Source organism: Peromyscus maniculatus, chromosome 10 (assembly GCF_049852395.1).
Source record: "Peromyscus maniculatus bairdii isolate BWxNUB_F1_BW_parent chromosome 10, HU_Pman_BW_mat_3.1, whole genome shotgun sequence".
Classification (NCBI taxonomy): Eukaryota; Metazoa; Chordata; class Mammalia; order Rodentia; family Cricetidae; genus Peromyscus; species Peromyscus maniculatus.
Genome location: NC_134861.1, coordinates 46,361,630 through 46,505,808, shown reverse-complemented (window position 1 = coordinate 46,505,808; position 144,179 = coordinate 46,361,630). Strand labels below are relative to the sequence as shown.

The 144,179-nt window shown below is 42.7% G+C and overlaps 1 protein-coding gene and 1 long non-coding RNA gene across 3 annotated transcripts; one reads left to right on the top strand and one right to left on the bottom strand.

Annotated features, from left to right (window-relative positions):
- The first annotated feature begins 25,886 nt into the window (after window positions 1-25,886).
- Adgra3 (adhesion G protein-coupled receptor A3) lies at window positions 25,887-131,959 on the top strand. 2 transcript variants are annotated; one of them, XM_006976096.4, is made up of 19 exons: window positions 25,887-26,337; window positions 60,452-60,523; window positions 68,836-68,907; window positions 72,478-72,549; window positions 74,388-74,459; window positions 76,664-76,824; window positions 79,300-79,513; window positions 83,705-83,869; window positions 87,067-87,268; window positions 88,034-88,189; window positions 96,413-96,574; window positions 99,605-99,808; window positions 106,575-106,788; window positions 106,998-107,206; window positions 116,854-116,978; window positions 118,059-118,182; window positions 126,442-126,587; window positions 130,145-130,240; window positions 130,376-131,959. In XM_006976096.4, exons 1-19 carry the CDS (start codon window positions 26,114-26,116, stop codon window positions 131,619-131,621), a joined length of 3,936 nt encoding a protein of 1,311 aa, XP_006976158.4. In that variant the 5' UTR covers window positions 25,887-26,113; the 3' UTR covers window positions 131,622-131,959. The 2 variants fall into 2 exon arrangements, with proteins under 2 accessions (XP_006976158.4, XP_076402392.1); XM_076546277.1 differs by lacking the exons at window positions 25,887-26,337; window positions 60,452-60,523; window positions 68,836-68,907; window positions 72,478-72,549; window positions 74,388-74,459 and having other exon boundaries at window positions 76,664-76,756.
- On the bottom strand, window positions 123,855-130,382 carry LOC143267602 (uncharacterized). The gene is made up of 4 exons (XR_013042896.1): window positions 130,152-130,382; window positions 128,345-128,431; window positions 127,446-127,715; window positions 123,855-125,636 (listed from the first exon to the last, which is right to left on the bottom strand). It is a non-coding gene; the product is annotated as an uncharacterized LOC143267602 (long non-coding RNA).
- Window positions 131,960-144,179: the final 12,220 nt, after the last annotated feature.

Here is a 144,179-nt window from a genome sequence, read left to right as displayed (position 1 = left end):
ATAAATAAGTTTGTGACAGTGAGGTACAGATTAGCCTCTTTGCAGATTTGAAAACAAAACAAACAAAGTAGCAAGTTATCAGGAACCAAAATAAAAGATCCCAAAACCGGACTGCAGGGGACAAGAACAGAACATCCCAAAATATGACTGTAGGGAGCAGAATCTGAACTCCATATCTGCCTTTTGCGTAAGTATTATTTTGAGCTGATTATTTTAAGAAACAACATACTAAGGAGAAACTTTGAGAAGAGAATGTATCCATCCTTCAGAAGGGAAATAATTTGCAGTTGTAAAGGAAATCATCAGTTGTAAAAGCATCTTTCTGAGTACCAAGACAAGAGGTTGACCAAGTTTAAGCTGCAAACATTTCCACCCACCAAGCTGTATTAGTGGTCCTAGAGATGCTTCTTGGTACAGAAAGCACTGCGTTGAATTTGCAGAACAAAACTTACTCTTGTGCACATACTTCTTGTTACTTTTACAAACTAAGTATTCCCTACTTCTTTTTTTCTATTACTTAAAGTGGTATTTTTAAATTAAACTTTATTATTGAAAAGTTCAAATAAAAAATTACATATGGAAATTAGTGAGACACAAAGACTCTACAACTCAATGAATTTCTATACAGTTAGAGCAGTACATTACATTTTGTATGTTCTGATAATATTGCTCATCTTACTACCGAGTGTAACTACACATACCTTGTTGGGGTTATTATGGTGATTAGATATAATATATCTAAACCTTTGAAGAGTATGTTACTATTATTACTCAGAAAATACTAAAGAAAAAACTAAGAAGTATCCTATGTTTTTGACATCAAAAATTGAGTTGGCTTTCTGCCTGTAGATACAATGTAACCAGCTTGTTTATGTTCCTATTGCCAGGACTTCCCTACCATAATAGACTGTACCTCCAAACTATGAGCCGAATTAAACTTTTCTTTTCTTAAATTACTTTTGGCGGGCGTTTTACTGCACCAATGGGAAAATGACAAATGTAGTCACTGTTTGTATTTTCCTCACTATAAAAGCCTTTTACCTAAGTCCCCAATATGGAGTTTGTGTTCAATACGTTTCTGTCTTCCCAGTCTTTTAATAAACACAATTCCTACCAATTCTAGTTCCTGACATATTGGCCATCAATCAGTGAGGGTTCCTGGCCTTCACCTGGGAACATGATAAGGTCATGAATGAAATTAAGTAAGTAAGTTCTTGCACATGAGCAGGAGTTCATTCCCATCTTTACAGGACTTAAAGTCAAGACTCTTTAAGAACAGGTAAAACATGCTCAGGAACCTTAGGGAGAGTATGTGTAATTTATAATATAAAGTTGGCCAGATTTAGTCATGCATGACTGTATTTCCCACACTCAAGTGGCTCAGGCAGTTTGGTTGCAGACTTGAGGCCATACTGGACCATGCAGCATATATACATATATACACATAGAAATATAGATATATCACATCACATATATATGCCACATACATACACACACACATATATATATATATATATATCATATCAAAATCACCTTTGATGATGAAATTAGTGAGTGAAATTGGTTAGAAGAAGAGGAGGAGAAAAAAGAAAAAGAAGTTGCTGTTGCTAAGACAAGCATTCTAGGAAAATATACTAAACCACAATGAGCCTTGTTCGAAACAAAACTAGGCAAGCACATAAGAAAAGAAGGAAAAAAAAGGGATTCATCTTATCTTTGAAGAAAGAATTGTCTTGGAAATAGTTTAAAGAGTGCTCTGTAATTTCAAGTTATCCATCATGAATTAACACAGGCTTGCTTTTGTCTTTGGGTAATGAAGATTCCAGGGCAATACTGACTAGAAAAAGCCAGAAGACACTGCAAAACTTCCTAGTTCTGAATGGAAATTATATGCAAACTAGGCTGCCACAGTATATGTCCATTGAGACAGACAGACAACACATCAGGCAAAGCATATTTAACTCACAGACATGCAGCAACAAGAATAATCAGATGCTTAAGATCCCCAGCCAACCCAATTAGTAGCCCAAGGCCAAGGCAAGATGTACAGGATAGGTGGATACTTTTCTGTGCATACTTTGTTTCACACCACAGCTGAAACCACTCTGTCCAGGGTTTTATAGTCTAGACATCACTGGGATCACTGAATAGCCTTCACCGAAAAAAATTTGAACACATCATATACTGTTGCAGATATTCCCTCCTTTTTCCAGGATATTGCATTCCTGATTTATTTGCCCAAGAATTGCAAGCAAACAGAAGTCCTAGATCAGCCAAGGTAACCTGGGAGCTTTCTTCTTGCAAACTCCTGCTCCGAAGTCCCACTCTGCACTCTGCATGCTTAAGCCTACGAGGCATTGAACATATCTGCTTAAGGTTATCTTTGGTGGGGACAAAATCACAACTGTTGCTTTGTTCCTTTCTGTCTGCTATAAACATCATATATGAGGTGGTGTATAAATGATGAATACTGGTTTTAGAGGCTAGCAACTTGAGGATCAAACAGCCAGGTGTTTTTAGATTCGGTGCCTTGTGGGGCTCATTTTCTCATAGATGGCGTCATCTTGCTATCTCTTTATGTGGTAGAAGGTGTAAATAAGCTCCTGTACACATTTTTGTTGGGTTTTTGTTTTGTTTAGAGATAGTGTTGCCCCAGGCCAAACTGAGATTACATGCTGCTGAGTACCTAACCAATACCTTGATACCACTTTGTTTGTTTGTTATTTTGATACCAGTGATCAAACCCAGCATCCCACACACTAGTTAAGCAATCTACCACTGAGCTACGGCCACAGTTCCTTAATGTGGCTTTTTAAAGAGTGTGAAGCAAAGGACCCAGACAAGATATGCCCAATTCCTGATGCAGAGAAACTATGTGATAAGAATGTTATTTTAAGTGATTTATTTTGAGGCTACTGGTTATACACGATTAGATGCCTAATACATTAGAGTCTAACCTTAGATATCAGCCACATTTACTGCTCTTAAAGACAGACAGCCCCCACTCCGCCATCAACAATCTTGCAATACTTTTCAATTTTACTGGCAGTAAAAGCCAAGTTACTTAAATTAAATGCCAATGCGGTCCTACACAATCACCATTCCTGTTTGTTCTCTGACTTGATCTTTTGTGAGTCTCCATTATCTTTGCTTCAAAATAGCCTCTAGGTCTTTCTGGAACATGAGCATGTACCCCCTCATTCAGAGTTTCTGCATTACACTTTCACCTGAGGCTTTCTCCAGACTCTTATGTTGTGGTGGTTTCAATGAGATGCCTCCAAAAGTCTTGGGCATTTGAATATGTGGCCCCAACTCAAGTTGGTGGCAGCACTGTCTGGATAGACTTAGAAAGTGTAGACACATGTGATTTGCTCTTCCCTGTTTAGTCTCTGCTCGGAGGTCTCCTTGTTAGCCAGGCCTTTACTGGCCATCTTATAGAAAGCAGCAATTATTTGTCCATTGTAATATCTGTCTTCCTTTCCTACTATGTTTCCTCTCCACTTACCAATGCCTTCACTTGTACATTTCTGTCTGCCCTTCCATTCTCTATCAAAATGAAAACTCCAGGAAGGAAAGGACTGATGGATATGCAGCTGGTACTCCCAGCATCAGAACAGAGCTCAACATACAATAAACATGGAGTAAATGCATGCCAAATATATGAATGGAGTGGTGGTCCTTTAGCAGTAGAACTGGTACCCGTGACAGCTGTAAACATTTCATGGGGGAAATGAGGGTGTTACAGGATTTTACTCAGAAGCTGTGCAGCACATAACACGCAAACAACCACAGGAACATGAATTACCATTAACATCCCACCATTGGTTAGGAGACAGAGCAAAATTATAATTCAGTGCTATTATAAACTAGTAATTTTTCACATAAAGAAAAAAATCTCTTCCATAATCACAGACTGTACCCCTAACCTTGGCTAATCATCTTGCAAATGCATGTGATTAGTCACAGTGGGTAATGGGAAAAGGAGTGCCAGGAGCTGGGGCGGCACAATCCATCACCCACACAGGGGAAATAACTCAGATTTGGTGCCCTACTAATGGTGGGTCAGTAGCATCAATTCTGTTCTTGAAGGGCAATTCAAACCAAATTCCCTAAAGTGCACCAAAATTTGGATAACGCCTCTCTGCTAAAAGTAGTGTTATCTAGCAAAACAACAGATTTAGCATTAAGACAATTTGTAGCAGTTGGGAAAGCAACAGAATTAAAAGCATAAAAATAAATGGTGCAAGACAATCTTGGTGCTTTAAAAAAAAAAGTCCTAACTATATAGCTATATCTATGTAAGGGGATAGTGTTTTATCAAAATGTTATGAAACCTTACTCATTGGTTTATGGAACCTAATAATTTGTTTGAAATTGTCCTACAGCATGGGTACCATAAATTGAAACCAGGTAGAAAGGTGAGTTATATTGCCCCACATGGAATCATTATTGCATCAATTCTTGCTGCAATGTTTTTAGGCTAGAAATCTGAGAGAGGCACCTTCTCAGAAATTGAATGCATAAATGTATCAATAACCGAGATTTATCAGGAATGCAAAACTAAATATGTAAAGATATCTAAACTTGTGAAAGAGGACAGAGTGGCTTTTTTCAAGGGAGAGATTGCTGTTTGTACACATGCATATCCAAGTCTCTCTCTCTCTCTCTCTCTCTCTCTCTCTCTCTCTCTCTCTCTCTCTCTCTCTCTCTCTCTCTCTGTGTGTGTGTGTGTGTGTTATAATGCTAAAAGGTGACAGCACACTAAAATATTTCTATTTGGTCTTCTTCAAGCTAAAAAGGGCCCAATTTTTAAAAAGGGATTCTGGCTCAAGATAGTGGAAAAGATAATAAAAAAGGCACAGAACCACTTTAAGTGAATTTAAGTCTCCAAGACCAAGCAAATTACATCCTCGGAAGCTGAGGGAATTTGTAGATGGAATCTCAGCACTGTTATTTGGGATGAAGAATGGTATAGAAGCCAGAAACTTGAAGTAGCCTTATGCCGCTGCTTTTTACATGGTATGAAATATATAATGTTTGCGAGGGATAGACATAGGCAGCATTCAAGACTAAATTTTGAAAACACACTTTAAACACCTGGGAAGTGAAACAGTGGATCTGCCCTGTGAGGGTTTATGCTGATTGTCAACATGACAGGTTCTGCAGTCACAATGGAGACAAATCTCTGGGCAAGTCTGTGAGGGATTATCTTAAATTGATTAACTGTGGTTGGTCAACCTACCCTAAGTAGCACCTATCCTTCAGCTAAGGTTCTAGACTCCATGAAAAATCGAAAGTGAACCAAACATTAGGATTCATCGATCTGCTTTCTGATATGGCCACGATGTGACAGGCTGCCTCATGTTTCTGCAGGTAGGACTTCCCCTCCATGGGAGACATCTGTTCATCCTGAGCCAGAACACCTCGTCCTTTCATAGGCTGCTGCTGTCAGGTATGTTGTCACAGCAGTGTGTGACATCATTAATACATGCATCAGTAAAGTGCTTCTAACTCAAGGTCAGGACAGAACTAGTGTGCACTGCTGTTGCTTTGAAATTGTTCTTTTTGCTTTTTATATAAAGAAGGAGCACATCTGGAGGAAGAGGCTCTCTGAAGCTGAGCATAGCTTGGAATTCAGGCTAGATTCAGTCTCTACCACCTTCTTCCTGGTTGACATTGTGGAAAACATTCTCTCTCTCTCTCTCTCTCTCTCTCTCTCTCTCTCTCTCTCTCTCTCTCTCTCTCTCTCTCTCCTTCCTTTCTATCCTGTTTGTTCCTTCTCTCTTTACTATTTACTCATGACTGTCTCAAAAATGATTTTGAAGATTTTTTTTATTTTTTATGTATGAGTGCAAGTGTGTGTGCATGTGTGTGTGTGAACTAACACATACATTAGGGTGTCTGTGGAGGCCAGAAGAGAGCATCAGATTCCCTAGAACTAGAGGCACACTGTCCTTTGCAGGGGAAGAAACTGGTGTTCTTTGCTTAGCTCTCTACCTCTGTGTGCATTCCTCAAAGGCTTTTGTAAAGATCTCATGGACAAATCAAAGTGAAAAGCAAAGCAAAGCCCCCTTGCACCATTTCCAACACATACCTGGCTTAGTGATGTGAGTCAGTGGAAACACTCCATGTCTAGAACTCTGTAATCCCTCAGAGGAAGCCTTCAATCTTGGCCTGTATTCTGATTCCTCCTGTTAACCTTATTGGTGGGAATAGCAGAAGGAAGGAAGTCTGTCCAGCCCAGATCCTCTTCTTGACTCTTTCAGAGCCAGCTTATTGCAAGGATACAATAATTCTTATGACTGCTTAAGCAAAGTAGACAACTTTTCAGGACAAGTTTGATACATGCTAGGAGGGCGTACTTGGTTGTCCAATATTGCCTGTCTTAGTTAGGGCTAGTATTTCTGTGCTAAAACACCATGACAAAAGCAACTTGGGGATGAAAGGGTTTATTTGTGTTACATCTCAACATCACAGTACATCATTCTGGTAAACTGAATGAAAATGGCCCACATAGGCTCATAGGGAATGGCATTATTTGAAAGGATTAGAACATGTGACCTTGTTGGAGTAGGCGTGGCCTTATTCGAGGAAGTGTGCCACTGGAGGTGAGCTTTGAGGTTTCAGAAGCTCAAACCAGGCTGAGTTGCTCACTTCAGCTACCTCTCCAGGACCATGTGTGCCTGAGTGCCCCCATGATGATAATGGACTAAACCTCTGAAATTGTAAGTCAGCCCCCATTAAATGTGTCCCTTTATAAGAGTTGCCATTGTCATGGTGTCTCTTCAGAGCCATAGAAACCCTAGCTAAGACAATTATCAAAGGCAGTCAGGACAGGAACTCAAACAGGGCAGGAACCTGGAGGCAGGAGCTGATGCAGAGGCCATGGAGGGGTGCTGCTTACTGGTTTTCTCCATATGGTTTTCTCAGCCTGCTTTCTTATAGAATCCATGACCACCAATCCAGGATGGTACCACCCACAATGGACTCAGCCCTTCCCCATCAATCACTAATTAGGAAAATGCCCTACAGCCTTGCCTACTGCCTGATCTTGTGAAGGTATTTTCTTGAGGTTCTCTCCTCTCAGACGACTTTACTTTATGTGAAGTTGACATAAAGCTATCCAGCACATTGCCTGTGACTGCATAGACAAAACTACTGTAGAAAGGTATCTGTAAGGACTCTAGAGGTAGATTAAAACCAACTTAGTTTTTATCAACACAGAACTTGATATTCTAATTCTATCACAAACTGATACCTATGTTTTTCTTACCTTGTGGCCAGTTTAGGGTTGAATCTCAGTTCCTTAAATGTTAGAATCCCCTACTGTGTTTTGATAAAGAAAACGGTGAAGTGTATGTTATTGGTTAAGTAATAAATGTTATAGTAATCATTGATACTTCAGCCATAGGGGTCTAACTTTCTCATAGGTACTAGCCTACGTATCCTTTTCAACAGCCACATGAAGAAGCAGTCATCTTGTGGCTAAGTGACTTAGTTTTTCCTTTGGAATTTGGTCACAAGGACACAAAAGTCTAAATATTATACCTCAATATATGTATATATACATACATATATATGTATACACACACATATACTTATTTTTATTCCTAGAGCTTCGAAATTGCTTTCAAATTATTAAAAATTCTTTAAATTGTATTGCTTGAGTATACCAGATTTGACCTTTTGAATGAACCAATGAGACAACTAATGAATTTAAATGTTAGGAATAGCGTCTAAACTAAATGTACAGAGATATATTTTAACTTTATATTACAAAAGTTTTCAAACTTATATGAAATTAGACAGTATAGTTTATGCTAAAATGGCATGCATCCATCTCCCCAATTCAAAATGATCTACACTGAGGCTAAACTTATGGTACTTATAAGCCAGCCCTATCTCACAACCACTGTGAGACAATTTAGTACTAGCAGTAGATAGCATAACCTTTCACACATAAAAACTAAATTTGACCTTAAAACAGAGGAGAGTGCTGTCCTAAAAAGGTTCAAGCACATAAGAGCTATCTGTATTCTAGAACTAGCAGACCTGCAAGCATAGACAGATTCGACATCATATTTATAATTGTACCAGTTACTTCTCTGTTTATATTTCTGAGATAAAACACCATGATCAAATACAACTTAAGGAAGAAAGAGTTTCTTTTGGTTTATAGTTCCATAGGGATATGAGTCCATGCTGGTAGAGTGGAGACATGAAGGCTGGAACAGGAAGCTTAAGAGCGTTTACACCCTCAAACTGCAAGCACAGAGCAGAGAGAGCCAACTGGAAACGGCATGAGTCTTTAAACTCTCAAAGGATGCTGGGATTATCTTCCTGGGAGAATATAAATTGAGAGTATTGTCTCCATAGGAAGGCTTGAGGTATCTTCCCCAACAGTTATGGGGAAGATCTTTTTTGCTATTGTATATAATACAGACTGTACAGATGCCATGAACTGAGTTCTTGGCAAAGGAAGAGGAGAGGACACACAGCCATCTGCATACCTCCAAAGCCCATTTGAGCGAATAAAACTCAGTCTGTTTCCAATTAGCTTCACAGCCTCAGGTGCCGGGCAGTTGCTTTGCCTCAGATGTCTTCAGCAGAATTTCTCATGCAGGGAGAGCAAGGGGAGGTGTGTCAGTTGAGCAAGAGATTACAGTGTGTTTGTCACCTAAGGAAGTTTTGTGACTTTCAGGGGTCCGTCTATTAGTTTGAGGTTCTTTTTCTTTAACTTGACATTAGATTTACTTTTAATTTTATTTTTGAGATTATAATAAAGTCACATTATTTCTCCTTTTTCCGTTTTTCCCCCTCCAAACCCTACCATATACCCCTCCCTGCTTTCTGTTAAATTCATAGCCTCGTTTTCATTAACTGTTACTACATGCATATGCATACATATGTATATACACTCCTAAATGTTACCTGCTTAGCCTGTATAATGGTGCATGCATGCAAATATTCAGGTTTATTCATTTTGGAGGTGGCACAGCATGCCCAGGTACCTGTGTGGAGGTCAGGGGACAGCTTGCATGCATTGGTTCTCTCTCTGTTATGTGGGTTCCAGAGTGTTGAACTCATGTTGTCAAGCTCGATGGCAAATGTCTTTTCTTACGAAGCCATTGCACCAGCCTTTAAGGTCATCTTTCAAAATCACTAATATAAGTGGTGGTGCACACCTTTAATCCCGCACTTAGGAGGCAGAGGCAGAGGCAGGTGGATCTCTTTGAGTCCGAGATCAATCTGGTCTACAGAGTGAGTTACAGGATAGCAAATGCTACACAGAGACACTCTGTCTCAAAAAAAAAAAAAAAAAAAAAAAAAAAAAACCTAAAAAAAACCTAAAAAAATAATTAACAAATACCTTGGGCAGCAATGGGCCTCTAATGTCTACCCCTCCCTACCACTCCACCTAAGCCAATGTCTTGCTATGTTGCCCTGGCTGGCCTGGGACTCACTATGGGGCTATGGCTGACCTCAGATTTGTGAGACTCCTCCTGCTTCAGCACTCAGTGTGTCAGGGTCACAGTCATGAGCTACCATGCCTGGTACTGCTATTGATAACTGTTCCCTCAAATCCAAGAAGCACTCACTCTCTGTTTCACCTTAAAGCCATGCACACAGCTCCCAAGCTTATCTGCTCTCAGTGTGAACAGCAGCTCCCTTTGCTTCTGCTATCCCCAGAAGGGCTGTGATTTGCTCCACTGTAGCTGATCTCACCTGAACCAGTATAATGGGGGACATACGGGTTGCTAGGAGACACCGGGATTTAATGTATATGTTTCTTAAACTTAATTACATCACAAACATATTGGTGAAATTATTAAGGCCACTCCATGTAGTTAAAAGGGAGGTTTATTTAGTGGGTAACTTACAAAGGAAGGGATAGGTAGGTCACGGGGTCTGGGGAAGGTGTATCGAAGTCCATCGATGTTCTCTGGAGCTCTGCTCGGTCAACCTCCACCGTCAAGGGTCCAGGAACAGAGAGAGTTGGCCCATCCCAATCTCGGGTCTCCAGGGTCCTCCCTTGGCCCCGCCTTGTAGGCGTGACAGTTGCAGAAGCCTCAATGGGGTTGGAACTTCCAGATTAAAACTGAAATGGCTACCCACTACACATACATTCCACATCGAAGTCATTAAAAGAGGCTAAACAAGGCAAAGTACGGGGTGGGTGAGAATGAGTTCTCTCAGGATGTGGCTGTCACCTTGTCAGTCAGGGAGTTCTCTTGAGCTTCAGGAATCTACTAATCTGAGGTCTGAATCTGCAGGTTATGAAACAAAGTAAGTTTTCCTAGAGTTCATAGGTGACATCTTTACTCCTAATTGTGAATGTATACGGAGACATGACCTTAGAGATGGTAACTAAGGTTAAATTGAGTTCTAAGAGTAGCACTCTGAACCAATAGGCTCAATGTGCATATAAGAAGATCTCTCTCTCTCTCTCTCTCTCTCTCTCTCTCTCTCTCTCTCTCTCTCTCTCTCTCTCCATCCTTCTCTCCCTTTCTTCCTCCCTCCTTCCATCCATTCTTCCCTCTTTACATTTCTCCTACCTTCCTCTTCTCCTTCTTCCATGTGAGGACCTACTAAGAAACTAGCAGCCAACTGTTTGAAAGACAGGAAGATGCCAATGCACTGGTATTTGATCTTGGACCTGTCGTCAGCTTCCAGAACTGTGAACAAATAGATTTTTATTGTTTAAGCCATTGAGTCTATGTATTTTGTTATGCTATCCTGAGCTGATTAGGAGAGTACACTATTATTAAAGTCTTGGAGACTTTAAATATTTATCTTCTGGTTGGTGATATGGTAAAATTACCTCTGTAGAAGATCCCATATTTAACCCATATTTCAAAGGAAGAAAATAGCGAAAATATGAAACAGGGAAAGAATTGATCCCAGGTACTCAGAACAAATTGGTTTTATATAAAAAATGCATTCTGTGGAGAAATAATGTTGGTTTTCTGAAAGGCAGGCATCAGAACATCTTGAGTGTAAACCAGTCAAAAGGAATTTGCAAGAACTCTTTACTTAAATATATGGCAGATAGCCTGGGACAAATCCAAAGAATGAAACAACTGTAAAAATAAAAAGTTGTACAGGAATCTGGCTGACTAGATAATATTGGTTCAAGGTCATTTCAGGCTAAGGGCTCCTGAGCATTCAATGTGCAATTCAAAAATTCATATTGATTTTGCAAGCTGATACCAAAAGAAGAACTTCATGTGTTAAATTCCCTCTCAAAATGGTTCTAAGTGCTTATAATTACATTTCAAACATCTGCTGCAACAATCACAGCTCCGTGCTGGTTTTTGCAACACAGATTGACTGACAGCATCTCTACTGACAACAGTTCTGATTCAGCTTCAGCTCGAGTTGGGAGAATTTGCAGTTGGGAGCCTTATCTGAACTGTCACCATTATGTCTTATCGCCTTCAAGCAAATAGCCATTCCTGGATGGTACTCACCGCTAGGATTGCCTTAAATTAGAATGTTGGTGGGGCGAGACGCCAGGATTTGCCAGTATGGTTGCCCCATATAAAGTTTAAAACTTTGATTTTGAACAATTGGAATTTAATTTTCCCAACTAGTTGTTGGGGTAGGTAGTCTAACAGGTGGTGATAGCGCAAGTGAAACCCTGCTCTAATGGTCGGTCATCCTACTATCCATTTATACCAAATCCACTATCTCTGCTGTCATTTTCCTGTCGAACATGGATAGAGGGGGTCACAATAAAGACTATCACTGTGGAGACAAGATGGCTCATTGGAATAAAACCATTTCTCTTCCAAACCCGAAGACTTGGTTTGCATCCCTGCATCTCATAATGGAGGAGAAAACTGACTCCTGAGAATTGTTCCCTGAGTTCTTCGAGCATGCTGTAGTATGTGTGCCCCTCGCCCCCCAATACTGCTGTTACTGCTACTGCTGTTGCTGCTGCTACCACTACAACTAAAAGTATTAATAATAATAAACAGAGTTTTAAAATAAAAATAACATACAATTTCATGTCAGAATTATATGGAAGTATAATTTCTGTGTCTGTAAACCGAGTCTGACATGACTTGAGAGGCACTGATTTGTTCATGCACCGTTTCCCCGTGGTTTTATCATAGTAGTTGCAACTGAAACCATACCGCCTCAAAGACCCTTGGACTTACCATCTGTTCTTTGCATACAATGTTTGCTGATTCCTGCTGGATAATCCATGAGACAAAGCAACTCCCTGGGAAAGGCAGCCCTAATTCTTTACTTTTTGCCCCATCCCCACCCAAAGAATAAAGTTTTGCTCCAGGGAATGTTTACAACAAGACTAGCCTAGAAGTTTAAGGGACACAAATGGGCAAAAGTCGGTCCCAGTTCAGTGACTGATGAATGAGGTATTCCTCCCTTGTGGCTTGACGACTCTAGAATCTGGTGAGGTATATCAAATGAATTTTTAGCTTCTTCTCTCAAGGACTCAATAAAATGTGCCAAGAGCTGAAGGGGACACAGCTGAAAGTCTTGTGTTTTTAGGTAACTCAGAGGCAAGCTCATAAAAGGTTGTGTCACCAATCGAGGAAGTGTATGTTAACCCCTGAGTGGGGACATGCAGAAAAGTTTGGAAAGGAGGGAGAATTTCTGAGTGTGGCGTGGATGAGGATAGTTATGTGCTTTTGATCTTAGCTTTATTTGTTCCTCTCCTGAGCACACTATGCCGGAAACATAGAGGAACTCATTTATGTCTTTCTACAATGTCAGAATTTGTTGACTAACAAGAAATTCATGAGTATTGGCCATTTCGATAGCAGTGATGTGTCTTAAAATCCACCTGCCTTGGTAGCCTGGCTGAGGCGACTGCAAGTTCCATCTTAATTACTAAGATTAACTCATATCACACACCACATAGCACAGGGTGAATATACATATTCGTGTATATTAAATATGGGTTGCAGAATGGATACAATTTAAAGAGGAGGCTGCAGTGGCATTTCAGAGATTTCAGAAGTGGGTGGAGAAAGAGTCTGGATTGATGAGATAATGAACCAACCAGGGCAGCGAGGGAGTTGCTGCTGGAGCAGCTGGAGATGGTTTGAGAATGAAGTTGCAGAGTTCATGGGGGAGGTGAAAGACTGGAGCAGGAAACAGGGGTCAGGTCAGGTCCAGGTCCAGAATGGCAGGTGGTTGAGGAGGCTGCTTTAACGGCAGAGGACCAAAATGAGTTGGGGAGTTCTCGGTCCTTGAGGCCCACAGCGGACACCAGATGACAAGTTGGCATGATGTCATGCTATTGACGGTTTAGGTGTTCATCACTTTATGGCATCTAGATGAAGGAGTCACACCCTGTCCTCTCCCTGGTGTGTCTGATAAGTTCTTGGACTGTTGTTCCCGATGTGATTGTAATATGCCCATGTGTGCCCAAAGTCTTAACTCACGCCAATAAACTTATCGGGTGGCTCCTGTTCTCCTCCCAGGAATAAGTCATTTATCAGCCTGTGCTGGAGAGGTGGTGCCTGGCAGATGGTGAAGTCTCTGGGCCCACCTAGGGCCTATAGTCATTCTTTTCTCTGAAATGGAGCGGTAAGCTGCTTGTAACCTGTGGTCTCCTAGGGCAGTGCACAGCTGGAAACCCCACTTCGTTTTATACACTACTGGAGTAACCCAGAGTAGAACACAGCCTGATCTCAACAGTTTCTGTGCAGTTTAAACTGGTGTTTGGCTCCTCCTAAAGGCAATTTAGGAGTGGTTAATTTAAAACGTGTTTTTGTTCCTGATAAACAAAGGGTTTTGTTTTTTTTTTTTTTTTTTTAAATCTTATTTGTCACTAAGGGATCTCATTAACTGCAAAAATCAGATGATCACAGGGATTAATTCTCAACCCCTGTCACATCATCAACTGTGAAATGCCACATGTGGGCTTTATTCTTCATTTTTTTCCTCCTTTCTTTGCCGCCAAATCCTTATCCATTTCCTCCTTCTCCTCTTCCAATAGTTTAAAGTGCAGGGTAGAAAGTAGCTACTCGATTTTGCTTTCTCTTGTAATTTTTCTGCCTAGGAACCTCATCTACACCTGTGACTCCAAATCAAAGTTTTGCAGTCCATTTTAAAAGAACAAATAATTCACCTGCTTATTCTGAAAACCTCGGGCTCTTCCTACTGCTGCTTTGACGTATAACCATTGGCGTGAAAGTGAACTGAGGTTCAGCATGTCCCGACATAATCCTCCTATGAGAACGGTCTTCCTCCAGGGGTCTTTCCTAAGAGAATGTTGTCATCAATCACTCAGGCAAATCAAGACACTAAATGTGTTCTTGTCCTTCATTCCCTCCACGCAGCCACAAAAATGAGCCCGAGGTTCTCCGAAACACTACAGGATTCAGCTATATCCACTTTTTTTTTCTCATCTTCATCCCCACTGTCCTACTTTAGATTGTCTAAATTTCTGATCTGTAGCTACAAGTTCCTAATCACTCCTAAAATCCACCCTTGTACAGTTCCATTTCCCCCTAGAATCTCACTCCTGAGTCCAAAGAAGCAGATGACATGTAACTTCTATTGCTTTACAGCCTTCAATGGCTTCCAAGTGTTATTAAGATATGTGTATCTGTATGTGTACATATGTAATATATGTGTGTACATGGTACTTGTGTGTATGTAGTGTATGTGTGTGTATTCATATTTGTGCACATGTGTGTAGTGTATGTGTATATGTACATGGTGCTTATGTGTATGTAGTATATGTGTCTGCATACGTGTATTCATATGTGTGCATGTGTATGTGTAGTGTATGTGTGACCATGGTACATCTGTGCATGTGTGTGCATGTGTGTATTTACATGTGTGCATGTACATGTGTGTATAGAGTATATATGTGTACATGGTGCCTGTGTATATACCATATGTATATTCATATGTGCATATGTGCACACATGTGTGTACTGTATGTGTGCATGTGTGTATATGGTACTTGTGCATATATAAGGTATGTATGTGCATGTGTGTGTTCATGTGTGTGTGGTGCATTTTCTGGAATAAAGTATGTGTGTTCATGTGTGTGTGCTGCATTTTCTGGAAAAAGACCAGGCCCTTGTGCATGACATTCTTTTGTTTTTCAAAACATTCTTCTTCTTTTTCCTTTTTTTTCCTTCTTCTTCTTTTGGTTTGTTGAGACAGGGTTTCTCTGTGTAGCCCTGGATGTCCTAGAATTCACAGAGATTTGCCTGCCTCTGCTTCTCAAGTGCTGGGATTAAAGGCATGTGCCACCACGTCCACTCAAACAATTTTTTACGAAAAAACTTGTTTTGTTTTTTTTCTTAAAGTATATAGGTGTTTTGCTTGCATGTATATCTGTGCACCATCGGTATACAGGCTAGAAGAGGGCATCAGATCTCTTGGTACTGGAGTTAGAGACAGTTGTGAGCTTCAATGTGGGTACTGGGGAATGAGTCTAGGTCTTTAGGGAGAGCAGCCAGTGCTCTTAATCCCCAGGTCATCTTTTAGCTCAAAGTATATTTTCTTACATATTGAAAATATATATTGCATTTTTTAAAAGTCAATTTGTCTTTTGATTTCCTGTGTCTGATTTTAATTTTTCAACAGATTAAATGTATCAAGTTGTAGTTTACTGCGGTATAACGTACATATACACAAAACTTGTATGATTACATATGCATATGTAGAAATGCTTTTTAAAATGTTAAACTCATATTTTTGTATTTAGTTTTTGTCTCTGCTTTGGAGGAGAGGAACTAGGAGGAAAGATGTGAGCAATTATAGCTGGTGACTTTTAAATGATCGTTATCCACAGCTGAAGGAATTTAAAACTCTCACGGTAGCAACGAAGTCAATGCTTCTTTATTCTCCCTGATGACATCACTTCACAAAGCAGCATCCAAGTTTTCTCTTCATTTAATTTGTTCTCAACACTCAACCGAGGATTGAACTGAGGGCTTTGCACATGCCAGGCAAATCCTCTACCCCTGAGCTATATTCCAGCCCTCTTAGCACTCTTTGAAAGAATAATTTGCTCATGGTAGACTTTGGACAAAAATGATCATTAGTCCAATAAAAGAAATGAATTAAACACAATCCTTAAAATAATATTCATAGTTTATGTGCATTTTAAAAAGCAAGTACATTTTTTAAAAACATGAATTAAAGCTCACCTATGTCTTTGTCATCCAGATATAACCATTTTGGTTTTTTTTTTTTTCTGTTATTTTGTCTATGTCATTTGCAAGCTAATAGGAATGAGAGCAAGATGGTAGACAGTCTTTTTTGTTTTGTTTTCTGTTACTATCAGTGATCTATTTGGAGAAACTTTTCTCCCTCCAGGCTGCCCCTGTTCCAGCAAGGGTACATTTAACCCATCTCCACCTTCCCTCTTCAGGCATGTATGCCCCAAGACAGATCAATCATAACCCTTATCAGTGTGCTGGAATGTGCATTTCTGCTCTGTTTTTATTTTACCTTGTCAGGGGATTTTAGAATTCGAGGACACTGTGTGGGGAAATGGTTGCCCCTTTAGAGGTGAGTTCATTCTTACTTAAGAACAAAGGTAACACTGAACTAAGAAATAAAAGAAAGCATTGTTCAAGCTACTCTGGATTCAGCTATGCCTGAAGCAACATCCTATTGATATGGACCAATATCTTTCTTTTTAAGTTTGAACTAGTTGGAAGTTAAGTTTTTGTTGCTTTTATTGAAATTGCTTCAATTGATATTGGAAGAATTTTGATAGTATTTGGAGTTGTTACAGTAAGGACTCTGAACTTACTTCTCTTCCTTTCCGGATTCTGTTACAGTGGAAAATGGAGGGCTCGGATTTGCAAAGAAAACAATGATAAAAGGCACAAGTTCTTCCTAGCTGACTAAAGAACCAGGTTAAGGAAGGTATAATAGAGAGATGAGTCAGAGTGCTGGACAGAGCCCTAGGCAGAATCTGCTCAAGACTTAACACATTACCGGATGAGTTGCCAGCGAGGTTGTTTTTATTACATATTTCCATCAAAGTGGACTGAGCTTTATTTAATGAAGATTAGAGGAGTTAATTAAGTGGATTTAGAATTTAATATACAGGGCTTTTACTGCCAAACAGCTTTCAAATACATGAGTAATTTTCCTGATTGGGGCTGGCTATGGAGTCAGACGACTGCGATTTTATCATTTTATCCAGCAGCAGCAGCAGCAGCAGCAGCAGCAGCAGCAGCAGCAGCAGCAGCAGCAGCAACAGCAGCAGCAGATAGTCAAAGCATTTTAAAAAGTGTGACAAGTTCTAAGGCACAGTCAGCTGAGCTGAGAGTCCAGTTCATTACACAAAAGTTTTGCATAAGTTATCAGGGACATATTTAATTGTGGATATTTGGTAGGTATGAAATGACATGTTAATGAGTAGAGAAATATTATTCATTCTCTTTTTTATTCATTAATCTATTCATCATTCAGTAATTTCTTATGGATCACTGTTGTGGTTTGAATGACAAATGTTCCCCAGAGGCTCATGTGTTTGAACACTTTGTCTCCAGTAGGTGGAGCTGTATGGTGAGGTTATGGGACCTCGGAGGTGGGCTTTGCAAGTTTAGAGCCTTCCCTCACTCTCTGTTCTCTCTTTTCGCTTTCTCTATGTGGATGAAGATGTGACCAGGCAGCTCCTGCTATTGTCAACATGCTTTCCCTTACCTTTGCATGCCTTTTCTACCATGAGGGACTCTATCCCTCTGGAATTGTAGATCAGAATAAATTCTTTTTTTTTTCTTACGTTGTTCTTGTCAGGGTATTTTATTTAGCATGGCAACAGAAAACTAACTAATAAAACCACTTTTGGAATGCCTACTACCATCCGGACCCAATAATAAATCAATAGATGACATAGACTTTTCCCCATCATGCACCATACATTCAAAACATCTCAGTTACATGGAACTAAACTTAGGGTACATGTGTGTTAATCCATGTAGTGATGGGTATTTTCTTCCCAAGTGATGCAGGCAATCAAGGTAATTAACTGCACAAATAGAACTGTAAATGTGGAGAACATGGGCTTGCTTTCTGTGAAATCTTCCTTTTGATTGCCTCAATTCTCTATTTTGCTTTGTTAGTGGAAGGATAGTCTAATACTGTGAGGGGTAATTATTTCATAGGAGTTAAGAGATGGAATGATGAAAGAAGATGGTATGTGTAATTATAGTGTTGCTAAAGATAAAATATTTTCATAATCTGTAATAATGACATGCTATCACTACATAGAAGTTTTTCCCAGTGATTTCATCTGCGCATTACTTTACCTTTCTACTGTGACCAGAAGGCAGAGGTTATCAGTATCCTTCAGTGGTGCAGACACGGAGTAAGTGATATTTGTAAGTCAGTGTTTGACCAGGTGTAAAAGAAAGTCTGATTATAACTTTAAAGGGAGAAAAATCACAGCCCCAGTTTCCCAGATAGCTGCTTCAGGCTTTTTAAGAACCAGAACTTTGGACACATTCATTAATTTCTATAGGCTTCAGCTTTCATCATCTGGAATATGAAGAAAAGGCCAGACTCCAGTTCTACTTGTGTTTTGAGACATCCACTCTGGGCAAGTCCTGTGCTGTGTGCTTCCAATGTTAGATTACCTTAAATTTAAACCAACTCTCACAACCTAAGAAGAAAACTTGTTACCAAAGTACACAATTTGCTTATGGTGACTCAGCTCAGGATGCAGTCAATATAGTAATCTGATTCCCACTTTGAAGATCAGTGTTCTGTGTACTTCTGGGTTTCCTGTATATTTTAACAGTTCTGGATTTACATAAAACCCAACATTTAAACTAAAATTCATTTAAATTTATTAATATATAGGCTAGTGAAATATTAACATTTAGGCTTATTAAAGATATTTTGTGTCATGTTTAAAATAATGCACCTCAATTTTAATGTTTTGAAGAGTCTATAATTTACAAAATCTTTTTGTGATATAGTAATGCTTGTTTGAGGTCTCTAAGTGATAAAAGAACATGTGAAAAAATAGGACATGAGTATAGTTCATTAATGAAGCAGTTGTGTAGCATGCACAAAGAAAACCCTGGGTTTGATCTCAAGCTCAATAGCCAAACCAAAAATCAAATTTAACAACAAATTGTGGTGTGTGTTCCAAAAAACAAGATGCTTAGTGGTTAATATTCTGGATTAGAGGCCAAATCAAATTAGTAATTACTTTGTTGACAAAGGAATACTTTCAAACATACTGTCTCATTCTGCTTGGCTCAACAAGTCAATTTTGATCATATCAACTGACCCTGAGGAAGCTATTATTGAAAAGAAAGATTTAGGTGGACATTTCATGATTGTAAATATGCTACTCAGCCTTCCATTAATAGTTATTAGTCTTCTGATTGATGTTAAACACTATGATTTTGTATGTAGGATTGAAGCTATATGTAGATAATGCAGATAGGCAGTACAGGACAGGTTGTAATATATTTGGGAAACAGACAAAATATTATTTTGGAAAAGTCATTATATTTCTGTAGTAGAATATAGTTCTACATTTTCCCCAAAGATGTTGTACTTTCTGTTATATATTTTGAATAATAATTGAGGATATTTAATTCTATTCTAGAAAAGAAAAATGTGGAATACATGAGGGAAAATACTAAGTCTATGAGCAAGGAGATGTGAGACTTGGCAGACATGGGAAAGTAAACAGAGTAGATATGATAAGCAGATAAAAGTGCTGGAATGTATGAGAAAAGTATTTACACACACACACACACACACACACACACACACACACACACACACAGCATGGGAAGGCCCAGGAGACACTCACTATTCATGGTTCACTGATATACATTGGGCATTTGAAGCACTCAGTACTAATTGGCTTGAAAATCAGCCTGATCAGTGACTTCTAATCTAATCTGGACTCACATGTGCTGTGTCCAAAAAGGACACGCACGATCTACAGCCCTTTACTGGGTTTTTCGGCTAGTTGTAACTATGGGCAGCAATCACTGCTTCATCTGTCCAGTAGAGCTAGTGGTCCCTAGTGTCTTATATCTGTCAGCTCACTTTGTTTTCTGATCTCAGATCTGAGCCTTAAAATCACACTCATCAATGGGGAATGTTGATATGTCTGAGTTCAAAGACAGAGATATAAACACATGAGTTAATCCAGAAAGTGCCTATGATATCATAACTCAATATTGAGATGTAGTGATTCTTTATCAATTTGTGTTATAGTTTTTTTCCAATTCTTTTTTTAAATTATCTTTATGTGTATATGTGCATGTGCATGTATGTAATGTATATACAGACATACACTTATGTAGGCAGAGTGTTTTGTTGGGACTATGGGTCAGGTCTGTCCTGCTAGCCACTCCCAAATAACCACACAGAGACTTAATATTAATTATAAATGACTGGCCAATAGCTTAGGCTTGTTACTAACTAGCTCTTACAACTTAAATTAACCCATATTTTTATCTGTGTTCTGCCATGTGGCTTGGTACCTTATTTTAGTACAGCAAGTTCACCTCCTCTTCCTCTACATCTTCTCTCTGCCCCCAAAATCCTGCTTAGCCACCGGTCAGTCAGGTCTTTATTAACCAATGAGAGTGATACATATTTACAGTGTACAAAAAGATTGTTCCACAGCACATGTGTGTACAGATGCTTGCAGAATCCAGAAGAGGTCATCACATCCTCTGGACTAGAGTATCAGAGGATCTGTGCTGCCTAATGTCAGTGCTGGCAGGTGAACTCTGGTCCTTTGGAAGAGTAGCAAGTGCTTTTAACTGCTTGTTGTGATTTGGATAGAAATGGCCCCCATAGACTCAGGGAATAGCATATTAAGAGATGTGGCCTTGTTGGAGTAGGTGTGGCATGGTTGGAGGAAGTGTGTTTCAGTTCACTTCCTAAAGGTTCCCGGATCAAGATGTAGAACTCTCAGCTCCTTCTCCAGCACCATGTCTGCCCATTCACAGCTTTGTTTCCCAGCCCCAATTTAATGTTTTTTTCATGAGAGTTGTCGTGGTCATGGTGTCTCCTCACAGCAATAAAACCCTAAGACACTACTGAACCATCTCATTGTGCTGTCTGTGTTTTTTAATATGAAACAACCATGTGATATGAGCATATACTGAGCCTTTTTGGTCTATAAATCGGGGCTACCCTATCTGGCCATAAAACAATTGGTAGGTAGCTGCTGTTCTATCAAAGCAATTCATCGCATGGCAGGGCTGGTTGAATTTTCCCTCGTATTTCTGCTTTATATTTATAACTGATAATAATTACACTGGAGTGGGGGAAGGAAAATATCATTTCAGAAAAATATTTGGTCACCTAAAGAGAGTACCTTACTGTCACAAAGATACATGCCAATAATAGTCTGGCTGCCACACACGAACAATGAATTCATGGTTCATTAGGACAAAAATCACATTTTAAACCCTGTGCCAGTTTAAGCACTCATTTCAAAAAGTGAGGTATAGTGACTTGCTGAAGGTCACTGCATCTCATAACAGGTGAGTCAGAGCAGGGGCCAAAGCTGGCTAAGAGGCTGGCAGGATATCTGAGACAGTGTTGCTGATCCATCCTGGTCCTGGGTAATGACCAAGCACACATTCTAGCACATGCTATGAAAATACTAAAAATACAAATCACAGCTGTCACAACTAGCAGATTAACATCCAAGGACACAAAAGCAAACTGAGAATGTCTGTTTATTAGTGAGGCTTTACTAAAGGTGTTACCCAGACGTTTCAAGTGCTAACAATTGCTGTTCTTTGCTGTTGTAAATTGGATCATGACATTACACATTTCTGTCTGATCCTAGAATGAACTTCAGCCATTTCAAATTAGTTGATGTTAGCTGAGAATTTATACCCGGCCATACAAAAAATGCTTAATTCAACAAAACTTATTCTCTAGCCAACACGGTTGAGCGATAGCAGCAGATGTGTGAAACATAAAAATGAGTGAAATTTAAATGACGTGAATTAACACATGCTTTTGAGTTCCTTCTGTGTGCCAGGAATGCCCTAGGTGGTAGAAAGCTATAACAATGGTGATGTGAACTTGAGGCTACTCACCATTGAGAGAAAGATGTCCAGAGACTTGATTGATAGTTCAACCATGGTCTCAGTGAGCTGAATGCTTTCTGCCCTTCAATATCCTTCTATGGTTTCAAGTTTTCCTTGAGGCTTTTTGCCTTCTGATCATAAAACACATGTTTCATCTCTAGGTAGCATGTTCTCATAAGACCATGTCCAGAATCAGGAAAACAGAAGTCATGGGAGAAAGGGATGAATTATTAGCCTCCTTATCTCTCCTTCCCTCCCCCACCACTTAACAAGCACACAGAGTAGTCATTTTTGAGACCTCTTATTAGCTTTCTAAAATTTTTATTTTATTTTTAGAAGTATTTATTCACTTATTTATTATGTATATGGGTATTTTGCCTGCATGTTTACATGTATGCATTACTCATGGAGGCCAGAAGAGGCATTAGATCTCCCGTGATTGGAATTACATATGGTTCTGAGCCTCCATGTGGGTGCTGAAATCTGGCCAGTCCTCTTGAATAGTAGTTAGTGTTCTTAACCTGTAAGCCATCTCTCCAGCCTCTAGCCTCTTTTTAAACAGAAACACACAGAAGCTTCTGGAACAACTGTAAAGTCTGCACAGTCCATAATGGTATTCATCAGTTATTTATTGGCTAAAGTGACCTGAGGGACTAAGAAATAGAATTTTTGGTTAAAAATCTAAACTTTTAGCTTAAATTTATACAGACTTAAATTTATATAGCATATTGAACAGTATAATTGTTGATTCCTTTTGGTAGGTCACATGCTACCAACTGTAGCAAGGATGGCTGGACAAGTGATTTGCCTGAAAAGTTTGAGAATGGCTTTTTGGCAGCAACCTCTGGTGAAAGCTGTGGGAGGTAAATAGGGAGCATCATGGAGCTGACACTGTAGAAGGGAAGAGCTAACATACACAAATGTAAAATTAATACAGGAGGAAACCATGTTCCAAGTTCAGATAAATCACCAGAATCATCTAGACTGGATCTAAATCATCTAGATTCTAGAGGCACGTAATTGTAATTGAGAGGACAGAAATGAGAGAGCATGATTTGAAAACAGGATCAAGAAAAGCTTCCAGAAGCTCATAGTCTGGTAGAGAAGGCAGATACATAAAAGAAATGTTAGTAATAGATTTGGATAGACACATTATCTGTGAACACACATATTAAAACATTTTTATTACACATATTCATGCAGACATATACAGTTAATAGTTTGCTTTTTTTTAAAATCAAGAACAAAGCATCTTTGATATCTCTCACGAACATTACAGGATTCTCTAGACGAAGTGTTGGAATGTGGTCCACAGACCATCCCTGAAGCTGATGTGATGATGGACTGTGTGTGTATGTGATGGGTTAACAAGCACCGTCTCAGTTTCTATAGGACTTTCTACATTGGAACAGTCACAAACACAGTGAGAACTCAGAAAGGACCTATGAAACCCTACAATTTCAAATGTCGCCATGTGCTTGAGGCCTGAGGGGGGGATTAGCAGTCACTAGACCTGTCTGGCAAGAAGCTGTCAGGGCTACGGGAGCTCAATTCAAGCTTAGGTTTTGGTGTGACTGAGGGGCAAGACAGCCAAGTTCAGGTAGTGTCACCCTCTGGGAGTTGTGCAGGTATAAAAAACTTCTCTCAGGTCCTTCATGCTTCTAAAGAGTAAGAGGGCCCTGCATATTCCAAGGTCTACAGTGTTGGGGGCTTTCTTCTTCTTTTGTTTCAGCCCTGAGACAGGGGTTCTCTGTGTAGCCTTGGCTGTCCTGGAACTCTCTGTAGACCAGGCTGGCCTCAAATTCAGAGATTTGCCTGCCTCTGGCCCCTGAATGCTGGGATGAAAGGCATTTGCCACCACGGCCTGGCTGTTTTGTGAATTTCTAAAGCCTGCTCCGGTTTGTGATTTTTTAAAAACGAGTTATGTTTAAAGATGGTCTGAATGACTTCCTTGAAAGAAGGCTGAACTTATCCATATAATAAAACCATTTCCTCCATATTTGTTTTTGGATTCAATGGTCTCATTCGTGACATCCCTTTTTCTGGTAATTTCATACTTGAGTGTTCTCAGCTGTAGTGAAGTACAAAGATGACACCAACCTTAAGGCTTATGCTAAGCACACCTCAGAACACTCAAACACATTTACCTCTGTGATAGGGATCATTTTCATACAGTCTAACTTCACAGGCCTGTCTATAGCTGTATCACCAGCAACACGACAATTAAAGGCTTTCAGATTATTATGGTAAGATTTTATCTTTATGGGGATACCAGATGATGATGACATTGTTGATGTCATTTTCGTTAGGCAATAATCGTCTTCAAGTAAGTTCTACAGAAACGTGCTTGACCAACCTCATCTTAATAGAAAATACCAGTTTATAACTAAAGTTAGTTATAAATGTTAAAACTACTTAATCTGGCTATAATCTCCTATGCTGTTCAAGACATATGTAGTAGCGTTTAAAGTTGAGTTTAATTAAAGTGAAATAAAGTAAAACAAAACAACAACAAACTTCCTATAGAATGGCAGATACATTTCAAGGTCTATGTAGCCGAACAAGGCTATCACCAGGTCTGGAGCCCTCTTTCCCCCAAGTCATACGCCAAGTTCCAGATCCAGAATAATTGTATCGCATTGAGTGTATTAGTAGATGCTAGACACTATTAGGTTTAGATATTTGATAGTTCAGTCTTCAACAAGTGTTAACCGATGTGTTATTCACACTTATCTAAGTATACACTTAGATATTTACTATTGAGAAAGCCAAATAAATATTTCTGGGACATGATCTTGGAAACAATTTTGGGGGTGGGTGGGTGGGGCTTTTAGATGCAAGTAAAAAAAAAAAATGCCCGCCTTTTCCTCCAAGTCTCTCAATGTAGGACCAAGCAGTTGGAATGTCCACTCCTGAGCCCTTGTGGCAGCCTACGTGTGGCTGTCGGGAGGGTCAGACAGACTGAGTAGTCTCGGGTGTCCACACGTGTGCCACGCCCCTCCTGTTGTTGAGTGAAGCGGACCCAGGAAGCAAAGCCAGGCAGGGATGGACAGGCCAAGGGCCGTGTGATCACATGCTCTATGACTTACATGTTACAGGGTGAAACTCCAATGTACATGAGCTTTTTGTAAACCAAGCTGCTCTTCCTGGTTGTTAAGGAAGTCTGTTTCCCAAGGGAGAGTAAAACTCATTTTTGTTGGCTTGTATAGTGTCTATAAAATATAAAGATAGGGTAGGTGAGCCCTGGTCTTGCAAATGTTAGGGTGGGGTCTGCAGCTGTAGGCATGAATAATGAATTCAAATAGGGTTTCTTGGATGCTTCATCACTCTTGCTCCAACTGGTTAACACCTGAGCTTTCGGTGGCCTCAGAAATTTCTGTCTAATGGTCCCTATGCATCCTCAGCTGGCCCATGGCTGTTGCCGCTGCAGGCCAGCGACAGCTTCCCGAGTTCAGTTTATTGGAAAGAAACCTGTTTCCTGCTCTGGCGGATAATGGGGCTGATGAAAGTTTCCAACCTTGCCTTTCTTCGGAATGATTGGTTTCAGGCTTTTTCTCCTCCTCAGGTTGGAGGAAGGAACTTCACCCCCTCGGGCTAGGGCTCTCCGGGGCGCTCAGGGTGGCTTTGTCTGAAAGGCGGCGCCGGCGCTGGGAAACGTGCAGCAGAGCCGCACCGCGGCTGGAGTTGGGACTGGTCTAGAACTTTCTTCCGCCCCGTGCAAGAGTAGCGGAGTTCCGGCCAGGACCTGGGGGCGTGCCCGGGTCGGGATCGGGTCGGCTGGCGGCCCCGGGAGCGCGCGGGGCTGCTGGGGGAGGAGCGGGCGCGCAGGGAGGAGCCGGCCGGGAGGAGGCGGTGCTCCCGCGGGCCGAGCAGCGAGCTGCGACCCGGCGGCCCTGACCCCTCGTCTCCGCGGAGGCCGAGCGCGGCCGCGGACAAAGGAGCATGTCGTTGCGGAGCAGGAGCGGTCCTCGGGCCGCCGGGAGGCTCGGGCCACCGCCGGGCCGGCCTCGCCCCGCCGCCTCCCGCTAAGGCCGGTGCCGCCGCTCGGCCCGCAGGCCCCGGCCAGCGGCATGGAGCCGCCGCCACCGCCACTGCTGCTGCTGCCGCTGGCGCTGCTCGCCCTGCTGTTTGGAGGAGAGCGCGGGGCCGTGGCGCTGCCCGCGGGGTGTAAGCATGACGGTCGGGCCCGGGGTACCGGCAGGGCGGCCGGCGCCGAGGGCAAGGTGGTGTGCAGCAGCCTGGAGCTCGCGCAGGTCCTGCCCCCGGACACGCTGCCCAACCGCACGGTCACCCTGTGAGTAACCCAGGACGCCCCGTGGCCCTTTCCTGGGGGTGGGGTGCGCTGAATGGGCGCGGGGGGTCTCCCCTGTATCCATGCTCCTTTGTGTGCGCGCAGCGGCGGGCAGGGGGTGGTGCTGGGAAAGCCCTTTAGCTCAGCGTGGGGACCAGGGTGGCCGATCGCCCTCCCAACCGCCTCTGCGCCTTAGTTTGCAAAGAAAAGTTTTCGGGGTTCCCGGGCGCGCCCCATGCCATCCTTGCTTTTGCGCGGCTCGGGCTGCGGAGCACCACGTGAGGATGCAAATAAACACTTGAGTCGGTGCAGTTAAAGCTCATTCATCCTGGCTTGGGGCACCTGAGGTTGAGCTTGCAGGACACTTGGGCGTGGGATGACTCTTTGTGGTCCCCGAAACCATAGGGAGACCTTGCCGTTTTATGCCTTAGCTTTCGTGCTCTTTCAGAACTACTTCTAAAGTTAAGCTACCAATGGCCGAGAAATGTGAGATAAAGTTGTTCAGCCCCATACTTTGAGTCTGTGAGCTCACACTGGAAAGCCAGGGACTTTGGGATTGAAAACTGTGTTTGTTCAGTGAGCCCTCCAGAGGTTGGAGGGACTTTGGGTTTTCGCGGTAGGTTTCCACCTGGAAGGAAAAAGTTTCGTCTTGGAAACGTAGTTCTTTGTGCCAATTGGACTGAACCGTTGGCCCAGGGAGTTTCGATTCTTTTTTTCTGTGAAAGATGAATTGGCTTGGAAAAGTTTAAGTCAGACTGTTTCTAATGGATATTTTGTCAGACTGAAATATGAGTCCCTGGGCTTCGTGTTCCTCTGTGTTTTGGTTGGTAAAAAAGAACCAAGGCTGCCACTATACACACATAAAGGCAAAGGCATGTGTGACCTATGAAACCACTTAAAAGTAGGATTTTTAATTTAGCCCAGCTCAACAGAAGGATGTATGGTGGGATGGGTTACAAGTAGCATTGTCAATGTCTTTAATGACTCATTCCCATTCTCTCTCTCTTTCTCTCATACTTTTTTCTTTCTTTTTTTTCTTTTTTCTTTTTTTCCGATAAGGAGACATTTAACACAAGAAACTGCGTGTGTTTTTTGTTGACCCAGGTTTATAAAGATGGGTAAAGTGGTTTTTGTTTTGTTGGACTCTTACTGACACAACTGGTCGTTTGTTGCCTTTGCCCTTTGGTGGCAGTTGTGTTTATTTAGTTTTTGGCCAGATGCTTTGAAGTGAAAAGTGTGGTACCTTAATTACAGTCTGGTGGAGAAAGGCCCCCGGAGAAGTCACTTGTGACTGTAAAAATTAGTCACACAAGTGACTTAAGCAACCACTTAAATGCTGGGCCAGTGAGTGACCCTCAGCTTGATTCCTGTTTATGTTCAGTTTTTCTGAAATGGGTCAACCACATGTAAATTGTTGGAAAAAATTGGTGATATTGTAGAAAATCACTTTTTAGCCTATTATCAATTGCCCTAGATTTTACATGAGTGTATGTAGCAAGGCCTCTGAAATGTCATTTTGTTCCTTTTTTTTTTTTTAATGTCGGAAAGCTGTTTAGATGAAAATAAAATTAATAACACTAAGTGACTAGGAGGAAGTAATTAAGGATCAGTTAAGCTGATGATGTGTGTGTCAGGATATTTCAGGCAGGCTAGAAAACCTTATAGGCTACTTACTTTATTTTGCTAGGCAAAGTACCAAAAGAACTGTGGGTAAGTGGTAGATCCAAGTTCCCATAGTGATTTGGTGTCTGGGTCCTGGTCCAAGATTCCTGCCCTGCACTTACAATGTTTCTCATCAGAGACCCACATCTGCCTCCATCTCTTAGTTCAATGTCCACTGTTTTGAGCGGCTCCTTGGTGGAAGATGTGTGGAAGTTTGGATTGCCTGTTGGTCTGAGCTGCTGTAGATTGCCTCACACTTGGCTCCTTGAAATAATAAATTCCTTCTCCCTCAGTTCAGGAGACCAAAGTCCCAAACCAAGATGTTAGCTTCACAAATGCTAGGATAGACTCCTTCCTTGATTCCTTGGACATCTGATACCCTTCAGTGTATGACTGGAGAGAGAACTCTAGCCTCTGCACCTGAGTTTACCTGCCTCTCTTCCCTGTGTCTTTGTGCCTTAGGTCTCTCCCAAAAGGAGCAGACATAGATTGAATTTAGGGTCCACTCCAAGTTCAGGATTATCTCACGCCAGGGTCCCTTATTTCATTATACCTGCAAAGACCTGTTTTCCAAATAAAGTTGCAAAGGGTAAGGGCAGTTAGTTAGGACTTGGACAAATATCTTTTTTTTTTTTTTTTGGAATCACCATGTTTCTCATTACAGCATTGAAAAGCAAGGGGGGGGGGTGTTTATAGTTCAGTGGTTGAGCGTGATGGGCCTAGCTCATACAGTAGTGTTTTGAATTTGCGGTCCATCAGTGCAGAAACTAACAACCTTTCTTCCTGAGGGATACACAGGTATCTGGAGACCAGTTTCTGAATAAATCTTAGAGCAGCATAGTCAATGTTTTATTATTGGGATGCACATCTAGCAAAAATGACCCAGAGGAAGGCAACAAGCCATGGTGCTTGGTGTGATCCAGGGTCTGGATATTGAGCCAATTCTGGCTCAAATGAAGATAACTGAAGAAAATAGTGGACATGGTGAGGCAAAGAGGGAGTTGGGAGTTGGCGTACTCTACCAAGCCAAGACTTGCAGAAGGCGGTACTCAGGATGCTGTGCAGTTGGTGGCACTGGAATGTTAGGAGCAAATGTCCGTTGCCTGGATGCTTACAAGAAGAAGACATTTGAAGATGACTGGCTCTCTGGTTTAAGTTTTAGGCCCCAAGTGTGTGTGTCCAAAGGTTTTCAGTGAGTGGTCATGTTGCTGCAGAGAGGAAATTTAATTGGTTCGGATTGTGAGGATGACGTAGACAGGCTAGTTTCTATTTGGTGAGGAACTTGACATTCCTGTACCTGGAGGATGTGACACCCTTCAACTGTGTGAGGGAGCAGCCCTCACTTCCAGAGCTGTATTGATCAAAAGAAGTTGAGCAGAAATCTTTGGCTTGACCATACTTGTTCCCAGGTTCTCTTGTAGAACTTTGGTAAGGAATTAAATCTCGTTTGTGAATATTCCCTATAAGTTGAACAAAAAATTACCTGTACTTAAGAGTTTTTCAGAAAACAAATTATTGACTACATTCCTATGTTCTCTATGAAATGTTCAACAAATAGGTTGTTTTAAAAATTCTCAGAACTTTTTGAAAGTTTTACAGGTTTAGCCATGCTTTTTCCACATTTGCCTTCATGGTGACTCTAGGAGAATAAATAAATTAGAAATTGTCACTGAAGTCTGGTTTTCTCTTAGATGGCTTAATAAACGAAAATAGTGTATGATTTTGGATTTTTAGTATATAAAATGTCATGCTTGTTTTCTGTCAACTGGTAATTATTTAGACATCTCTGGTTTGGCCCAGTTCTTGGTCCAAGAAGTAGAATTCTTGTATTCTGGAACTTAAACTTTGTTAGAGAGAAAGGACAGGATAGGGATGGGTGGCATTAAGGTACATTTAAAGAATGCCTGTAATTACACAGTAAGCCCTGCATTGCAGACTTTTCCCATGTTTTAGGAGTCTTGAAACGGGGAGAATTGTGGGTAGTTACGGAATCACTGGGGATTATTTTTTCTTTCCTAGAAGAAGTAAGGACCTGAATATGGCCTCAAAGAAGGGAAAGATTGGAGAACAGAGAACACACTAGGCATAAGATGATGGACTCGTTGTCAGCCCTGCTGAAAGGGAAGTCATGTGTTGGGCCATTAGTGTAGAGCTAGCTTACAGACACTGGCTTTCACACACCCTGTATTTCATGTACTTGCCTTGTTGGAGTAGTTGGGAAAGAGAAGAGAAAGAGGAGGGAATCCCAGGCAGAAACTAGGGGCTGTTGGAACCAGAGGAGATTGTAAAGGAGACCACCCTCCTGGAGGAGCCACGGAGGCTCATGGGGCAAAGAGAAAACTGACCACGAGAGCCCAGAGAAGCTTATATTTCAAGGTGGGAGAAGCTGCCTGAGGATGAGGTAGGTGCCCAGAGACGATGTACAGACAGACCAGGACTAGTCTCCGACAGCTGAAGGGTTGGAAGCCCCTCAAGAGGAGGGTCAATGCAACACAAGTGAAAGATGCCAGGCTGGGTGGCTTGAAGGGAGCAGGGGGTTGGGAAAGATAGAAAACAGCGTATGAATGAGGCAGGAGTTTGGAATGAAGGAAAGCAGGCCGGTGCGGTGTTCTTAAAGGATTTGAGTTTCCCAGGGAATATGGGAGTACACTGAAAAGGACTGGAGACAGTAGCCAGGAGGAGAAACGGTGGTAGAAAGAGAGATAGATGGAGCTATGCCTAAGTGGAGTGTGGCTTTTTTGGGCAGCAAGGACTTTGCCTCCCTGCCTGGGAGATAAGAGACACGGTGTAACCAGGCTTAAAGGAACAGGAGGACAGGCAACTCTAGGTTGCAGGAACGGGGGTCTCCTCATTCATTGCTGCCATGTTCTCAGAGAACAGAGGTGAAGGGAGAGGGTTGAAGGAGCAAGGGCTGGCAGGGGCAAGGAGAGCCCTTTGAGAAAGTGAAGCTACGGGATTTGCAGAGGAGTCAGCAGGGCGGATTCCTGTCCAGTTCTGTCTGTCCTCTGATGAGACACATTCAGAAGAAAGTGGCCAGCAGGCTTGCTTTCTTCTAGTTGCATTCAGCCTGCAGCTCCAGCTCCATGCGGGTTACAGGTTGCTCACTAGTCAACAGGTATAGTCATAGAGAAACGGAACGGTTTTTAGGGAACAACCCTCTCCCCTTTAATTGACCCGTGGTGATCCCAGATAGCCACTGGGGGAGGTCGCCATCTTTGAATTCAAGATCTTACCTCTAGCCTGGTTGCTGTATATTAAGCACAGCTAAATTTTTCTTGCTAGAGGTATCTTCTTGCTGTTATGGTGCTGAATGCTGGTGGCTCTGATCTCCAAGGTATGATGCTTTGCTAGGGAGTCTGTGCCTGCGAAAAGGCAGAGGGGTCAGCAGGAGGGAGTCCTGTCCATTTTCACTTTTTGGTTTCTGTCTAGCCAGAGTACCTCTCCTTGTCTCTTGAGCAGAGCTTGTACTTAGCTTTCTGTAGAACTCGACTTTCACCCTTGCCTTGGAATCTGTGCTCTGGTAAATTCTGATCCTTCGCAGTCTGCCTCAATTTCTGACTTCTTCACTCACTGACCATCCTCTTGGTTTGGTCTTAGGTTACTTTGTTTTTGTCTTCTCTACCGTTTTCTCCTTTTTCCTCCTGTTCCCTCTCTCTACTCCCAAGGCCTTATTCAGGCTCACCCCACCCTGGAGCACTGAGATGCATCCTGTCCCACACTTTCCACCATACTGATCCTGGATAGCCACGTCCATAACCTTGAAGGAAAGGGTTCGGAGGAGGCCTCACAGACACAGCAAGTATTCTTTGTTGGCAAGCATATTGTCAACACAGATTCAAGAGCGGATGGCGGAAAATCAACAAGAGTGGAGGTTGAAAGGAGGATGTGAATTCAGACGTTCACACTGTTACAGCCAGTGAGAACATTTATTTGTTTTAGTCTGGTTCTGTACTGCAGAGCTGGGGGACCCATGATTCAGAAAAGGTGTAAGTAGGTGCAGCCACAGTTACTCCTGACCTGCTTGATCTTCTAGAGCTACCTAAATTCCTGCCATGAATACTTTACAGAAACAGTGCGGAATGAGGGCGGAATGAGGGACAGACAGGCATTTTGGTCCTTTGACTTGCCTATCTGAAGTTTTTCTGATAGATGTCAAGGTTTTGCATAACCCCGCCCCCAAATCCTGTTGCTTCTTGCCTGCTTGGACTCCTTCAGCCTTAGGAATACAGGGGAGCAGTTGGTAGGTTTGGCAGCATGCCAGGTCCACACACAAAGGAACCTGGGAAAGTATGGAGATGTGTGTTCGGGTGCTGTCTCTGCTTCTGTCCCCAGGAGCCTGTAAAGATGGGCTTACAAAAACAAATAAGAGGTAGAAGAAGCAATAAACACACAAACACAAACTCTTGAAAGTTCCTCAGAAAGTGACCTACGGTACCTTCTTTTTATTTATTTATTTGGTTTTCTCATTGGCCTCTACTCTTGGCAATCCTCCTGCCTCTGCCGCTTCCGTGCAGATATTGCTGAGCTTTGCCTTCAAGCATGACCGGCTTGCAGCACCGTGAGTGGTGGGTTAGTTTCTTTAATTCAGCTGTTTCTCAGGATGCTGTTTTCTGTTCTGCCTCGACTCTGGAAATCTCATGTCCAGAGTCTACAACAAATGCATTATTCTATTAACATTTTTTTTTTCCTGTAAATAGAAAAAACTCAGAGAGTACTGTAAGTTTTAGGGGCATGTTAATTCAGTCTACAAGACTGAAAAGCTATAGAGGCAAGCTTGGTGCTCAAGATGTTGATTGTTGCACAGCAACTCAGTTTGCTGTTGATGCTCTCTGTAGGGTTTATCTTGCATGCATGCTCAAATATAGTGTAACGCAGAAGGCAGTTTGAAAAGCAAGAAGACCCCCCTCTCAGGGTTTGGTTTTTCCTTTTGACTAAATTTTCATCAATTTTCCTTGTCCGGTAAGAGACTCCCTGCATACTGGGATCATCTCTACAGACTCTCCATCTTCTTAGCACATGGGTGCTGTGCTGTCTGCAGAGCAGACATGGGCTTTGCTTTTGCACTGTTTTTAGCAAAGCATTTCTTGTCCTCTGATTTTTCCTGTTTAGAGACTGAGGCACTCAAGTACAAGGTCAGACCCCAGCCCGATGTAGACTCTGCTCTCCTTCCACCCACAGCCTCTTCCTCCATTTTCTACTTGCCTGCCTGCATGCTGCAAGCCCAAGTTTGAACCTGTGCTTTCCTACATACAGTGAGGACTGTCCAAAGACTAGAATTTGCTTTTAATGTTTACTTTTCTTCGTACTAAATATCTTAGTCTATAACTGTTTGATTTCACTTAACTACTAGCTGTTCATATTTGTGGTAGTTTCAGGTCTTATCTCTGGACTTGACTGTTGTATCTTTATTTTATTTGCCTCCTAGCTGTACAATATCTATGGTGCCTGTCCTTGAGTCAGTCCAGCTCTTCAGGATGTGAGTTAACCCATGCTCTCCCACGTGCTCACATTCTGCTGACACCGAGATGGTTCACTGGGCTTTAGCTGTCTTAGAGGGAATAAAAGTTCCTAAAGCAGTGTTCGAAGACAGGTTTAGGCAGGACTTTGTCGAAGGGGCCCAGTGATGGATTCGTTTGTTCCACTGACCACGGCTGTGTTGTTTTCTCTTTCTTGTCCATCTCCTGGGCACAAAGCCGATCTGCAGCTTCGAGTGTCTCTGATTTGCAGCCCTAATCATGTCATTATTCGTGGAAGTCTCTCCAAGATTTTCACGCCAGGACATGTTACCTACAGATGGTGGAGAAGTAAGGTGATGAAGGATGCTCCAGGCCTGTATCCCAGCCCTGGAGTAGAAGGGACCCATTGTCTCCACTTTCCTGAAGCCTGATGGGAGCGTGCTGTTGAAAATTTTATTTGCATCACCCAGGAGCATTAAATATCGCCATCCCTGGACTACAGACCTATGTTCTGATGCAGTTGTTCAGGGACGGGGCTCCAGACATTAGAGATTTCCAATTGATGCCAATGCCACCTGGGATTAAAAACACATTGTAAGGGATCCGGTGACCTTAAGGGTTAATTGTAGCTACCAGCTGTCCTCTGCTGCAACAAAGGAAGAGGGAAGAAGGAGCATAGAAACAAATTGAGGGCAGCTGCCTCTGGGACGGGGGACGGGAGGGGGAGAGGGGGAGACAAGGAGGGGCTGTTCTAAGTGCAGAAAAGAGGGATGAAGCTAAGACCAACTCCTGGAACAGGTAGAGAGCTGCAGGCGGGGGCCTTGTTCACGGGAGACTAGAAGAGGAGTTTGCAGAGCCAGCCACGGTATCTAACACCGCATTGCATGTCAGGTTGGTTGGTGAGGGCAGGATGGCGTGAGAGATGTGCTGTTGAGATGAGTGAGTGAACCTAAAAGGGCCTGACAGCGGCCAACATTTGTCCCGCTGGTGTGTGAGGGCCCGCTGTGTGTTTGATTTTGGATGGGCAACAAAACAGAGAGGGTCCCTGCTCAAGGTCCCTTTAATCATTTCCCTGAGATTTAAAGCTAGAAATTGGTTCCTGCCATAACTCAAGGTCCAGTTTCCATGCATGAACCTTCTCAGAGAGCAGGGGCAGACAGTCAAGTCATTGGAATCTTCCAAGAGCTGCCGCAGTGTGAACAGCTAGCTGCTAAATGAATCCTAGCAGTGTAGCTGAAGTTTTTTTCTGGTCCTGCTCAGCCCCGTGGACCCTGTAGCCACTTAAAAAATAATCACTCAGAAGCTTATATTAATTAAAACTGCTTGGCCATTAGCTCAGGCCTACCACTGACTAGCTCTAACATTTAAACTCAGCCCATTTCTGTTAATCTATATGTTGCCATGTGTTCCGTGGCTTTAGCTGTCTGCCGTTACATGCTGCTCCCTGGACGGCGGGCTGGCATCTACTCTCTCAGACTTCCACTTCCCAGAAGTCCTTGTCTGTTTCTCCCGCCTATACTTCCTGCCTGGCTACTGGCCAATCAGTATTTTATTTATCAACCAATCAGAGCAACACCTTCACAGCATACAGAACAGCCCACAGCACCAGCAGTTTAAAAACTAGGATCCCCGCTGTGAAGAACACCACAGGAGAAGAAGAAATGGCAAGCACCAGTTCTGGGCTTTGGACAGTCCTCACTATGTGTGGGAAGGCACAGATTCAGATGGGCTTGCAGGTTCCTGCTTGCAGACAGGTAGGGAGATGATGCTCATGTTAGCAGGAGCAGGGAGGTTCTGTCCAGGGCTGAGGTCTGCTCTTACATTTGTATTTTCCTCAGGCTCTAAAAGGGAAATAAGAAAGATAACGATTGGTCTAATAAAAGAAAAAAAAATCGAGATAACTTAGTTGTCAGTTTGGTTAACTATAATTTAATGTATGGAAGGGTCATTCTTGTTTGGCCAACTTCCCTTTCTAATTATATATATTTGTCTCCATTGATACCCGAGGTTTCCATGGAGGTTGTTGTTGGTTGTTTTGGCTCTTTACTTTTTTGGGGGACCCACTACCCAGCTCCCAAATAAATGCACAAGGAGACGAATTCTTATTTATGAATGCCTAGCCTTAGCTTGGATTGTTTCTTGCCAGCTTTTTTTTTTTTTTAAACTTATTATTCCATCTACTTTTTGCCTTTTGTTTTCCTTTTCTTCTGTAACCTTACTTTCATTTTTACTCTGTGGCTGGCTGTGTGGCTGGCTCCTGATGTCCTTTTCCTCCTCCCAGATTTCTCCTATTTATTCTCTCTGCCAGCCCTGTCTATCCTCTCTCCTGCTATTGGCTCTTTCAGCTCTTTATTAGACCATCAGGTGTTTTACACAAGCACAGTAACATAGCTTCCCAGTTACACAAAGGCAACATAAACAAAAGTAACACACCTTAAACCAATATTCTACAACAGGAGGTGACTTGCCATCTGATGTTTATTTCATCCCTTTCCTGCTGTTTCGGCTGGGCCTGAAGGAGGCATTCCTGCAGGCCTCCTTGCCTTGTTGACGACCTCACAGTTGGCAGGTGTGCTGGGGACATGGCTGGAGATGGCAGAGCACAGAACTCCCTTGCCAGGCTGCAAATCAACTCAGCTCTCAGGCATGTGCCAGTTGCCGTGAGCCTCTTATCAGTTCACTTGACTGGCCTTCTTGGTTCTTAATTTAAATAAAACACAAATCTTACATCTGCTGTTCTTTGTATTCCTTCCCATATTTTGCCTTCCTAAATTTAAATCTGGTAATATTTCAACATTTTTTTTGTCGTATTTTTCCAGGTGTTTGCCACAGGTATGGGGGGCAGGGCACGGCAGGTCTGTAGAATTATGGAGTCTATACAAAGAAGGCCATCTGTTAAGAACTTTTATTGATCTCATTTAGGCCCTTGCCCAGTGACAATGCCACCATAGCAAGAAAAAACAAATCTTTTTTTTTTTGTTGTTGTTGTTGTTGTTGTATTTTTTCGAGACAGGGTTTCTCTCTGTAGCCCTGGCTGTCCTGGAACTCGCTTTATAGACCAGGCTGGCCTCCTCTCACAGAGGAGAAAAATCTTTATAGGCTTGTTAGCTCTGTATGTGAAAGTGCTGCCCTGCCCACCTGTTTTTTTTTTCTTTTATAATTTATTTTTACATATCAGTCACGGATTCCCCCTCCCACTCCCCATCTTCTCCTCAGCCCACCCCCCATTCCCATCTCCTCTATGGCAAAGACTCTCCTGAGGATTGAGTTCAACTTGGCAGATTCAGTCCAGGCAGGTTCAGTCCCCTCCCAGGCTGAGCCAAGTGTCCCTGCATAAGCCCCAGGTTCCAAACAGCCAGCACATGCACTGAGGACAGGTCCCGGTCCCACTGCCTGGATGCCTCCCAAACAGATCAAGTTAATCAACTGTTTTACTTATCCAGAGGGCCTGATCCAGTTGGGGGCCCCTCAGCCATTGGTTCATAGTTCATGTGTTTCCATTGGTTTGGCTATTTGTCCCTGTGCTTTATCCAACCTTGGTCTCAACAATTCTTGCTCATACAAACCCCCCTCTTTCTCACAAATTGGACTCCTGGAGCTCCACCTGGGGCCTGGCCATGGATGTCTGCATCCCGTTCCCTCAGTCATTGGATGGGGTTTCTAGCATGACAATTAGGGTGTTTGGCCATCCTATCACCAGAGTAGGTCAGTCCTGGCTGTCTCTCGACCATTGCCAGTAGTCTATTGTGGAGGTATCCTTGTGGATTTTTGTGGGCCTCTCTAGCATCCTGCTTCTTCCTATTCTCATGTGGTCTCCATTTACCATGGTCTCTTATTCCTTGTTCTCCCCCTCTGTTCTTTATCCAGCTGGGATCTCCTGCTCCCCCAAGCTCTCTTTCCCTCGACCTTTACCCTTCATTACCTCCACTCACGGCCAGGTTGTCCATGTATATCTCATCCATTTCTCTGTCATTGGGCGATCCCTTTGTCTTTCTTGGGGTCCTGCTCTCTATGTAGCCTCCCTGGAGTTGTGAGTAGCAGCCTAGTCATCCTTGTTCCACATCTAGTATCCTCCTATGAGTGAGTACATACCATGTTTGTCTTTCTGAGTCTGGGCTACCTCACTCAGGATGATTTTTTCTAGATCCATCCATTTGCCTGCAAACCTCATGATGTCATTGTTTTTCTCTGCTGAGTAGTATTCCAGTGTGTATATGTACCACATTTTATTTATCCATTCTTCAATTGAAGGGCATCTAGGTTGTTTCCAGGTTCTGGCTATTACAAACAATGTTGAATTGTGCTTGCAGACTGATGTTTTTCCAAGGGGGATAAGCATGCTGCCTTCTGGGGCTGGAGGGAATGGAGGGTCCCTGGGGGTATTTTCTCCCAGATCTCAACACATTCCCTCCCCATGGACATGCATGGAATGTGATATACATACATACATACATACCTGTCTGTCTGTCTGAACTCTTGTCAGTGCACGATGTGAAGACATTCTCATTTGGCATGTGTAGTTCCAATGTGTGACTGACCCCATCCAAACTGCTGTCCAGAGCTGCTCTGCTCCTTCAGTCAGGAGTACTTACTTGCCATAGAGACAGACAGTTAACAGGACCCCTGTGTTGGCCTGGCATTTCAATTTGAATCCCCCTTGGATTTATTGAAAGAAACTGAGCCGCCTTTCCGTGGAATGGCAATGAAGGTTCTCTAACACCAGTGTGAATGTTTTCTTTCTTAAGGCCTGCTTGATTCGGAGTCTAATTAAATTGATCCCTTTCCCATCAAGATAAGACTTAAAGAGCCTTCTTGACTGTGCAGTTTTCCCTGACTTCTTATGAAAAAGGTGAAAAGAGATCCCAGGGCAGTGTAGAAGATGTCCTTTCTGTTAGTCTTATCTGTTTTTTTTTTTTAATGATTTTTTTAAATTAAGTATTAAATAGAAAAATATAGTGAAGAGTATATCAAATAGTGCCTCATTAAGCACGGGTGGACACACCCTTGGGATTAGTAAATAGAGCTTTCAGGCTCTCCCAGGTTACCCTGTTCTCCTTCCTCAGGTTCCCCGAGCTTTGGCTGCATCATGTTCTAGCTCCTCTTTGTGTGTGTCTTATGTGTGCATTCTCAAAGCATGCACCCCTGTTCTTGCTCATTCCTTCGTGTGATTGGCAGGATGATGCTGTTTCTGTTCTTAAAAATAAAACCATTATGTTTGTGAGCCAGTTCATTGTCCATATATCCCATAATTTTTTTATGCTACTCTATAAGATGATCTGTCTCTCTCCATATATATATACTTATTTTAAAAACTTTCAGCCAAGTGTACCAGGAGGCTTAGGATGTTTTCCTTTTTTAATGTTGGTTTTTGTTTGTCATTCTCTTCTCCCAAGTGTAAACTCTCCCTTCATGGCCCAGCCTAAGAATTCTAATGTGGTTGTAGAGGGAATCTACATTGTACTCTGTTTAAAAGCGATTGGCTCATCTTGCCTGGTGCCCACTTCCTACCCGCTGTTTGCTTGTCTTGTGAGACTTGCCATGTTTTTGTTGTCCCCACTCTGACCAGGCCATGGGTTCCTGATGGTCACATTGATCTCTGTCAGGTTCAGGCACAGGAACATTCAGTATTTCTCATTATGGGGAGATCCCATTTTCCTGATACCCTCAAGTTGGGCTGGGGAGGCACCTGTGTAGCTGAAAGTTTTCCTGTGTCCCACCCAAGTCAGACCAAGTAAACACACAGGTGTATATTAATTAAAACTGCTCGGCCGTTAGCTCAGGCTAACTACTGACTAGCTCTTACACTTAAACTCAGCCCATTTCTGTTCATCTATATGTCGCCACGTGTTCCATGGCTTTACCTGTGTGCCTTTACATGCTGCTCCCTGGATGGCAGGCTGGTGTCTCCTGACTCAGCCTTCCTCTTCCCAGAATTCTCCTTGTCTACTTACCCTGCCCATACTTCCTGCCTGGCTACTGGCCAGTCAGCTTTTTCTTTATCAGCCAATCAGAGCAACACATTCACAGCCTACAGAACCTGCCACAGCACACATCTCCTCATTTTTAAGTGAAGTGGGATGAATCAGTGGTAGCCAAGCCTTGGAATAAGCACAGCAGACAATTTACATGCGAGAGTCCAAATTTGCCTCCTACATTCTTCATCTGATGGTGCCGCATCGTTCTCTTCTGTATTCCAGTTGCTTCCTGCCTTTTGGGAAGCATGCCTTATCTTTTCAGAACTTCTTGCATGGTTTGTGAAGGTGTCCTTGGCGTCCTCTGGCATGTCTTTCCTCCTTTGTGCAAAGCTCCCCAAATATCCCCTGCAGCACATGCTGCGCCCACTCTGCTCCACTGAGCTCGGTGGACCCCATGCTCTCTGTTTCCTTCACTCTTCCTTCAGTCCTAGCCGCTTGCTCTCTAGTGTCCGCCCCCTGCACACGCTCAGGCTGTTGAGAGTAAAGCGTCTGGCAGCCCCACGGCATTTTTCCTCTCCTTCCGGTCCTTTGGTTTGATGACTGTGTTTGGTATCACACTCCCAGATTAGTGAATTTCAGCAACTGAATCCACCTTTCATCTCATGTGGTTTGAGCTAGAAAGCTCCTAGAAACAGTCTGCGTGGTTTCCGTGCCAAGATAAATAAACCCAAGAAGGATAATGGCCTTTGGGGCAACGCGGTAGGTGTCATGCAGTGTGGTGTGAACCTCGGAGAAATACAGACTGCTTAGATTATTTTAAATTATTTCTTGCTTAAAAAGACCCCAGTTAGCTCTTCTATTAGATTTGATTTTTCAGGGCTCCTTGGAGGAAAAATTACTTGAATTCCCTCTTTTTTTTTTTTTCTGGTAATGGGGTGTATTAGTAACACTTTTTTGATAAAACAGGTGGCAAAGCTGTACTGTCGAAGGGTTTGTTCTGGCTCACAGTTGGAAGGGGCAGTCCATCATAGCAGGGAAGGAACGGCCAGGAGCGTGAGGTGGCTGGTCACATTGCATCTGGTCAGGAAGTAGATGAACACTCCATTTCTCCTTCATACTCTGTCTAGAACCGTAGTCAGTGGAGTGGGGCTGCTCCTCAGGTGACATGCTTCCTCACACCTCAGTTATTCCAGCCTAGAAACTCCCTCGCACCTGGGCCCCGAGCTTTGTCTCATAGGGAGTCTAGATCCTGCCAGTCAGTAGTCTAGATCCTGCCAGTCAGTAGTCTAGATCCTGCCAGTCAGTATTTTTCCACTCTACCTTGACTGAACTCAGGGGCTTGAAATTGGTATCTGAAATAGGTTAAAAAAGAAAAAAAAAAGAAAAAAAAAAAAAAAACTTATCCATCAACTCAGCTAGAAGTTAGCAACCATCTACCGGACTCATGGCTGTTAAGAACTTTAATACTTAATTTTATGTATCTAAAAAAATGTACAATCCTTATTTCCCCATGTTCACTTTTGCTTTGTTTAGCGTTTCAGTGATTATAAAATCTTATAGATGGGGTGTTGTACAGTTGCTGTGTGCAGCAACTGTGGGAGAAGAAATGGGGAGCTCTCCGCTCTTAGTCATAGCGTCTAGGGACTGGGAGCACGAGGTGACAGCTGAGAAGAGTCTAGGGGATCCAGGGTCTGCCCTGGGTGAAAAAGAGGCCCCTCCCTTCCTGACCCGGAGGTGGGATAACAAGGCTGCCTCAGAGGTTTTCATGCTCTTGAGTTCCTGTTTAGCACTGGTCTGTGAAGCATGTGTGTTAGGGAGCCCCATCCCCGTGGCCTAACACCCCCCTTCTTCATCAGAGCAGCAGTGACTGCTTCTAAGAGGTCTGTTCACTGTTGGCTTTCGCTCAGAGAAAGAAGGGCTGGGGAAAAAGGACCACTGCTCTCTCACCTGAGAGTCTGACAGCTTCCATCCTGTACCTCTCCGCTGTTAGTCTACAGTTCTGTCCTGATTGTGTACATGGTCTCTGGAGGTGCTGGAGTGTAGTTTAAAGGATGAAAAGCAAAAGAAAGGAGGCTGGGCACTGCTTCTATGCAGCTATAAGGAAGTCATCATCCATTATAGGGTGAGACTTTGAGGTGCTTTGGCAGCTTTGGGGTCACTCATGCTCCTGTAAGTAACCCTTCACCTACACTTTGTAGCTAAGCCAGATCAACTCATTGGCTCCCCAAGGTGGGCTTTGATAGACTGGTACATGGGTTTGTGCCCTTTAAGCAGAGGGTAGAGACTGGTTTACAGTTTCCCAGAGAAAGAGCTCCTGTGAAATGGTACTGTTATGCCTTACTGTTGTCTTCTGTAGTGACACAGTTTATTTTCCAGTGGTGAGTTTAGTTTTTGTTGGGGGTATTGAAGGGAAGGACAGCAAACTGAAAGATCTTGTCCCACCTTTCTTTGAAGGATAGGATTTCAGAAAACACCTCTTCCTGTTGGATGAGTTCGTTTTGAGATCTGTAGCTTTTATTATTGGAGTAACCACTTTTGAGTTACCTCATCCACGGGGGGGGGGGGGGGGGGGGCGCACTAGGGTTCCTTAGGGAAACACGAACAATAGGATGTAGATGGAGGGAGAGATGGATGAAAATGATGTTACAGCAACTGTCTCATTTGGTTGTAGAGTCTATAAAGGAGTAACCCAGTGTGCAAACTGGAAAACCAGGGGATCCTTGTGATGTGATTGATCTGGAAGTCAAGTCTCCAGAATCTGAGCATCAGGTATAGGAGTCAGCCAGCAGTGATGGCATAAGCCCCAGCCTGGATCTAAAAGTATCAGGCACACAGATGTCCCAGGACCAGAGAAAGAATGTTTACTAGCTACCTGGGCACCCTTAACGCTGCCATGTGGATACAGAACATTCATCACCTGAAAGGATCAGACTTTTTTTTTTTCTTTGCTTTTCTAACTGGTGTGGTACTTACCTTGAACTGCCAGGGCTTGGGGAGTGTAAGGTGTGTGTAGAGCTCCTTTTTTTAGAACCTCAGCATCCTTGGCTGATTTTCAGGTTCTAGAGATAACTGACATCTTGATACTTGTCAGAGAGTAGCTACTGTGTTAAATACTTCCCAAACAGCAAATCCTTGGCTCTGTCAGATTTACACGGGAGGTAGCCTCCATGTTTTACAGGTGCTCCAGCTGAGGCACAGACGGGTAAATCCATCTTCTCCAGTTACATAGGTTGCAGGTTGCAGAGCCTGGCTTGTGGACCTTCTCTGTGACGCCAGGCCTGTAAGACTTGACTATTGTTATACTATAAAAGCCACCATTGGGCAGTAGGGTTGGGCGTAACTTTGTAAAGTAGTTGGCATAGGACACTGGTGTACACCGAACAGGTTCCTTAGAGCTGGCTGACTGATGGGGAGGCGGGCACTGAGAAATTTGCACTTAGCCCTTAGGTTGCAGTGGCCAGTTGAAGGAAGAAGTTTATTATCTCATTTTGCTCGCCTGCAGTAGTTGTGGGAGTGACCAGGACCATCCTGCTTAGGTTTGTAATGCAGTGTTGACTATTAATTAGGTCTGCTCTGCTCATCTGCATCTTGAGATTGACTGATTCACCCTGGAATCACAAATGACTGCCTCTAACATAGCTGCCCTGCATACCTGGGAGGACTCAGACCATCACAGGGCAGGGCCGGGGGTGGGTAAGGGGGAGAAGAGCTGCTTTTTGTCTTCATCGGAAGTAAAGCCAGCTTTTGTCACTCGGCCTAACTGTTAGGGAAGGCTCAAGTTTCCCATGATTCTGAGCTCCAAGGTCCCTGTTTAATCATGACAGGAGAAAGGAGGAAGCAGAGGAAGTAACACCAGAGTGAATGGTTTCAGGGAATTCACACTGGCTTTGCCAAGTATGGAATGTAGCCCTCAGCTCATTACAACTGCTCTGGCCTTCACTTTCCTAACAGGGGAAGTGAGGGTCTGAGCTAGATGGTCCTTAAGGGCTCTTTAAATGCCAGAATTCTATGAATTTACATAGCTCACAAAACCAAATCAGACCTGACAAGATCACTGAGGTGTTTTTAAAAAGGCACAGACGTTAATGAAGCCCCAGTAGTTTTATTAGAAGGGATTCATTGCATCATTATATGGCATTCACACAGTAAGTGCAGGGGCTGTCTTGGCTGAGGCAGCCAGGGAGGGCTGGAGAGGGTGGGGGTGCTGTGATTGGCATCTGGCCTGCCTGGCTCCTTCCCTGTCTTCATTCACTGCTCTTAGCTGCTCTAATTGCCCCCCCCCCCCCACACACACACACACTTGCCAGTTGAGACTTGTCCTCCTTCCCTAGGGCTAATGCAACACTGGGACCTTGAGCTCACCCCGTGTTAACCGGATTTCTTTCTTGTCCCACAGTTCCTGTCTTTAAGACTGGAGCACTTGAGGGGCCCATTTAGCGTGTGAACCCTCGTACATCCCCGTTTCTTCCTTCACCAGAAGAATACAGGCTTTTTTTTTTCGAGACAAGGTTTCTCTGTAGCTTTGGTGCCTGCCCTGGATCTCGCTCTGTAGACCAGGCTGGCCTCGAACTCACAGAGATCCGCCTGGCTCTGCCTCCCGAGTGCTGGGATGAAAGGCGTGTGCCACCACCGCCCGGCAGGAATACAGATTTTTAAGTTCCAGCTCCATTAGTAGTCCAGGCTGCTTGTCTGAATTTCTGAGCTCTTGTTGAATGTGTGGGCATCCATCAGTATAGGAATCACAGTAAATGGCCACACACACACACCCACACCCACACCCACACACCCTGGAGTTTACTCAGGAATTCTCCTGTCTCTACTTCCTCAACACTGGCATAAACCTTTCACACTTGCCTTGCAAGTAAGTGTTTTACCATCTCTCAAAAGATGGTTCCCTTCTTTCTCTCCCTCCCTTCCTCCTTCCCTCTTTTGGCATTTTTTTTTTTTTTAATCAGTGTAATTATTTATGCTCTATGCAGAGTAGTGAGCTCTGTCATTGTCCAAATGTTGATACCCAGCTGGCTGGGTTCTTGAGTTGATGGAATGCTTGCCCAGCATGCAGAACGTCCTGGGTTCAGTTTCCAGCACTGCATGTATCTGGCGTGGTTGGGCCTGCCTGTAGTCCCAGAAATTCAAGGTCATCCTCAGGTTCACAGTATTGAGCGCTCTGCCAGCCTGGGATGTATGAATCCTTGTCTGAGAAAACAAAAGAAGGCAAACTGAACCCCAAAAGACTCCTCCTCAAAAACAAACACCAGCCAAACAAAAAAAGCAACCCAGTTTGAATCACTCATCTTTTCTCATATATTCTCTCCTGAGAACTCTGATGGAGAGTGGCTCCCATCAGCAATTACAGACCTTTGGGGACTGTATTGTGGGGAACTAAATGAGAAAGCAAAGAACAACAGGCCATCAAAGAGAAGGTCAATCGTAACTTGATTTTGCTAAATGTGCCAGGTCCCGTGGTATATGTGGGAGTGTTGGAGTTACCTTCACAGTTCCCTAATGGGGTCATTGTTATGGGGAACCCTGGTTCTTGCTTGAGGAAGTAAGGTAGCAAAAGGTTCCAAGGTCACTGACCTGCCAAGAGATGGAACTAGGTTTGAGCTCAGGCAGTTGGCATTCCCAGCCTGTCTTAACAGTGATAGGACAGGTTGACAGGGGTGTAAGCTGAGTTTCTGAGATGACCCTTCAGCTCTCCAGTCCAGTGTGAGTCTGGCAAGCAGTGATGTTGCACTACATTGATGAGTGCACAATAGCTTTAGTTTTATTTTGATGTTGTTTTAGCAGTTTTTGGCCTTATCCCTAAATCAGTCGTACGTTAACACTTGGAACATGCCTATAGCTTCTCTCTTTTTATTATTCCTATTGATTCTTGGTTCTTGTGTGTTTATCAAAGATGCTTCCCCAGATCAGTCAGTTGGTTTAAATTTTTTTTTTTATTATTTTTATTTATGTATATAGGTGTGTGTGTCTGGAGTGTGAGCTTGTGCCCCTGGGTGCTGGGAAGTGTCCTCTGTCCTCTGCAGGAACAGTAAGCATTTGTATTCTCAACTGCTAAGATGTCTTTCCTTCTTTGAGGTTCCTTTATCCAGGACAAACAAGATGAATAATTGGTCTTTTCTGACCAGTTTTCAAAATAATGAATTGGCTTTATTTGTAGTTTTTAATCATTTACTCATATACATGCCTTACTAGTTAATAATTAAAAATAATCTTTTAAATTGAAAATGAAATGATTATTTGCTTAGAATTTAGTATTTTGACTATATGACTTCCCCCTCCCCATGTGTGGTGGTAGTGGTGGTGCGTGTGTTAATGTGAATGTGAATGTGAATGCAGGTGCTGTGTCATGGCATATATGTGGAGGTCAGGGCAGCCTTAGGTTTGGGTCCCTGCCTTTCCTCCTTGTTTGAGAGAGAATTTCTTTGTTGTTCCCCTCTGCATACGCCAGGCCAGCTGACCATGAGCTTCCGAGGATCCTCCTGTCTCATTCTCCAGTCTTGCTCTATGAGGGTTTGGCTTTATGCAGAAACTGGGTGGGGATTTGAACTCAGGATCACAGGTTTACCCACTGAGCCTCTCTCTCCCCCCGACCTGTCTTTAGTCTGCTAACAAAACAAATCAAAATAGTGTCCAGCTCTGCTTCCAGCTGGTAGGAATTTGTGGCAGTTTCATTCATTACAGTGTGTGTAAGTAGTGCCCTGTGCGGTAGGTAGGATGGAGCGTAGGCTTTTTAGCAGGTTCCTAGGTGCCAGTGCACAATTCAGCAGGCTTGCTGTTCAATGGAGTACAAGGCTCTGCCTTTTAGGTCCTGATGCTTCCTTCATCCCACTGCTGGAACAGCTCAAGGTACAAAAGGACTGGGAACCTCCATCTTTGATAGAGACAGTCTGCATGAATCGGGATGTCGTATTGGGGACTGTCAAAATTGCACCACTGAGGAGGATCGCGATCTCCCACAGTGCCTGTATTCATGGTGATGCTGTTTGCTTTTGAGACACGGCTTTACTCCATAGAGCAGGCTGGCCTGGAACCTGCTGTGTACCTCAGGCTAGCCTCATGATCCTACCGTCAGGCTAGCCTCATGATCCTACCGTCTCAGCCACGAGCTGTTCCTCCTTTATTAATTTTTGTTCATCACACAAAGTAGGGTTAGGCTGTGTTATGTTGCTAGTGACATATTTAAAGTATAGGTGTGGTCTTAGATACTGGCTTAGACAGAGATCTGTGAATGACTTTTCGGAGGTATTAGAAATTTGTTTGTGGCCTGGATATGAAAATACACTGCCCTGGAAAGGCGGAGTTGTAGCTGAACTAGCTGGCATTTCTGGCGACTGTAACAGGGTCTGTGTCTCAGAATGTACACCTGTCTCTGTGTGTGGTAGACAGTGCTAGGACGCTCAGCTGTAGGAAGGTGTGAACACAGCTTTCTGTACATGAGAACTGTAGTTTACTTTTCCTATTCTTGTTCATCTTTGCTTTCTGGTTCTTGGTGTACACAGCCAATGCTATTGTAATAAAAATTACTTACAAACAAACCACTTTTTAGTGAGAATTGCCATTTATCATTGAAGATGGTCTCTTTATCTTAGCTGAGACCTTAATATCTGTTTTTTTTTTTAATACTATTTTTCTCCAGTAGATCTTTTTTTTTTTCCCACCAGCCAGCACACTAATATTTTGCTGATTTGGTTGTGTACCCCTGGCCACTGGTATATAAACTTTGTGAAGACTGGAGTTTTATTTTGATTTGTTTCCCCCAGCATCTCTAATGCTCTCAAGCATGTCGTCGACACTCAATAAATCTTCATCACCAAGTACCTGAATGAGTAAAAATCGATGTGCATGTATATTGAGTTCTCGGAGGGAACTGTGGGCTTCAGTCAAGTTTAAAAGCCATTGTATTAAACTATGTTTGGTAACAAACCGGAAAACCCTTGAGATGAGTGAGCTTAAGTAAAGTTTGCTTCTGTAAACTTTTATAGGGAAGTTTCTAGAACTGGAGGGTCAGCAGCAGGGGCGGAAAATGGTTAAGTATATGCCACCCCGCCCCCACCTCCCCAGCAGGGGTACAGGTTATCTTTAAAGCCATTGGTGAGGAAATGACTCCAGAAACAGCCTGATTGGCTTGTTATGGCATGTTGCATGTGTTGCAGCTTTCAGCCCCCTCACTGGTAGGCAGTTCGTCTGCTCTGATTGGCCAAATGCTGAGTTGCTTGATCAGTGGCATACTTTGAAGTTAGTGTTTCTTAGATCAACGTAGGTTCAGTAGGCACGGAGGCTGTTTGGGGCCAAACTTTAACACTCCAGTGGACGTAATTTAACACCTTCCTTCCTAAAAGTTCTAACTGTGCTTAGGGGCAGATGCCTGACTCTGATTCTGTGGTTGAAGATCTGCTTGTATCAGATTCACATTCGCTCATCCACCCCCGTCTTCCCTCTTCCTGCATTTATTCTCTCTTTCTCTCCTTCTCCTTCCTCCTAATAGAACTAGGCTCGGGGAAATGAGAGGGCAAAGGGCAGGATCAGTAGAGCCCTTTCCCTCTAAGATGCCTTTTCTCAGGAAGCTAATTTTATGTCCCTGTGTTTTCTCCCCACACAGCAGTGACTTTTCCGTGGTTACTATAAAGTCGTAGTGTGGGACTTGCCTTGGAGGGAATTTGGGTAGGAAGGTTTCTTGGCAGCTTGTATCTCCTGCGAGCTGTACTTTCTCAAGAGCTAGGGCAAATACACTCCCGTTCTGCCTGCTTCTGTACAGCCTGGGAGGGAAGAGGGGGTTTTTACATGTGAAATGGAGTTGATGATCAGAACCTCAGTTAGTGAAGTTTTGCCTTATCTCCTCCCAAGAGAAAACTGCATTCTTCTTTTCATTTATAGTATGTTAAAGAGAAAGTGATCATGACCCTTGCTAAAATGAGAGCCAAGACTTTTTCTTCATGACCATTTTGATGGATGTTAGTTGGGCCTAGACACTGGGCTCAACTCCTAATATAATCCTAGCAAGTGGGGGTGGATTACCAAGGAGGTTGGAGCAGAGGGTCATCGGATGGAAAGTGACTAAGTGGAGCCATTGAGGGAGAGACTGTCGCAAGAGTGACCTAAGAGGATTCTTCCAGGTGATCTGCTGTCAGTAGGGATGTCAGGGAAATGACGAATTACATCAGCTATCAGGAGAAGCCGGAAGGGGGTCTGACTTAACAAGAGCATGGTTAAATCAGGCTCCATGCAACAGATGCAGGAGCCAGGGGTTGAAGCCTTCTAAAGAGGAAGGTCCTGAGTCACCTGGCTAAGCTTTGGTTGAGGAGAGCATCTGTGTGTGTGGAGGGTATTATAAAGAAAAAAAAAAAATCTTGCTCTGTTGTTAACTGTATTTTGAGTTTTATCACTTAAAACTTGTGAATTAAAAAAAATATAACTGTAAAAATTTATTCTCCTTCTTGTTGAACCCACCTTGGATTTTTGCATCTTTGTTAAACTTTCGGGACTTGGCACTTGTGACATTTTGGTGAGCTCTACTATAGAGTTTCAGGACTGCTCTTGTGGGTGTGAACAGCTCTACAGTGAAAAGGAAGTGTAAGGTTAAGTGTGGCTCTTGTGCATGCACACTGTGCTGAGAATGTGGGTGCTAGGAAAGCACGCTAGTGAGTTCCCCTCTTGAACATATACAGCTGTACCCTGTGAGTACAGCTGCCTGTGCCACTTGAGTGGCACAGTCAAGATTTTGCGACAGTCTCTCCCTCAATGGCTCCACTTAGTCATTTTCCACCCGATGACCCTCTGTCCCAACCTCCTTGGCAATCCACCCCCACTTGCTAGGATTATATTAGGGGTTGAAAGAAAAAGATTTCTTGGATGTGTAAATCTGAGATGTTCGGCTAAAGAAATCACACGTCCCTTCGCGGGTGAACCCGGCATCTCCTATGCCTTTGATGCCCTGTCCTTCTGTGGCCTGTTTACCTGATAGAGGATCCATCTACACCCTGCCTGGGCTTCTGACCCACGGAGTTGTGAACTGTTGGTGGAAACCTTGGCAGGGCTACAAAGATTTTACTTTTCAGTCTCTCCAATCACTTCCTACCCGCTCAAGTGGGGGAGGGGGACGACTTAGGGTGTACATTTAGAAATGTGTTCTCCTAATCAGCTTATTTTCAGCCACCCTTAAAGTCTATATTCCCTTTGGACCAGCTATACATCCTTCTCTTCTCATAGTGCTTAATACCCAGACTCTGTGTGTATGTGTGTGTGTGTGTGTGTGTGTGTGTGTTTATTAGTCCTTGAGGTCTACTTTTATATCCTTGGTTTCACTCCCAGCCAAGAGTAGTTGCTCAAATATATTGAGTTAATGAGTAATTGATACATCATCAAAAATTTCAGCTGAAAAATCAAAACTCTGAATCCTCAAGAACCTCAGTATGGTCCCCATAGAAAGCTTTCTGTTTGATTAAAATGCCAAATAAATGCGCTTTTATTGTAATCATAAATATCAAGTTTCCTGCGTTCTCTGTGATGTATGGACACCTTGAAGAATGGGCTTCCTTTGCTCAAGGAGCTAATGTGTTTGTAAGACATGATGGAGTATTGTTTAATAAACAGTTTTTCATTTTTAGACATTGTTGAAAGATATCTAGTATGGCGTTAAAAACCTTTTAGATTTTCTTAATCAACTAAAATCTGTGTAACTTTATGTAAACTCAATGTGCTTAATGCTAAGGCTGAAAAATAGGTTATTTACTTTTTATTTATGAAATTGCTAAATAAAGCATTGAAAACAAATGAGGAAAAATCAGTCCTTAATGTGTTATTTTAAGTATCGAATCTCTGAGAAAAATGCCTGGGAACCTGAAAGGTTATTTAATGAGCCATTTGGAGAGTCAGGGTTTACTGTGTACCCGGGTGATGTTTGTTGCGTTCATATGGTTATTAGAGGCACCTTTTAATCTTAAGACTCTGTAATCATGTGTTGCATGCTGATGTCTTTGACTTGCTGTCTCATTTTATATAATTGTTCACTTTGTGCAGATGGAAGTTGGGCGTTGTATACAGCTTTGAGAATGTAGCTAAGTTCTACAGGCTGAACTCTGACGAAAAGATTTCTTGGATGTGTAAATCTGAGATGCTCGGCTAAAGAAATTCAGGTGTCTTCTCTTGGGGTTGATAGGGAGTCCTGATCGTGCGTGGTCAGAGAGCTCATTGGCTAGCTGCCGGTTTGAACTTCTGTTCTAGCTCTGGCTATCTTGTCAGTGGGGCCTATGTGTGTCTGGATGTTGTGATTTGATGGGGTCTTAGGAAGTAGTACTGGTGGCCTGCTTTTAAGTACCTGACCACACATTTGCTTATGTTCACCAACGACTTTCATTGTCTCTTAAGAGTCCCTAGAATAATTTATAGATGAGATATTCAGAGGTTAAGAACCTTGTGCAAAATGATGAAGCCAGGGCTTGGTATGAAGGTTCAAACCCAGGTAGTTCGTGCGCCAGAGTTTACCCTCTGTCATGGTGTTACCTACTATTGGGGGCAAGGCTGAGACTGTAAGCATGATCCTAAGCAACAGATTTGTTAGTGTGCAGTTGAGAACAGTGCCACACCGGTCTCTGCAGCTGGTCATGTGATCCACTTTGGTGATGGGTTAGCCCCCAGTACCATGCCCATGGCACAGGGCAAATGAATTCTTATGCTCAGGGACACTATATTGTTTCATATTGTTTTCATAGGGTTTCTGGACCTTTGCTTTGGTCCACAAGGCAATCTTGTGATTAAAATAATAATTCTGTTAAGGAAAAGATGTTCGAAATTCCCCCCTCCCCCCTCCCCTCTTTCTTTCATCTTTCTTTCTCACTTCTGTCCTGTCCAAAACCATGTTGAAAATGAGAGCAGAAACCCAAACAGGACTGAGAAATGAGAGAGGTGCTCCTGTGGCCCTGAAGCGCTGGGGACTCCGGAGTAAATACAGCAGATGGATGAGATTGATGGTGAGATGCCACAGCAGGGGAACTCACGACCCAAGAGAGAAAGTGCCGACTCACTAGAAAAATGAATCTTCTGAGCAGCGTCCTGGAAGACTCCCAAAAACCGCAGCTATGGGGAGTGGCTGCAGAAATGGGTAATGAGAGTGCCCAGCCAGGGACTAATGACCTTGAAACAGATGCTCTGTTCAGCTGAACCGCTGGGCCTGGAGGAGGAGATGGTGAGCGGAGCTCGCCTCAGCCACAAAAACCATTTTGCTCGGTTTCTGACTGTCTGGTGATCTGCCAAAGCTGAACAGAGTGAGAGACTGCAGCAGGAAGTCTTTTGTGTTGCGAGACTTCTCAAACTTGGCATAAAAAGGGAGTTTTTGCTCTATCGGTCTACCCTCATTTTCACATAGCCTAGTGAAACCCTCCTCTGCCCCTCAGTATTGATCAGTCCAGAGAACAACCAGACAGGGTCATTAGACATTTGAGAAGAATTCAACACTGTGAGCCGGCAACAAACCAGTCTTGGGGAAGCATTGGCGAAATCTGAACACGGGAGAATTCTAGTTTGTATTTCAGATCCAAAAGGATAGCAGATCCATAGGGCAAGAATGGTTCGTGGGAAAGGATGAGAAGGGAGTTCTGAGTGGTTAGTTGTGGGATTGAGATGTGAAGGAGCCTGCCCTGGGGTCAGTGGATGGGCTGAAGGACGGAAGGGAAGCGAGTTGGGATGCAGAAAATTAGTGGTCTGGAAAATTGAGCAGAGGATTTATTTGCAAATTCAAAGCAGGAGGATTAAGATGGGAGTTGTGAAGCAGCATTAAGGACCGGAGGACAGGCTAAGAGATGAGGATTAGCTAAGGCGTAGACAGAATCTCGGAGGCTCTTGGGGCTGGAGAAATGATTTATTTCTCTTAAGAGCTGGCTTCTTCAAACATGGAGGTTTCTTTGCCCACACCACGATGGTACTGCATCCTGAGCACCTCTGCCAACCCCCCAGCCCTCTCATCCAGACTTCCAAGTCGCTTAGCCATCCAGCATTTGCGTAGGATCGTTTTAACACGACGCCTTTCCAGCTGTGATTAGAAAATATCTTAGGTGAAGTTAAGGAGCACAGGTTCTGGGTAGAAACTACTTAAAAATCTTAATCCAACATTACCTGGCGTTTCTATGACATTTTTACCATTTTTATCAGTGCTCTCTTTCTTTTTCCTTTTTCTTTTTTCTTTTTCTTTCTTTTTTTTTTTTTTTTTTAGTAAATGCCTGATACTTTAATTATTGTGGCATACGCTGCATGTGTCATTAGTTCTGAGGATTTAAAAATTACATTTTGCTTTGCTTTTTTGAGTATGAGTGTATGTGTGTATGCAGTGGTGTATACTTGTGTACCTTGGTGTACTTGTGGAAGTCAGAAGAATATCCGTTTTCTCCACTGTATGTGTGCCAGGGATTTTAATAGTGAGTTTCCTTTTTTTCTTTTTCTTTCTTTCCTTTTTTTTTTTTTTTTTTTTTGAGATAGGGTTTTTCTGTTTAGCCCTAGCTGTCCTAGAACTCACTCTGTAGACCAGGCTGGCCTTGAATTCAGAGATCCGCCTGCCTCTGCCTCCAGAGTGCTGGGGTTAAAGGCATGCGCCACCATGCCTGGCTAAAAATAAGTTCTTAAGAGTGTTTTCAGTCATGAAAATATAAAATATAATTTGTATGGCTTTGAAGCATTTTTAAAAATTTGTTTAGTTTACCAGCCTTCCTTCTCCCCATTCCTCTCCCACCTTCATTTGAATATTGTTTCTAGAAACTTCAGTATTTCTTTCATAGCTGGAGAGATATGGCTTCGTAAGTTTCCATGGTGTAGGAATGGATCCACCTAGCCTCGCTGAAATATTAAATTCTGTGAGTGGTATTGTTCGGTTCTTACTCACAGCAACTGTCCTATCTTCTATTGTACAACTTTTAATTTCAGTGTTGCATCGTAATGAGACCTTGCTGTGTAAACACTACCCCATAATTAAAGAGCCAGACTTAAAATTCAAGCACAGATTGCATGTGGGCCAACAACAGCGCTTCCTGATATGTTTGTGGCTTCTTCCTTTCCTAGCAGCCAGAGATTTCTTTCCACATTGCTTTTAAGACAGTCCTAATGTGAGATGGGCAATAACATGGACAGCATCTTAGGATGTTGGAATAGTAGAAGAGAGACAGCTAGACATTAGCTGGTAGAGTTTCAGAAAATTTCCCCGAGCTTCGGAGAGGAAGGAGAGAGTGGCCTAGATTTATACTTCTCTGTACCACTAGAGGCCAGTAAATTACCTGCTCTGTGTCTTGTGGTCCTCTGGGAAGGATCCTTGAACAGAGAAACTTAAACCCAGCCATATTTTCATTTTATTCATTATTGAACAGATGTTGTGAGCACCTTGTCATGTGGGCCCTCTGGGGACCACAGGTCAGGATGGAGATTGAAATAAAAGATAATTTATTGGGGGAAAATGACTGAAAAAAAAAATGAAGGGAAGCAAGCAGGACATGGTAAGGGTCCAGGGTGAGTGTAAGCAGAGGCTAGGAGGACAAGACTTTGCCTCCTCTGCAGCTATAAGCTGGTTTGGACTGGCCTAGCATAAGTGGCAGTGTGGACAATGCCTAGGGGACATTCTGTGCAGGGCAGACGGCTGGAATTCTGTAGTGTGGTTCTCAACCCGCTGACTGGGCACTGCTTACAGAATGAGGACCTTTAGAAACCTGAAAGGGGGCAAGATTCTCCTCAGGCCTGCAGCTGGGCCCCTTCAGCCAACTGCCACCCTGCTGTATGGCTTTGCAAAAGGGGACATGTGCAACCCCTCAGTGGCTGCAGATGACACATTCTGTACTGGTGGTGTTAGCTTCTGAACTCTGCTGGTGAGTATGATTGTCAGTCTGAGCGAACTGCATAAATAGTCATGCAGATTTTTATTTTTGGAGGACGTGGTATGACCTTTGTCCTGAGGTTCTCAGGAAGGATGGGGAAATCCACCTGAAGGGCAGATATTCTCCAGTGTGGTTGTCTTTCTGTCCCTGAGATTTACCAGTCATGGTCAAACAAGAGAAGATACATGTGCTTTATAGATCTTACCATGGCTGCACTTTACGAGTTGCGTGTTAAGTGAGTGGAGTAATGGCGAACATTTTGATATGTACAAACAAAAGCATGCCACCTGGGATAGTTTTGTGCAAAAGTGAATGAACGGATTCATCTAATCGAGTGGAGCCATGGGCGAACAAAGTGCTCAGTTGGATATAATGGCCCTGGACTAGATAGAATGTTGAGCAGTGTTGGGTTTGTGGTTTCATTAGCAGAAAAACAAACAGAAGAACAAATGAACAAACAAATGAAAACGCAAAACAACAACAACAACAACAACAACAAAACCAAAGTACTACCATTCATTTATAAGGAGTTCTATTCCTGACTTTAGCTGAGGGCAGGTGGCCATAAAGGTTTTGGGTGTATGCCAGAAGAGGCTAATGACTCACCAGGCTCTAAACCTGGCCTGCTTTCCTTTCTTTACACTATAGAGAAGGTTGTAGGAAGGGCATACATTAGTCTACACAATAAACTTAATGTGTATCCATTTGTACTATAGCTTGTAGTACAAGAGTAAACTAGACCTGTCAACACATGGACTTACTATATGAAAGAATATATGCCTTAGCTTTCTTTTTCCTTTTTTTTTTTTTTTTTTTTTTTTTTTTTTTTTTTTTTGAGACCGGGCCTCATGTTGCCCCCAAGTGACCTTGCACGTGTGCTCCTCTTGGCTGTTCCTCCCAAGTGCTTGGATTACAGGCGTGGACCACCATATCTAGTTTATGTGGTATTGAACCTAGAGCTTTGTGAATGATAGGAAAGCACTCTGTCAAGTAAACTATATTCCTAGCTCCTGTGCCTTGATCCATGGACTATTTAGGGAGTTTTATCTCCTTGAATTTGCAATTCTTGATTGTCTTCCTACTCATTTGGTAGGCAGGGAAAAAAACATTGGAACCCATAGTAATATTTAGCAATTAGTTTTTACTACCTGTATGACAATAATTTTTCTTTATTCATATAATTATGTGACATATAGCATGCAATATATTTTACCTAAGTGCATGTATCTGTATAGGATGGATTTTCACAGATGGAATCAAAGTGTTTTCATTGGTATGTTTTTCTGCCACAGTGGTTATGTTGATTCATTGTACAAATGTGGGGGATTGTTTCCTCCATAACAGGTTATATTTTCCCACTGTGGTAAGTGGCATAGAATGTCTTGATTAAGTCTATATTCTCTTCTGACTGGGAATGCACATTTGTCCATAAAGTCATGGTCCTTCTTTCTTCTTTTTTTTTTAAAGGAGACATGGGACTTACTTTACATGGGTATCACTTTGTCCTTGAGCTCCCAGCTTCAAATAATCAACCATCCTGTCTCAGCCACCCTGATAAATGGGGCTACAGACCCTGCTACATGTTATATTTGGTCTTGTTTTTTATGTGTATTGAGTATCTCTTTGGTCTCTGCCCGTTTTTCTGTTAGGGAGTTCTCTGAGTTGCACTATGATTTCATCTTCTTGTGGTTCTTTCTGCATTTTTTTTCTTTTTCTTTTCTTTTTTCTTTTGTCTAATGACACCTCTCACTGGATTTGGGCCTGCTGTAATCCAGAATGTTTTTTATTTCTAGATCCTTAATTATATCTGCATACATCTACTCCTACTTTGGTCCTAAGAGGTCCCTTCCCAGATACCAGGTAGACTTATCTTCCATCCCATTCCACATGTCCTAGATGCATTTGTGATGCTGGACTGAAGCTGCTTGATAAAAAGCAACTTAGAGGAAAAAGGGCCTTGCTGAGGTGTACAGTTCCAGGTTACAGTCCATCGTCACAAGGAAGTCAAGGCAGGAACTTCAAATAGCTAGCCACAGTACATCGATAGTCAAGAACAGAGAAAAGTGCGAACACGCTTGCTTTTGTTCAGCTTGATAGATCCACTTTCACCAAGGTCAGGATGCTCGGCATAGGGAATGATACAGCCCATAGTGGGCTCGGTCTTCCAGTCAGCTTAAGACAAATGCTCTACAGACATGCCCACAGACCAACCTAGTGTAGAAGACCCTCACCGAGACTCTTTGCTCAGGTGATTCCAGGTTGGGTCAAGTTGACGGTTAAAATTAAGCATGACAACCCCCATTTATTGCGCTTCCCTAACCCCATTGGATTGTTTAGCTGGATTTCCCCTCTAAGATCAGCATCCCACGTTATGTTCCTGAGGTTGATCCGAGGAGCTAGTGCTCTTGAAGTATATTTTCAAGTTCCTTTCACAAAGGAAATAATATTGTGACTCTTGCCATTTAGGGAATGGTTTCCATTGGTAACTTCCAGGGTTCTGATCCATTTTGGGTCTAATAGTCGCAGGCATCTGAGGACATCTAATCCATATCATTCCTTTTGCTTTTGATTTTTTTAAAAAAATCTGTCTCATTTAAGTCTTGTTCTTTTCCACAGTTGAGTGTAGATAATATAGCATGCTAACTTGGCCCTGTGTGAAAGGATAGTGGGTGTCTGACTCTTCCATACAGTTTCTGAATTGAAGAGGTGGGAGCCTGAATTGCAATCTACTCATTATCTATAGATTGTGTCTTGTTCACATCATTAATAAAGAACAGAAATGGGTCTGTATAAGCTCTATAACTCTGGCCCAGTTTGAGATTTCAAAGGTGTCAGCAAAAATATTGATTATGAATGGGTTTTCAGTTCATCTTGATATATGATATTAAGCACCTGCCGGTTCCACAGCCCCCCATTTCAAAATTGAGTATAAAAGCTGTCTGCAGAATAGATTTATTCTTTCCGATCCTGTTTTCCTGCACAAAATCCTTAAACACATCCAGTAATGTGTAGACGGAATATATTAACTTGAGGTTGTAAACTATATTTTAAGGTTACAGTTATAACTTTTTAAGTGTGATGAAATGTCTTCCTTTTTACTTTCCTCAATAAAACCTATCATTTATTGCAGTAAAGGCTTTATGACTGAGGAAATGACAGTCCCATTGCTGAAGCTCTCCCAAATCACAGGCAGAGCCATTCAGTCAGTGCCCACTAGTTCTGTGCAAGGTTCTTCCATATCTGGGTTTCATTCTTCACTCAGAAATGGCATCTGAAGTTGCTGAGCTGGGTGAAGTGTATATCCTCCCCCCTTTTTGTTGGGTTAATGCTTACCTATTCTTAGCTGCTGTCAAACTTAGCAGCTTTGTCCATTAGAACATAAATTAGTGTAGAAAACTAAAAGAAGCTGGGGGGGATTCGGATATCATTCTGACATAATGTATTCTGTTTTAGTCTTAAGGATGTTGACGACTACTTACAAAGTGAGGTGACTGACATAACCCCAGTCATCTTGGTACAGTCTTCGTTAATACCTGGGCTCCAAACATGACTGTTCTCTCTACTTCTTTTGGTGCATGTTAAGGTGACATTGTCAGTCACTGTAAGAGCATTGTTTGATCTAAACCAACCAACCAACCAATAAATAAATAAATGGGAGTCGGAAACCTCAAAGCACTAAGCATTTCTTTTAGTTGTTCCTTCTGAGACTATACATATACTCAAAATTGACTCAGTTTAAAGCCAAAATTCCTTAAGGTTCCTATGTTTGCCACCACCAGGGGAACAAGAAACCCTGAAAGTAAGAGTCTCACTGTAGATATTTCAGAACTTACAGCATGAATATAAATAGTCAAAGAGAAGTGAATGCCAGCCTCGTCACTGAGATAACTAGTCATGTGTCATGCATGCTGTCTGGGTGGTCTCTGTTTTTCTTGTCTGTTTGTTGCTACCTATAGATTCTTTTCTGTCTGTGGTATTAATTTTGGTGTTTGCTCCTAACTGATGTGATCATATCCCTTTCCCCCAGGTAGCAAATTACTGGATGCGTAAACTTGCCTTGTTGGATTGTATTTGTCCCCTGGTCTTGGCACTTTGGTAGCCCTGGCAGCCCAGGTAGCCCCGAGCATTTGTCTGTTAGATGCATCATGTGGAAATCATAGTGTCAGGGTCAGCATGCACTTGGTGTTATGCTATATTTGGTGACTGTGAGCTCAGGCTCTGGCTGTCCAGGGTGATAAGGACTGGGGGCTCTTGCTCCCTTACTACCTGGCTGCTGGAGAAGCCTGCTGGCACAGTGACCTTGGGGCCACATGCATGTGCCAGATTTTCCTTGCCTGAGCCAACTTCCTTTGTTTTTAAGAGCTTTGTCAGTTTCCTTGAAGAAAACACTTTTGTATTTTAGTCAGAATGTTTTTGCACCTTGTTTTTCACAGTGCCACTGTTTTGGGCTTTGTCTGTGCTTAAGTGATTCCTTGGATCAGGACAGAATGCTCCCTAATGAGATACTTTGATTGCAAGGTGCATGCTGCACCAAGGGAGGATATATATATTTCAGAATTGGGAAAACAAATCCTGTATCTTAATGGCTGCTCACTGGATGTGTCATGCCTTTTTAAAATTTCCTGTTAGTGTTTATGAGACAGTCCTTATTCTTCATGTCTTATGAGTGAGGAAACTCTTAGAGAGAGCTGGCATGACTTGCTGCAGACCAAGAAAGTGGTAGAGCTGTAGCCTGAGTGGGGCAGGCTTGACTCGGAGCTCTTAAGCACGTTACAGTAGCTACTCTGCTATATTTATCCCAGGGCAGGGATCTCCCCCTTTCTCTTCCCCCTTCTCTCCCTTTCCTTTCCTTTCTTCCTTTTACAAATCTGACTTATATCCAAAGAAAGCTAGATGACAGCTGGCTTTTTTTTTTTTTTACTCGTTTTATTAAGAAGTTACCATATACACAGACATGGATATCTACAATCTTGCCTTTGAGTGTGCCCCGTTAGTCTTTGTGTCTCCATGTACTGACTCTTGTGCCTGTTGTAAAGGCTGCTCCTGAGGGGCAACACCCTGTGCGATGCAGTTTGCTGCCCCAGATGACAGTTGTGTGGCTCTAGACCAACTTGATTGCATGTTGAGGAATATGGGCAGAGCAGACATTGTCTGGGTTCAGATCTGGCTGATGGAGCTGAAAGGTGGCTCCACAGTTAAGAGCACTCTCCTGCAGAGGACCTGAGTTCGGTCCCCAGCACCGGTATCAGGTGATTTACAACTGCCTCTGAACTATATAGCTCCATGATAGCCGACTCCTTCTGGCCTCTGAGGGCACCTGCACGTATGTGGTGGACGCACACAGACACACAAATGTACATGAAAGTAAAAATAACATCTCCAAAATCTGACGACTGTTTGCTAATGTCATAAGAACTGGCAGTTCACTTAGTTCTTGACTGGAACTTCTCATTTTCCTCATCTGGATGTCCCCACTCTTGTGAACCAGGCACTTTAGCATTTTCACTTTGTTTTTGGAAACTGTTGACATTCAGGTGCTTATCACTGCAGAAAATTCTAGACTGTAAAAGGAAGAAACATAAAATACACAACAGTCTCTTTCTGTGGGGAATCCCGTCAGGGGCACCCATCCCACCTGTGGCTCCTTGAAAGCAGGTTTTTGTTTTTAGTTTGTTTTTTAGTGAACACTTTTCTGGCATGTGAGATAAAAGCCATGCTGCTGCTGCAGCCACTGTCAGTGAGTGCTAAGGCAAAGCAGGCATCCACACATGCAGATAGCACACTTGCATATCTTCAAACTGCAGGTAAGAGCCAGCATTTTCAACCTGGTATCTCTAATATATTCTTTGTAAGGTCAGTAATTTTTGGGTCACATGTCATACTTTCTATTACATTTTTAGTTGTAACATAGGTCTTTAAGTTCCTAAGTTGACTGAATGTACGTAATTACCAACTTTACCCTATATTGATCCTGTAGCTATTGTCTGGTCATTTTTCTCCCTTTTTATGTGCCATCAAAGTGTGACAAGAATGACTTAAGATGGGACAAGATCTGGAAGCTTTTCTTGGGAAAGAAACTACCTTATTCTCAACTACCTAAAAAATTCTAGTTAACGATTTCTGAGAATTCTTTCTGTATTTAATCCAAATGAGCTCAGTTACTTTGATATTGATGGTGTGTGCTAGACAAGTTTTATATATATATATTTTTTTCTTATTTTCTTATTTTTAGGATTCTGAGCAACAACAAGATATCTGAGCTGAAGAATGGTTCATTTTCTGGGTTAAGTCTCCTCGAAAGATTGTGAGTATACTCTCATGGTCATTCCTCCTTATTTTGTATAATTAATGTGTTTTCCTTGTAAACCTGCCAGAGGAACTCCCAACAATTAAAAGGTTTTCCCAACATTTTATTTTGCAAAAGTTCAGGAAGTGATGTTTCAAAGAGAAAACAGTTACACAGTCAGAGGTCAGCATGCTTTCTGGGAAGAGCCAGCTAGCCATTCCAGTTGGACTTTGTGGGTTCTCTGTTTGGTCACAGTGTCTGCACTCTGCCCGTGGAGGGGTAAAGCAATCTAGACAGCAGTGAGTCAGTACTTACTGATGTATTGTACATGACAGCACGGTGCTAATGAAGGAACTCGTGCGGATCCCTTTCAATAAAGCTGGTAACTAAACAAGCCATGGACCACAGTCTGCTGACCACTCACCGACTTAACATAGATAATGCTTTGAAACTGTGCATTCTAAAATGATGTGTATCTTATAAGTAAAACAGAATGCAAACATATCAAGGGGGTTGCTTAGGCAAACTGGTGTTTTCTTCAGTATGTTGGAATATAATAATGTGTTTTACTTAGAAGTTTTCTCATGAGCTGATGTATTATAGGCACTCATTTTGGGTGGATTTTAGGGAATGGATATGCTGTTTACTTGTGTTCTGAATGCTCTTCAAGGGTCCTGTTTAAAATTGACCTGGTACACGTGCATTTACAATAAAACTTAAAAGTACGTAAGGGAGCCGCACTGTATATGTACATTTCTGTGAAGTTACAGTCTAACCTTGTTTTTCTCAATTCTCTTTGCTTCTCTTGATAATCTGACCTTCTCTACCCAGATTTCCCCTCACCCTTCATCAAATTCTCATGACTTTTTATTGCTTCGGTTGCTAAAGTATTGCTTGGGCATATATGATCTAGAGTTCTGTGTTCTTTTGTGCATGGCTTTGTTCTTTACATTTTACTACACGTCTTAAAGTTAGGTTATGTGTATAGACTTATCAATTTCCATAATAATATAGCAGTACTTTTACATAAGTATATGCATACTTTATGCATACATGTGCAAAGCATGTGGATATGCAGAGATACACTGCACACAAACATATGTAGATGCATAAAAACTTCCTTGGCACTTCAGGACGTAGTGTGCATTTTTTTCCTACTGTTTCTATTGATGTGTTTCTGTCATAGTCCTCACAGTCCATGTGTCCAGAGGATGCTAGCTGCATCCTCAACTCCAGGCCTGACTGTGCTGAGACTAATCCTTTCTACACATTCTGTGGTTGGTTCAGGAATGGGTATTTGGATAAGTTTGGTTGAGTGGAGATGTACCTGGTGCTTGAGGGAAGGGATTTCCTCAATGTCAAGAGGAAGGAAGAAGGAACCCTCGTTTGCTAGGACCAGGTCATCAGAGAGCGGGGTGAGGAGTGACTCTAAGCAGTGAGGATGCAGTGCTGAATCCACACCACTCAGCGTTAGAATGAAGAAGACAGCGTCTTCTCATCAGCCATTCTTCCTTACAAAACAGTGTTGTTGGCAGATATCCCAGCATGCAGCACAATGCCAGGCATTTAGCATTTGCTGAGCTGATAATTGAAGAAATTTGTGTGGTCAAAGGAAGGGATATAGGTACTCGTGGTTTCCCAGTGGTGTCTGTCGTATAGAGAAACACTCTGCTTGGCTTCATGTGGTTGTTCATGTCCACCATAAACAATGCAGCCAGCATGGCTAATACTCTGTGCTGAGCTGTGAATTATGCCTCTCTTCCACATCGTTTTTAACTTTCTTTGTCTTTGACCATATTTTCTGCCTTTTGTTGATAATAAATCTCTATACATACTACTTGAAACAAATTAAGTTGCCATTGTGGTTGATATTAAGATGAATTAAATGTTTTTAGCCAGAGGCCTGTTTATACCTGAATCCCAAAATACCACCTTGCTTTTTTGAGAAAAAACAATGCTTATACACAGACAGACTCTAGGGGAGCTCTCGTTTCCTGCTGATCAGTGTGGTTCATTCCCAGTTGTATTATTTTGGGACCACTAGAGTAACCTGGCATCTCTTTTGAGCTGCTGACAGAGTCTCTTTAGTTCCTAACAGAGAGGGGCTTTGGGGAAAGAGTTCTTGGTTTCTAAGGAGATATAGGAATGCAGTGCTTGTTCTTCTGTTTTTTTGTTTTTTTTCTTCATGGCTGTGCCCAGAGGGTTTGGGGCACCAGGGATGCCATGTCACGAATGAGCAAGATGCACTACCATGCAGAGGATGGTGGCTCTGAGAGGTGTATGGAGCCAGCCACATTTGCTCTGCTTCTCCATTCCTTTTAATATGCAATGATAGTTTTATTATTATTACTACATTTGAGACAGGGACTTAGTTTATAGCCCTGGCCTTGAACTTGCAAAGAGCCCCCTGTCTCCTGGAGTGCTGGGATGACAGGTGTGCACTGCCATTCCCAGCTGAGACAAGGGTTGTGATACTTGGGTTTCAAGGCACCTCATCCCATCTATGATGTGTTCTTCCCTGAAGAAGTCAGTGTTTTCCCACTTTCTGTTGCCATGGTAAAACACTGTGACCAAGGCAGCTTATAGAAGAGTTTCTTTAGGTTTATGGTTCCCTGTGGATAAGAATCTGCCATGACTGAGAAGCTTGGCAGCCAGAGGCCAGCAAAGCAGCTGGAACAGGAAATTGACAGTTCACATCTGCAGCCATCAGCTGGAAGCGGAGAGAACAGCCTGGAAGTGGGTGGGACTCTTTGCTCTCAAAGCACTGCTTTGGTGTCGTACTTCCTCAGCAAGGCCACACCACCTAAACCTCCCCAACAGTACCACCAACTGGGGACCAAGTCTTCAAATGCCCAGGACTCTGGAGGACATTTCCCATTCAGGCCACTGCGGTAATTCTTCCATTGCTGCCAAGAAGATGGTAGACGGATTTGTTTTGGCTTACTGTCGGAGAGGATACAGTTCACTGAGACGGGGACATGGTGGTAACTAGGCGGAACACCTGCTGGAAGCTGTGTGAGATTGTCACTGGTCAGCCACACAGTGATGGCAGACAGGAAGTGGAGTGTTCCACCTGAAGCAGGCTGGCTGTAACCTGTGGTGGTATTGTGTTCACCAAAATATTGTGTACCTTAATAAACTTACCTGGGGTCAGAGAACAGACAAGCCACTAGTTAGTCAGTGATAGCACACGCCTTTAATCCTAGCATTCCAGAGATAGAAATCCCTCTGGATCTCTGTGAGTTCAAGGCCACATTGGAAATAGCCAAGCATGGTGACACACACCTTTAATCCCAGAAAGCCAGCCTTTAATCCCAGGGAGTGGTGGTAGAAAGTAGAAAGATATATAAGGCGTGAGGACCAGAAACTAGAGGCATTTGGCTGGTTAAGATTTTGGCTGGTTGAGCATTCAGGCTTTTGAGCAGTAATTCAGCTGAGACCCATTCCGGATGAGGACACAGAAGCTTCCAGTCTGAGGAAACAGGACCAGCTGAGGAATTGGCAAGGTGAGATAGCTGTGGTTTGTTCTGTCTCTCTGATCTACCAGCATGGACCCCAATAACTTGCCTCAGGTTTGATTTTATTAATAAGAACTTTTATGATTCCTGCTACAGTAACCCTGAAAGGCCAGTTCCGAACGACACATCCCCACCAGCCATGCCTCCCACCCTAGTGGTTCCACAACCTCCCCAAACAGTGCCACTAGCTGGGGGCCAAGTGTTTACACACAAGCCTGAGGGAGCACGTTCCCTCATGAGACCAAGCTGCTGTGGATATCGCTCTGTATAAATAAAATGCTGATTGGCCAGTAGCCAGGCAGGAAGTATAGGTGGGACAAACAGAGAAGAGAATTCTGGGAAGTGGAAGGCTGAGGCAGAGAGACACTGCCAGCCACCCCCATGAAAAACGAGATGTAAGGTATCGGTAAGCCTCGAGCCACGTGGCAACTTATAGACTAATAGATATGGGTTAATTTAAGATATAAGAACTGGATAACAAGAAGCCTGCTGCAGTCATACAGTTTGTAAGTGATATAAGTCTCTGTGTGTTTACTTGGTTGGGTCTGAGTGGCTGTGGGACTGGCGGGTGAGAGAGATTTGTCCTGACCGTGGGCCAGGTAGGACCAGGAATATTCTAGCTACACCAGGCTCTTAAAACAGGCCTTCAGGTTTGTAAAATAATGTCGTGTGCTTCTTTTCAGGTAGATTGTTATGACCTAATGCATTGTGATTTAGCACTGCATCCTAAAGTTGGACTACTGTGGACTAGACACACTTGCATTGTTGGGGAGAGAAATATGAAATGAGAGAGGCTGACTATAAATATCTTTTGGCAGTGTCTGATTAATATGGCTATTATTAAATATTATATAATATGTCAAGAATTCTTTATTATTAAGGAAAAAGTGTATCTTTAAATCATATTACAGTACTCAGTTATTCATGAGAGGTATTTTGTAGAAACATACACAGTTTATCACTGACCACAGATTTATGAACTGCTTTAGTAAAATCAGTTCCTCTTGTAGAAGCTGTTTAGAGTCTGAAAAGGGAAACTTATCCTTTAAAAAAATAGGGCTGATGTTATATATTTCTATTCGCAGAGTTTTTGTTTGTTTGGCTTCCTCTAAACTCTTACCTCTTTGAGGTGTGCCGTGGTGGTCATTTAGAGAGTGGGGAGACAGGACCTAGACAGTCAAGGCTTCTGATGTATGCCTACTGTTAAGATCTGATATGTTTAAGAAAGTTGGGACAAAGAAAATTTTGTTCTGTGAAAGCTTTCATATTGCTGAAGAATGGAAAGGACCATGTTACTTCCCAAATCAACAATTTACTCATATTCAGCAATTTAATAATGATTAACAGTTTACTACCCAACATTACTATTGGAATATGCCAGTACATCATGTACATACGTATTGGAAGTACCACATGGATGTCAGTGACAGACATCATGGCATTGTTGTTTCTGAGAAGTGTTAATGTTGTGTGAGGCGTTCTTCATTCTGTCTGGCTTGGTGGATGGATGGCTGATTTTGTGGCTTCCCATAGTTGACTGAACAACTATGTATTTGTACAGTTAAGGGTTGCTCATGTAATTTTGTCTCCCAGGTTTGGTTTATTGTTTGATCCATTTATCAGTCTACCAACCTGCCCTCTGTAGATTATCTCATTTCCCTAGGCCACAGTAGACCATGGTCTTATAGGACTTGACGTTGGGGATAGAAACTAGTAGCCTATAGTGTGTCAAAGAAGCTTTCTGCCTTTGACTACATGTCTAGTGTGGACATGGTCCTTTCTAGACACATTGCAAAATGTGACCACAGTAAATGAAGATGGGAAGACTTGAATGCAGGAGCATGAAGGAAGGGGTCATATGAAAGATGGACAAGGTCATGGTCTCAGGAATCCTTGCAAGTTTCTTTAAAGACTTTTTTGTTTCTCAAGCGATGGGAACTTTTAAAGATTTTAACAGATAGAGACATGATCAAGATTTTTCTCAGGCAGATCACTTGCAATGAAGAATAGCTGAGGAGGTGGGATACACTGTTCAAAAAGTCTGTGCTCAATATCCATTGCAAACTGCGTTAAAAAAAATCTGTGCTCACATAATGCCATAGGGCTTGAACAAGACCTGAGTGACTTGAGACATTATTATCATATACAATAATTTATTTTTCAACTTCATTTTTCAACATCCAGTGAGGCTGAAAGAATATTACCTCGAGCACCTTGATTTAATGATGACCAACTTCATGGCGTGTTTGGTTATCAATTTTTCAATTGCTCTAGGTATAAATTTACTTAGTTCCTTTAATGAATTCCTGCTGCATGCAAGATGTGCCCAAATCCTGACATCAAGAACTTGACAGAATTTTCTTCATCTTTGTGCATGAGGGTTTGTGAGGAGGAAAGATTCATTTTGCCCCCTTTCAGTCCACATGAACATTGGGTGGGTGTGTGAAAGCATCTCATCCCATAGCAGATAGGAAGCAGAGAAAGAGAAAAGGCTTGGTGGCTAGCTGTTTACCTTCAAAGTCCCGTCCCTACTGAGCCATTTCCGCCAATGAGGCTTCATCTCCCAGAGTTTCCACCCTCTCCAAAAGTAATACCACCAACAAGAGACCAAGTATTTAACACATGAGCCCATGGGGGACATTTCATTTTTCAAACCATAACACTCAAGGAAGTAAGTGAACCAGAACTCAGTGAAGGCCAAGACACAGACAGGATTCATAAATGTGAAACTGGAGTGGTCCAGAGTACTTCGTGTCTATCTCATCCCCTGCGTGGGCAGTGTGGAAAGCCACGGTGTCAGTGACACATCAGAATGCTGGCTTACAGTGAGTGAGTGAGTGACTTCTGCCACGGATGAGCACAGACTGGCCTTACCAGAATGTGTGGGTGTGAATTTTCCCAGGAAACCTTCCCAGAACGCAGCCCCTGTATTGTATTTCTGCTGCGTTGGTCATTAGAATAAGCTTTTAGAAGAAAACCAAGAAGGAAAGAAAAGGATGTGCAAGTCCGAATGCACAGCCGTTAGTTTTCATTAGCTGGTAGAACAGTGATGTGGAATGTGCCTCTCAGATGGGATGGATGAAAACCCAGGACTCTGCTCAGCTTTAGTAAGGCTTACACTTTGGAGTCTGTTTTTGAACATGAGTAGAGAAGGGATCCTGGTTATTTCTGAGCTGCAGTGGGTTTGCGAAGGCTGCCAGAGGACCGTGTCTAAGTCTTATAGACTGCCTGAGCATGGGTTCCACTGTCCTTGGTAGAACCATGGTTCTTAGATACCTATGGTGCAGGTTACCTCCATGTTGTAGCAGCAGGTCTTGTCAAAGTCCAGGATCTATTTCCAGGATGGCCTTTTACATCCCAGCTGAATTGGAAGGGACTTTGGAATCTAGAGTGACGTGTCATTGTGGCTTGGTGAACATTCACCTGAGCATCTCTGTTGTTTGGCTGTCAATGTGTATGTCATGTCACCAAGCCATGTGTGAAAAGAAGTGGCGTAGTAGAGTCAAGAGTGGCTATGTAGGGACAAGGCTGTTCTCCTTAGAGACGGACTTGGGGAGAAGAGCAGCTGAAGGATTTTCTGTTGGCTTGTTGCCATCCATCTTGCTGACGGATGACCAGAGGACACTGACTCAGTGGACAAGGTTGTGAGTTGGTCCTAACACACAGGCGTACGTAGGGCATTTGGGTGGGCCACCTATTGGAAGGAATGTGTGTGGTACTAGGAGATTGAGGGAAGTACTGGCCTTTCCGCGGAGCTCTAGCTGACACTTGGGTTGTCTTCAGAGGCCTGACCCTCTCATGGATAGGGAGACATGACTCTGAAACTCACTGCTGCCCTGCTGTGGTCGAGTACTGGTGTGGAAATGTCCGACTGCTTGAGAAGGAGAATAAAATGAAAGGCGGTACAGGCCTCCTCTGTCTTTGTATTGTGATTTATAATGTGTTTGTTTATAACCTCACTTTATGGAGAACTTCAGTATAGAATCCCAGGGAGGGAAAACAAAACAAAACAAATCACCTGAATTTCAGAGTATATATTTTAAGGATTTTTTTTTCCGAAGAATTCCATTTAGGGATGTTTGGTTACTCTAAGCAACGATGCGCTTAGTAACCAAAGTATAGCATGCTAAGGAAGAAATTACAGACATAGTGGGTAAGTGGTCCTGGAAAGCTGGCTTAGCGGTTAAAATGCTAGCTTTGTAAGAGGGAGGGTGAGTTTGGTTCACCCAGAATATAATCCATATAAATGCCTGGTAGGCATGACAGCCTGCCTGTGATTCCAGTCTGGGGAGGCTGAGACAGGAGATGCCCAGAGGAAGCTGACCAGCAAGACAAGCTCTGGGATTGGTTCAGAGACCCTTCCTTAATGAGTGAGAAGGAAGTACTATTGAGGATGATTCCTGACATCAGCCTTGGGCTTACATGTGCATGCCCACATGCACTTGCACATGCAGCCACATGCACATTGCACCCCCATGTCTGCAAGTATGCTTACAAACAATGCATACCATGCATACATAAGAATGGCAAAAGGAAAAAACAAAAGAAATAGATCTGGTTGGAACTTTGTGTACTACAAGGACCCTGTGCCTTTTATGACATCTGCTTTTGTTGATGAAACAAAAGCTTTGAGGTCAGATTTCTCAAATTTGAGTTCCTACTCTGTCACTCACTGCTGGGGGAGATCTTGGCTTAACCTTCTTTGCTGTGGTTGTCTCCCATACTGGAGGTTGTGTCTGTGGCAGGTAAGTGTAGAATGCTGAAATAGTTCATGAAGCATTGACCATTTGACTCTTACTTTACCTTTCACAGGGACCTCCGGAACAACCTTATTAGCAGGATAGCCCCAGGTGCCTTCTGGGGACTGTCATCGCTGAAGAGATTGTGAGTTTTGAATTGCTTGCTTGGGAGTCCAAACCATTCCCTTTATCGCTAGCAGTGAACTCCAGCTTGACAAAAGAGGCTCCTCTGGCCAGGTCCCCGACAGAACAGAGAGGATTTAAGTGTTCTATCAGTATGCTTTGGGTGCCTCTCTTACACTAACAAACTCATTATCATGTCAGCTCTGTAGCCGTCACTACTGTGGAGACAGTCCTCAAGCTATGACTCCGGTCAAACCGTACATCTTTTGAATCACAGAAATGCAGGCTTTCCACTAATGGTGGAGTGGCTTGCCATTTCCTTGTGTGTTTTTACTTCAAAGCCTAAAGAGTAAGCTTTATTACTCTGAAAGCTAACCTCCTGCTAGTTTCTCACATTTGGAAAGTGACGGCACTAAAGGCACATAGAGCATCCTCCACTCTGTTCTCTGTGAGGACAGCTGCTGGGCACTGGCTGCTTCCACACTCCCACTTCCCTGGAACAACTCGCAGACTCGATGTGAGTGAGAAGGTGTAAAGGAGGAGGACTGACCTCCTAAGTGCTTAGTCTGGATTTTTATGACAAAAGACAGACCAAAGAGAGACAATTAGGTTTGTTAACGTGCATACGCTATACAGTGCGGGCAAAGAGTCAGGAACAAATGGCCACCAGGCAGTGACTTTTTACTCTGCCTTCCTGAGCCTCTTCAAGAAGGAATGATACTGTTTTTAGAGAAGTAGGATGAAGGAAATGGGCTCTGAGTCTGTGCATAGTCAGGTCAATGAAGAATTAGTGATAAAGCCCTGTCCTGTCAGGAACTCTGGAGCTGGGACCAATTTGTTTGAATCATCCCTCCCAGGAACTGATGCTTGCAATCCATAATGTTTCCCCTCCAACTTCTTACTTCTGTTATCATCACATGTTACCTATTTCATGTGTGGTCCACACCACGGTCTTCACGGCTGTTTGGGTGGCGGAAAGGTCAATGCTTCTGACACCTCCATGCAGAGATACAGGCCAAAGGAACTAGACTTGTCAGTAAAAGACAGTTTCGTGACGATGTTCTGAAGGGGCCTCAGAAAACCTTGGGTTCTCGCCTTAGTTCCTTATCCTAAATAATGTCTCAAGTACCGCCGTCTAGAAGTTTAATAATCTTGTTCAGTAGCATTTAACTTAATTGCTGGTAATTGTGCTGGGTTTTGCCTTAGCCTGTTTGCATTGCATTGCCTTGCACAGTAAGTGCTCTTCTGGTGTTCCTGCCTTGGAAGGTAATTGCCATTTACAGTGTTCTTCCTGCCAGAAAATACATTCTTAATTCCAAACAGCTGACTTGTAATTGAGCTTATGGCATACAGCTTGCAAGCTGAAGAGTCCTACGTGTAGACGTAGTGGGATGTGAAGATAGCCGTGTAGTTAGTAGTTAATGGTTGCTAGCTTTTTTTTTTTTTTTAACAGACCCAGACTCTTTCTGGCAAAGCTTTAGGTCATTCATTTCAGTGGCCACACACAGTGTTTTTTGTCAATGTCCATGCTTTTGTCTGTAGTTATAGATAATTGGAGTCAGGAAGATTAAGTAGCTTTTGAAAGATAAACTACCAGGAGTAGTTGAAACTCAAACCCATTCGCTTTCTTCTTTGCTTTATCAACGAACTTAAGCTGATTCGCCATCCAAATGGAAACTCATTATCAATACCTAAATTCCATTTAAGTAGGTAGAGCTATAATGAAATTGTTTCCCGAAGAGTCAGTGGTAATTACATCACTTAAAGCTCAGAAGTGAGCTAGGATAATGAATAGGGACCAAAACACGCTTGTTCAAGCAACAGCCCACAAGATGATACCTCATTTTCTTAAACTGTAAAACCTAGAAATAAAAGGAAAATCCACTTTAAAAAAAAAATCCCACATGATTTAATACTCGGCTTTACTATTGTAAGGAGCTTGAGCTATACGAGCCAAGAGCAAGCTTTGTGTGGCTTAAGATTCCTTAAGCCATAAGAGAGGGAAACCAGAGCAAAAACATCCTGTTCTGCCAGATAATGTAGGGTGGCTTTGAAATAAGGAAGAGGAAACTCATTGAGGAGGTACCCAGGTCACTTGCTCTGATCTTAGAAGTTATAGTCAAATGCATGTGTTTTCTTTGCGGTGATCAAGTACACGGTTTGGAATTTAGCAGCATTTGTTTGGAAATGAACACTCTAAATACCCTCCTTCCTTTGTTACAGTGTAACTCTGAGTGTAACAAAGGGTGTGTTTCTCTCTGTGACAAAATGATGTGGACATTAGAGGAAAGAGAAAAGGTTTTTAGATTTTTTTTGTCATGTTTTTTTTTTTTTTTTTTTTTCCGAGACAGGTTTTCTCAGTGTAGTTTTGGTGCCTGCCCTGGATCTCTCTCTGTAGACCAGGCTGGCCTCAAACTCACAGAGATCCGCCTGGCTCTGCCTCCTGAGTGCTGGGACTAAAGGCGTGCGCCACCACTGCCTGGCGAGAAAAGTATTTTTGAGATTTTCGTTTAGAGAAGCTTCTAATTTCTCTATTAATATACCAAGTGAATTGAATTATTCAAAATGTAACAACTGATAAAAGGAATGATTCATCATAGTTCCCCCCCCCCCCAGAGTTAGTAAAGTCCACTGATGATGGCCAACAAAGATGAAAGGCTTGCCATTGCAGGTGAAAGTTTGAAGTTACCTTGTTACATAGTTTTCCCTGCAACCCTGGTTAAATGTAAACTCCAGTGTGTTCCTTGTTCCAGGTGTGAACTACATACAGGAAGAGAGTAAAGAAGGGGCCAGGGAGAGGGGGCCATAGGCAAAGCACTTGTCGGGCAAGCCTTGTACATGAGTTCAGTTTACGGATACAGGAAGGAAGGACAGAACCGACCCCCAAAAGTTGTCCGTCAACCTCCACGCGCATGCTGTGGCACTTGTGTGCTTTGTGCTCATGCTTGCTCCCCCCACGTCATCATAAATAATAGTTAGTAGTTATGCATAAATAAAAATGAGGGCACTTGATACAGATTTATGAGAAGGAATTATTTAGAGGGTGACAGGTCTAGGAACCCTTAGACATTAGGGCGGGCTTGCAGAATGACTGGGCCGTTACCTAGATGTGGTTAAAAGTCATTTGGCTTGAGAGTGAATGACAGATTTGTAAGGTCAAAGCTAATTTAGTGTTTCTCCCCCTCATTATAGTCAGAACGTCTGAGTATCTAAAGGACGGAGTTATAAAAGACAAGTTGCTAATGCTGTTTGATGATTGGGCTGAGTTCTCGAGCCCTCTCCCTTGACTGACTCTGCAGGGCATCTCAGGGGTGCTAGCACATAGTAAGATAGAGTGAATCTTATTTTACTACTGTAGTTTTATCTTGAATAATTTCATAGAGTAAATGGTAGAAATATAATTAAATAGTATCTTGCCTGTGTGTGCCAGAAGGAAGGTAAACCAGAACTATTTTTGGGAGTGTTGTTTGTATCTCACTTGAAGGAAGATGCAGAAAAGAAGGGTCTTTTGTTCTTGACCTGAATCGGAATCTGTCAGACCTGTATTAGCTGAGAGAACTAAATCAAGTCATCCCTCTCCCCCTTCCCTTAGGGACCTGACAAACAACCGCATAGGTTGTCTGAATGCTGACATATTTCGAGGACTCACCAATCTAGTTCGGCTGTAAGTACCTTTTCTACTCTATTAAAGCATACGATATTTGAACCAGTAGGTTCCCAAGAGTTTCTGAAGATCAGTGGCCTGTTCATTAAAATAGCATCTGTAGGCCTTGTGGAAGCCACAGGGACAGGAAACTTACTACTGGGTCATGAGATATAATGTCCTCAGAATAGAAGATGGGTTGAGAATCCCTTACCAGATATGCTTAGGACCAGAGTGTTTCCGACTTGAGGAGAGATCTCATAATGCACAAGGAGATATGTTGCAGGTGAGACCCAAATGTAAATGTGAAATTCTTTTCTCTTTCATAATCACTCCGTAATCAGAGCCTGGAGATAATCTTACACAATATTTTAAACGCTCCCTTGCATGAAACACAGGTTTCATGGTATAAAATTTTCCATGCTGTTGTCACGGAGCTCAAATATTTTGGAGCACGTTGGATTTCAGATTTTCAGATTAAGGACTTATAATACATCATCTCACCACGCCAGTCCTGTGATCTCCCTGGAGACCATTGTGTACTGATTGTGAGTGTTAGCGTTTGTGTGATAGCAGGGCTCCATCCCAACCTGGGATACCATTGCATGAGCGGGAACTCCCCCTCCACCATCATTCTCTGCCCTCTCCCCAAAGGTGGCACTCCCTCCCACACTGAGGGTGCAGCCCATACCTCAGAGGAGAGCTTGGCCTGTTCACAACCCCCACACTTCTGTCCTGTACCCCTTTCTGTGTTCTCTTCTGCCCCTGCCACCCCTTCTCAGAAACTCTGAATTTATCTGTCCTTGGTGCACAGAATAGACCTCGTGGTGTTTGAATGGTGCTGCCAGTTTTTCCAGAGACCTCCACACTTCTTTAATGTCAGGAACCCACAGAGCATGTGCCCTCTATACTGAACATTTATCACCACAATTGAGTACCCATCTTCTTTCTTTTTTTAATGATAAAGTGAAATTTAACTTGAAGATTACAACAGTACAAGTTAATATCATACTGATCTTCTTACAGGTGTGCCATATCCTTAACCTGTCAAATTTTTAAATAAGATACTTCCCTATGCATGGAAATAACTTATATTTAAAAAAAAGAAGAAGAAGAACAAAGGTTAAAGAAACATGGGGTACCTATTTTCTACCCCTACCTGCCGGAAGCACGCCCCTAAATAAGACGTATACTGCCTGCTTTACTCCAGTTCCTGAGTGGGTAATCGGGCATGGAAGATACTCTAGTCCAATAGTTTTTGTGTAGCCCTTAGCCCGTTTCCCACTGCGACACTAATACTGTTGAGTTTAATCATACAACGTGCTGAAGGGTTTACACTGTAAAGCGTTTGGCTGGGAGCGGGCCAAGAGAGCTTATAGAGTGTGTCTGAGGCCATAGTTGCCCTGTACACCGAGAGTCCTTCCAGCCCCAGGGCTTATTACTGTGATCGTGTCTGCTCAGTCTTGGTGTGTGGCTGGTTACTGCTGACCATGAAGGGCATTCTTTCAACGTTTATTTGTTGCTTTCCTGAATGATCCCAGTTGAACATGTGAGCAGGCATCCTACTGGGGCATCCATAAGGAATGCTAGATTTTCCTGATACTGGGTAGAAGAATCTTATTTAGCATTGAAGTGTTTAAAGCTTTTGCCTCGTACATTGTGCAGGCTGAAAACTGCTGTCTTCCAGCCTCATGGAAGCATTTACACATCCCCTCTTCCTGTAGAAGAATTCAAGTAGCTTTCATGAATTCCTCATTGCATTTTGTTCTGATCATAGGATATTTGAGACAATATTGAGTAATAAAAGTGATGTGTTGCTAAGTATTTTAAAAGTGAAACTATTTCCTCTTTTCCCCCAGAAACCTTTCAGGGAATTTGTTTACTTCACTGTCTCAAGGAACTTTTGATTATCTTGGCTCACTGCGGTCTTTGTAAGTAAGAATTCTTTGTTGCATTTAATTTATATTCAGTGTTGGGGAAAAAAAGCAAACAGTGGTTTTGTAGCTTAAGAGATTTCATGAGAAGTGTCTCACAAATTGTCAAAACTTAGGCCTTTGATGGAGCCAGTGTCTGGCCTGAAGCTCATGAGGTAAATCTCAGGGGGATATTTCAAACCAAGATGGCCACCTCGGAATGTGTCCCTCCCAACTGTAGTCAGGGTGAATAAACTGGTGGCAGTTGTTTCTCATGACTTAATTTTTAGATCCAGAAGTTTCATTTAATTTCATTTAATTGACTAATTAAATGCCCAAAGTATAGCCCATTCTTCTTTCTGCAAAATGCATCCCGGGACTCCTTAAGGATTCAGTTCTGTCTCATCATTTCTCTCACATAAATCCCCAGCTTGTGACTGATATTCTTAGGAGTGTTTATTGCCAAGTCCCTCTGAGTAAGATCAAATTCACAGTTCTCCGTAATTATATAGATTATTTTGTCTATCTCAAATAGAGGTTGCAGAAGAATCATGTTTGAAAATTAACTATATTTCCAGATAATCATTACTCTATTTCAACCTATAAACTACACTGATTTCTGTGAGAATCACAGTTAAATTGTCTATCACATTTTCATTATGTATAATTTATTGGGTTGAGTCATTTTCCAGGGAACTCTTTCTTTACCAGATGCCTTTGTTCAGGATACATTAACTCCTACCTCCAAGGCTGGGAGTTCGACCTAAGCCACGGCACATGCCAGGCAAGTGCTCTGCCACCAAGCCACACCCTCGACATTAAATAAGGTGGCAGAGGATAACCTGGCTTTTGAGCCTCAGTCATAGGAATCGGGGAAGTGATTTCATCAAGGAAATGGGAGACATTGGTAATGTTTTTACATGGCAGTACTTATGAGTTAGAAATACATCAAGCCATTCTTTTGATTATGTTTTAAACTTCATTATTTTTGTGCTGCATTGTATCCTCCCCCTCCCCCACTGTTTTGGCCGAAATTATGAGATGACCCCATGTGCTAACAAATTATATATTAGAAGAGTGCTCATCTGTGCTCTTTGTTCATTTGTTTTAAGGCTCAACGTTCCATAGAGTTGAGTTAATACTGATGCTTTCTTCCTTCTATTAGATATGCCATGCTGGCCGAGGCAGTCTCCACAGTTAGTTTTGTTCGCTAGATTCATTATATTGTGCATCAAGGGATAGTTGTTGTTTAATGAAAGGAGTGTTCACATGAATGGGCTGATAACTTAATCTGCCTTTCTTACAGGAATACAAGGCCACATTCAAGTGTTCTGTTAAATGCATGGTCTCTGTTTTCATTCATAGTGACTTTAAAGTATTGTTGGTCTTACATTCTATGTGGAGTCACCCAGGGCATAGGAGAAGAGTGTCATATAATGGTCCCCACCTCTGAAGAGCTTACCGTCTACTCAGAAGTCCAGAATATAACCTCAGAATAGTAGTCCGTTATTCCTTTATGTTGTTATTTCATTGCCAGTATCAGCAGTAAAAGTGGCAGCATTTAGGCCAAGAACATGGCAGTGATGTTGTAAAATTTGGGAAGGCTTCAAGACCCCAAATTATATTATTGTTATTTTTATTTATTTATTTATTTATTTATTTATTTATTTATTTATTTATTTATTTATTTATTTATTTATTTATTGTTTTTCAAGACAGGGTTTCTCTGTGTAGCTTTGCGCCTTTCCTGTATCTCGCTCTGTAGCCCAGGCTGGCCTCGAACTCACAAAGATCTGCCTGCCTCTGTCTCCTGAGTGCTGGGATTAAAGGCGTGCGCCACTACTACCTGGCAAGACCCCAAATTATTATCAAGTGCTTTACAGTAAAAGGTAAAGGCTTGATAGGGTGGGTTAGGATCTTGCCAGAAGGGCCCCAGGGCTTGAGACGTGGTGCATAGAAGAGGGAGAAGCAAGATGCCTGAGAAGTATTTCATTCTGTTGATTTACATCAACTTTGATCAGAAGTAGTCCTAGGATCATGGGAGGTATTGGTGAGATCCAGCACTCTGGACGACAGGGCACTGAAAAGAGACTCTAACCAGTTGACAGTCTGTGCCTTGCGCTTCACAACGAAAAGGTCAGCTGTTCCAACAGAAAGAAACCAGTACAGAGCCCAGCTGCTACATGATGCTGTTTACTATCGTCCTAATCTGTGTGTTACAGAGAATTTCAGACTGAGTACCTACTGTGTGACTGTAACATACTGTGGATGCATCGCTGGGTAAAGGAGAGGAACATCACTGTGCGGGACACCAGGTGTGTTTATCCTAAGTCACTGCAGGCCCAGCCAGTCACAGGGGTGAAGCAGGAGCTCTTAACATGCGGTAAGGGAGAAAGCAAACGGGGGAGCATTTACTGTGTTTTGATTTGCTACCATGTTTTTCTTGACAGACTGAAGTTCTTTTAACAGAATCTCAGCATAGCAATTAATCTCGAAGAATTTAATAATACTCATTGTAAAGCAGTAGTTAGGCTAGCTGGGTTAGAAAACAGTTCTTCCATTGGCCTCTCGGGGTAGCTGTTCTTGGTTCTGAACAGCTTTGCTTTACAAAGACCTGTTTCAGAGACCAGCAGAGTGCTCATGTATTCTTCAGTAGGACAATGGAGAACTCATGGAGAGTAAGAGTCTCAGGATGCTCTCACGCTGTTTATTGGTAGGAGTGGGCTCCATAATAGCCTTTGCGGTTGTTGTTTACAGTTTGTCTTTTGCTGTGTTGGGGATCAGACTCGGCCTTGCACATGCTAGGTCAGTGTCCTGCCACCAAGTCACACCCTTAGCTGCATATGACCTTTGAACTAAAGTTCAGCGGTTTGTGTCTGTTCATAAAGGATTGATAGAGAGTTAAGATCTAAGAATTCTCTTAGAGTTAATTCAAAGGAATTGATGACTTTATTTGTAAGCATATGCTGAAGTTCATAATAATAGAGAAATAGTTGAATGACTTTGGGCACATCCATTCAATATGTAACATACAGTTACTGGGGAAAAAAATCATGATTTTTGGAAGTTTCTGCAGACCTGAGAGAAATAGCACAATTACCTTGTGTAAAGTGATAAAATGTACCATAAGAACTGAAAGTGACACCTGATAGACATGAAATAAATGATCTTGTCCTTCTCCCCTTTCTCTTTATTACCAATAGTATTGTTATTTTACAAGCAAGGGATGTTCTCTGAATGAAAATTAAGACTGACTCTGAAACAGAAACTCAGAGAACAAACTACATATCTGCTTTCATGTTCAGGGATGGTTAGTGTTGAGAACTCAATGTTGGACTTCAGCACCATTTCCTGTATTTTGTGAGAGGAAAAAAAAATGCCATCCTTTTCCTAAAGATACCTATGTGAAAGTTAAGCTAATGTAAGCTTACTTCTTGGTATAAGCTCGAGCCCACCGGTGCATTCCGGAGCTGTAATGTTACAGCTTTCTTCTTGCTGCATTTTTAGCTTGTTAATAATTTCCCACTCCATGAATACCACAGTGATTAATTTCTTTGTATATATTTTGCATATTTTTTATTTTGATTGCTACACACTGCTTCTGACAACAGAATTGTTGTGTTAGATAAATGAACTAAATATTTTAAAGTCCTTTTAATGAATCAGTGGTGTTTGTATACTTTTTAAAAACATATATGTGTAAAATCTCTCCCTTTTTCTGACATTGGAAGGAATTACAATCTTTGAAACGATGATTGAAATAAGGGACTTTTTTTTTTTTTTTTTTTTTTTTTTTTGGTTTTTTGAGACAGCGTTTCTCTGTGCAGCTTTGTGCCTGTCCTGGAGCTCGCTCTGTAGACCAAGCTGGCCTCGAACTCACAAAGATCCTCCTGGCTCTGCCTCCCTAGTGTTGGGATTAATGGCATGTGCCACCACCGCCTGGCTAGGGACTTATTTTTTAAAAAGACTTTTTTCTTTAAATGTTTTAAATTTTTCCACTATATGCATAATTTTTTAACCAGAAGAAAGCATTTTAATCCAAGGAAATAGGATCTTTAAAATGTATCTTAAAATGATAGCCACTAACATTTATTCTTCCATAGCTCCAGTCTCTAGATCTCAGTGCTTTATGATTTGGCCTCTTCCTTTCCTTCTGTGTTTGTCTGGTGGCATTAGGACATCCCTGGGAAGGAAGAGTTCTGAATACCAGAAATGAATGTCAGATGGTTTCATTTTCAACTTGGTTCTTCTCCAGTGATCTGTTTGTGTTACTTTGTTTCTGTTATACAAAATATGCAAAGCTGAGTAACATTCTAGATAAGAGAGGTTCATTTACTAGTTCAGTTTTGGATTGAGAGTTAAGATCATGCTTCCGTACTGTTCGGTCTCCCATGAAGAAGGCCTCATGATAATGGCATCATGCTAGGAGTATGTGTGGAAGTAGGAGATGACATCTCAAGACAGGAAGCCACATTGTTAGGAGCCAGGCTCTGGCTGCTATACCAACTCATACTCATAAATTCATTCCAGGAGACCAGTTTCTGAGGGCAGCACCCCTAGTGCACTGATAACCTCCCGGAAGACTTATCCTTTTAAAAGTTTCATCATCTTGTGCATCGCCATACTGGGCACCAGGACATGACCCTGGGAGGCTGAGAGCACAGAGCTGTGACTTGATTCAGCAGTCCCATTGGTACTAGTGTTAGACTGCTGGTCCCGAGGACGTTAGAATGCTGGTCCCGAGGAGTGCTTGTACTTCAGTTTTTATATCAATTTCCACAGTGTCTGTAGCTTCTAAATGTAGCGCATGGGATGCTTTGGCCTTGGTTCACTCGGTTCTTCCTTTCTCTGTCTCTAGATCCCCCCCTTGAACTGCCATCCTTCTACATGACCCCATCTCATCGCCAGGTTGTGTTCGAAGGAGACAGCCTTCCTTTCCAGTGCATGGCTTCGTACATAGACCAGGACATGCAAGTGCTGTGGTATCAGGATGGGCGCATCGTGGAGACTGATGAGTCGCAAGGGATCTTTGTGGAGAAAAACATGATTCACAACTGCTCCTTGATTGCGAGGTACCATGTCCCTGACTTTGTTGCCCTCTGGGAGTGGCAGTGTTGAGCTGGAAATTAATTAACCATCTCCTCATCCAGTTTGGGGAGAAAAAGCTGAATATAAAAAGGAAGCACTTAAAGTTGGAAGTCTTTTTCTTCTGAGTTTTAAGAGGAAAATGTAAACTTTTAGTGCCCAACCTAATTGCTAACCATTTCTACTACTAAACTTTTATTTCTCTTTTAGGAATCACCACACTTGTACTATTTTGTCTTCTGATTAATGCTATGTTTTTAACATACTTTATCTCCCCACCTACTTACTGTTAGTGTAAGAGTATAATTCTGAGCTGTCGGTCTCCTGGCTGGTTAGTCTGAATGAACTCTATAAAGTATGAAAAACAGCTTGAGAGCGTGTGTGCTGTTACTCTTGGGGTGCTGGTCAGGAGTGTGATGTTTGCTTTCTCTCCATGTCTTGCTCACTGCCTGCTTGTCTGTCTAGAGTTTGGTGAGAATTTCTGCTAGAGTAAGCTGCAGTTCCCACACTGCCAAGACAGGGATGCTGTGAAAAACTTGCTGAGAAAGGAAGGCTTCTTCGAACTGCAAATCAACTCTAGGAGTTTTAGGGATGAATTCTCTATTTTACAGTTTCCCTTTTGAAAACTCTGCCCTCTTTCTGGAAGTGTATTTTCATTTTATGTCTTCGAATGTTTAGAATGGATGCTTTTACACCCTTGCTCTCCAGCGCCAGTATCTGAGTAATCTTGAAGGAGTCATCACTCATGACTACTTTTCTTTTGAATATGGTCTTTAAAAATATTTGTGCAGTAACCATGTTGGGTTAAACCTCTGACGTTATTATAAATGTATAACGAAGAGGATATTGATAAAGAATTCAAAGTGTGGGCTGACTCTGGCCCACTGTGAATTGACATTTATCAGCAGTCACATTTCGAATGGTTATATAAGTATTTATGTAATGTCATGTTTGTGTTGCCTCTTAGCTCACAGAATCTGAAATATTTAGTCTCATCAGGGAAAATCTTTTATGACTCAAGTCTTCTGGGTTCTGTTGTATTCCTCTTAGGAGAACTAAAGTTTTGTTTGGCCAGGCAGTCAGCTTGGCCAACCTTCCACTCCTAGCTCTGTGTCTCTGGTAGGTGGCCACTGAAATCTGTGTGTGTTTAATGCTGGCGTCACTAGGGTTTAAACCCATGGCTTCACACATGCTAGGGAAATGCTCTGCACTGAGCTCCATCCGTAGCCCTTGAATGCATTCCCTGTGTAAGACATCCGGACTTTTACTTCGCTACCTCTGGTCTTCTAACTTTTTGAGCTCCAAAAATTGTGTATGTCTGGTGTTAGAGGAAGGAGCCTTGGGCCAAAGCCATTGAAGAATGCCCAAGTTATTTCCCCGTTGCAGTTCCTTCTTCCTGCTTCAAATCGTCTTTAGTTTCTATCTGCTTTTGGTGACTCTGTGCATCCCAGTACAGTGTCCACGTACTCACACTTCGTTAATGTGTTCAGAGCTGCTGACTGCAGAAAGGTTGGCTTCCTGTGGGCTCGGCCTCTGTAGCTGAACTCCTTATTGGGGGTGCTGTTAATTGTAAGGAATGATGTATTCATTGTTACACTGTCTTTGCTGTGGTGATAATTACACAGGCATATACATATGTCAAAACTCATCTAATTACACACTCTTAGGGAGTTTATTGTATAAATAGGCAATAATACAATAATTGTTGACACAATACAACAACAAAACTTTAAAAATAATAGACTTTTCTATATGCAAAGAGCTTGGTTAATTTAAAAGTCTAAGTTGTATGACTGAAGTGGCTTTACTTTACAAATCTGTTTCTGAAGTCATGCTTAAAGTATATATAAATCTTTATTTTACAGCAGCACAAAACATTAATTCTAAGAAAAACAAGGTGGCCTAACATTTTTCTTGGTAGAAACATTTGACTGACATGACAGTCTTTCATATGAAGATAGAGAATCCTGTACACAGAGTTCACCCCCGAATGTGTAGAGAAAGGGAGCACGTGGCTGTTGAAGTGGGTGAGGTTGTAGCACATTGATTCCTTATCGGTCTCTTGATGTCCTCCATCCTTCATTTGTAAGATTCGGTGGTTGTAGTTTTCTTACAAGATGAAACCCAAGCTGCTTCTTTTCTTCTTGAATCTCCTGTCTCCAGACCTGCTGTCTGGAGGATTCCTGGAACTTTTATCCCAGTGGATGCTTTTAGACATTGAAAGCATTGTTGAAAGCTATCCACAGAAAAATGTCTGCATAGTTTATGAGGATCTGTGCAGAGTGCTGCTTACACTGGGGCCCACTTTCATGCTCTGAGGCAGTGACATTGGTTGGACACCACATGGCTGCTAACTGCTAGTACTTACTATACAGTGTCCCCATAGAAACAGGTCATATTCCTTTTGATGGTACCATGTTTTGAGATGTGGGACTTTAGACAGTTATGGGGGTCCAAATGAGTACTGTGTCAAAATCACGGAAGAAAAGTGTCCTTTGCCTAATTAGATTCTAAACTATGATTATTTCCATAGTGGCTGGTAGACAGTCACATCCCATGTGGAATCATTGTGTTTATTTAAAAATAAGGTAAAATTTTCATTTTTTTTTTGTAAGTTTCAATTCTTTTTTTTTTTTTAAACCATGTCTTTCAAATTACTAGGCTAGTAATTTATTAGAATGTAGACACAGGATATTTTTGCTATTTTGTGAGCTTAGGCTGGCCTTGTGATCATCCTGTCTCACCCTCCGGATACTGGGATTGTAGGTGTGTACCACTATGCTTGACTAGATACTCGGTTTTGACACTTATCTTACTAGTTGGAATACCAGGCATTGTTCTTTTTGAGGATTAGGCACATAGTAAAGGAGTTACATAGTGAAGGCTTTTGAGCTGAGCTTGCAGCCTGGATTATGGGGAACTTCATCACCGCAATTTCTGTGGATTTCATCCCAGTTCAGTATAACTCCACAACATAGAATATCTTTGGATGTAATGATTATTTAATAAAGAATTTTGCTTTTTATGTCACTCATCATTAAAATATTTATTACAGCTATTGACTTGTTTCTTAACTTAGGAAAGCTAATATTCATTTTCTTTGATGATTCAGAATGTAACAGTGCCTCAGAGTCTTTATTAGAATGCTAGCTAGCCCTTGGTGATTTAGGAGACCAGACAAATGTGTATTCACTTCCAGACATAATTTGATAAGTTAATTAAGATGATACATGCTTTATGTTTAATTATTTCTTATCATTTGTGTCTACATAACAGCAAAGCATGGTGGATCATATAGAGGAAAGGAGGTTAATTGAAGGTTTTGACTCTTGTTCTTTAATTAATAGGTTTATGTTAGAGAATTATGATTTCATATTGAGAATGAGATTTACTGACCATTATGGAGAGATACTGCTCTAAGGAGAAACATAGTTTCATATAGATACTTATTTAGGAATCATTAACTGATCATTTACTAATCTTTTTTGAGAGTTACATTTATTTAGTCTATGCACATGTATTCTTCCATACATGCCATGCTGTACGTGTAGAAGTCGGAGGACTTTGCAATCATTGATCCTTTCTTGCTCCTTGTGGATTCTGGGACTCAAACTAAAGTCACCAAGCACGGTGGCAAGCATCTTTGCTCGCTGATCCACCTGTTTCTAGTATAATCTTTCTCAACAAAGTATTTCCTGTTAAATCCTTTTATTTGTTTATTTATTTATTTTTATGTGTGTAAGTGCCTATGAGTATGTATGGTTACCATGTGCATGCAGTACCCTTGGAGGCCAGAAGAGGTCATTAGACCGTCTGCCACTGGGAGTTACAGATAGTCTATGAGCTGCTGTGTGGGCTGCTGAGAACTTAAACCTGGTCCTCTACAAGAAAAGCAAGCACTTCTAACTATGGAGCCATCTCTCCAGCCTCATCTCCTTACATTGTTTTTTTAAAATCACTTCATAATGGTCCTTTTTGTTCATTTGTTCAGAATCTTTGAAAAGGTGTGACTTACAACAATATTTCCCCCTCTGGACTGGCTGTTGTGTGTCCCTCTAGCTTCTGGAATTCCTTAGTGTTATGAACCATTGTGCTCTCTTCCTGCCCCTGTTATGGCTCTGCTTTGTCTTTAGGATCCTAATTTTTCTCTTTTACATTTTTTTTCTTTTTTTCTGCAGTGCCCTAACCCTTTCTAATATTCAGGCTGGATCTACTGGAAATTGGGGCTGTCATGTTCAGACCAAACGTGGGAATAATACAAGAACTGTTGATATTGTGGTATTAGAAAGCTCTGCCCAGTACTGTCCACCAGAGAGGGTTGTGAACAACAAAGGTGACTTCAGGTCAGTGACATGGAAAATACTGGAAAAGCCTCGTTTGTCCCAAAGTTCGTTATTCTCAAAGACATATAATTGGTGTCTCATGCTCAGTAGCAAAACTTGATATGTGTGTGTGTGTGTGTGTGTTTGTGTGTACACATATATATGGATATTCACACATAGATATATGTCTAAGGAATATTCTTTGCAATGATAATTTCAGAATCATATATAGAAAAATGGTAAAAGATACTTGAACTTTATTTGATACCTATTGATTTAAGAGTCTCTGGAGAAATAGTTATTTTAGAAAAAGACATATGTTTTGAAAATTTTCATGCATGCATGCAGTGTATCTTGATCATGTCTACCCTTCACTTGTCCCCTTTAGCAGATGGTTTGTTACAGGTGTTACAAACTCCTTCTTCAGGGAGACAGTCTTCTGACAGGTTGCTGACAGTCATATATATATATGGTTTATGATGAACTTTGAAAGGTTTTGTATTCTTAAGTCACAGTCACTTAGTTCTAGATATCATCATTGGGGGAGACACATAGACCTACTTTTCTTCCCCTGTTCAGTAATTCTGGCAATTGAGTCAGAAGGGACTTGGGAAAGGAACACCACTACACAGCTGGAGACAGCTGTTTGGGATCTGGAGGACACCAGGGCTCTTGTGAGATCTGCGGACTCATTTGAGATCCCTTTAGATGGAGGAGGGCCTGTGAGAGTGAATGAGTTTCCAAGCTGCTGTAACTCATCTTTCCATCGGTAGTATCCTTTGTGTTCAGAGGCTTTTAATAATGAGTTTCTAGTATAAGTGAAAGAAATACATTGCTTTTATTTTATTTTATTTTTTATTAAGAATTTTTTTTTATTCCTTTTACATATTAACCAAAGATACTCATTTCTCCTCCCTTCTCCCACTCCTCTCCAAGCCTCCCCCCCCCCAACCCCCCCCCCATCCTCTCCTCCAAAAAGGTAAGGCCTGCCATGGGAAGTCAGCAAAGCCTAGTACATTTAGTTGCGGCAGATCCACCCCCCCCCCCCCAAATCAAGACTGTACAAGGTGTCCCACCATAGGTAATGGGCTCCAAAAAGCCAGTTTATGTACCAGAGATAGATCCTATTCCCATTGCCAGGGACCCCTTAAACAAACCAAGCTACACAACTATCTCTCTTATGCAGAGGGCCTAGTCCAGTCCCATGCAGGCTCCACAGCTGTTGGTCTAAAGTTGATGAGTTCCCACTAGATTGGTTCAGTTGTATCTATAACTTTCCCCTTCATGATCCCGATGTCCCTTGCTCATAGAATCCCTCTTCCTTCTCTTTGACTGGACTTCTAGAGCTCCGCCTGGTGCTTGGCTATGGATCTCTGTGTCTGTTTCCATCAGTTACTAGATGAAAGTTCTGTGCTGACAGTTAGAAGGGCTAAGATCAAAAACACTGATGACAGCTTATGTTGGAGAGGATGTGGAGCAAGGGGAACACACCTCCACTGTTGGTGGGAGTGCAAACTTATACAGCCACTTTGGATACATTGTTTTTAAATCATGTATAAAGGTTGTTTAATTCTAAGTTTGCATTGTTTCTGGTGGGCAGGCTACTGCTACCTCTTGGCTGTAGCCTTTATAGTTTTAGAGTATGAAAGACTTTTAGTGTATATCTTTCCAGTTTGTGGAAGAGTGCAGCAGTAACGTCTTTCACTTACTTTATTCTCATTTCTGTTATTACTGTTCTTTTAAAACGGTGATGTGTGAGTGAGTCAGCATTCATCATTGCCACTGAGTGAGTCTTCATGTGCATTGAACACAATTTATGCTTATATTTAGTACTTAAAAGTATAATGTGCAACATTTGTTAATTTTGTGACATTCAACATCTTTTATGAGGTAATCATGTTTTCCATTTATGTTGGGTTTTGTCTTTCATTCAATTTTTGAGTGTTTTGCATGCTTAATTGGTGAATGAATTATTTATCTTCTGATCCTCCTTAAGGTATTGCAGTATTAAAGCCCTGCTGCATTAATGACGTTTGGTATAGTGTTGCTTGATTTGTTTATGTAGTTTTTGATCATGGTTTCTATTTTGATATGATTGATCTCACTCAGCAGTTCTGCTGCTATACATCAGTTATAATTTGTATTAAGTATGCACAACTTCATTTTCGATTTTAGAGAAATAAAGAGTTCAAATACCAAAGCTTCTCCCAGCTCTGACACGTGGTGTGCTACGTCAGCAGGACTGAGTGGCTCCTGGTAGAGTAGCTTTTCACTGATAAATTCTGTTGAATACTGTGAGGGAGTTGTTCAGAAATTCACTACAAAGTCTCCTCTGTGAAACCTTTATAGGGTCTCTGTGTAGACATAGTGGGAGCTTAAAGGTAAATGCCATAGGCAGGTTCTGGAGGAGTCCATGGGTAAGCTTCACCCAAAGTTACTACTCCAGTAGAATCAGAAAGGCAGCCAAGAGCCATCATGCAGTGTGTCCGCCCAGGAACACCCCTCAGAGACTCAGCACCCAGGCTGCTGTTGAGGGCTGCTCTTTTCAGCTCTCTCTGCTTAGCACAGACCAGAGCTCCCAGACTGCAGGAGGGAAGCCAATCTTTAGCTAAGCCTGTGGTGTAGACACAGCCCGTTACACTCAGTTAAAGAGATCACAGGAATTCACCCCTCCCGTTCCCCAGCAGCCACTTATAGGGTTAATTGTGCAAACAGGGTGTTCTCAGGGTAGTCCTAAAGGACATGCTATGGCTTCTTCACTCTTCATATTTCCTACTTGTCCAAAAGGCCACACTCTGCTTTTATTGAGCAAGAATCTTCTCCCATATCATACTTGTTATATAATTCCAAAGATATAATAACATTTATTAAACAGGAACATAAGCTGATACATAGCACCCATTTTCATTGTTCTTGGCTATAATATCATTTACTTGAACATTTCTAGTAGTATTTAGATTTTAGATTCTTACTTTAGAAAAATTATTTTATTGCATTATGCTATGAAAATATTCTCAGGTGACAGACTGAATAAATCTTCAGTAACTTTGAAAAGCATTGTGTCTTTACCCTCCCAGGAGTTATGTTTCTTTGTGGTTTTTCTCTGTGATTATATTCATGTCTCAATCCTTTCTTTTTTTTTCCCCCGCGCCATCACCATTCTGGTCAACCTCTGCCATTCTAGGTTTTCTGAGACGATTTTCTTTCTACCTGTGTAGATGGCCCAGGACGCTGGCAGGCATCACAGCGTATCTTCAGTGTACCCGGAACACTCACGGCAGTGGGATCTACCCTGGAAACACACAGGATGAAAGGAAGGCTTGGCGCAGATGTGATCGAGGTGGCTTCTGGGCAGACGACGATTATTCTCGTTGCCAGTATGCAAATGATGTCACTAGAGTTCTGTATATGTTTAATCAGGTAACTATAGGATGTTCTGATTCACCTGGGGTATGAATGAAGTATGGTGTATTTTAAATGCCAGACAAAGAGTGAGTGTTGGGTATAAATTCTTTTCTATCTTTGGGACCAGGTGCTGTGTGATACCCCATCTTTGCCCATTACTGCTTGACCAGCCAGAGCCCCAGACATATCTGGGTTGTTAGTTCTATATTTCCATAACCCCCTTGTCAGAAGGGATCCCCTGGATCTCGGGGCTGACTCTCATGTTCGCTGCTTCTGTGTTCCGTTTTTAACCTTCCCTCGCCAGAACGTGGTGTCTGTGTGGTGTTTTCTCTGCTCCTCAGTACTCGCTTCCCTTCTGTGCATCAGTGGCTGCTCTCAGGGTGTCAGGCAGGAAATGAGCCGATGAAAAACAGCCCTGACAGTCCTCTAAACCATGGAGATCAGGACTGAATCAGTGGCTCCTGCTTTTACCCGACCCTCGAAGCTGGAGAACTGGGAAGGCCCTTCCTGAGCAACTGGGAGCAGAGAGTAGATAAAGCTGTATGTTAACCTACTGTGTCTTTAGCTATTACTTTATTCATTTCTGAGTTTGATTTATTCCCCTCAGTTTAGTTTTTTTTTTTTCTTGGTTGTTGTTGTTAAAATGCAACTGTTTTGAATTGAAAAAAACCATTTGAGAAGTCTCTTGGTTTTAGTTCCTTGGTAGGTTTTGCAAACCGGTTGGTTAGTGATGTCAGTGCCAGTCCCTAATGCACAGTGCCTGTCTGCCTTTTTCCATAGATGCCCCTCAATCTCACGAATGCTGTAGCTACAGCTCGACAACTGCTGGCTTACACCGTGGAAGCGGCCAACTTTTCCGACAAAATGGATGTTATATTTGTGGCTGAAATGATAGAAAAGTTTGGAAGATTTACCAAAGAGGAAAAGTCAAAAGAGGTACGTTCGTAAGTTCAGATGTGCGGCGTGCACGTCACCCAGTGGTAAGCTCTAATGGGATCGAGCCGGGTGCTTATTTTTAACGTTGGTTTATGTTTTCTGTGTTTGAACTCCGTGCACGTTTTTTGATTTCCAAACTTGCCATTGAGAAGCTTATGCACCAGTAGTGATGAAGACCGGTGTATCTGGGTGATGGAGGTGAACTGTTAGCTCTTGAACACTGAGGAGCCATGATTAGCAGAGGTGGTTGTGGTAAGAAAGAAGCCTCCACGACCTTGCGTGTTAGCCAGATGCTTCTTGTAGCATCTGGGGTTCCCATTGTCTGCACAGCCACACGCCCCTCTTTTTGTTTTGCTCAACCAGGCCTTGTTGTAAACTGCCCATTACTTTCATTATATAAGAGAAATGAAAGTCCACCAAGGAACTTCTGTATACATATATGAAACGTCGTGGTACCTGCAGACCTACACAATTTATATGTGTCAGTTAAAGGAAACAGGGAGTTTTGAGAAGGTGTATATTTAAATAGGACCCATTAAAACTAAGATAAGTTTGTCAACATGGCATTCTTTGGGGGGCGGGGACAACAATCCCAGATTTCAGAGCAGAAAGTAAAAGAAAAATTATTTGCATTTTTGAGGCAAAAGTATGGTTTGCTTAAGTTGTGGTTTTGAGCTCTTTAAGAACTTTAAATGCAGTTTCTCCTGTGCTGCAACCATGTAACTGAGGTGGATTTAAAGGCGGGCAGAAAGAACTTAGGTCAAGTATGAACTGAGGCCTATTGAAAATGGAGTGACTCAGGAGCGCACACAGCCCGGCTAGGGCCGAGCTGTACTCAGGTGGTGGGAAGCCTCACGAAGGATCCAGCAGTGTGTTTTGGAGTGCCACCTTGACTTTCAGCCTTGTCCTGTCTTGTATAACTGCAGGGAACTTAAACAGAGTCTATACATTTCTTTATGGAAGACACCATAGAGTCATTGCTGGTAGTGTTAAAAGATAAACAGCATCTATACCCTCTGTCTCCCCATCATTTAGCCAAGGATTTTCTTTTTTTCTCTTTTAGAATATTACAGTCCTTTATGTTGCTAGTAAGTTGTCACTACATCCCTAATACATTTGGCATTCATTTCCTGGGAAGGGTATAGTTGATGAAGGAGGGAAGATGACGTATGTCTATACATGGAACTCGGGTACCAGGCAAGTTTGCTGGAAAGTGAGACTGTTTGAGCGTGGTTGTCTGAACTCATGGACCCTGGTTTTCAATCACACTGTCCTATGCTTTTGGCAAGGGCCACTTCCCCCGCTGGGGAAGTTTTGTTAGCCGTGGGAGAAACTGCCTGGATTCTGCCTGGTACTGATCCTCTCTGTTGGTGCTGATAATCACAGGGTAGCTGCCCACATGATTGCTCCTGCTTCCTGAAAGCGGAGTGCTTCGAGTTAGCAGAGTAATTACAGTGACATTTGGAATATGAGCACTGAAACCTTATAATGTATATTCCTCCTGTGCTGTAGGCGAATGTGGAGAACTGCTTTCAGTTCTCAACTTACAGGCCAGTGAGATGGCTGAGCATGTAAAAATGCTGCAGCACAAACCTGGTTGCTGCCTGGAAGCCACATAAAGGTAGAAGGAGGGAGAAACAACTCCTGAAAACTGTCCTCTGCCTCCACACACACTTGGACAGTGCACATAAGCAGCAATCATCATAAATAAAACTTTTTTTTTTTTTTTTTTTTTTTTTTATACAAGGGCAATTAGGCACCATGGGTTAAATGATTGTTGCCCGGTGCTTCTGATGAATAATCTTGCCTTCGTGTCTTAAGTGGCAGCATCTTGTTGGGTTACTACGTAATGGTTACTGTGGACCTTTTTCATTTCTAAAATTAGGATGCTATTGGTCCCGTTTAGCTTACAGAGTTTCTATATACAAGTAAAAGAATCCAGGGGAAATGATGTTGCAGAGTAGTTTCAAACCTTGGGTCTGTTTTGACAGAATTATGCAATGTTCTCATCTCAGAAGGTATTTGTTTATTATACAGTACCATGGGTCTGACCTCATGGCTTTGTGTGTTCTATCTGTAAGATCGATCCCAATCCAAGGATGGCCTTTCAACTCCTCTTACGGGCTTCTTACTTCTCTGAACACATAGTTTGGAATATATTTCTGTCAATTTTGGGTTAATATAGTAAAGTTTGTAGTTTTCACCAAAAAGATATGATGTCAACTTATTAAAAATAAAAAATAGACTCCATAGTTGAATCCTGGAAATATAAATGTATTCCCTGTGATAGGGTGATTGTCATCATGTGTGATCCTTTGGGAACTGCAGGCCTTGCCTTTCACTGTTTATTAGTGTAGTAAATAGAAATCATGGGCATTAAGGACTGTGTTTTAAGTTAATTACTGCTGCATTAAATTATGCTCAGCTACTCTGAGATGCACATATCTCAGATAGACAAGCCGTTAAATGAATTTCTCAGTTACATTCAACAAGGTCTTGGCAGTGGGTATGCCCCATGCTTTCTGTACATAGCTAATATATTTTGAGGCGATTACTCCTTAAAACCTGGTTGATTTCAGCCAGTCCAAGCCAGGAGCATCGTATCAAGACAGCTCCTGAAAGAGCACTCTTACATGCTGTGGGATGTTCTCTATGGCAAATGTGTTGCTCTGATTGGTCAATCAATAAAATACTGATTGGCCAGTGGCTAGGCAGAAAGTATAGGTGGGACTAACCGAGAGGAGAAAAGAAAGAACAGGAAGGCAGAAGGTGTCACTGCCAGCCCCCACCATGACAAGCAGCATGTGAAGATGCCAGTAAGCCACGAGACACGTGGCAAGGTATAGATTTATAGAAATGGGTTAATTTAAGATATAAGAACAGTTAGCAAGAAGCCTGCCATGGCCATACAGTTTGTAAGCAATATAAGTCTCTGTGTTTACTTGGTTGGGTCTGAGCGGCTGTGGGACTGGCAGGTGACAAAGATTTGTCCTGTGGGCAAGGCAGGAAAACTCTAGCTACACTTACACACCTGAGAGGTATATTCATAGGGAGGCAGCCAGCATTGTCTGTCTGGGTGTAAGTGTGGATTCCATAGTTACTAGGAGAATTTTTCTCATGAGGCCGGTACTTACTGTGTCCAATGATGAGAAGGTTCATAAAGAGCAGGTTTCAATTGGCTTTAGAGTCAGTTTGCTGTGCTCCTGTTGACTGTATGAGCAAGATACACACATGGGCCAGGCTCCTGTGAGTTCACTCAGCGTGACTTTATACATCTATAGTTACACATTTGTACAGATGCACTTACATTAATGTAATCACATCCATTCGGATGGTTCTGGTTACCTTTATTTCATTGTTTCCCATTTCTTTTGCTTACCCTTGCTTCAGAGACCCAGTGCCCAGTGGTGTGAGCCGCCTGGAGGAGTCACCTGCAGGGTCGTTAACAGAGATTGCTGTCCCTGGCCTGCCAGTTCTGTCCCTGGCCAGGCTCTGAGTCTTGTTATCCTGGGATGGGTTCTGGGACTCTGCTGCAAGTGATTCTTTAGCACGGGCTCTGAAAACGGTTGCCATGTGCTCAGTTTTTACATTTGATTGTTGGTGTGAAGTTTTTCCCTTTGAGGTTAGGCTCCTGTGAACATGTTATTGGAAGACTTAGGGAGTCTTGAGGATGTTATTGTTAGTTAACTCCTGTCCTCTGTTCTCACCTAACTCCAACAGTGTTCAATCATCAGTCTTGTTGGTACGGCCTGTGCATTTTGTCTTCTCTCCCTCAGTGATGGAGTATTTAAACGCTAACTTTACTTGTGTTTGTACATAATTTTTCTAAGATAAAAGAAACTTTGGGGCTGGCGAAATGGTTCAGTGGATGATGGAGCCTGCTGCTAAGCCTGAAAACCCAAGTTGGATCCTGGTCCCACGTATATGTGTAGAAGTCATGAAGTAGTTCTGTGAAGTTCTCTCTGACACACACACACACACACACACACACACACACACACGCACTCTCACTCACTCACTCACTCACTCACTCACTCGGTGTAGTATGGCCAGAATTAGCTCAAATTAGACCAAACATTTGGTCTCTGTTTCTGTCTTTGATAAAGCATTTATACATTTTTATTTTATTTATACATTTATACATTATACAATTTCTGGTTGGTCCTCTTAGTTCAGTGTGATAGGTGTTTATGAAGAGGACCCTTTCCTGAGTGGAGTGGCCTACAGAGAATGAGCCCAAGGAGATGCTTCTTAACACCAGCTGAAGTTTTGTTTTGTTTATTATTTGGGTGTCGGCTTTCAGGAATTCTTTCTAATCTATTGTAGCTTTTCCTGCCGCTGTGACAGATTCTGAAGTCTTTCCATAACTGAACCATAGAAGCATTGGGGCATTTTGTGATGGTCTACAGTAGGGAATATTTGGTGACAAATCCTTTTCCTGAGTTTTTAGCCATTTGGTATGGAGTAATGAGAAAACTTGCTCATTCTTAGCGAAAGCCGTCACTCTTGTTAGCTCTGTACCTCTTTGTAGGTAATTTTTTCCCCCCTTACAGTGATGAGCACAAGTTCCTGTCTGATTCTGGCATTATCTGGAAGGCCAGAGCAGGTGTTCTTTGTTCATGTCATAATCACAAGACTTCAGCAAGGGTAACAAGTCTCATGTCAGACCTCATGTCTGATCCTCAGAAAGTTCATGTGCTTAAGTCTGCAAAAAAACACTAAACACATTTCATTATGATCGTGCTAGTCTGTAGTAGCTCGTATTTGTGGTTTTGCCCTAAGTGCAATCAGTGCTTTTGTGTATGGTATCTCTGAAGTTGTCATAACCAAAAACAATTCAATTCTGGTTGTCACTGGGTGTATCTGAGGACTTCATCACACTACCTGTTACATTTTTGCATAAAACCCTAAAGTAACAGCAAGCCAGAATAAAAGACTAATAAAGAACATTATTCCAGCCATTTTGAATCTGCATTTAAGGCTGGAGTTCATTGGTCTATTTCTGTCAATGTCTGATTGACAGGTGCAGGCAGAGGTGCCTGTGGAGTCAGTAACCATCTTCATATACTCAGAAATAAGGACCCTGTTGTTAGTAGGAATGTGTAGGGTGGGGATAGTCCCATGTCTCATGTGAAATCAGATGAATGAAACTGTGCAAATGGGCCCTGGCTGGCTGCTCCTCCTCCTGCTCCTCCGCCTGCTCCTCCTCCTGCTCCTCCCTCTCCCCCTCCTTTGCCTCCTCTCCCCTACTTCCTCCTGTTTTCCTGCCTCCGCCTCCTTTTCTCTTCCTCTTGTTCCTCCTTTCTCCCCTCCTTCTCCTCTTCCTCCTTACTTTTTCTCTTTTTTCATTTGGACATGAGGTCTCACTCAGGTTGCTCAGGTTGGTCTCCCCAACTCTTGAGCTCAAAGAGTCCTCCACCTTCCAAGTACCTTGGAGTGGAATTGTGCAGCACTGGACCTGCCCGATTCTTCCTACTTGTTCTGTCAGTTGATCTTGTGGATGCTGTATGTTTAGGAGATATGTCCCTAGAGAATGTGTGAGTCAGTTGAAATGGAATGTCTTGATATATTTCATTATTCTCCATAATACATTTACTCTGCTTAGTCCTTCATTGCAGTGATCTCAATGGGAAGAATTTCAGGCTTGTTTTCTTTCTTTGCTGGGCACATGTCCTGTCTCCACTGCTCGGGATAGCGAGTCCCAGTCAGTCAGTGTTTATTCAGTGGTCATGTAAGTTAATACCACTAATGAACATTGAACCACGGAGTCAATGACCATTGATAGCCATTGGCAGTTCTGCTGAGCCTTGTACAGGGACTAAGGTATACATATACGGAACACACATTTTAGTTCCCTGACTGCAGAGAATTAAAATTAGGGCACAACTATGATGTTCTATGGTAAATGCGATACAAAGTTAGGAACTTTTTTATAATCAGAGCAAAGTTTGTGGTTGAGTCATTAAGTCTTGATTATCTGAACACAGATTTACAAAGTGCCCCTACTTTTTCTTTTTAAGCATGTGAAGAAAGGCATTTATTAGGGATGAGGAAACAGGCACACAGAGGAAAGGGGGGCTCGGAAGCCCCAAAATGTGGTCTGTTCTGGAGGGCTTGGCGTTTTAAAGCCTCCCCAGAGCTTTCCTCCTAATTTAGGGTTGGTCCGTTTGAAGAAAATGAAGACGGTTGATTGGCTCAGAACCATTCTCTGACATCTCCTGAGTTGTCCTTGAGCCAGTTCACCAGCAGGGGCCTGCTGGTGGGAGACAGATGCCTACAGAGCCTTTGTCTTAAGCTTCCAGACTTTTGTCTCCAGTCAGGAGGGCGAGGAAGAAGCTGGCCATCTTGGAAATTCACCACCTTTATTCCCTAGCCACGGCTCTTCTCCCTGTCTGTTTGCTTACCAGGGAGTCTGCCTAAGGTCTCTTACTGCCCTCCTCTTAGAGATCACCCTAACTGCTTTTAGGACATTTGAGGGGTGAAGATAGCTCTTAGCTGCTTCAAGCTGACAAAGGGTCAAAGATGGAGGGGCAGCAGCCGGGTGCCTCAGCAGGGGATCTATTTAAGAGGCCATGGTAAAACTTTACCAGTGTTGATGATCTAGAGCATAAGACAGACATTTGGTGATGGTGTGTATTTTTGGAACTTGTCATGTAAGTGAAGTAGCATCTTGATAAATTGGTGGTCCCCAAAAGAAATCTGAGATGGTCTCCCTAAATGATACAGTCTAGGGGTCTTGATCAGGTTCGTTTCCTCTTTCAGTTAAAGTGCCCGTTTTGGGCCTCCTCTAATACAGAGCTTTCTGTTTTAGAAAACAGGCCTGCTTTGGAGATTGAAATGATTATTTTTATTTTTTTAAAGCCCAATAATATAGTGAAAGTAGCCAACATAGTTCATGGGATTGCCATGAGGCAGGCTTGTTTTCAGGAGCTTGGTATTCTGGAACTTAATGTGCTTAGCATTGAGAAGACACAGGTCTGTTGTTGCCTCTTTCGCAGTAAAGGGGATGCCTGATCCAAGAAGTCTGTTCACCCACGTACTTTCTGAGATTGCTCTGCCCCGTGGTCATAGAGCTGGGATATGATACATTTACATTAACCTGTTTTCTTTGTAAAGTGGACCATGGTGGGGTGGGTGGGCTAGACTTCTTCCCAAACCCACACTGCCATCATATTCGCACTTCCTGTGCAGAATATTGGATGCAGAGCAGGGTTGATGGCCTTAGCTGGGATCTTCTGAGATGATCAAAAGCCATGTGCTAAAGCAGCCCCAGCTTTCTGGCTTGGCATTGCAGCTTAACGCCTTTGATGGTTGCTTTGTGGTATGAGGACCAGCCGGCTTGCAAAGCTCTGCTCCAGCCTCTGGAATGTTTTTTTTTTTTTTTCCCCTCTCATGAACATTTGGTGCTCTTCAGAACTCCCTTGACGTCAATGGGTCTCCTTAGCCATTAGGCTTCCAGTGCATTTTGCTGTGGTAACTTGGCTGCAGTAACCAGTAAACAAGTGACTTATTCCTGGTATTGCCTTATGCTGATGCCTATAAGGTGCAAGGGAGCCATCACAGCAGAGTAAATGAAATGAGAGAAAGGAGTAGCAGAGAAGTGAGCGCCTCCTAGGATCACTTGGTGCATGGGCTTTGGGCTTTCAAGTGTCTTTTGAGTTGGGATGCATAGAAGGAGGAGTTCATTCACAGTGGGGGAAGTCATACACATACATGTTTGGGAGCACACAGTCCGCACGGTACTCAGAGTGGTGAACATGAGCGGTATCTTGAACTTGCTAGGAGATGGAAGAGATACTTTACGTAGTGTGTATTTAATAAGAGTTTAAGCTACTACACAAGAAGTATTCATAATGGTTTTCGAGATGATGAGCTGAAGTCTTTCTGTGACAGTGTGTCACATTCTCCTCCTTAATTAATCTAATTGCCTTTCTTTTCCTCTGAGGTGCCACACAGCAGCCTTGTCAGTAGTGATGTGGTGGCTACTTAAGGACTGTTTTGAGCTAAATATTACCAGATGACCATAATTGAACATGCTGTTCATGTCGGAGGGCTTTAATGAGCAGCAAGTGGGCTTTCTTACAGCAGATTTAAACAGAAACCAGTATCACCCTTTAATTTTTAAAAAATTTTATTTATTTACTAATTTTTTTTATTTTGAGTCTATCTAACAGCTTGCTCTGGCTTGTAACACCTTTCTCGTCTCCCTGGTCTGCTCAACAGCTCGGTGATGTGATGGTTGACGTGGCGAGCAACATCATGTTGGCGGATGAGCGGGTCCTGTGGCTGGCGCAGAGGGAAGCGAAGGCCTGCAGTCGCATTGTGCAGTGCCTACAGCGAATCGCCACACACCGCCTGGCCAGTGGGGCTCACGTGTACTCCACGGTAAGTGCCACCTTGTCGTAGGCCCCCGGGAGGATTTGATTATGGCCGCCCCAACCTAGAAGGGCCTCGTCTCTCTAGCACATCATGGTGTTGCTCTCTCTTGTTACTACTGATTAACACAGACTATCTTTCTCTGAAACATTTGAGAAGTTAATTTTGCTCCCGAGTAATCTGTTTTCCTCGGTCACCGGAAAATACTTTCATATTACGTAATGTGAATGGCTGTCACTGTCTAGCCCACTGAAATGAATTCTACAACAAATATAAGAAATGTTTTTTGTGGCTCTGCTGGCATGTCACCACTGTCCATCCAAGGTAATACTCAGTGCTGAGCCCTGAAGGATGCTTTGGGAGATTGCCTGATAACTTGTCTAAGGTTTGGTCTTAAAGGTCTGGGATGCCCTCCAACCCTTGGAAAGCTGTTGGCACAGTATAATAACCTCTCAGTTAAACAGTATTAAATTATGCTCATGCTCAGTTGGACTTGTAAATTTCTTTGTGTATTGATTATTGTGTTCTAAAAATGGGATAAACCAATGAGTTAATTCCTTTAGCTGTCACACTCCATCTGATTCATGGTTTTCAGCTCCTGACTATTACAGAGACGTTGAGTGTCCTACACTGTGGCCTGTGTGCGGTTCTATGTAAATATGTTCCTGAGACCATGTGTTGATGATGCTGGGCATTATTATACCTTTAGCTCGATTAAGATTAAAATTTCTTCCCTGAATAATTAATAGAGGCATAATGTAGCTACTGTCTCAAAGCCAAGTTCATGGTAGTTTCGCTTTTAGATGCATGGCCTGCCTTGAGACTGACTTGTCATTCTGTAGCTTCCCCAACTGCTTACACTTGGTCCCATCTTACAGCCTGACTTGTTCCTCAACTTAACCTCACAGGTCCGTCTGCCAGAGAAGGGTAGAATGAAAGTGGTGGTGTATGAGTGACGGCCATTTCCGCGTGTAAAACAGGCTCCAAGAGTTACACATCTGCTTACCCAGCTGCCTCCCTTAACCCTGGCAAAGTATCCTAAGACCCTAGTGCATGCTTGAAGCCATGGATAGCCAAGAGCTGGTTTTTTCTTCTACATTCAGACCTGTCAAGCTCAGGCACAGTAAGAGACTGATAATAACACCTAGTAGTTAGGTGGAACAATTGTAATAGTGGAGAAAGTTAGTTACAACTTATGAGTTGCTTATTTCTGGAAGTTTCCATCTAAGTCTTCAAGATAGTGGATGACCATGGGTATTTGAAACTGGAGGAAGTAAGCCAGGGATGTTGTGGAGGTTGTTATAGTAAGGTGGCATGTCCCCAGAGTATTGAGAAGAGGGCTTCTCCAGGACATATTTGTTGTTCTCCATAGGGAAGTTTCATGTATCTGCTGTGGTTGGTGAGACTTACCAACAGCTGGACTGGGTTTTTGTGTGTTGTGATCCAGCAATAAATTGGAGTGAACATTGTTAGTTTACATATATAACTAATGCTGATTTCACAAGGTTGGTGTATGAAGCAAAGACATGCATACATAATTATCCTCACACCCAGGAGAATCATCACATTGTCCTTAGATTTACAGTTAATCCTGCCACCTTGGCAGGTTTGAAAGTGGAGCTTGTCACCTTTTCTTGTCCTGTGTCTTCCCTGGCCTGGGTGGTGAGTGGGAGCCATGCTGGGGGTACTCCTGGGTACAGACATGGTGGCTCGTGGATGGACAGCTTGTGCATTTTAGTGACCACCTAAGTTCAGGTCACTTTTGAGTCCCTGTAAAGCTGGAGGGTCAGCAGGTACCATCTGTTTTAGGCAATTATTTTGACCTAATTTACTTTTTGATTCTGTTTATTTCCTACCATTTGGATCAGCATCTGCCTTACTTTTCTATGAGTAAAACAAAAACAAAAACATAAACAAAGAAAACAGCCTTTGTTTTTGTAGTTTTTCTTTTTTTCCTGTGAATACAGTGCATACAGCCTGCTTGTTCTCCTCCACAGGAAGAGACAGTGAGGGTGGTCTGAGTCTCTAGAGTTCCAGCCACTTCTTCCTGGTGTTATTAAGGGGTTACTGATAGCTCGTTCTCTCGCTCCCTCGCTTCCTTCTTTTGTTTCTTTCTTCCTTTCTTTTCTTTTCCCCTTCTTCCTCCCTCCCTCCCTCCCTCCCTCCCTCCCTCCCTCCCTCCCTCCCTCCCTCCCTTCCTTCCACAGCTCATTGTCTAAGTACTTCTTTCGTGTGTTAGCTCTATATAAGGTATTTTCAAATTATTTTTATTATTTCTTTCTATCTGTAATGCTGAGGTCCAGACCTGACCTTGTATGTGCTAGGCAAATGCTCTATAACTGAACTATAGTGCCTGTCCTCAGGTTATTTTTATTTTTAATTTTTTTATGTAATTCAATATTACATCATTCCCCCCTTCTCCCTTCTACACTTTCTACACATGCCTCCCCCACTTTTCTTCCAGATTCAGTCTTCTCCTCCTCTTCTTTAATGTGTGTGTTTCTCTGTGTGTGTGTGTGACAGAGTGTGTTGTGCCTGTGTATGTGTGTATGTGTGTGCCTGCATTTGGGTGTCTGTGAGTGTGTGTGTGTGTGTGTGTCTGTGTGTTAGTGTATATGTCTCTGTGTGTGTCTGTATTCATGAGTGTGTGTGTGTCTGTGTGTGAGTATTTGGGTCTGTGAGAATGTGTATATTGTGTGTCTGTGTGTGCATGTATGTCTGTATGTCTGATAGTTTGTGTGTGTGTATTTGTGAGAGGCTGTTGTGTGCCTGAGAGTGTGTGTCTGTGTCTGTGTGTATGTCTGTGAGAGTGTGTATGTCTGTGAGAATGTGTATTGTATGTCTGTATATGAGTGTGTGTCTGTATCTCTGAGAGTGTGTATTGTGTTTGTGTGTGAGTGTGTGTGTGTGTGTGTGTGTGTGTGTGTGTGTGTGTGTGTGTGAGAGAGAGAGAGAGGGAGGGAGGGAGGGAGGGAGGGAGGGAGAAATCTTTGAAATCCTCCTTCTTCTAAATCTTTCAACTCTGGTTGACTTTTGCAGTATTCGCCAAACATTGCCCTGGAAGCTTACGTCATTAAGGCTGCTGGCTTCACGGGGATGACCTGCTCCGTGTTCCAGAAAGTGGCTGCCTCCGACCGCACAGGCCTTTCTGATTTTGGCCGCCGGGACCCTGATGGAAACCTGGACAAGCAACTGAGCTTCAAGTGCAATGTTTCCAGCACGTTCTCAAGCCTGGCACTGAAGGTGTGCTGGGCTCACTGATCATTTAAAATTATCTGTGCTTACACTTAAAGACACAGTCTGGCTTTTCACAGAAACTTCATTGAAGGGTTACTTTTTTGTTTTGTTTTGTTTTTAAGGGGGCGGTGGTGAGAGTTTTTGGAATATTGTATTGCTGTTTTAAAGGAAACTCTGTCAGGGGTAGAACTGAAGATTTCACTGACCTTAAACATTTTTTGCCTTCACACTCCCTCTCTCCATCCGCACATATCAAAAACTACTGTTTTTCTGATTGCCATGGTTTATTGATAATATCGTATAAAAGGCAGATTTATTGATAATATCATATCAAAGTTTTCTTTTGATTTTAAAACATTAAAGCATTTTCATGGAGCCTTAGAATTCTTGTGGGCTCTTGGCAGTGTACCTACAGTGTCCATATAGGTCGGCCTTAAGGCTGGGCATTTAGTCAGTCATGATGTAAGTCAAAATTTTTGGCAAGGAAGTGCAAATACATGACATGTATTTTTTAAAAATCCAAATCTGTGGTATATACTTTTAAAGTGCTTTTTGTTGTTGTTTGAGCAGTGGAAAGAAAAGCTTATCTCCTGACTTTCAGAGTTTGCCTCGGCTACATCGAGGCAAAGAACTCTAGAAGCAGAGTAGCAGCCCTTGATGGACCCACACATCTTTCACTTAGCTCTGTTGTGTTCTCTGGCCCTTAGTTATGCGGAGCCTTGTTTCTATCTTTCCCTAACTAGTGTGGGAAACAGGTTTTTAATACCTGCAAAATAATTGATCACAGAGGTGCTCTGGTACACTGAAGGTTCCTGCTATGTGTCCAATCAGAGAAGGGATGATTAATGTACTTCCTCATAGTTTACCCTGGTGCTCTTCATAAGGAAAGCAAATATGCTGAATGTAGAAATAACTGCAGCTATCCAAGGTAATCTGAGGTGGGCGGGAAGGTCTGAGGATGCCATGCAGTTACTCTGTTTGGTGTGTTGTGCTCAGAGGCAAACTGGCCAGATTAATCTGTTCCTGTTGGCCTGATGAAAGAGAGTACATGGTACCCCACCCTACCACCTGTAAGTCTAGCTTTGCTTACCCTGCTGCACCTTTTATGGGTAAAACATACACTGTAAAGAGATGCTGAGACCGTAGTGGGCAGAGCCCGTGAGAGATAGGCCTGTGTTTCTGGGGAAGACTTAATGGATGTCTTACATTTGGTATGAAGGGAGAGAAATGACGCTGTCCGACATGTCACCAGGTTCACAACCTGCCGCCTGTGTCCAGAGAGTATTCCCAGCTAACAGTGAGGACTTCAAGTGGATACCCAGCGATCTGCCCATTTCAGACCATTCTCCTTTTAAGATTGTCCTGTGGCCAGAGAACAAGGCACTCTATGTCATTTTTCCTATTTCATGGATGGTTCTTCTACTGAAGCAGGGTGGGAAGGATCATGCTGTTCACGACCCAGAATTAGGTGGTTGAATGTCAGTAGTGAAAAATGTCACTTTAACACAGGATTTTCTCCTCCCTTAAACATTTATTCTGGGCAGTTGTTTTACTCGTATTCATACTTTAAAAAGTGCATTTAATATACTAACTAGACCCCCTGGACATCCAGTCATTGATTGCATCCCCCTTTAGTGTCGACAGACACTAACACATGAGTTGAATCTGTACAAAAGATGCCTTTACTTAGCAGAAGGTGTCTGACTTGTTTACTTCTTGCAAATTTTGTTTTGTTTTTGTGCGTCCCTTCATGCCCTCACCCTAGCTAGGTTTAGTGTTTCCATGCATTCTCCTGGCTTAGAGTGTGGGCTCGTCCGGATAAAATGATTTTTTTTTTGGCTGAAAATATGCTGTTTGGGATGTAGAGGATATATTTGATTTCCTGTATATTCTAGATGAATAGCACATGATGCTATAGAGTCTTGGAAGGGTTTTCAGTTGGAAATAGCTTCTGGGTTAGGGATGGGAGCTTGAGTCCACTTTCTCAGCACTGGGACTCCATCTTCCATATGTTCATATATCTACCTCAGTCCTTTTGTGTCTAGAAAGCCATTAATCCCAGCATTTGTGAGGCAGAGGAAGTAGGATTTCTGTGTCCTTGAAGCCAGCTTGATCTACATAGTAAGTTCCAGGACAACCAGGGTTGCATAGTGAAACTGTCTCAAAAATCACAATAAATAAACTTGAACTAACAGTGAGACTCAAAGCAAAACTAAACATATTGTTAATAGATGAGTCCTATACTAATTATAAAACCTAAAACGTGATTACAAAATTAAACAAATCATATATATATGTATCAAGAGAGTGTTAATATATATATAATATATATCATATAATTTATCATGCTAGGTGGCTTTTACCCTAGCTGCAGACCCCTCTCCATTTCCCACACCAGTCATGCACCTTCAGGATTCCTACCTTGATTCCTGCTCTTTCTCAAGTGCTTAGCTCTTCCCTGCCTGGAAGACACTCTTGCTCTCCCTCTGGGGCCCCGGGCAGGCTGCTTTTCCTTCTTCACACAGAATTACCCACTGTTAATCCCAAGCTGCTTTGTTCATTCCATGGACTAGTTGCAAGTCTTCTGATGGTGGATTGGCTCTCAGAGGTCATGTGATGTGGTTAAGAATGTGGTCCCTGGAGCTCGGTAGCCTGGGTTCATGTTCTCCTTCCCTGCCAACCAGCTGTATAAATGGAAGGAGTGCCTTAGCCTCTCTGACTTTCAGTTCTGTGCTGTTGACAGGGGCTCGTGACATGGTACCAAACTCAGAGGGTTTGGATACGATGAAAGCAGGTCAATATGTTGACATTCACAACAGTACTTTCTCAGTGTTAGCTTTATTGTTACTACTTTGTGGTGGCAGATGTCACCTCTCCCTTATTCTGTGAGTATTTGATAACAAGGACATGGTGTCTTTGGATTCTTTACAGGGCCAACCACAAAGTAGCCTGTACTCAAATAATTGTTGAATGAAATTAACAGTTAAACTTAATAAAGAAAGTCAGTTGAAAATGAATTCTGAAAGCACCCCCTCTCCCAATTATCTATAGCAAGAAAATATATTAGGACATGTCACTTTTTTACAGTTACATCTGTAAATAGGGAGCCGTAAATAAATTGGTATTTCATTGTTTTGAATTCAGTGGTTTTGACTCATCCTGATTTTTGTGTTAGAATTTTATAAATATTAAAAAGGTTGTTATTGCTTAACATTTGAATTTTACTTATGGATGAAGCCTGTCTTCTCTCAAAAGATGCTGACATCCATCCAAAGTACTTTCAGGTTTGAGTCAATATCCGTCATGCCTCTTTTGTAGCGGACTGCCATGCTTGATACCAAAAGGCACAAGATAGCATGCCTTTCATATGTTTTTAAACTGCTTTTGTATTAAAATTAATAGTGAAACAAAACTCCAGATGTTAGACCATGAGGCTCTGGCTTATTGTTAAGTCACCACCTTTTATCTTTCTGGTCCCTGACCACTGCCTTCCACTGCTAGAGGAATATAAGCGTAACACCCCAGCTCTGTGGGCTTTGGTGCCCCTCATGGCTACACTTCCCTCCATCCTTCTTACAGAGGTCATTGAGTCTGTTCAGAAGTTGAGATACAGAGGTTGAAGGAAACTGAGCAGTGTTGCTCTGTCTCCCAGGTGTGAGCAGCCACCTAAAACATGGCTGCCTGCTGTCCTATGTAAGGCCCGTCATCTTCCTGCAGTGAGTGCTAGAAGCTAGAATCATGCATTTCTCAAAGCTTCTTAAGAGACGCTTCTGGTTTATTAGCTGTAATTTGTATGTGTATTATCTTACTCCTTGCTGTAATTCACACATTTTTAAAACCCACATATGATTAATTGAAATTATAAACTATACTTCCGGCCTTCAGGCTAGCAGACAAAAGGTGGAGTCATGAGGAATGTAACAAATTAAATGTTCTTCAGTGATTTCTAAAATTAGATTTACAGCCTTCCCAACAGTAGTGAGCAACACTTCTTTTAAAGGAAGGAAGCATCATTTTACATTCTTACTATAAATGCTGGACATTATTGATGCAGCTGGAATTTATCTTATCAGCACCCCAGGGTTCTGTCTCTCATCCCAGGAAACCTGTAATAATTATTTGGTGATATTCTTTATTGGGCTTGGGAGAGAGTTTAGAAGCTCTGAGTATGTAATGGCCTTGGGTCTGTAGCTCTCGATATGGACTCTTTGTTTATTGTTTTTGATTAGTTTTACAACCTTAAGAGTGGACTTTTTTAATTTCAAAGTACTACGTTTCCTTTTTTTCAAATCTCCTTTATAAAATGTTAGCTCTGGCATTTTAAAATTCAATTTGGTTTATTGTTACTAATACTCTCCTAGAGAGCTCTATATACTGTCAAATAATTTTGAGTTCTTTAGTGAGATTATTTTATGAATTTTATAGTTGTTAAGTTTGAATAGATGTCCATTATGTAGGATTATAAACTCTTAATTGATTGTTTGATTTTCATCTTTAGGTACCTTCTTGTACACTTAACAGAAATTTATATAGTTTTATAGAAGTTTACTAGGTTTATAAAAGGTGGATTTATAGTAAATTTTGTTTTTATATAATCTTATATTTGGTTTTTCTTTTTTCTTTTTTTTCCCTTTTATTGAAAATAGATTCTTTTCTCATACAATATAGCCTAATTATGTTTTCCTCTCCCAGCTTCCTCAGTCTCCCAGATCAACTCCCTTTGTTTCTCAATAGAAAAGAACAGGCTCCTAAGAGATAACAACCATCATATTGAGGTTGGACAGGACAGCCCAACAGGAGGAAAAGAGCCCCAAGAGCAGGCACAAGAGTCAGAGACCCACTTGCTCTCCAGCTCAGGCGCCCCATAACAGTACTACGCTAATAGTTTTAGTATGTATGCAGAGGACCTGGTGACCCGTGTTGGCTCTATGCTTGCTGCTTCAGTTCCTGTGAGCTCCTATCAGTCTTGCTCAGTTGATTTAGAACGTCTTGTTCTCTTGGTGTCCTCCATCCCCTCAGGCTCTTAACATTCTTTCTGCCTCCTCTTCTCCATAGGATCCCCTGAGCTCTGAGGGAAGGGATTTGTATCATCTTATATTTGTAAGAATAGTAGGAACCTTTGCATGGTTTTTCTTAGACAATAATTCTGACAGGTATTTTCATGACATCTTCAATTTAAAAGTAATATGTAAATTTCTCAAATAACACCCAACAGATTATTGTCAGATATCTGCTGTGCCTGCATTGTAAGCAGAGCACTTAAGTAATTATAAAATCAATCATGTGCTTCACAGTGGAACCTTTAAAGTTTTTTTTTTTTTTTTTTTTTTTTTTTTTTTTTTTAAGTAAGCATGCCATGTTGACTTGGTTAAATTTATTAACAGTGAGCTATTTTCAGTAAATGTAAGTGACAGGAAGTAGTACATAGGCAATACAAAAATGAATAACAGAAAAAAGTTATCTGTAGCCCAGATTCCTTCCTGTCTAGCTCATGAGCAGAGGGTGAGGCATGTGTTGAAGCTGCAGGCTTCGATTGTGTGACACAGGTATGCACACTGTCCAGAAGAGGGGACAGCCACCTAGGAAAGCTACTGGAATGACTCTTCCACCAAAGAGCTGCTCAGACCTTGTGGAGAGTCTTTCTCTCGGCTCTCAGCCATGTTTTCTAATCCGCCTTCCCCATTGTCACCAGGATTATCTTGTTAATAGCAAGTCGGATGGAGGGACTGAAGAGTTTGTCAGACAACAGAATAGCGCGGTGTGGTGGTCAGGGCCCTGTCTGCCAAGCATGAGGTGTGTGGAGAGCAGAGGACTCCAGCTGTGGAGTTCATGTTGCCACAAGTGTGGTAGGACATGGATTTAAGCAGTAGTCTTTAGTCAAATTATATGGTGGCTTAGGGTTTGGTACAGTATTCTCCAGATAGCTCAGAACCAAAGTATTATTAAAGTAAAATGATAGTCACCTTTGTCCTTCAAGAGGAAATTCTTTTGGTGCCCTGAAGATTGGCTTTGAGGTTAAAGGGGTTGGTGGCCCAGAAAAGGACCTCATGATAAATTCTGCCCTTAGTGAATATTTTCAAGTTAGTTGTTAGCTCCTGAGTGTATAGATTTTGTTGTTCTTGTTGTTGTCGAATGCTGTGTAACTTAAAATCTGTAGCAAACACAGAAAACGTTGCTGCTTTGCTCTTTGGCTGAGGTAGAGTGTGGAGAAATGGGGACATGTTCTGTGGGCAGCCAGCCCTTTCGGTTTCTCCTGTTCGTGTTTTTCCAAGCACAGGTTTCTTAGTCTGGAGGAAATGGATGCCAAAATGAGGGTGTGTTGAATTTAAACCTCCATTTTCTCGGTAAAATTCTGTTCTTTTATTGTGTGAACCTGGCTGCGGTTTTTCCCCCTCCTGATCGCTCTTAGTCACTGTAAAACTGATGACCGACCACTGAAATCCTTGATCTGTTTAATTCTTTCTGCCGCAGCCGTGTGTGCTGTCATAGGAAAATTAACAATTTCCTTATTCCTAAACGCTTAGAAAAAGAACTTGGATTTCTCTGTTTCATACTTTTGTTCTAAGCCGTACTATCAGACTTTTTTTTTTTTTGCTGAACTTGTCAGTTGTTTTAAATCTTCACTTTTTTATGTACACTTTTAGAAAACATGTTTAGCATATAATTTGAACATTTTCTTGACAATCTGAGATTGTTTAGGTTTTTAGTCATATATAGTCATATGCTGAACTTTATAATATATGTATGTGTTTTTGTTTTGTTTTTCCCCCAGAATACTATCATGGAGGCTTCCATTCAGCTTCCTTCCTCCCTCTTCTCACCAAAGCAAAAGCGAGAAGTCAGAGCGACCGACGACTCGCTCTATAAGCTCCAACTCATTGCGTTCCGCAACGGAAAGCTTTTTCCAGCCACTGGAAATTCCACAAAGTTGGCAGATGATGGCAAGCGGCGGACAGTGGTGACCCCTGTGATCCTCACAAAGATAGGTCCGTGTGGCAGATGTTACCCAGCAGCTGCGAGGCGCCATGGCTTTATTGGTTGCTCTTCCTTTAAAAAAGCTTATTTTTGTTCCTCTGTTGTTTTAATGAGTCACTCGTGAAAAAAGATCTTGCCGAGTGCCCATCAGTGTGTAAGCTGGCATTTAATTGTTTATGAAGTTTGTTTGAGAAATCCCGTTCTTTCCCATTTTCTCCAGATGGTGTGACCGTAGATACCCACCACATCCCTGTTAATGTGACGCTGCGACGAATCGCGCACGGAGCAGATGCTGTTGCCGCGCAGTGGGACTTTGATTTGCTGAACGGACAAGGAGGCTGGAAGTCAGACGGGTGCTGTATACTCTACTCGGATGAGAACATCACCACCATTCAGTGCGGCTCCCTGGGCAACTACGCTGTGCTAATGGTGTGGCCGTTGTTAGCTTGATGCATAAATACTAAATATTCTAATGGTTCTCTATGCATAATTAAGCTCAAACGAAGAATTTACTTTTTAACTTAACATAAATGGCTCCATTTAATTATGTAAGAGGTGATTCTGGATTTCAAGGGAAATTGAGTTACTATCCAGTGAAGTAAAGGAGACTGTTTTGTCGAGGATGCTCTCATGAACCCTGTAAGGAAATCAGATCAGCTAGGCTCTGACCTTCTTAAAACACGGAGATACCTTGGATTTATATAGTTCAACTTTGTCAACATAGGGCAATCTGTTTGCCAGAGGATGCACAGCCAGTAACAAAAAAAAAAAAAAAAAAGATTTTCCTTTCTGTTTTGCCTACTCCTGGCTTTCTGACCACACACCCTTAGTGCTGGCCTTTTGAGTTGAGGACGAACATGGGGATGAATGGTGATGACTTTGAGTTTTGTGACCGCGTGAACAGTATTGAAGGCGTGTCTTCACTTTGATTGGCAGGCAGCTCCATTCTGCCCACTGTTCACATTGTTCTTGCCGGATAGTCATTTTGTAAAGTAAGTTCTGTTAATATTCCAGATCGGGTCTCTTAAAAACTGAGGTACCTGTTTCAGTCTTCTCACCCCTGAGCACATCCTGCTGAAATGAGCCCTCTTAGTTACTGCTGTAACTAACTATGTTGCAGTTATTTTGTGGTTGTATCATGGTGTTGACATCTTGGTTGTGTGTGTGGAGCAGACAGGAATCACTGCAGGTCTGAGAGACTTTGCCCAGAAATGGCCAAGACTTCCTTCCCTGTTTTATTTAGTTTCAACTGGGAATCTGGTATCTAGGCAGTGTTTTATCCAAGTATAAGTGTTCTTGAAACATGGTTTATTTTATACTTGCTGATTTTTTTTTAAACAGGTAGCATTTACCACTAGAAACAATCTTAAGACAAGCCCAGATTATAGTAATCCTCCTCAATGTTTGCTTCATTTTCCTTTCTTTATTTTGTTTTAATGCCTTTCCTGATCTGTTGGCAGATGAGGCTGCAACATGGCTAAGTTATTTGCAGGTGATAGGATTGTCTTGTCAGTGACACCATGAATCTTTGCAGACAGCTGTAAACAGTGTACTTGAGCCATATCCGACATACCTATACTTTACCCTTCGTACTCTTGGGATCTTCCATGGGTAGTGGAGCATGTATCATTAGAACCAACTTTTTATTATTGTTACTATATTTACTATATTTTTACTATATATAGGTACTATTTTTACTTTTTTTTTTTTTTTTTTTGCTTTAAGTTAGTGTTGCTGGCTAATGATTTTCTTCACAAGGTGTGTGTCTGATTTCTGTAAATTCACATTTCACTATTTTGTAGCTGTCTTTAATTAAGCAGTAATGGGCCTGTGAGCTGGCTCAGGGGATGGCATGTTTGCTGCCAAGCCTGAAGATCTGAGATTTCTACCCCTAGCACCTATACATGGTGGAAGAAGAGAACTGACTTCCTCAAGTTACCCTCTGACCTCTACACATGCCACATGGCATTCAAACCTCCCCCCCAATACTCATGCAAGATCTGTAAATAAAAAGTCATCCCCCCCCCAATTGGCATTAATTAAAGTTTGAGACAACTTCTTTTTAGGCCTTCATTTTTTTTTTAAGATTTTAATACAATTATATCATTCCTTCATTTCCCTTCCTCCTTCCAAACGCTTTCATATACGCCTTGCCTTTTTGCTCTCTTTCAAATTTGTGACTTCTTTTTCCCTTAATTATTGTTGTTTGTGTGTGTGCACTCTCGCACGCTTCTAAATACATAAATACATTATGATGTTGCTTGTGTATGTTTTAAGGACTGAACGTTGGGTACTGAATAACCAACCTATTGGTATGCTCTTCTGGAGAAGACTCTTTCTCCAGCTCTCAACATTCCTTAGTTGCCTGTGGAGTTTTTTGTGTAGGGTTGAGGCCTGGTGAGTTCCCTTCCCCTTCCACATTAGTTTATGTATTGGTGTCCTCCTTGTTCAGCAGTCATGGTGGTGAGACTTCCTGGGCGTAGCTTCTGACCTACCTAAGAGACACAATCTCGCAGCCAACTCCAACTCCCTGTTCCTTTGTCTCTTCAAAGTTTTCTGCTTCCTCTTCCTCAATGATCCCAGAGCCCTAGTAGCAAGAGTCATGTGGTAGGTGTGTCAGTTGAGACTTGCTTTCACAGTTCTACATTTTGATTGGTTTTGGCTTTAAAATGTTTTTTTCTCTCACACTTTGAGGATAAAATAATCTGAAACCATGTAGCATTTGAAGGGGAAACAATAGGAATTACACAATTGTCTGAAATGTATATAATACTAATCAGAAGTTGAGCAAAATAAATGAAACACAAAAATACTGCATTTTAAGGCTTCACTGTGATACTGCACTATGTGAAACTTTTGTTTTTGTTTAATCTAATACTAGTTGAAAGCTTCTATTTTTGAACTTCCTAACTGTTCTTCTAAACTATTTAAATTAGTATAATCCTTTTCTAGAAGGAATAAGCTATTCTTTTATCTTTCAGACTTTTAATCTTTTAAAAAATGTAAAACACAGTTTTTCAAAGCTGAAAGACTGCTAAGATCTTTCCCCTAGTTTCAGAGTATCTTGTTTTATGAGATGTAACTGCCACCTAGAGGCAGAAACTGGAAACACATTTTGGATTGCTGACAAAGTTGAAAAGTTACAGTAGAAAGTGGAAAATTTGGAGTTGCTCCTTCATCATACAGGCATGTAATGGAATTAAACCTACTTAAGGCTGTAGGCATATCTCTGAGCACTTATTTAGGATGTATGAAGCCTCCAGACTCCAGCAAAAAATTAGACCTAGCCTATAGTAATTAACATCAGTTAAGATAGAGGCAGCATCTTTTTAAAATTGAAAACTTTTGTCTTTGTTTTCTTCCAAACTTCCATTGCCTTTCTCCTTACGACTTTATGTGAAGTCTAAATGCCCTTCTCTCTTGGGAGATAAGCCATGTGCTTCCTTTTTATGATCCAGTGTGAGAACTGGGCTTTAAAGAGTGAGATACAAATACTGTTTTTGCTGCTGTGTCTCGAGTAGATGATATCCTGGTTGGTTCTGATCATCCTGCTACACTTAGTTACAGAGAGGCTGTCCAGAAGTTGGCGGGTGGGGAGATCAGATGTTGAGATTACTGGATTGATATAAGAAATAGCCAGTGGGGGTAGGAAGAATCAAAGAGCTCTGGGCAGTCGGAGCAAGTAGGAGTAGACACTGTGTAGGACCTTAGTAGCTCATTCAGTACTAGTTGTGAGGATAAGTGTTGACTGTTCCTACTATACTTGTGTTACTAGCATCATCTAGATCACTGGTTCTCAACCTGTGAGCCATGACCCCCTTGGGGGTCAAACAGGGGTCACACATAGTCTGCATATTTACATTATGATCCATAACAGTAGCAAAATGACAGTTATGAAGTAGCAACGAAAATAATTGTATGGTGGTCGTGGGTCACCACCACATGAGGAACTGTCCTAAAGGGCTGCAGCAATAGAAAGGTTGAGAACCGCTCTTCCAGTTGTAAAGGCCAATGCCACTTCCTTGTTCCTCTAATAATGCTTGCAAGTTTGTTTCTATAAAGCATGCTAGTGAAAGCAAACCAGTTCCAGTTAGCCCGTAGTTGACCCAGAATGCCAGCAAGGTTTCTGCTTAAACAGTCTTTATACGGCACACTCATCTGCATCAAATGTTTTAATTACTTCTGTATGTGGGTATAGAGTGGGAACTCGTCAGCTATCAGTTTTAAGTAGCCACAGTTAATAGCTTCTTGCATAGGGAAGAGATTTGTGTGCTCAGACAAGATGAATATGTAGTCTTGTTTTCACCCATTTTCCCACATGCTTGCTTGCTGTACACATTATCCTAAATCATGCTTCCTGAACGCAGAGATGGTGCAGTGGCTAAGGTGCTTGCTGTGAAAGAATGAGGACCTGTAGGAAAAGGCCAGATGTAATTGTGGGTGCCCTTAAGGACAGCACTGAGGAGGCAGAGACAGAGGACCCATGGTGTTCGCTGGGCAGCCAGTCTACTCGAATTGGCAAGCTCCCAGTTCACTGAGGAACCCGTCTCACAATGTAGGAAGGAAAGTGATCTAGGAAGACTCCTGATACCGACCTCTGGACACATTGTGGTGCTGACGCTTGTAAGGAAGTGGAGATGGAGTGCTGGTGGCTGATCTTCAGTAGGCATGCTTGTATCCGGCACCTCCTGTTGTCTTTGTGGTTTATGGCAGTTGTCATAGCCGCCTGTCCACAGGTCTGGAGCTAAGGTAGGTCAGCTTTGGAACAGTGGTTAGAATCCAGGCAGTGTGTTCCAGAAGCTCTGTTCTTACCACACTGCAGCACCTCGTCTCTCGAATCTCACATCTCACAGGGAGATTTTTTTTTCAAGGCTCTGAGGAACATCTCCTGACTCTGTCCTAATTGCCTTAGATTTTCTCTGTTGGGTCTATTTCCAGCAGTTTGCTTACGTAGTGTCGTTTTACACATTTCATGACTTCTCTGCAGGATAAATTTCTCGAAAATGAAAGTAATGATCCTAAGGACTAGCTCTTTTCACTTTTTCATTAACATTTAGTGCTTGGCAGTGTACAAAAAACCCTTGAACTTGAATTATTACTATGTGTGATATGCCCACCACTAACAACTGTCATGGTTGCCACTCCAGCATGTAGAAGCCCAGTAGTTTTTTTCTCCTGCCTTTCTGACGTGGTGTGCCTAAGATAAGAAGTGATTGGGCTCATATTCCACACTAGGCCAGCATGGTGTTTCTTTGTGTGTCCGCTCTCTTCTCCATCACGACATTGGAGAGATTTCTCTTTGTGTGCAGCAGCAGTTTGCATAGTTTAAAAGCTGTGTATCAGTCCATGCAGAGAAAATACTGAAAACTGTCTGTTGTATTTATTGATGGAGGCATTTGGTGACCAAGTGGAAGCTGATCTTGATGAGTCACACGCTTGCTTTTGATTGGCTGTACATCCTCAGGCGTGGAGGCTGGGGTTACAACCCATTCACGTGCTCAGCTTCAGTATTAACGCCCCACAGTTGACCAGGTCACAGGTACCAGTTTGGTCTCGGTGGTTAGGAGGTTTCTCGGTTGCTCCATCAGCCTTTGCTATGAGTGGTTTCACTCTCTCTGGGCCTTGTGTAACCAGGCTGTCGTTCTCATTTATACTCTGGTGACTGAGATGTTGAGCCTGTGTGTGGATTCTTAACAGACAGTTGGTGAAGGCAAAGCCCAGCCTGAGTGTGCCTGGGCTTGTTTCCCGGGGATTCCTGAGGGGAATCCTGAAGACAAGCTCTTGGGCACTTAGGTTTTGCAGAGCCTTTTTCAGGCTTTGCTCTTCTCCTCTTGATTCCTGTATAAACAGAATTCATTGATGGCTTTGTGCCTGACTTCTTAGGGTTTTTATTTTGTTTTGTCTTTTTGTGATCAGTGATTTTTTTTTTTAACATCCTGTTCAAGAGATCCTAGCCTATGGCAAGTTCATGAGGATCATCATACTTGTACTTTTCTCCCTTTTAAATTTTTTCCTTTCTTTAAATTTTTTTTTCGTCTTTGGTTTCTTCAAGACATTCCAGTATGATTTTACTAACACATTTAGTTTCACTATTCAGCCAACCCTAATTTTGAGTGTTGTGTGAAGTAAAGGACCACAATCTTTAAATGATCCTTCGATCCTTAATGGGATTTTTAAACATTAGTTTTTAAAATGTTAAATGCTTTTTATTTTTCAGCCGTGTATTTGAATATCATGACTTTTTCCTTGCAAACTTCATAGAAATCATTGTCTGCTTTCCTTTTTCCTCTCTTTTTTTTTTTTTTTTCCATTTCTGGTTTCAGATCTGTTTTTAATTTGTTGTATTGGTAAGAGTATATCTATATTGTGACACACGGGGGTGCCCTGAGATAATCCTTTTGTGAGAGCAGCTCCTGGTCTGCTTGGGAAGTTGCTATTTCCATTGTTCTTGTTCATGGCATGATGATCATGAACAAATTAAAACTCATACCCATTTCATACTTAGCCTTCTTGGCCTTGAAGTGCCTCTGGTGCTCTGCCAGGTGACTGCACATCAGAACCTGAGTGGGGGTTGTTTCTCTGCTGTTCTGTGGTCTCTGTCTCTGTGGCGCACCCTGCTTGGGTTCTGTTCCCTTCTGCTGGAAGAATCCTGACTGAGGTTACCATTAGTCTCAGGCTGTATGTAGTGTTGAGAGTGTCCTGGGTCAGGGCTTCTCCTATCTCTGTCACAGTATTACTAACAGGAATGATAGTTTTGCTTTTTCTCCTCTTAGTGCTGGTTTTATACAATATATTTAGCATATTTTTATTTCACAATCTGTATTACTTTAATATGTGATTCATAGTAACCTCACCCATATTTCTCTTTGGTTTGTTGATCTTTAGCTTTTGTACTGTCCTATCCTAAGCTTTTCAGTGGCCTCTGGTTCTTATATTGTCTTCTAGTGCTCAATCCGGCAAGCTGCTCCCTTCACCTCCCCCCTACATACTGAAAACCTAAGTGTGATTTTTACGGTTTGGATGGTTCTGTGTCAAATTGTTAGTAAGTACCTACAGGACACCCTGCAGATCCTGAGGTATTTACTGCCTGCCCTCCCTCGGCACATTCTTTAGTTCTCCTGTCAACTAGATTTTCTTTGCATCTGGGCAGGTCACTGTGCCTGTGGACTCTGAAGCAAGCGGTGCCTGAACGGAGTGTGGTGGCTCTGTCAAGATACTCAAAGTTTATCCCCAGCTCTTAACTTCCGTGCTGGTACAGCTGCTTCTCATAGAAACGGAGTGCTGTTAGATCTCTTCTTCAGGGCATCTAACTGATGTTCATTACTCAAACATTATAGAGTCTGCCTCTCGCTAGACATGTTTCTTGAGGCCATGCTCCATAGATCCACACCGTGGACCCCTTATGAGGGCACTCAGCAGGGTCATTGGTGAGGCCTCTGTCTGTTTCCCTCTGTGTTCCAGGTTCACCTTGTGTCCTCTGAGGCCAATGACTCCGCTTCCTATCGCTACATATCTGCTGCGCAGCACTGAGCCCGTCTGTGATGGGCCCCCAGTTCATGGCTGTTGGTAAATGGAGGAGTTGCAGGCTGGAGCTTGTCATGGTGCAATGAAACACCAAGGCTGGAATTCAGTGTTTGTTTCCCCTCTAGCTTCCCATTAGCTGGGTTTTTGGTTTTGTCACTTGTCATTAACTGTTCTTTTTTGTTGCTAAGGTGTTGGCTTTAAGATGGTCTGATACCATTTTTTAAAGCTGTGGTTTTATATTCTTAGCTTCCACTTCATCCCTAGAGAATTTGCTTGCTTTCTCACTGCCCTGTTCAGGGTGTTCCCTCTTTGCTCCCTGCTCTGTTGAAGATGTCCACTCCTTCCTTCCTGCTCTGTTGAGGGGGTCCCCTTCCCTCCATGCTCAGTAGAGGTTACTAACCCCCTTCCTGCTCTGTTGAGGGTCTCTCCCCTTCCCTTCTTGCTCTGTGGAGGATATTGCCCCCTCCCTTCCTTCTCTACTGAGGATGCCCCTCCCCCTGCTCTGTTGAGGATGTCCTCCACTTCTCTCCTTGCTCTGTTAAGGATGAGTTCCTTTTCCTTGTATATCTGTCCACTGTCCCATCCTTTTCCATCTAGCTTTTCTTCCTTTAGACATTGTCAAGAGCTTTCTGCTTATAGATACATCGCCATGAAGTCCTTCCTCCATCCAGCCATCCTCTTGTACCCTCAGGACTCATTGTGGGAAGAGAATTTAGTAGGGAGACCTGCTGGGCCTACAGATTGACACCTGCCACATACTGCCAAGGGTGCAGGTGACTTTGTGATCCTGGTCCTGTCCGAGGAAGGCAGGGTTAAGATGTTTGCTCTTTCTGAGCTATGCTTGGGTATGCACACTTGGCAGCCAAACTTGTTTGGATCTAATCCTCACAGTCTTTCATTCCTACATGCCTCAGTTTTGTGAGCTATACAATGGAGCTAGTCATCTACCAATGTCATAGGATTGCTCTGGGTAAAGTGTTGAATGGTTCGTGTCTGGGTTGTGGTGTTAAGTGCCTTGCTGCCATTGATGGCTGAGCTTTGCCTTGTACAGGGCATTTTGTAGTTTGAGCTCCAGCGAGTGCAGTCGGGCTCTGTCTCTCTCCCCCGGTGGCTGTGAACTGCAGGGGCAGGAACACACCTTGTATCATTTTGGGTCTATTTATGTTTTTGGAACTTGATGGTTTTGTAGCCTTGGAGACACTGTCATCTACCACATTGTCTCAGCTGGTGACTAGGAAAGTGTTAAGTGGTGACAGACATTAGGGAGGGTGGAATCTGTACTTTCCTGCAGTCACCTCCTGTGGGGTACTGCTCCGCAGTGGAACAGTAGTAAGAACATGGTCTGGAGTTGAACATGACTGTTGGACTCAGTGGGTTATTCTTTTAAAAGGATATAAACTTGGGAAGGAGCTGTGTTGCCGGAGACTGGAAGGAGTTGGCAGAAGGGAGTAGGGTGTGGATATGATCGAGATACATTGTATATGTGTATGAACTTTTCAAAGAATACACTTAAAAAGTCCAGTGTAGATAAGTGTCCTCCAAAGGTCTGCCTGCTAGAGGTTGGGTTAACAGCTTGAACCACTCTGGATGGAGCCACTGTGAAGGGTGGGTTGTAGTGGGGAGGCTTTTAGGTGACTGAAGGGCCTCTGTAAAGGATATTGGAATCCTCATCTCCTCTGGATATCTAGCCCACGTTAGGCAAGCACCTTTATCTACTGAGTACATGATATACATAAGGAGTACAGGCTATATGATGTGCTACCTTGCCACAGGCCCAACAGAGAGCCAAGTGTTTATGGACTGAAATCATTAGTCAAAGTAAACTTTTTTCTCTTTGTAGGTGGACTTATCTTAGGTGTTTTGGTCACTGTTTCAGAAAGCTGGCTAATGTGTTACTTAATAGACTCATCATTAACATCTTGTGGGATACCACTGTGTATTCATTCTGTTAGTTACCAGAGATTCCTTAGTGTATGCAGTATATGTTCTGTTTTTTTAAACACAGAGATGAGACTTAGGTTGCGGTGATTGGTTGATCATCATGTCCATATGTTACCAGCTGTAGACAGTGTGGTGGTTTGAATGAGAAGTCGCTTCCTTAGGCTTATGTATTTGAACATTGGGTTCCTTTGTTGAACATTGGGTTCCTTGTTGATGGTGTTGTTTGGAGGTTCTGGAACTGTTAGGACGTAGAGCTTTGGTGGAGGAAGTACATCACTTGGGTAGGCATTGAGCATTTATATGCTGGCCTCACTTCCTGTCCTGTTGTTTTTCTCTGTTTCCTGTGTGTAAAGGAAATGTGATCTGCCAGATTTCTGCTCCTATGGCCATGACATGCTTTCCTGGACATGATGGCCTCTAATCCTCTGAAACTGTGAGGCCAAATGAACTCTTCCTTTCTTTAAAAAAAAAAAAAAAAAGTATATAGCAAGAGACATTATTAGTCACAGAACCAGAGATGTCAAGGCCAGAGGTTTTAGTCAACAGCATGTTTCAGGCTTTCCAGTAGCTAAATGTCACTAACAGTCCATGAACTTTTTTTGTCCCCCCAGGATCTGACAGGGTCAGAGCTGTACACTCCAGCAGCCAGTCTCCTGCATCCTGTGATTTACACTACTGGCGTCATTCTCCTCTTATGTCTCTTGGCCGTTATCATCAGTTACATGTACCACCACAGGTAAGAGAGTGCACCTGACCATCACGGCTCTGTGCGCTTGGATGGGGACTTCATTCCAGATCTCCTGGTGGCAACAGTGGTTCCCTTACAAACTAAGGAGGCTTCATTCCATGTCCATCCGGGATGTGACGTGTCATTACCTGAGACTCCAGAGCTAATTTTAGCCCTGAGGAATGTTCTCATTCCTTTTGTACTCTGGTGGGGACATCTTCCCCTTTCCCGTTTGCTGGGGTGCCTGGAAGAGAATATTGAGTGTGTCCTGGAGGCTGGGGTGGTGGACACTGGAGCAAGAGGGCCTGAAGGAGAATGGTTCTTCCATAGGGGTCCCTGCAGAGGTGGCTCTAGGTACTGTCTGTACTTGTATTTTATAGCTTTTTTGATGTTATGATATCTTTAAAGATGGCACTTTTAAGAAGGTTGGTGACATTTTAGAGGACTTGGTTTCTGTTAATTGGAGACACACCTAAGGAAACTTACTTTCTGATTGGAGTTGTAATGAACTAAAAGCGTTTGCAAAGCAGGAAACTCACTTTACAAAAGATTCTGCTAGAACGTATTTTCCGATTTAAGTTGGACATGTGTGGCATTTCTTGACATTTGCTGTGGAAACAAAAGGTGATTTTGATATATTAGAAGAAAAAGAAAGACTTCAACATTTCATTGCAGAAGGCCAGGAGGAAAAGCATGTGTGCTGTCCTCCCTTGTCAGGATCAAAATCCATTGGCACCGCTGCAAACATCTCCCCATAGCCAAGCACATAACGATGTCTTCTTAGATGTCATTCGTGACAAGTATCCAGGTTCTTCTGATGATGGAGAATTTGTATAGCTTTACTGGGTGCTGTGATTCCATAAATTTTTTTTTTTTTTTTTTTACACATAAAGCTAACAATGTTAGGTTAAATGGTTCCTCAAATTGTTTGTGTGTCTGTGTATGTGTATGTGCTCGGTTAGTAATATTTTAAAATGTAAAGCATTAAATGTCCCCTTTTGTGCGGCTGGACTTAACCTGTGGATGCTTGTGAGAGCCCTGCTGCCAGTGTTCCAAACCGAATGTTCACGCTCCTCTTTTTCCCAACAGCTTGATTCGGATCAGTCTCAAGAGCTGGCACATGCTCGTGAACTTATGCTTTCATATTTTCCTGACCTGCGTGGTCTTCGTGGGAGGAATAACCCAGACCAGAAATGCCAGCGTCTGTCAAGCAGTAAGTCAAACTTGAAAGGTTTTAGGATGGAAAAATATTATGATTCTAGAAAATAACTGTGTTTCGTTAGCTGTAAAACAAAAAACGTGTTTCTTTGGAGTCTTCCCTTTACCTGCAGCCCAGCCTGATGCCTGCCCACTAAGCAATCTAGCAGTGTTCTTGAAGTTTTGATTACCTATTCCCAGCTTAATGACCAGCTCTAAAAGCTTATTTCGGTCCTTGGCAATTGCCTGTTATCTGTCAAGTCCTTTACAACGCTTAACAGTTTATTTAAATGTTTAGAAAGTCCCAACTTTGAATAAAAGATAAATGGCATTTTTTTCTGACAGTAGATTTTAAATAACTTAATCCACTGACGAAAGCAAGAGGAACTGGGCAATACAAAGAAACCCATTAGGTTTGGTAGATGTAAAGAATTAAATGTTTAATTCTTGTTTTAAATTATCACCTCTGCCCTTCAGGTATGACATAGTTACCGTATCCTCTTCCCCATAAGAACAGGAGATAACGTAGCTTTACTTCCTTATTTGTACATTGCTTGCCTAAGAATAAGAGGCATACTACAACAGTGAGGAGTCGGACTGTGTGGATTGGCATCTCAGTTCTACCGCTTGTTGGCTGTGTTGGTGGGAGCAGGTTGTTGACTTGTTTTGAAGTTGTGACCTAAACCAGAGCATGGGAGAGCTACAGTGTGCAGGTGTGCCGTGGTGCAGTGCTGCGTGTGCGTCTGATCTCGGGAACTTCCTGCTTGGTGTCACTCTGTGAACGTCCCCTCTGCGCCCACCAAACAGCTGCTCCCACGCTCTTCTCCACCAGCTAGCTAGCGGTTTCTCTCCTTCTGCTTCACTGTCCTTGACTGCTGGGGTTATGTAACGGTTTATACTTGTTTATATTGTATAAACAAGTTTATGTTGTGGAATATGACATAGTGTCCTTCTTTATTATGATCGAATAGTATTCCATGTTAGAGCCTTTGCATATTCATTATAAACAGGAATCGTTTCCACCCCTTGGCTGTTTTAAAGCTACAGTGAACATAGACTATAAATATCAATTTGAAGTCCTGATTCTCAGAGTCAGTATGTCTGTCTCATTTCTGACCTGCAAATGGAGGTAATAATTGAATTGTTAGGTGATGTGATTGTATATGTTAAAAAACAAAAATAATTCACACATGTCTTACTAGAAATGACATGAAAGTTTAGAAAAGACTAAATATGACTTTAATGTGCAACAATCTCCTGCCTGATATTTGGTTACTTTCTTATCACTGCCATAAGACACCATGACCAGCTGGGCATAGCAGCTCACACCTTTAATGCTAGCACTTGGGAGGCAGAGACAGGCAGATCTCTGTGAGTTCAAAAGTTCAAAGCCACCAGCCAAAAAAAGACACCGTGACCAAGGTAATTTTACAATAGATAGCATTTAATATGGGGCGCACTGTACCGGCATGGCAGCTATGTAGGTATGGCATGGCACTGGAGATAAGTTGGATGTCCAGAATAATCAGCTCCATTTGGACCAGAAGGACTTCTGGTGGTTAGATAAAAGACGGCCAAAAGGAGTCATTTCCCTTGTCTCTGGCAGAAGGGACACATGACTCTCCAATGACATATACCTATGGTGGTTTATCCAAGTGCATGCTGGTGTTGAGACCTCCTCAGTCCTTATTCACAAGTACCTGTTAGACACTTCAGAGCCCCCATGCTAGCCTCCTGGCCCTGCTCACCTCCCCCAGGCTCTTTCAGCCCCTCTCCCGCCATTTATGATGGCAAGGGTGTTTTCCCCCTGCTGTCTTTTGCTATTCTCCCGTCTCACACAGATAGCCCAGGCCAGTCCAGTCTGTGTCTTTTTCTCTCTGCTCTCATACGGGGTGATTACAGGGTAAGCACTCTTATACAGGGTGCCTACATCTATCTAATCCACAAGTATGACTGATGAACATGTGGCTCTCAGGATCCTGTATACGCTGTTGGTTTGAGTGTGTTGTAGACATATCCTGGGAGGGAGGCTTCACCTTGTGAAGTGAAAGGTTTGCAAACCGCGGGGCCTGCAGTTTCACTCTTAGGTTTAATGACCTTGTTCATGTGGGTATGAGTATGCACATGGGTATGAATATTCATGAAGCGTTCCATGCGGTAGCAGAAACCTGGGAGCAACTGAATGAATGCCTGTCACAGACAGTGAGAAACTTCGGCATAGAGTGAATAGTGAAGAACACTACCAGTGAGGCTTAGGAAAAAAGGCTGAGACATCATATTCACACTGATAGCTCTTTTTATTAAGGTAAAAATGACTAACGTAACCCATTTTCAACAAAGATAGGTAGTTGCAAGAAAATGGAAGCGTAAGATAGAGGGTGATAGTTACCTTGAATTGGGGGCTAAGTGGTTAGATGAGGTTGTTGTCAGGGTCTGGACTTTATCTTGCTTTTGGATTTTCAGATGATTGTTACATGATGAACAAATTTATTAACACAGACGGAGGCCATCCATGCTTGGCCCAGTCATGTTGTATTATGGCCTTTTGGTGATAAGTCCATCATTGCATTCTTGAGAACTAATTGAAAATATTCGTGTGTGTGTGTGTGTGTGTGTGTGTGTGTGTGTGTGTGTGTGTGTGTATGAGTCGCCGAGAGGATTCAGTGACTTAAGTGTCAATGGTAGCAGGCTTGTGCTAACTTCCCAGTGTTATCTGGAACTCCTGCTTGTGTTATTGACACAGTCATGTCCCGGCTCTGTGATCTGTTTGTGTCAGCCATTCCTCTGCCCTTGAAAGCATACCTTTGGCTGAGAAGTCTCGGGTCAGCATAATACGCAGACAGAAGACAGCTTCTTTGTTCTTGCTCCTTTCCATTCACGTCACTGCTCCGGCTTAATGGGGAAGGTGCTATCAGTAACAGTTTTAGAGATACTGTCCCTGTCTCCCACTATCAGGGCTTGCTATAATCCCATCGTTCCTAATTACTCTTCCTTTTCTCAGGACTCCTAAGCTGCCGTTGGATTCTTAACTTCTCTCTAGGTGAGAACTGTATCCGCTTGGTCCGTCCGCATTTTCTAGGAACCAACACAAGATCTGACCCATAGTAGGTACTCTACAGTCGAGGAGGAGGAGGAGGAGGAGGAGGAGGAGGAGGAGGAGGAAGAGGAAGAGGAGGAGAAAAAGAAGCAGCAGCAGCAGCAGCAGCCGCCGCCTGTGTTTTCAGTTAGAAATCAGGCCCCAGGTGCATAGTTCCTCTTAGGAGAACCTGCAGCACACATTGGTTCAACTGTCCTCAATTTCATCCCAAAGTGCTCCTTGGTTTCCCGAAGCAGACACATTAATTTATTCATCAAGGAAATGAATAGGAAGAGACCATTGTAAAGATGACCAAATGGTGTTTTGTAGCCTCTTTGCAATGAAAAGGAGTGAGATTGCATGACTTCCCAGGACCTCAGAACAAATGCTCCAGTTAAAGGTTTATAAAGGAGCTTTCAGTGTGTTGCAGACGTAGCAGCATTGTTCTGGTATTTATGACTCAAGGCTCCTTGCTTTGCTCTTACATTGTCACAAGATTCGGTTTCTTGGTCTGGTTGGAGTGTGTGGAGTGCAGAAACCTGGCAGAGAATTCCAGGTCCTGGTGGGTAGATAGTCATTCCGTGCCTGCCTCATCCACTTGTACTAACTAGTCTCTCAACTTAGTTGAGGCCTCTGTATTTCTCCTGTAAAGTATGGGTCAGGCTGGCTAAATAAGCATGATCCTTATGTTCTTCCAACTCTAAAACTGAGCCCTGCTAGGCATACCTTTCATCTAAGCACTTGGGAGACAGAGGTGGGTGGTTCTCCAGTTCAGGGCCAGGCTGGTCTACATAGTTAGTTCCAGGCCAGCACAGTGAGACTCTGTCTCTATCTATATAAACAAGAATTTTAGCACCAGATATATAAGCTGAGAACATGACTGCTCCAAGCTGTGGTTGAAGAGAAGGATTTTATTGTAGATATGAAAACAAAGTCCAGAGGTGAGGGAGAAAGTATACTGAACATGGCCAGCAGACTGGACTTGGCCATGAGAGGAGAGAGAGAAGGGGAGGTCGAAAGAGAGTGCCAGCAAAGGCAACCAAGAGAGGGACCACGAGAGGAAGATTAAAGAGCGCATCAGGAGAGCACGTGGCTGACATGGCAGGACTGTATAGGAATGAGAAGCTGGGGGGAGGGAGGCCCAGCAGTTGGAGAAGTTTAGGTCCAGTGAGAAGAGCCACAGGTAGTTGTGATACTGAGAAAGCCCCCAGGCCAGCATGTGCAGTAGTATGTTAAAGGCATCACAGTTAGCCATTTTCTTTCAGACCTCACTGTCTCAAAGCAGACCAACCACCCAATCACTGAGCCCTAATGTGTTCATTTTTAGGTGCCATTTTGCATATGCGTGTAATTTACACAGCGATCTCTTTCTTCCATCCTTCAGGAGTCATATACATTATCCACAGGATGGTGGTACTCAAACATTCTGTCCCATGGTGATTGGTAGAGAGTGTTAGAGGTGTCATCTGCCGGCTTCCTAAATCACTTCCTGTTTTCTGCTGCCTTTTACTGTTGTTTGGAAGGAGCCGGAGGAAGCAAACAGGCAGAGTTGGGAGGTAGAAAAGGCCCGGCCCAGGGTTGGTGGGAATCTGTGTTCCAGTTCACCATGTACCACTGAGTAATTGCTTGATTGTTCATTTTCTGCCTTTGATTTTCTTAGCCATGTATTAAGGGATTTGGCTGGACCTTGTTTTGTTGTTCTACTGTTCCATGATTAAATCTACAAATAGAGTGCCAGCTGCCCTTCTCCAGTGTCCTTTTATATCTGTAATCTGGGGAATTGCTGTGCTGGCACGGGAGAACCAGAAGGGAAAATCTAATCAGGAAACAGGAAGAGCTATCTACTTGCAACTGTGTCTTTAACTTTTCTATTAACCCTAGGAGGTAGTTTTTGCGCATTTTCTAAGTATTTAAACTGAATTGTGTAGAGTTAAAGTGCCCCAAATCACTAGTGGTGTTTCACCGCAGAGACATAATTAAAATACTGAACTGTTGGATCTGATATCCCCCCCGCCCCGCCCCCACGCACACCTCCATTTCTGTGCTCTGCTAAGGCCTAGGGCCTTGTAGACTGTCACACTTGAGTGTGAAGAGCCTGTTGGCTTGTCAGGGGACCTTTGTCTGGCTGCTCCCAGTTAGTAGAGCTGACTTCATGGTGATGCCAGGAGCATTAAGGCAGATAACTTACAGAAATATTTTTGTGGGCATGTGATTATCACTTATTGCTGGAAGTTCTTTTTTTCCTTCTTTCTTCCTTCCTTCCCTTCCTTCCTTCCTTCCTTCCTTCCTTCCTTCCTTCCTTCCTTCCTTTCTTTCTTTCTTTCTCTCTCTCTCTCCCTCTTTCTTTCTTTCTTTCTTTCTTTCTTTTGTTCTTTTATTTATTTTGTTTGTTTGTTTATTGGTTCTTCAAGACGAGGTTTCTCTGTGTAGCGTTTGGAGCACGTTCTGTAGACCAGGCTGACCTCAAACTCACAAGATCCACCTCCCTCTGTCTCCTGAGTGCTTGGGTTAAAGGTGTCCACCGCCACCACCCAGCCTGGAAGCTGATTCTCATCATTTTTGCCCATTCACATATGATTCTATTCATCATACAGGGTAATTTTTTTTTTTTTGGCATAGTTGTGTCTACTGCAGTGTATACTACAGTGACTTAGTTTAAAAAAACAAGTATTTCAGAGTTTATGTTACTATATAAGAGGGGCTTACTCCTTTTTATGTAAGATTTAGTTATATTTTAAATTATGTGTAGGCGTGTGTATCTGTGTAGGCGTAGGTACCCGTGAGTGCTGATGTCCAGAGGCCAGAGTCACTGGATCCTCTGGAACTGGAGTTGTAGCATGTTGTGAACCACCCAACATGGGTGCTGCTTCCTCTGCAAGAGCAGGATACCCTTTTAACCTGTGCTCCATCTTCCAGCCCTGAGGCTCATACTTTTGTACCTATATGTAGTGTGGAAATAATTGTCCTTTCTTCCCCCCATCGCTTGTGTGTGTGTGTGTGTGTGTGTGTGTGTGTGTGTGTGTGTGTGTGTGTGTACATGTGTCTCCCTGTTTATAGAGGCCCGAAGTTGACATTTAGTTTCATTTTCTACTTTATTTATTGAGGCAGGGTCTCTCTCAGAGCCTGAAGCTCGCTGACGTGGCTACATGGTCTCACTAGCCCACTTGCTCTAAGGATCCCCTCTCTCCTGAGTGCTGGGATTGTAGGTAGCTGCCATGCCTACCCAGCTTTCCTGTGGGTTCTGGAAATCTGAACTCTGGTCCTCAAACTTGTAGGGTGCTTCTCTCTGGTCCAAGATACCTTTCTTCAGGAATGATATATTACATTTAATAAGTCCTTTATATGCCTCATGGATTACTTATTTCTAAACTGTTTAGAAAATTTCCAGGCTCTGACTTATGTGGAAGTGTGACCACCAGATTGTATTTTATGCACTGCCCGAGTGTTGGGTAGAAAGTACCACACAACAGGGGAGCCTCTCTCCTGGATCTCAGTTCTGTTTTCCTGGTTCCTGTGGATTGATGATTTGTTATGTGATTCTCTGAACGTCTCTATTTTCATGATCATTTTAGTAGAAGGTATTCTGAAAAACACACACTTTTTTTGAAATTTAGAAATGCCATGGAAAGCACAAGGCTAACTCTTGGAGTTTTTCTCCTTAGGAAAAGTATCTGCCTTGCCCCTATTTTGAAGTATTTATAACTTACTGTGTTTAACAGTTCTACTTCTCCAGAGATAGGACCTATCTGTTTGCACACAGACTCAGTGATTCCTCTTGAATTCACTGGTTTCTGTGGAACAAGTTTACTTACACTGTTTTTACTTAAGGTGCTTAGTATGACTTCGGGTGGCACAAAGGGGTGTGTCATCTTCATCTGTGAACTTTTCTTTCCTAGCAACTCAGCAAAACTGATGGGAACCAAGGAGCTCTTTCTGTCTGTGGGAGATTGCTGTGACTTCTGACTTTTCTAGTTGAGCTAAGCAGGGTCCACTGACCCCGCACTTCCAGTCTGCAGGCTGTATTCCGGGCAGGGACTGTCCTGGTTACGAGTCGTTTGGGCTTTTGTGCCACCTGGACATTAGCTGCAGATTGGCTCTTGTTCTTCTTTCTGTTGCTGACCTGGATTCGGCAGTGCCAGCTGGAGTTTTCTGAGGGTTGGAGAGCTACCCTTTAATGAGATTTTTCTTGACGCTTTTCACTTCTAGAACTTTATCTATAATAATTGTGTGAGGGAAAAGTACTGATCCAGGATTCGATCCTTAGCACTGTGTAAAACCATGTGCAGTGAAATAATCTGTACTTCGGAACCCAGGAGGTCAAGGCAGGTAATAGAAGGCGTTTAGAATCATCTTCCACACAGTGACATTGAAGTTAGCCTGGGGAACTTGACATCCTGTTTCCAAAGTAAGCAAAGAAACAAGAACAACGACAATTAGAAAAGATAGCAAGTCATTAGTTTAAAAAGCTGGCCATGATAAATCTTATCTTATAAATCTAGCACTTTGGAAGCTGAGGCAGGAAGATTTCTGCAAGTCCAAGGCCGTCCTGGGTTACATAGTGAGTTACAGGCCACCCTGAGTTATAGACTGAGTCTGAGTCTGACGCTCTACCCCCACCCCATAAAAGAAAACAAGATTATTCTAGATTGTGATCTTGCTCTGGTGATAGAGAGTGCTTATTTTCTTTTTCTTTTTTTTTTTTTTGAAAAAAAAAAAAAAAAAGTTCCAAGCCTCTTGTGTTCCCTTTCATCATCAGCTAGATTTTCATTCTCATCAGTGGCGATGTGACAGGTCCTATGACCAGCATACGTCCTGTCATTACTAACAAATGAATTTGTCAGTGTCATGGACTGCGCTGCAGTTATACTGTCAGGTGCCTAGTCTGCCCGTGGTTTGTGCCTATTCGGTCTCCAGTGCTGTCTGTTAGTGAAGTCCTGGCTCTCAGTCAGAGCCCCGGGGGCTTTCTCAAGTACGCGTTATGTGCTGTTGAGTTCCAGTTACCTTGTCTTCTCTGTTCCTTCTTTCAAAGACAGTTAGAAGACAAACTAACTGATAAATTGCATGTTCTGTTAACAAGCTCGATTTCTTCATGAGCATGTAAAGGAGTCGATTACAATACACCTTCATATGCTTTTTAATCAGACTCGAGGAAAACATTTCTTCTTTCAATTTTCATATGTTGTCCGATCTGCCTTGTAGGTTGGGATCATTCTTCATTATTCTACCCTTGCCACGGTATTGTGGGTTGGAGTCACCGCTAGAAACATCTATAAACAAGTCACTAAGAAAGCTAAGAGATGCCAGGATCCTGATGAGCCGCCTGCTCCACCACGGCCGATGCTAAGGTAGCCCAAACCTTTGGTGTATATGAATGTGTTCATTAAGTATTGTGTTTGCTTTAGTTGAAGCACAATCATAAGTTATAACAACAAGAAACATTGGTGTGGATTTTGAGAGGTAAAAGGAAGGACATATAAGCTGGACTGATTGGCTCTGAGTGTTATCAACATCTCCATCTCCACTGTGTGCCTCCAGCTCAGGAGGAGTGAGTTGGTTACATGCAGAGCACGGAGGGGGGATTAGCTCTGTTGTCAGCGTTACGAAATGTTAGCTTTTTGAATTTTTTTGAGGTCACGTGTCATTGACCTTAATCTCAAGAATTAATTTATTCTCTCTACAAAAGACAAAATGAGCTTGGCGTTATATATCCTTCGTGCCCACTATAATAAAAAGAATTGTGAATGGAGCAAAATGATCAGTGGTGAGTGGGTTCAGAGAAGGCCTCGTGTGCACTTGGCTGGCGGCATCCCCTGCCCTTGAGCTGGCAGAATGGGCTGTGGAATACCTGTTCAGGCCTCTTGAAAGTGGAGAATTGCACATGCAAAGAAGAGCCACTCATTTGGGAGGAGGGCATAAGCTGAGCCGCAGGCATGAGCCTGGCTTTGGCGTTAAGGTCATGGGAGAGGTGCACTGTAAGTAAGTGAGGGGACAGAGGAAACTGAGGGGTGTAGATTGCTGAGCCTCGGGTCTGTGGCCTGGAGGAGCGGGAATTCAGGGCGTGTGTGTGTGTGTGTGGGGGGGGGGGTCTTTGAAGTTAATTTTCCCGGGGAGTCTACTTTTATTCACGTTAGAGAGGAGTCAGTGGGAGACCAAGTAAATGATTTAAGTCCATCGTGGGGGGCTAGTGCATTTGTTAGACTTACCTACAAGAGCATGGGTGAATGGGACAGCAGGGTCACTAACCAGCCCCACCGCAGCAGAGGGAAGCTGCGTGGCTGTAGTTTCTGTGGAACTGGCAGATGATGGCTTACTGGAGAGTCGGCTCTGCTGTAGGGATTGCTCACCGCCTAGCGTCCCTCAGGGAAGAGGGCCCCCTCCGTTGGGTAAACTTCATGAGTTTTGTAATTTCTCGAGTTTCATGCATCTGATGCCTGCCTCCTCCAGGGTGGAATGTTGCAGTCTGGAGCAGAGAGCTGCACGACAGATACAGTCTTATTAAAATATGCATAGCTGCGGGAGATCTTTAACTCAGGAGGTGGCCTCGCTGTGTCATTTTACGACAGTGTGGCATTAGTACGGATTATACATTGGGATGCCTGAAAATAAGAAGTGTCAGTGAGTCACTGGGGTTGTCCCCAAGAGGACTGAAGTAGAGAGTGTATGTTAGATGTGTGAGGCCAGTTCTGTGGGATCGGCGACTGGTTGGCTTGAAGAGTGTGAGGATCAGAAAGCTGAGGGAGTCTGGATGGTTCCCGTGAGCTGGCCACCTCCGCGGGTGGTGTTTTCATCCGCTGCAAACACTACAGGAAAAGTAGCTATGGTGGGAGGGTTCCGGGGGGTGAGCACCAGGGAGGTTTACCGGTGCTCAGCCCAGTTCATTTCCACACGTTGCTGTCACTGAAGCCCCGATAATGAACAAGGTCTAGGGAGAAGTTAGAAGTGTGGTGATCCTGGGTCACGTCTATGTTCAGTAGAAGGGCTGTGGAAGAAATGAAAGCAAACACCAGCTTTCTGTCTCCCAGATAGAGCAGGTAACTCCAGAGCTCGTCAGGTTTGCTCACACAACCTGGAGAAGTCACATTTATAGGATGAGGACAGGTACCTCTGTCACTGTGTGAACGAACCGAAGAATGTTGACTTTGCTGAGAGTCTGGCAGATCCCATCCTCCACAGTTCTTCCTGCTGGGTTCTAAGAAAAGCACCAAGCATTAAGGAAAAGCATCATGAGATCCAAACCCTAGCACACCCTGCCCCCTAAGACGGCCAACAAGTATTCCCTCTGCTTCCGACATGTAAGGCTGGTGCTTGCTCCCCTTGCTCTGAGTCTTGGACTTAGTTAAGGCACCTAGCGGTGCTGCCACATGCAGGGGCAGCTGCTGCATCACAGGGCTTCTGCATGCAGGGGCAGCTGCTGCATCACAGGGCTGCTGCATGCAGGGGCAGCTGCTGCATCACAGGGCTGCTGCATGCTGGGGCAGCTGCTGCATCACAGGGCTGCTGCATGCTGGGGCAGCTGCTGCATCACCATAAATTGGGAAATGGGGCAGGTGATGGTAGGTGCTTCCGTGGGTGTGACAGAGAAAGACGGTAGCAAGTACTTCAGGGAAAGACAGAGGACGGAGAAACTGAAGGTGTGTATAAACAGAGCATGAGAGACGGTGAGGGAGATCCAGAGCTACAACTGAGGGACTCATAACAGGACACTAAGGAGAGGTAGTGAGGCAAAGCAGATGTAGGAGGAAGCCTGTTTTCAAGGAAAGCTAATGGGAATTAGTGTGGCGGGAAGAGGAGGGCCACAGCTCCTGCCGTTCATTCTATGTGAGAAGCGGAAGGCGTAGTGCTGGACATCCAGGGCAGCTCATGACTTCAGCAAAACAGACATCATGTTTAAGATATCTGTAGCTGAGTATGATGGAAAAAAAAAATAGTCTGCAAAAATGTTTCAGACATGGTTTTTACGTGGTCCATTCCCATTTGGAGCTGCTTTTCAGGAAAGGGTAAGTACAGGCTTCTGGGTGCAGACTGGAACCGAAAAGCCTTTTTAGGGGGTTGGAGAATTCAAGAGTTGGCCTACCTACAAGCAGAGCTTTTCTTGGCAGGATTATCAATGACTTGTTTACCACAGTTCATTTAACAACATTTATTTATGATTATGTTTATATGTTTGAATGTGCATGTTAGTGTGTGTAAAGGCCAGAGGATAGCTTGGAGTGTCATCCTCAAGAATAAGGCTAGACAAACTGGCCAGCATACCCAGCGATCTCTGCTTGTGCCCAGCTTTTTACATGGGTGCCAGGGATCAAACTTAGGCTCTCATACTTGGAAGACAGACTCTTTACCAACTGAACTCTCTCTCCACCTTCCCTTAGTTCTTATTTTCCACTGTGTCTGCTCCGAGGGGAAAGAGACACGTTTTTTGTACTGTGGAAGCTGCTGGGGTCCCGACCCCCTCCCTACTCTCAGTTTGTGGTAGAGGTCTTAGTTGGACATGAGCCAGGCTCTGATACATAACCATATTGTATGTGTGTGAATCATAAAAGTTGCTGTGTAATTGACAGTTTTGGCTCACCAGCTGAATTTAATGGAAGCCGCTTTCCCTGAAAACATTTTTACCTAGACCCAAGTGTTCTTCTGCCTGGCCACAAGGTGGCAGCAGCTGACCAGCTTTTCCTCAGCTCAGAGCCTTTTTGAAAAAGAAACAAGCAAACAAAAAAGGCATGGCACAACAAAAACATCACAAAAAAAATTGGGGGTCATTAAAAAAAAGCAATTACTGAAAGTTGCCTCAGTGTGTTACTGGGATGAGAGTAGTTAATCTTCGCAGAATGACCTGTGAAGTGTTCAGATGTTGCAGTATGTCTATCTGCCGTATAGACGGGTAATGAGCCACTGTCCCTCCTAGGTTCTACCTGATTGGTGGCGGGATCCCCATCATCGTGTGCGGTATCACTGCAGCAGCGAACATCAAGAACTACGGCAGCCGGCCGGGTGCACCCTAGTGAGTACCCTTGTGTCCTCTGTACGTCTGACCCTCTGCTTCTCGAGCGCTCTGTAGGCTCCAGTCGGTGGCAAGCTCCTAAGCTCTGTTGAAACACAGTGTCTAAGCTGCTTCCTTCCCCATGTTCTCTCCTAGTTGCTGGATGGCCTGGGAACCGTCCTTGGGAGCCTTCTACGGACCTGCCAGCTTCATCACTTTCGTGAACTGTATGTACTTTCTAAGCATATTTATTCAGTTGAAACGACACCCCGAGCGCAAATATGAGCTCAAGGAGCCCACGGAAGAGCAACAGAGATTGGCAGCCAACGAAAACGGGGAAATCAACCATCAGGACTCCATGTCTTTGTCTCTCATCTCTACATCCACGTTGGAAAATGAGCACAGTTTCCAGTCTCAGCTTTTGGGAGCCAGCCTCACTTTGCTCCTGTATGTCGCCTTGTGGATGTTTGGGGCCATGGCCGTTTCTTTGTATTACCCTTTGGACTTGGTTTTTAGCTTCTTCTTCGGAGCCGCTTGTTTAAGTTTCAGTGCCTTCATCGTGGTGCACCATTGCGTGAACAGGGAGGACGTGAGACTCGCGTGGATCATGATGTGCTGCCCAGGGCGGAGCTCCTACTCCGTGCAAGTCAACGTCCAGCCCCCCAACTCGAGTGGGACGAACGGGGAGGCACCCAAGTGCACCAATAGCAGCGCGGAGTCTTCGTGCACCAACAAAAGTGCATCCAGCTTCAAAAACTCTTCCCAGGGCTGCAAGCTCACGAACTTGCAGGCTGCTGCAGCGCAGTACCACAGCAATGCCTTACCGGCGAACGCCACGCCCCAGCTTGATAACAGTCTCACCGAACACTCGATGGACAACGACATTAAAATGCACGTGGCCCCTCTAGAAGTGCAGTTTCGAACAAACGTGCACCCAAACCGCCATCATAAAAACCGAAGTAAAGGAGCCCGGGCCAGCAGACTCACAGTCCTGCGAGAGTACGCCTACGATGTCCCGACAAGCGTGGAAGGAAGCATGCAGAATGGCTTACCTAAAAGCCGGCCAGGAAACAATGAAGGACATGCGAGGAGTCGGAGGGCGTACTTAGCCTATAGAGAGAGACAGTACAACCCACCCCAACAAGACAGCAGTGATGCTTGTAGCACACTTCCCAAAAGTAGCCGGAATGTGGAAAAGCCCGTTTCAACTAGTAGTAAGAAAGATGCGCCAAGGAAGCCGCCGCCTGCAGCCGACCTGGAAAGTCAGCAGAAATCTTACGGGCTGAACTTGGCCGTTCAGAATGGACCAGTTAAAAGCAATGGGCAGGAAGGACCCTTGCTAGCTACTGATAGTACCGGTAATGTTAGGACTGGATTATGGAAACATGAGACAACTGTGTAGCATTACAGGGCTTCCGAGACAGAAGTTGATACAAACTGTGATACTCACATTCCTTTAAGCTATGAACTCTTAGAAACAAACTGTTTACAGCCACCTTAGGGATTTAAAACAGTTCCAAATATGCTTGTGAGTCTTGGTGTTTTCTTATTTTATATTCCTAAATTGTCACCCCCCACCCCACCCCTAAGAATTTAAAAATCCTTTAAAACGTTGTTTTATTTGTCAAAGCACCAATAAGATATTTTGGAAGTTGAAAAATATAATTTCTTAGAATCTGTTGTATCGATTTAACATTTCAGGCTTGTATTTAATGAAATAAATAGGAGTTTGTTTTTGTGCTGGTGGTTTACTTTTACATTGTAAAGAGCATTTTAGGAGCTGGTGAGATGGCACCATGGCTTAAAGGTGCTTGCTGATTTTGTGAGTTGTAAACTTAGCACCCATAGGGTGGAAGGAGAAAACTCTGGTAAGTGCTCCCTTGGCCTCTATAGATGCCTCCATGCTCACATATACATACACATAAATAAGCAAACAAATAAATAAATAAATGTATTTTAAGAGCACCTTTAGCTCATTTTAATAAAGTTTGTGTTAGTGGTGTCTTTTCGAGGTGAATCAGGCATAAATAATCAGTCGAACTGTTGGCTTAACTGTACTGATTATCACATTCATGTCTAAGGGATTTCTGAGTTGATGTTTGAAAAATTCAGTTTTAAATGTTACTGGGGTTTAAAAGATCTCACAGAATGGTTTTTAACAATGGGAGTACTATAGAAACCTGTGTGTAAATCACATAATTTTGCCATATCACTTTTATACTATTGATGCTATTTCCCATAGCTTCTCAATGATTTATATTTGAGTTCAACTTTTTTTTAATCTTCCCTTCCTTTACTTCCTTTCTTCTCATGTAAAGGTCTCATGCATCTCAGGCTGACTTCCAAAGTGCTATATACCTGAGGATAACCTTGAACTATTCTTTCCCCACCTCCCAATTGCTGACATGGCAGATGTTTACAGCCAGGTCCAGATTTTATGGTGCTGATAATCAAACTCAGGGCTTTGTGCATGCTGGGCAAGAATTCTGCCAACTGAGTCACATCCATGGCCTTGAGTTTAACTTTCTTAGCGGTTGTTTTGGTGTGCCTGACGTTCCTGCACTTGTGCGGTTTCTTGATTACACAGGAAGTTCACATAGGTTCACATTCACTCTGGAGTCTCGTAGATTGGCTCTATATTGACTTATGCTTTGTGCTTAACAGAAACTGTTCTTTGCTACATGCTAAAGTACTGGCCTTTATAGTCCATCCCAATGGAAAACAATTCTGTTACAGAAAAATCATTAGTTGTCAGAGCTCTGTGTGCCTTAACCATTCAGGTGCCCAGTCTTACCAGGTTCCTTTCCTGTGAAATACAGTGCTGGGGGAAAAAATATCACACAGCTTAGCCATAGAAGTCTCAAGGTTTGAATCCCATCAGACTCAACAGCACATGTTCAAGAGGTACTAAAGGAGGCAAGCAGCTTACCTTTAAATGTCAGGCTCAGAGACAGTGTCATGCTCACTGTGGGCAGCATCCTCAGTCTCATTCCAGACCAACCACTCAGGGCCATGATGTTCTGTATATTCTCGGTGTGCTGCCAGAGAAACAGCTGATTTTGGTTTGCAATAATAAAACTGACAGCTCTGTTTAAACCTTTATTCCGTGTGATGTGAGCTTTTGAGACAGTCTTTCTGGCGGGGAAGCAAGGCAGGCAGCCCGTAGATTGCTGGTGGTACACTCTGTCTACTCTTCAGCCAAGTGTTGGAAAACTAAAGTCGCCAAAGAGCAAAGTGAATGGTTCTTATTCCAAGTCTTGTTTTTCCGCTATCCCTCAGTGTGTGAGTTTAGTACTCAGCCCGTTTGTCTGTGCTGCGGCTCAGCTCTGCTTATGACAAGAACATCACCATTGTTCCTTCTCTCCCTCTCCATAAGAAACAAGAGGGAATTCACTTGCCGAAAGTGCTCTGTTCGGTGGGTGTTACTAATTTAAACAACGTTCTCCAAGTAACAGGCAGGAGGGATTATAAAAGAAGTTATGCACTTGGAGAAAGTGAAGCCTCTACTTTCTAAATTTGGTTTTATTTTTTTTCTTGAGCCAGGTTGCCGTGTAGTCCAGGTTCACCTTGAATTCTGCATGTAGCTAAGGATGACCGTGGGTGCCCTGCTTCTCCTGCCTCCATCTTCCAAGTACTGGGAAGATTTCACTATGGAGTGACAGTCTGGTCCCTGTACTCAGTGCTCAAATACACAGGCCTTAGTGGGGAGGGTTGTTACCACACAGGAAGCAGTGAGTGATGGCTTTCTGCATCCTTTGTATTTGATGGAATTAAAATTTGATGTTCGTGTATAGGGTATGAATAATGCATTTCGTTTACCCCAACCTCTCTAATTCATGATTTATGGTTTGTTGCTGGCAGAAGTTCCTGTACTTTTCATAGACTTGTAACCTGTTGACAGGTATTTCAGACCTAGAGGTCAGCGCTTCATTAAAAGAATTTGACAACTGAGATTCACAAATTTCTGAGTTTTTGCATTTCCGCTGAGTTCTGCTGACTCCGGGATGAAGGGTAAAGATCTTTCCTGGTGGTGAAGCTGTTGTACTTGGTGCCACCTTTGGTGCTGTCTTTCCTGGGAGGTGGCTGTGTATCATTTCCTCAAACTAGACGCACATCTTAGTCGCTCTGAGTTTTACAGTGAAGCACAGTTGGTCATATTTAGGGGAATACAAATGTTTATTATGCAAAAGTAACTCTTTAAACCATGCCATATAACAAGAGTTATACATGTTCTATATACTTTATTATGAGATGGCGTGGGAGGAAGTCAGAGGACAACTTCAGGAGTTGCTTCTTTCTTTCTACCCTGTAGGTCCAGGGTGTCAAACGCAGGTTGTTTGATTTGGCAACAAGTTCTTTACAAGCTTAGGCCATTGTACCAATCCCATATTCCTTTACTATTTACCTGCATTTACATAACTCAGTGTTATAGTGACCTACTTCTTAAGAATTAGAAACATAGTCTGTATGAGTATTTTGTGTGTGAGTACTAGAATCAAATGCTAAAGCAATTGTGTTTAATATTTCAGATGATTAATTGGTGATTAGCTGATCTCCAGATTTATGCTATTTTGCATATACATTACAGCACAATCATGTTCAGTTTATTTATATAAATGTTGGATGTAAGTGAAAAGATGTATCTAGATGCTGATTGGGCTCATTCAGGAGGAATAATGTGAAGTTTGACTTGTGTGTTTCATGAATTGATTTCACAATGCCCCAGCTGAAGTTGGTTGAGAACATTAAAAATGGAAGAAGGAAACAGAGCCTGGAACATGGTGTATACTGCATGTCCACACACTGGCCAAGAACTTAAGGTCCTCCTGCATCAGCCACTGGAATACAGAGGTTATGAGTGTGCACTACTATACCTGGCTTTACTTAGTTTTAATGGAGTCAGCCTTCTTCATCTAGGTGTTTGCTTTTCCTCTAAATTCAGCAAACTTTGAGTAAGATATCATTTAAAGAAGTCTTTGTATGGAGCAGTGCGTATCTTCTCTCATCATCTCCTAAATAGTGCAGTGTAACTACTGAAGATGGACTATTGACATATAATGAGATATGAGGTGGTCAAAGTGTGAGGCAATGAGGATGTTATATGCAAATGCTGTGCCATATGTGAGTGATTTGAGCATCTGGGATTTTTGTGGGGAAGGGGTCCTAGGAACAAGCCCCAAGATACAGAGGGATGAGGTTTCTATTTTTTGATACAGTGATGGTATATTTTTAACTAATAATGTTTTTGCAATTTAAAATTTTCCATTATTGCTTATTTTTCTGTGGTGTTACTAACATCTATATCGATCCATTCATGTGGATTGATTAAATCATTTTGTCTTCACTGAACTATAAGTAGGAATAAGCCCAAAGGGTATGTTTGTATATCCAAAGTGAACTTCTGAAGAAAAATTTGTAATTGTTCATCATTTGTCAGTGCTAAAATCTTAACTGTGATTGTTTTTCCAATTTCATTTTAGGCAAAAATGAAGCAACAATCAGAAGATTCTGTTCTTTGAATCTTTCTAAATATCTCCACTGTTTAACCATGTCTTTTATTGGCCATTGGTCTCCTAGCTAACAGGAGTATTGGGATGTCGGTGTTTTACCCAAAGTCCAGAATCCCCAATGACCACCAAGAGACCAAATCTGAATGCAAAAACAAAGAGTCTTTATTTTGAATTTGAACTCAGGTCCTCCGCCCATCTGACACAGTGGTGGAACAGGACGGACCCCAAGAAGTAGTAGGACAGGGTGTTTATTGTGGTTAGGGCAGGGGGATAGGGGATTTTCAAATCCAGATAGTTACAGGCTCAGGATTGGTGCTTACTCAGGTCAGGGATGCTTGGCTTAAGCTGATTGGAGGGTTGCAACTTCAAGGAAATTGGCACATCCTCTGATGGGTATGGTATTCTGTCTATATTGGCAGGAAACTCATCCTCTGACAGTTACGGCATTCCATCTTTATCAGCAGGAAGCATCTGTAACTCGTTTTGCACAGCTTCTGGTTCACTGGGTCTGTGGTGAAGGGGCCTGTTGCTGGACACACTTCAGTTTGGCTCATAAGGAAGTATTTTATGTGCATACCTTGGAAACTGGTTTGAGCCAATTTCCTTGACCCTATGAGCCTGTCCTACTATAGAGGCCATTGCGTTATTTTTTTTTTTTTCTGGAATTGTTTGTACAAGGCCCTGTTATCCCCTATTTGCCACCTTTCTAAGATGGCTGCGGTCCTTTAAGATGGCTGCAGTCCTGTCAAGGGCTCTTCATCCCCCCCCTCCTCTAGAAGTAACTTAAGAAGGATCCAATCATGTGTTGTCTTCTCTGAAAGTCTCTAACTGATGATATTGAGACCCCCATCAACTGCACTGTGTTTAACCAAATTAATTATTCTCTTTAGGATGCATGGACCAAAGGTAAGAATCAGTATTAGAATGTTTAAGGGGCCAAGTAGAGTGGAAATCAGGATAGTTAGCCAGGGAGTCCTGTTGAACAATGATTCAAACCATCCTTCTTGTTCTTTTTTTTTTTTTTTTTTTTTTTTTTTCACTTCATGAGACCCTCTCTAACCTTGCCATGGACTCTTTAACAACCCCAGAATTTTCTATGTAAAACCAACATTCTCCCAGAGTGGTGCATAACCCTCCTTGTTGTAAGAATGAGGTCTAGCCCATGCCTATTCTGTAGCTCAGACTCAGAAAGTGAGGTGAGGGATTCTTGCAGGTGACATACAGATGTTTCTATCCTTTCAATGTCTATATCTGTTGCTACTCTTCAGGCTAGAATAGTACTTGTTCTCCAGTGTGAGGGCAGAGCTCTCTGCCCCTGCCCCCACCAGGCCTAACCCAAAGAAAGTGACAATAGCAAGAGCCGTTAGAGGTTCTCTTTTTGCCCAGATTGCAGGGAGTGGGACTTCTAGGCATTGATTGATATATGTCTTCTTCAGAGTGGTAAATGAGTTTAGGGAAGAGCTGTGCCATCACACAGAAGCTTTGAGTATTGTCAAGCATAGTTCCATGAATGCAGGGTGCTAGTCCAGTGGAGCAGGCCCTCCATCCTTCAGCTGGTGGGAGATAGTAGGTCTGAATTACGGTGGCCTCCATCTGATTACAGAGATGTTTATATTGACTGGCCACATGCCCTAGACATATCCCTTGTCCAGTGATGGACTGTGTGATCAGTTGACAGTTCCCTTCTGCCACCAGCAGCATTGGCTGATATCCGTAGATGTATTGAAAGGTTTTACCATAGCTATGCCCTCATAGTATGGTGGAGGCATAGCATAACATAACCAGCAGGATTGAGTGTATTCTGGCTTAGAAGCGTTGAACACCTGGTAAGCATGGACCAGCAGAGCCCATAGAGGGTCCCCTGGGTTAGCAGGTGTGGCAGGGATAAGTGAGAGAGTAAGGGTTACCCTGTTCACACTACCGCTGACATGGGATACTGGCATACACGTGCTGGGGTAGTTCCCAACTCAATTCTATCAATCCCCCTGTTTTCACAAAGGCCTTTGGGAACTTAGCCAGCCAGGATCCTATTTCTTGGGCTTAAGGGGGTGATTTGAGGAGTATATATTCATCTAATCATACTATCAAGACCTGTATTGGCTTCCGTTCTGGATCTATCACAGTGATTTTGCCCCTTTCAAAGGGTGTTTGGGCTCCAATTTTTGTCAGCAGCTCTCTATCCAAGAGAGGGTATGAGCAATTGGGCATGACCAGGAAGGAGTGGGATACCCTACCCGATCTGAGATCCACTTGTCTTTGGGTAGTCCATGAGTATTGGTTCACAACAGTAGCCCCTTGTACCCAGGCTTTTTTTCTTTGAGACTGGCCCAAGGGACTCTGTTAGGACCCAGTGTTGTGCATCCATATTCACCATAAATTGGATAGGTTTCCCCTCCAGCCTTAACGTTACCCCAGGTTTGGGGAGGGGGTCTGAATTCCATCCCCTTCAGTCACTTTGTTCCCCATGTTCTGTCACCATGGCATGACAGGGCTTTCTGTGTCCCTCTTTCTTGGGGCATTCTTTTGCCCAGTGCCTTATATCCTTGAAATAGGCATGTTGGTCTTTTTGAAGTTGGTATCTACCTCCATTTCAAGGAGCCTTACTTTGGTCCTGAGCCGGGTGATACAGCTGCTTGTGTTTCTCTTCAGGGTCCGAGGTTGTGGCCACCAGGAGAATACGGGCCATGTTGTGAGTGTGTTTCTCATTTATGACCACCATCACCTTCCATTGTTTTTCATTCTCCTCAGCCCTTTGCCTAGCCTGTCTATCTTCTGGTGTTTCTCTATTGTTATAGATTCTGTTTGAGACTTCCATCAAATCACTTAGTGATTTGCCTGCTAAACCATCTATTTTTTTGAAGTATTTTCTGATGTCAGGGGCTGCCTCCTTTTTAAAGGCCAAGACTACAGCTGGCCTATGCTCTGATGCTTCAGGGTCCCTAAGGAAATATGCCCTGATGGTGATTTATTTGTCCCCTGCTGAACACTATAAATTTTATCCATATTAGTTGGGCTCCTGATGGCTGCCCTGAGACCCCCTATTAGAACCTAGTAGTAGATTTTGAGAACTCCCTACCTCCGGGTGAGTTGAAGTCCCAATCGGGTCATGCCATGGGGAATCCTTAGTCAATGAGTGCCTGGTTAGTGGTAGGGTTCCCATTAGGGGAACCAAGTTCTGAGCCTTGGTCAGGACCGGCTCCTTCTCCTTTTCTGTAAAGAGGATATGCAGCAGTTGCTGACAGGCATCTCAAGTGGGATGATGAGTAAAAATCACAGAATCTAAGAGGTTAATAAGACCCTTGGGGTTGTCTGAAAATGGGGGTTTCTTGTTCTTCCAATTATAGAGATTGGCCATAGCAAATGGCCAATATTGGTAATTCTCATTTCCCTGGGCTTCTCAGGGGCCCTACCACCTGGAGGGGCAAAACTGTAGATTCAGGCTTATGAACAGTGGCTTCGTGGAGGGCCCACCTGAAAGTTTGTGGTGGACTGACCAAATCCCCAGCTTCCCTAGTACTTAGTGATGGTGATTGGGGTGCTGGCTGAAGTTTGAGGTCAATGGGAGGGGGTAAGTTGTAGGGTGATGGGGAAACGAGGAGGTCATTCTTCGTTCCACCCTGGATTACTGGCGGGGCAGACAACTTGGACTCTGAGTCCTTCATTCTCCTTCAGGGCAAGGATTGGTGGTCAAGTGGTTTGGTTGGGACTAGTGGCTTGATGCAGAGGAGAATAGACTATATTCTCCCATATGTTGATATAGCGAATCTAGTCATGATGCCTGGGTTTTCCATGGATGACATCTTTGATTTTTCCTATAATGGACAGATCAAAAGTGCCCTCTGTGGGCCAATTAGTATCCTATGTGCCCTAGTATCTCTGCAGGGACAAAGCAGGTCACTACCACAATCTGGTGTAAGACTGGCACACTTTTTTCAGTTTTGCCTGTAGGTACCTGTTTTACCTGTCACTATCTGTTTTTTCCTGGTCTGTTTTCTGTTCCTTTTCTTGTCCGAGCACTCAGAACTAATGGGCCAGTCTTCTAGTGACCCCATGTTCCTGAGACTCTTTCTTGACCATTTTAAGGATTTCAGAGAGCACAGACAGCAAGATGGAATGAATAATCTCTAGGCGGGTCACCTGAGGAACCTCTGTGTCCCCCTGCCCTTGATCCTCTAGCACATCTGCCTAGATTGTCTGCGAGCCAACAGAATGAGCTCAACTTCAGAACAGACTCAGATTAGAAAGACAGTTACCTGATTACTGGCTTGCAGACAGACTCATTGGAGGGTGATTATAGTGGGTTTGGAGATCCTGGATGAGCCCCCAAATGTTGTACCCAAAATCCAGAATCCACAAAGACCACCAAGAGACCAAATCTGAATGCAAAAACAAAGAGTCTTTATTTTGAGTTCAAACTCAGATCCTCCATCCATCTGACACAGTGGTGGAACTGGAGGGATACTAAACAGTATTAGGGCAGGATATTTATTGTGGTTAGAGCAGGGGGCTAGGGATTTTCAAATCCAGATAGTTACAGGCTCAGGATTGGTGCTTACTTGGGTCAGGGATGCTTGGCTTAGCTGATTGGAGGGTTGCAGCTTCAAGGAAATTGGCATACCCTCTGATGTTCATGGCATTCCATGTTTATCATCAGGAAACTCACATTCAGCAGGAAACATCTGTAACTTGTTTTACACAGCTTCTGATTCACTGGGTCTGTGATAGAGGGGCTCTTGTGGGTTTTCCTGGAATTGTTTGTACAAGGGCTTGCTGTCTCCTGTCTGACCTCTTTCCAAGATGGCTGCAGTCCTTTAAGATGGCCCCAATCCTGTCAAGGGCTCTTCATAGGAACACCCATTGATACACATGTATATGTACAGTGTGCACTGATTTAGTCTGTGTAGGTTACTTTGACCTTTGGGTACCCACCTTGATGGAACACAAAGGTCTAGGCAGCCTTTTTTGGGAAGTCAAGGAAGCCTTGAGTGAAGAGTGAATATGTCAAGATTGGATAAAGTGTTCCCAGCCAATGAGTATTGTTTGACATGGGCACCACCATGTCAAGGATCCCAGTGTCTCAGACCCATGAGAGTAGCAAAGCCTCCCTCCAGGGTGAAGCTCAAGTTAATGGCAAAGGCTTCCTCTGGTCTGAATGGGAATATTGACAGTTGAGTGTAAAAAACAGACAGACAAACAAACAAACAAACAAAAAAACTAGCAACTGAAGCTCCCTTCTCCCCAATGGTTGCAACCCGAGGCTGCTGCCTTACAGAGAGCTTCTGAGACTAGCTAACCCTTGCCGCTGTCCTATACATGATATAGTTGCTGGGTTCTAGGTTTTGTTGTATTTGCTGCTGCTCCAGCAGAGCAAGCATAGCCCATACCATGATCCCATCTTTTCTGTGTGTCACCCCTTTTTTTTCATTTTCTTATTACTTTAGTCAGGTCCAGTCCCAGCTGCATGGACTTAGCAGCGTTTGATCAGTCTCTTTTCACTGGAGGTGGAAAATATGGAGAAGTAGATATTGACTGAACTTCTAACACTGTGTAGTATTAAGAAGCTCTCAATGTTTTCTGTAGCCAGTGACCATCCACTGACCTTTCATAGGGCTGAGTTCTTAGCATTAATTCTACATATTACTTCAGGATCATCGAAGTAAACTTTTGCTTCATGCTAAGCAAGACACAGATTGACCTTCTGCTTGTGTCCTATTTATAAAGTGATTGAGAATGTGTGTGTGTGTGTTTTATCCATCATCTGCCTCTGCCATCTGGGTTAATCCATTATCTGCTGCTACCATCTGGTCTGAGAAGATGTTGAAGACCTTTATCAGAGATCCCAGGTATCTTTAAAAGGTATAGAGTATTTTTAGAGGATTCTTCAGCTCCCCAGGCAGGTTGTTTCAACCATGTAAGGAATCCAACTAATAAAAATATAAAATCTTCAGTTTTATAATCATTGTATTCTCTCTGGCCTGGTATTCAGTACTAATGAAGACTTGCTTCTGCAAATGTACTTAAGACTTTTGAAATGAGGCAGTGTATTTGCAAGATCAGATTGTTTTCAGAACTAGTAGTCATGAAACACATTGTATACAAAAGTACTGGACTCCAGTACTGAATGGTATTTTATTAAGCCAGTGATTAACTATGACATTTTTATTGCTTGATGAAAGCATCCCTTTTGTGATATGTGAAACTGTAAAATGCACAAATGTTATATATGCCTCTTACCATGACAGAACATATGTGAGGAATCAATTACCACCCAAAAGTTCACTATGTTCTCTTCTAGCCAGTGTGTTCTCTCCAAATAACTACCATCCTAACCTTCATTTCCATCTGTTAGTTTACCTTACTATTGTGTATTTTATAGGTGAATAATCTTCTTTGTGTCCTACTTTTATGCTCAATTACTTCTGTTCAACTTTGGGGGATTTATCCATGTTGTGGGAATCCATTCTTTTACTGTGCAGTGTTCCATTAAGTGACTCCAAGGACTATTATCCTTCCATATTGAACATTCTTACCTTGTCTGCCGGTGGATGTAAGCTCTCTCTTCTCTTGTATGTATACTGAGACTATGAGACATGTCTGTAACCACTATGGCTAAGCCAGGCCCACCAGTATAGTAAGAGAGCTCTCGCTGCGCCATGTCCTTACTGCCATCTGCTGTTCTCGTTAGGTGGATTGATCTCTTTTTTTAAAAACATATTTTTATTTTATAATTAATGTAATTTTACATATCAGCCAAGGATTCCCCTGTCCTCCCTCCTCTCACTCCCAGCCTTCCCCCTCAACCCACCCCCCATTCCCACCTCCTCCACGGCAAGGTCTCCCTGGGGAGTCAGCCCAGCTTGGTAGATTCAGTTGAGGTAGGTCCAGTCTCCTCTCCCTACATCAAGGCTGAGCAAAGTGTCCCAGCATAGGCCCTAGGACAGGTCCCAGTCCCACTGCCTGGGGGCTTCTCAAACAGTTCAAGCTAATCAACTGTCTCACTTATCCAGGGGGCTTGGTCCAGTTCCATGGGGGCTCCTCAGCTATTGGTTCATAGTTTATGTGTTTCCACTAGTTTGGCTATTTGTCCCTGTGCTTTTTCCAATCATGGTCTCAATATCTCTTGCTCATATAATCCCTCCTCTCTCTCACTGATTGGACTCCTGGAGTTCCACCTGGGGCTTAGCTGAGGATCTCTGCATCTGCTTCCATCAGTCACTGGATGAGAGTTCTATCATGACAGTTAGGATGTTCAGGCATCCGATCACAAATGGTGCTGGCATAACTAGATGTCAACATGTAGAAGACTGTAAATAGATCCATATCTGTCACCATGCACAAAACTCAAGTCCAAGTGGATCAAAGACCTCAACATAAATCCTGTTACTCTGAACCTGATAGAAGAGAAAGTAGGAAGTAGTCTTGAATGCATTGGCACCGGAGATCACTTCCTAAATATAACACCAGTAGCACAGACACTGAGAGAAAAAATTAATAAATGAGGCCTCTTGAAGCTGAGAAGCTTTTATAGGGCAAAGGAAACAAGACAAAATGACAGCCTACAGAATGGGAAAAGATCTTCACCAACCCTACATCTGACAGAGGGATGATATCCAGAACATATAAAGAACTCAAGAAATTAGACATCAAAATACCCAAGAGTTGAATTTAAAAAATGGGCTATAGAGCTAAACAGAGAATTCTCAACAGAAGAAGCTCAAATGGCTGAAAGACATTTAAAGAATTGCTCAACAACCTTAGTCATCAGAGAAATGCAAATCAAAATGACTCTGAGATACCATCTTACACCCATCAGAAGGGCTAAGATCAAAAACACTGAAGACAGCTTATGTTGGAGAGGATGTGGAGCAAGGGGAACATTCCTCCACTGTTGGTGGAATGCAAACTTGTACAGCCACTTTGGAAATCAATATGTCGCTTTCTTAGAAATTTTGGAATCAACCTCCCTCATGATCTCTGTCTTAATCACTATTCTATTGCTGTGAAGAGACACTATGACCAAGGCAACTCTTATAAAAGAAAACATTTCATTGGGGGATTGCTTATAGTTTCAGAGGTTTAGTCCATTATCATCATGGTGAGGATCATAGCAGTGTCGGAAACTGGTGCAGTGGTTGAGGGCTTATGTCCTAATCTATAGTCAGAGAAAGAGACTCTGACCTTTGCATGGGCTTTTGAGATCTCAAGCCCAACCCCAGTGATACACTTCCTCTTACAAGGCCATGCCTTCTAACCCTTTCAAATAGTGCTACTTCCTGATGACCAAGCATTCAAATGTATGAGCCTGTGAGGGGCATTCTTACTCAAACCACCACAATCTCTCAATGCTTTTATCTGTATTTCCTTGCTGGCCTCATTGTGTGCCTCTTCACATTCTTTCTGATTGGCTGTATACTCTCTTTAGACAGGCACTTGCTCAAGATAGTTTAATA

Excerpts from the sequence above, each read along its gene's own strand:
- Adgra3 (XM_006976096.4), top strand. The coding sequence starts at position 26,114 with ATGGAGCCGCCGCCACCGCCACTGCTGCTGCTGCCGCTGGCGCTGCTC. Across the intron at positions 68,908-72,477 it reads CTGTCATCGCTGAAGAGATT|GGACCTGACAAACAACCGCA; the intron begins GTGAGTTTTGAA and ends CCCTTCCCTTAG. Across the intron at positions 79,514-83,704 it reads AACTGCTCCTTGATTGCGAG|TGCCCTAACCCTTTCTAATA; the intron begins GTACCATGTCCC and ends TTTTTTCTGCAG.